The sequence below is a fragment of the Ochotona curzoniae genome, unplaced genomic scaffold (genome assembly GCF_017591425.1).
Source record: "Ochotona curzoniae isolate NIBS_2020 unplaced genomic scaffold, NIBS_Ocur_1.0 contig_4064, whole genome shotgun sequence".
In the NCBI taxonomy this organism is placed as follows: domain Eukaryota; kingdom Metazoa; phylum Chordata; class Mammalia; order Lagomorpha; family Ochotonidae; genus Ochotona; species Ochotona curzoniae.
In genome coordinates, this window is record NW_024466107.1 from 6,290,334 (window position 1) to 6,412,229 (window position 121,896).

Consider the following 121,896-nt stretch of genomic DNA (forward strand, 5'->3'; position numbering starts at 1 on the left):
AAGCCAGGAGGCAGGATCTTCCTGCAGGTCTCCCACACAGGTGCAGGGTCCCAAGGCTTTTGGGCAGTCCTCGACTGCCTTTCCAGGCCACAAGCAGGAAGCTGAATGGGAAGTGGAGCTGCCGGGATTAGAACCGGCGCCCATATGGGATCCCAGTGCATGCAAGGTGAGGACTTTAATTACTACGTCATTGCGCCAGGTCCTCAATGGGATTTTTGATTTGCATTGACAGCAAAGTTTTCAAATGGCCTGCCAAGATTTTTGGATAGTAGCCTGATAGTGTTTTTAAAATTTTATATGAAGCAGAAAAGCTATAGCACAAGTACTTAAGTTCACCTAGTGAGCCAGAGGTTAACTTGTGTGGTCTGTGGGAATCTTAGAGCAGTGTTTGACCTCTGGAGAGGGGCCTGTGGAGGAGGCGAGAGTTCACTGTTTGCAAACAGGAAAAGTCCATGGGTTGCTGGGAGCAGCTGTGCTGACAGAATTCCGTGTGGTTTCTCTTCCTTCCGCAGATCCAGCGTCTGCAGACGCGGCCCTTGGCCAAGGGGAATGCGCCCTGTTCCCATCAGTCAGTTTCCGGGTAAGTGGGCAGTTCCCAAGATGACGTCAGACTTCAGGGTGCGATTGTACACTCTTCCTCTGGGCGGTTAGCCGCAGACCATGCTGTCAGTTTGTTCTGAGCTGCTGTCTGCCTGCGGCCTGCTTGGAGCCCTACAGATGTGTTCATCACTCAGATCTGCCTCGCTTAGCTTTCACACCTCTGGGTGGTGTGGAAACATGGCCCTTGTCTAAAGTAGACCAAATGACCGCTAGAGAACAAGCCATGTACATCCAGGGATGGTGAAATGAGCACTGTGGGAGTCGGAGAACTGAAGATTCATGTGGTCTGGAGCAATTAGACTTCCCTGTGGGTGTGTGCTGCCTCTCAAAAGACCGGTGACCTGGGTGGACTTGCACAGATGAAGTATGGGGTGGGTTCCAGGGACAGAGGTTTGGAGGCAAAGTTGTCTCAGGATTCAGAAAATGTGGAAGATGTTAGTTTTAGTTCGTTTGGGAAGTGGTGAAAAACTGGTCCGGTAAGACTGGAATGTGAAGGAACGTCTTGTTAGATTCAAAACCGCACCAAAGCAACAGGACTACGGAGACTGGGATGATGGTAAAACCAGGTTTATTGAAATCTGCTTCTGGGCAAGGTTCATCATGCCACAAAGTAGCAAAGGTCCAGGGGCTGGTGAAGTCCACCTGCACTAAACTGTGCATTCCTTAAGTATTGAGGACAGGGCTTGATGTAAAAGTTTGTGTTGTCTTCTGATTGGTCAACTCCACTTGACTGGGTGTGGGGCGACTATTCTGTGCGGGAACTTTTGGCACCACCTAGGGGCTTTCTGCGTGCCCCCGGTTCCTCTGGGCTGAAAGACTCCATAACATATAGGCTAACCTCTGCCTCTGCTATCAGCATCCCATTTAGGCGCCAGTTCGTGTACTGGCTGCTCCACTTCAGATCTGACTCCCTGCTGATGTGCTTGGAAAGCAGTAGAGAATGGCCAAAGTGCTTGGGCCCCCGCACCCAAGTGGAAGACCTGGAAAAAGACTATTCTGTAGGCCTTTTATGATTTTTTTAAAAAAGATAGGTTATTTATTTATATTGAGAAAGCAGATTTACAAAGAGAAGGAGAGACAGAGAGATTTTCCATCCACTGGTTCACTCCCCAAGTGGCTGTAATGGCCGGAGCTGAGCTGAAGCCAGGAGCTTCTTTGGGGTCTTCCATGCAGGTGCAGGGTCCCAAGGCTTTAGGCCATCCTCTGCTGCTTTCCCAGGCCACATGCAGGAGCTGGGTGGAAAGTGGAGCAGCTGGGACATGAACCAGCACCTCTATGGGATCCTGGTGCTTGCAAGACGAGAATTTAGCCACTAGACCATCATGCCAGGCCCTTTTAAAAATTTTAATAGTGATTTTAATGGAAGAGAAGTTAAGTTGTAATGTTGCAGGAAAAAAACTGAGAGTTTTAGAGCCCTGCATTGTAGCCTAATAGCTAAAGTCCTCACCTTGCATGCACCAGGGTCCCATATAGATGTCAGTTCTAATCCCATAGGCCCCACTTCCCATCCAGCTCCCTGTTGGTAGCCTGGGAAGGCAGTTGAGAGTGGGCCAAAGCCTTGGGACCCTGAATCCACATGGGAGACCCAGAGCAGGCTCCGGGCTCCTGGCTTCTGATCGACTCCAGCCATTGTGGCCACTTGGGGAGTAAACCAGCCGACGGAAGATCTTCCTCTCTGTCTCTCCTCTCTGTATAGCTGACTTTGCAATAAAAATTAAAATAGGGCCTGGCACGGTGGCCTAGCAGCTAAAGTCCTCACCTTGAACATGCTGGGATCCCATATGGGCACCAGTTCTAATCCCAGCAACCCTGCTTCCCATCCAGCTTCCTGCCTGTGGCCTGGGAAAGCAGCAGAGAACAGCCCAAAGCCTTGGGACCCTGCATGCACGTGGGAAACCTGGAAGAAGCTCCTGGCTCCTGGCTTCAGATCGGTGCAGCTCCAGCTGTTACGGTCATTTGGGGAGTGAACCATCGGATGCAAGATCTTCCTCTCTGTTTCTCCTCCTCTCTGTATATCTGATTTTTTCAATTTAAATAATTAAATAAATAAGAATAAAATAAATCTCTAAAAATCCTGAGAACTTTGAGAAGGCAGCCGTGGCTGCAGGAGCTGTGACTGTCCCCACCCACTCTGTCCTTTAGCCCAGCCCCTCGTGCTTAGAGTAACGTGCTGAAGGTGTTGGTGTGGAGGCAGCACACCTTCTGAACCACTCGTCCTGAACATTGTAATCGATGTTTTTTCTTTTCTTTTTTTAAGATTTATTTATTGGAAAGGTGGATATACAGAGAGGAGAGACAGAGAGGAAGATCTTCCATCCAATGATTCACTCCCCAAGTGAGCACAACGGCCGATCCAAAGTCAGGATCCAGGAGCTTCTTCTAGGTCTTCCACACGGGTGTAGGGTCCCAAGGCTTTGGGCCGTCCTCTAGCTGCTTTCCCAGGCCACAAGCAGGGAGCTGGATGGGAAGCGGAGCTGCCGGGATTAGAACTGGTGCCCATATGGGATCCTGGTGCATTCAAGGCGAGGACTTTAGCCACTAGGCCACGCCGCCAGCCCTGCGATTGATATTTTTTCCTTCTGCACAGAGGACACTGCAGTAACATTGGTTCATGTACATTGTACGTTGAGGTGTGACTGGAGAATGAAGTCCTGCCGGCACTCAGACTGGATGGAATGTTCTATGTAGTCAAAGTCTGGGTGACTCCTGCCTGTTTGGCCCCCAGTTTACTGTATTTGGGTGTTACACCAGCCATGCTATGCCCAAGCACTCCACAGTGTTGGCAGCTCAGAAATACTGAGGCAGGGATTGGCAGAGCAGATCTTGGGCACAGCCTGGTCCTTCACTGTTGTTGTTGCTTCTATATTTTATTTATTTTGGACTTACTTGTTAGAGTTGCGGAGAGGAGAGACAGATCTGCCACCACTGGCTTACTCCTTTGTCAAATGACTTCAGCAGCCAGATCTGGGCCAGGACTGAGCCAGGCACCTGAAACTCCATCCGGCTGATTTCAGGGGCTCAAGCAGTTGGGCCATCTGCTGCTGCCTTTGCAAGCATGCTAGCAGAGCTGGATCAGAAGTAGAACTGAAACGCAAAGTGGAAGTTGAATGGAGCCCACTCTGCCTCAGCACTGGGTCCAGGCCTCCTTCCTTTCCTGTTTTAATTACTTTATCTTTTGGTATATTTTGAAGTGTAGTAGCACAAATCCTCGTCCTCCTTTTTTGTAGTTGTTGTTTTATTTTTATCACAAAGTCAGATATACAGAGAGGAGGAGAGACAGAGAGGAACATCTTCTATATGATGGTTCACTCCCCAAGTGAGCGCAATGGCCAGTGCTGTGCCAATCTGGAGCTAGGAACCAGGAACCTCCTCCAGGTCTGCCATGCGGGTGCCGGGTCCCAAGGCCTTGGGCCGTCCTCCACTGCTTTCCCAGGCCACAAGCAGGGAGCTGGATGGGAAGTGAGGCTGCCAGGATTAGAACCGGCGCCCATATGGGATCCCAGCATGTTCAAGGTGAGGACTTTAGCTGCTAGGCCACTGCGCCAGGCCCATCGTCCTCCTTTTAAAAAAAAATCGGAGCCTTCTTGCATATAGTAGATGGTAGGAAAACTATTACTGGTGGTAGTTCTGCTGCACTGTGTGACGTCTTAGGGCAGAGAGGGGAGGAGACGATGAGTAAGGGTCAGTACTGATAGCTGACTAAACACTTTTTCTTTCCTTTTTGGTTTTTGTTTTTTGTTTTGTTTTGTTTTGGAAAGGCAGAGTTACATACCTTCATCTGTTCATCTGCTGGCTCACACTCACCAAATGACCACAACGGCCAGGACTGGGGGCCAAGCTGAAACCGAGAGCCAGAGCCTCCTCCAGATCTCCCACGTGGGTGCAGGGGCTCGAGCCCTTGGGTCATCCTCCTCCGCTTTCCAGGTGCTGTAGCAGGGAGCTGGATTGGAAGTGGAGCAGCCAGGCCCTGCAGCCTTATGGGATGCTGACACTGAAGTCTGTGGGTTACCATGCTGTATCACTTCATTTATTCTCATGAGATGTACATATATGTAGACATATGTATCTATCTGTGTATATTCATTTTTCAAGGGACATGTGGAGACCCTTTTTCAGCAAACCTAGAGTCTGCACTGCCCTCAGACTTCGTGGCCTGCCTCTTTTCCTGAGTGAATAATTAAGCAGAAACCTGTTTGATGTTTCAGGAATCAGTGACCTTCAGGGACGTGATAGTGGACTTCACTCAAGAGGAATGGAAGCAGCTGGATCCCATACAGAGAGATTTATTCAGGGACGTGACCTTGGAAAATTATACACACTTGGTCTCAATAGGTAAGCGCACACCCCGGGGCTGAGATCAGGGCTCTGCTCCTGTGTATTTTCAGTTTAGGAATCAACATTTGTAGATTTGAGATGCTTTTAAAGTTGTTTGTACACTCTCTTGGCAAGCAGAGGGACAGAGTAATACTTTCTGAGCCAAGCTGTCGCCCCACCATGTCTGGAACTCGGAACGTTTCTCTGAATGTACCTCTGCTGTGGTCCTTCTGCCAGTCGCACAGATTCCTTTTGTTTCTCCCCATGAGCAGGACTCCAGGTTTCCAAACCGGATATGATTTCCCAGCTAGAGCAAGGAACAGAGCCGTGGATCCTGGGGCCAGGCCTTCTCGTCGGTGCGTCTGGAGGTAGGTCATGGATGACAGCGGATGGGAACCATGAATTCCAACTTTCCCAGCTGTCCACTGTTGGGAAGTGTGGCTGGAGTCCAAAGTATCTGCTGTGTCTTCTGAATTCCCACCCGCGTCTTGTCACTCAGTGTGTCTCAGTGCCTCGTCATCTTCTGTGTTGACAGAACCTCCTGGATGCTCCCTGCTTTGGGCCCTTGATTGCGTGCTTTTATATAGAGAGCTTATTTAAAAGGTAAAGTAATCATGGCTACATGGACCCAGACAGGAGAGGCGGGGGACAGAGAGCTGTTTCTGCCTTTTGTCCTGTGTCTGTGGGAAGAGAGAGCCCGATTCCGTGTGCACTGCCCCCGGAATCCCTGTTTGATTGATAGTCAGGTGGGATTCACATATTGCTGAGTCAGGGTTGCGACTTCAGCTTGTGACCCTAAGTTAGCTGTCCTGTTTGATTCCTTTGGAGATTTATAACCCTTAATCCTAGGGGTTGCTGAGGGTACAGATTCATCTTGTGTAGTTACTGCCTGCCTGTTAGGGACGTAGGCCTTACCTATGCTGGGCTTGGCAGGCTGTCTCATCTGGCGGATCCCTCTCACAAGCCGAAGAATTCCTATTCAGTGCCAGTGGCTGTGTGTCCCATATCACCTTCATTACTCTTGAGGAGCTCTTGGCTTTGTTTGGGGAAGAAGTGACAATTACCATTTATCCCCATGGAGGCATTATTTTCTTAGTATAAATTCTGAGGCCACTTCGTTGTCCATAACCACCTGAGACAGAACAACCACAACTTGGGAACTTGCTGTAGAAGTTGGCCCCAAGAGTTGGTCAAATTACTTATCATTCTGCCCTTTGATGAGCTACTTAAGGTCTTCGGTTGACCTGAGGAATCTCAGTTTCATGTCTACCTGGGTGTGTTCTTCCCTTTGCAGAGAGTTGGCACAAAGGTGGCCTGTCATGTCACATGTGGACCAAGGCGGGCCATGCACCCATCGGCTCTGATCTCTGAGATTGGGGATCCTGATGGTTTGAGGCCATCTTGAGACGGAAGCTCAGGCTACTCACACAAGAAGCTGTTCCCCAGTCCCCCTCCCCTGCCAGAACAGGCATTGAGCCAGCTCTTCAGGCTCCCCTCCCCCCGCCTGCTCTTGAGTCATGCTTGCCGATGGGTGCAGGAGCAGGACATCTGGGAGCACGTGTCATCAGCTGTTTAACCCCTGTCTGACCCGTTCCCATCCCTGGCTCCCGTGCACTCTGTAGGGTGCAGTGGCCTGGCCCTGGGGTGGCCCATGGTGTTATTTCTTTAGGCCTCATGCCTATGGCCTTGGCTGTTTAATGCACGTAGGCTGGTGCAGCAGCCTGGCCTGAGGCAGCGGCCCCATGGCTGCAGTTCTGCCCACATTAAAAGCATGCAGCGGCCCTATGGCCTGCCCCCCAGCCCGGTGTGCAGCTTGTGTGGTGGTACACCTGTCCCAAAGTCTTGCACAAGGATGGGGTGGCCCACGCACTGCAGCGGACAGCTGCTATCTCCCAAGATGTGTAATAGTTGGGATCAGAGCCAGGACTCCAGACCAGAGCACTTGGATATGTGACCTTCCTGAAAAGCAACTTCGCCCTGCCCCAAGCACCTGCCCTCAGAGTGTTTGCAGGGGCAGCTAGGCCATAACGAGTTCCCGAGAGCGTCACATTGAATTGTTTCTCCTGTTTGTCCCTTTCGCTTTGTGATTTCATATCACATCTTCATTCACTCATTCATTCAGTCATGTACTTAAAAGGCAGAGAGAGGTCTCCTACCCCTGCTTCCAATGTCCATGGCAGCTGGGCTAAACCCAGGAGCCAGGAACTCAGCCCAGGTCTCCTGCATGGGTGACAGAGACCCAGCTGTTTGAGTGTCACATGCCACCTCCCAGGACGCATTATCTGCAAGAAGCTGTAGTGGAAGAAAGTTGGGGCGACCTGAGCCCGCCCCCTCTTGGGCATCCCGGTGGCAGGAGCAGCGCGGGGACCCTAGCCTGCTTCCTCTTGGGCATCCCTGTGGCAGGAGCAGCGGGCGGTCCTGAGCCCGCCCCCTCTTGGGCATCCCGGTGGCAGGAGCAGCGCGGGGACCCTAGCCTGCTTCCTCTTGGGCATCCCGGTGGCGGGAGCAGCGGGGGGACCTGAGCCTGCTCCCTCTTGGGCATCCCGGTGGCAGGAGCAGCGGGCGGTCCTGAGCCCGCCCCCTCTTGGGCATCCCGGTGGCGGGAGCAGCGGGGGGGACCTGAGCCCACCCCCTCTTGGCCCTCTTGGGCATCCTGGTGGCAGGAGCAGCGCGGGGACCTGAGCCCGCTCTTTCTGGTTGGAATGTAGGCATCCCAGGTGGCAGCTTCACTGTTGAGTCAAACACCCATTTCACATTCCACATCCTAAAGCCTTTCTCTCACAAAGTAGTTTCATAGAACTAAGATAACTTTTGTGATAAATAGAGCTTAACAATATATATATATATATATGTGTGTGTGTGTGTGTGTATATATATATATACATATAGTTTTAGAAACATTTTATCAGATAGAGAACAATTTTAAATGTTGAAATCTGTATTGAAAAGAACCCAGGCTTTTCAAAAAACACTTGTCATTACCAGAAAGAGTCTTATTTCAGTAAAATTATCCTCGCCTCGTGCTGCACTGACGATGTAGCTATTGGTTCAAGTTCCTGGTTCCTGATATTTAATTATATTCTGTTTTGGGGATTTATTTATTTTCATTGGAAAGGCAGATATGCAGAGAGAAGGAGACAGAGTGGCTGCAAGGGAGGGGCCAAGCCGATCCGAAGCCAGGAGCAGGAGTTTGTTCTAGGTCTCCCACGCAGGTGCAGGGTCCCAAGGCTTTGGCCTGTCCTCTGCTTGCTTTCCCAGGCCACAAGCAGGAAGCTGGTTGGGAAGTGGAGCAGCTGGGACAAAAACCGGTGCCCAAATGAGATGCTGGTGCTCAGAGGTAGAGGGTTAGCCAGCTGAGTCCACACACCAGCCCCAAGCAGTGGCCTAACTGCTGTGCCGAGTGCCTACCCTGTGATTATTTAAAAAATTAATCTTCCTGAATGTAGCCACATCTATTACTGCTTCTCAGAGATGGTGTGTGAGCCTGTGCTAGACATCCTCTTGCCATTTGCTGTTGTCTGTTGGTCTCCTCAGCGCCCTCTGACTTCTCCCCAAATAGTAAGGCTGTGTATTTGAAAACTTGGTGTCATCTCTTGAGGCTTTGTGCATGATGGTCGCACCTGGGTTGTCCCACAGCAGCAGTTTTCTTTGTTTCCATGCAGAGAAGACTGGCCATTCTCTTTCTTCTTTCAGACTTGGAGACAAAATGTGAAAATAGGGCGTCAAGCCCAGAAGCAGAGATTGCTGAGGTGGGAACACACAGCAAGGCTCACCCATGGAGCTCCAGGTTCCTGGAGACTGTGGCATCAGAAGGCAGTCTCGAGAGGCAGCAGGCAGAGCCACGGACAGTGTCCAGGGACGTGACTGTGGCCACCCCGGGCGGTGGGGCGCTGCAGGAAGGGTTTGGTAAGGTTGTCAGTGGGAGTTCAGGCACTGGCACTGGCACACAGCGGGAAGAAGCTCCAAAACAGAACTCTGCTAAAACAAGAGTCAAACAGAACTCGAATCCCGTTAAAAAAGAAAAATCTTGTAAGTGCAATGAATGTGGTAAAGCTTTTAGTTACTGCTCAGCTCTTATTCGCCACCAGAGAACACATACTGGAGAAAAACCCTACAAGTGCAATGAATGTGAAAAAGCCTTCAGCCGGAGCGAAAACCTCATAAACCATCAAAGGATCCATACTGGAGACAAACCCTATAAATGTGATCACTGTGGGAAAGGTTTCATTGAGGGCCCGTCCCTGACGCAGCATCAGCGGATTCACACTGGAGAAAAGCCCTATAAATGTGACGAGTGTGGCAAAGCCTTCAGCCAGAGGACCCACCTGGTTCAGCACCAGAGAATACACACTGGGGAGAAGCCATACACTTGCAACTACTGTGGGAAGGCCTTTAGCCAGAGAGGACACTTTTTGGAACATCAGAAAATTCACACGGGAGAGAAACCCTTTAAATGCGATGAATGTGATAAAACCTTCACCAGGAGCACACACCTTACTCAGCATCAGAAAATCCACACCGGAGAGAAGACCTACAAATGCAATGAATGCGGGAAGGCTTTCAACGGCCCCTCCACCTTCATCCGCCACCACATGATTCACACTGGTGAAAAGCCGTACGAGTGCAACGAGTGCGGGAAAGCCTTCAGCCAGCACTCCAACCTCACGCAGCACCAGAAGACGCACACGGGGGAGAAGCCGTATGACTGCGCCGAGTGCGGGAAGTCTTTCAGCTACTGGTCGTCGCTGGCCCAGCATCTCAAGATTCACATGGGAGAGAAGCCTTACAAATGCACGGAGTGCGGGAAGGCCTTCAGCTACTGCTCGTCCCTGACTCAGCACCGGAGGATCCACACCCGGGAGAAGCCCTTCGCGTGCGGTGAGTGCGGCAAGGCCTTCAGTTACCTCTCCAACCTGAACCAGCACCAGAAGACCCACAGCCAGGAGAAAGAATACGAGTGTAAGGTGTGTGGCAAGGCCTTCATCCGCAGCTCCTCTCTGGCCAAGCACGAAAGAATCCATACCGGAGAGAGGCCCTACCAGTGCCACGAGTGCGGGAAAACCTTCAGCTACGGCTCGTCCCTCATCCAGCACAGGAAGATCCACACTGGGGAACGGCCTTACAAGTGTAACGAGTGCGGGCGAGCCTTCAACCAGAACATCCACCTCACGCAGCATAAGAGAATTCACACGGGCGCCAAGCCCTACGAGTGCGCCAAGTGCGGCAAGGCCTTCCGGCACTGTTCGTCTCTCGCCCAGCATCAGAAAACTCACACGGAAGAGAAGCCTTACCAGTGTGACAGGTGTGAGAAGACGTTCAGCCAGAGCTCTCACCTGACTCAGCACCAGCGCACCCACACCGGGGAGAAGCCCTACAAATGCACTGAGTGCGACAAGGCCTTCAGCCGGAGCACCCACCTCACAGAGCACCGGAGCACCCACACGGGGGAGAAAGCCTACAGCTGTCAGGAGTGCAGAGAGACGTTCAGCCAGAGCTCGTGCCTGCTCCAGCACCAGAGGGTGCACTCGGGGGAGAAGCCCTTTGGGTGCGCCGACTGCGGGAAAGCCTTCCGGTACCGCTCGGCTCTGAGCAAGCACGAGAGGCTGCATCCCGGCGTGTGACAGCCCGGCCTAGTGTGCACGGCTCGTCCTCTGCTTCAGTTCCCAGAGGCAGAGTGGACTGAGAAACTGCTGAAGACCCCTTAACTTTTTACTATCGTGTGAGGCGCCAGGCACCTTAGGCTGGACTAATGCTCTTCACAGCTTCGGAACATGGAGAAACTTAACTGTTACGCTTCGCTTTTCTCTTACGAAGTTAGGGACTCAGAGTGATTGCAGATTTAAAAACGAATTCGGAGTTTTGTAGCCACTTTTGTACCTTCACAGTGTATTCTTGACTCTGTTTACTCTTTGTGCTGCATCTAGAGGACGTGTTTGTGCATGCTTCTCCAGTGGGAGGGCTCCGCCTCCGTGACCGGACTCCCTCACACTTAGCTTCTTTAAGTGAGCGGTTCCTAATAAAGGGAAATTTACTATAAAATATCCACAGATTAATAATTGCGATTGTCTAGGAACCTTCTCAGTGTGAATATTGGAGTTTCTGTTCGCTCTGGTAGGATGGTTTTTACCGTTCTAGGAGTCGGTCTGCTTCCTACAGCTTCCACTGGGCTGGCTTGACACCTCAGCCTGTTGGGCTGCTGTCGCCCACGCCAGCAGCAGGAGTGTCGCTCAGGGCTCCGGGGGCTGAGGTACCTAGAACTCGGGCACTGGCAGCTCTGGAGTCTGCTGGCGCCCGCCTACTCACGCACGGTCTCTCCACGTGCCCTCATGGTGGAGAACGCAGGCTCGCCACAGGTTTACAGGGGCGCTGATCCAGTTCCTGGGGGCTTGTCACCTCCACGCCCATCTTCATTCTGTAATACCCGAGAACTGCTTTTTCTTTTAAGGATTTATTTTTATTTAAAAAAAATTATTTATGTTTTAAAGATTTATTTGAAAGGCAGATTTTTTTTTTAAGATTTATTTTTATTGCAAAGTCAGACATGCAGAGGAGGAGAGATAGAGAGGAAGATCTTCCGTCCAATGATTCACTCCCCAAGTGAGTGCAATGGCTGGTGCTGTGCCGATCTGATGCCAGAAGCCAGGAACTTCCTCCAGATCTCCCACACAGGTGCAGGGTCCCAAGGCTTTGGGCCGTCCTCGACTGCCTTCCCAGGCCACAAGCAGGGAGCTGAGTGGGAGGCGGGACTGCTGGTATTAGAACCGGCGCCCATATGGGATCCCAGTGCGTTCAAGGCAAAGACTTTTGGCTGCTAGCCGCGCTGGTTTGGTTTTTGTCCATATGTGGCCTGGTAAGGAGAGTTTTCAGTCTCCCTTTTGTGGCTCAGGAGTTGCTTCTTGTGGCTGTTATAGAAGGCCTTCAGGTTAGCTGTCCAGTGCGTCAGTTACCTGCTTCTGACCTTTAGTCCTGTTTTCTAAGTTGAGCTCTTAGGAGCTCTGGAAGATGGGTGTGTTTGCTTCTCCACCAAAGTGCAGAAATCAAGTGCAGTTTAATGGTCAGTGCACTTGTCTGCCTTGTGTCAGAAACAGGCCACCTAGAAGGTGACACCCTGGGGAGACCCCAAGCCCCATGCCTCGTCACTATCTCACCTGTGCCGAAAGCAGAATTCAGCTGTAAATGGATGTGCATGGGCCCCTTGGTTTGGTTAGGCTGGCCTAGTGATCAAGTCACCTCTTTTAATTGTTGAGTTTTCAGACAAGTAGCACAAACGTATACTGTTGCTTGAAAATAAATTTTTTAATATTTGCCCAAAGCAAGAAGTTTGGGAAAGGGGGGAAGGACTGTTGCATCCACTCGACTGCTGAAACAGACACACACCAGTGATAGTCACAACCAAGTTTATTACACTGAGAGGCAAGGTGACCTACTGACCAACTGGGGCCAGTGCCCCTGAGTGCGGCCCCAAACTGCATTTACAGGTTTTTTGTTTTGTTTTAAGATTGATTTATTTTTATTGGAAAGTCAGATATACAGAGAGGAAGATCTTCCATGTACTAACTCATTCCCCACGTGGGCACAACTGCCAGAGTCAAGCTAATCAGGAGCCTGGAGCTTCTTCCAGGTCTCCTACACGGTGCAGAATCCACAAGCAGGGACACAGGGTCCATATCCCTGTGCATGCAAGGCAAGGACTTTAGCCACTAGGCTACCGTGCCAGGCCTTCACAAGGTTTTTATAGTGGCACTTTAAGTTGTATGGTGAGGAATGGCCACATATTCCCTGCCTGTCTTGGCTGGCCAGCCCGTGCCTGGCTCTTCTCTGGTCTAGTAATTAAAGTAACCAGACTGTGGCCTTGAAGCCTTCTGTGAGATAACCAGGTTTGGGCCTTGGTTTATTGTGGGGAGCGGGGTGCTGAAGCCGCTCCAGGATTAGGAGGGGCCATTGTAAAATGGCGGCTAGCCCAGGGCCAGGAGACGGAGTTGGTCTCGCCAGCAGGTAAACGGGAAGTCACAGGGATAGGCTAATGCCTTCGCTGTGATTACTGGCCTATCACGTGGCACCAAGTGGACCCACGGGAAGAAGTGATTAGTGGAGAACGATATAAAAGTAACTGGTAAAAGCTAGGCGGAAGGACGACAGACAGACAAACGAAGGGACAGACGACGGAGGATGGACAGACAACGGAGGATGGACAGAACGGATGGACGAATAAGAAAGATTGGGGGGCGATGAAGAGAAAGACGGGAAAGAATGACAGGCGAAACGGGAAGAACGGGGCAGCAGAGAGGGGAAGAAGGGTTTAGATCTTCGGGTGGAAAAGTTAAGGTGTACGGGGAGGAAAAGTGGCAGAGAGGGATACAGAAGCGGTACAGGAGCAGTAAGAGCAGTAGGGAGAGACGGGGACAAGAATGGAGAAATGCAGCAGAAAGTGCGGGAAGAAATATGGGAAGAAGGGTGGCGGAATTGGGCTAGAGAAGCAGCAGAGGAAAGATTAGACCAGTGGGGACAGGAGCAGCGGAGATAGGGATTTAAACTCAGCCGCTTTTGGCAGTGAGGGGTCCGGTTACAGTTCCAGCTTTTCCCGGACCCTCAAGAGTGTGCCTTGTCATTTTTGTTGTCGCTGCTGCTGGGCGGCGGCAACAGTTTATAGGAATTGAAGCCTGTCTGTGCTAATGGTCATGTAGGCTGTCTGGCCTGTGAGCTCCCAGTTTCTTAGCCAAGCAAACAAAGCGGAAGTTACAAAAGTGAGTATTGCAGTTAGCAGTGAGCCAGCCACGTTTAACCAAACAATAACACAAGGTCTGATCAGCAGCAGGAGGAGGGTGCCTAATGCAGCGGTTCCCGAAGTGCTGAGGGTATCCACTCCAGGCCCGGAGGGTGCAAGTGTGACTCAGGACACAGCATCAGCCTCATTTTTTGTCTCACACGAAAGAATTTTTAAGCAGACAGCTTGTTTGTAAAGCATAATCTATTTAGGAAAGGATACAAAGGCTCCTGCCAGTAGTGACAGAAGGGGGCGCCAAGGGAGGAAAGGCCAGAGCTTGTAAAGTGGACCTTTTATATGCCATCTCAGGGGAGTTGCTCAAAGGGCAAAAAGGAAAAGCTCATTCACAGTGGGCAGCAACATAGCACCTTGTCCAGAACCAAAGACGTGCAGGGTGCTGCTGGTGGCTTGCTTCTCCCATTCTGATTGTGCTAAGGGAGGGGATTGATATATGGATTCTGTCCTGTGATTCCCCTTCTAGGAGAGACTGTGCCCTTGGAATGGTAAGAAATGGGAGAGGCACAATTTTTTTTATTTATATATTTAAGATTGATTTTTTTTTTTCATGGAAAAGTCAGATACACAGAGAGGACAGATCTTCAGTCTGCTGATTCACTTCCAAAGTGTTTACAACAGCTGGAGCTGATCTGGTCCAAAGCAGGAGCCTGCTCCAGGTCTCCCATGTGGTGCGGGGGCCCAAGGATTTGGGCTGTCTTCAACTACTTTTCCATGCCACTAGCAGGGAGCTGGATGGGAGGCACGACCCATGTGGGATTCCAGTGCATGCAAGATGAGGACTTTAGCTACTAGGCTACTGCCCCAGGCCCAATTTTGTATATTTTAAAAAGTAATTTCACTAGAGACCAGAGGCCCTAACTGCCTACTGACCGCACAATCAGGAGGCGAAATGATATTCCATGGAACTTTGATGCTGGGGGTGGGGGTGAGGGGGCTGCATCCAACAGACATTGGTGAATTTGGCATGGCCTACGTCACCTCAGCATTTGCCAGTGGGTGCTGCAGCTTGGCTGGGCCCAGCCCACCCCCGTTCCAGCTCATGCTGGTGGGGGCTATAGCCTAGCCCAACCCAGCCAGCCTCCAGTACCAGCTCAAATGTGAAATGGCTTGTATTGTGACTCAGCCTGGCCTGACCACACCATTCTGGTTCTCAGATTTACCAGTGGATATTAACTGGCCTAGCCTGGCTTGTCCCAGGCCTGAGCCAAATGTATGTGCGAGGGTATTATTAACTGACCTGGTCTGGGCTGCTCCCTGTCTTGGTTCTTGCACTCACCTGCAGGGACTGTGTCCCAACAGAGGAGTTGCCAAGCTCCTCCATCAGAACCTCTCCCTGTGCCAGATCTTGTGCATGCCAGTGGGTCCATGGGCCAGCCCTACCTAGTCTACCTCCTATCTGGCAAGAACGCTGGCCTTTCCTGACCAGCCTTCACCCATTCTGGTTTTAACTTTTGGGTGTTACAACCCAGCCAAGTGTGGTCCAGACACAGCTCACACATGGCTCAGCAGGGACAGAGACCTAGCCCTGCCCATCTTACACCTACCATGGTTCTTAGGAGCACCAGTGGGTGCTAGAGTCCAGCCCAGTCTGGCACACCTAAGATCCACTACACACTTGTGCCAAGGGACACTGCAGCCATGTCCAGACCAGATCGCAGCCCCCACTCTGGCCCTGCACTCACCAGTGGGAACTACAACGCAGCCAGGCTGCCCCCTTAGCTCCCCAGCCAGGCCTGTTCCCAGCTTGTGAGTGCCGGTGGTTGGTCTGACCCAGCTTAGCACAGCCCCTCCCCTGTCTTGGTCCTTGCCTTTGGGTGCTGTAGCCTGCCCTGCTCCAGCCTGCCCCCAGTCCCAGGTCTCATGGTGGGTGCTGCAACCTAGCCCTGCTCAGTCTGCTCCTATCCTTGACTCATGCAAACCATCAGGTTTGATAGCCTAGCCTGGTATGACCTGTGCTCCAGGTCTTGGTTTCTGCACCTGCCAGTGAACTAAGGTTTGCTCAACCCTGCTCAGTCCGCCCCCTTCCAAAATCAACCCATACATTTGCCAATGGATAGACCTACCGTGCCAGCCTGTCCAACACCCAGGCCTGGACCACATGCTTACCAGCAGCAGCTCTAACCCAGAGTGGAAGTTACCCAGGTTCTCCCACTTGGCTCACTCCCAGTCCCAGATATCATATATGCCAGGTTCCTACCTGGCACAGCGTGCTCCATTGTCTTGACCTTTGTATGAGCTGGTGAATATTGTGGTCTGTCCAACCCCATATGTGCACATGTGGGTGCTAAGCGTGTTCCTGCCCAGCCTGTTTCCAACCCCATTACCGGTGAGTGATGGCAGATTCCATGGTCATGCCTAGTTCAGCCCCTTACTACCCCAACTCTTTTTTTTTTTTTTAAGATTTATTTATTTGTATTGGAAAGGCGGATATACAAAGAAGAGGAGACACAGAGAGGAAAATCTTATGTCCAATGATTCACTCCCCAGGTGACTGCAACAGCTGGAGCTGAGCCAATCTGAAGCCAGGAGCCAAGAGCTCTTCCAGGTCTCCCAGGCAGGTGCAGGTTCCCAAGGCTTTGGGCCGTCCTCGACTGCTTTCTTAGGCCACAAGCCGGGAGCTGGATGAGAAGCAGGGCTGCCGGGATTAGAACCGGCGCCCATATGGGATCCTGGTGCGTTCAGGGCAAGGACTTTAGCCACTATGCTATCGCGACGCACCCTACCCCAACTCTTAAGCTTACCAGCAAGACTTGTATTTCCACAGGGTTAGACCCACATACTCCCCACAGAATCTACCCTAAGACCTGGTTCTCCTGTGTGTTGGTTAGTGTCATGGTCCAGCCTACCATGACCTGTCCGCTGTTCTGACACTGAATGACAGGTATGGGTATCCAGCCCTGTCAGACAGGTCCCCCAACCCTAGCTTTCATGTGGACTGGCGTGTGGTGGTCATCAGTGTTCTGTGCTCAGCTCAGAACTCCTTGTTGGCTGGTGTATTGGTCTGACCCAAAAAGTCTTCCAGTCTCTTCCCTTCAAGCCACCAGGTCTCGGTCCTCTTGCTTACCTGCAAGTACAGTGGTCTTGTTAGTTCTTCCAGGGTCATTCCTTACCCATACATAAGGTGGTCTTATCCAAGATGCCCCCTAGGCAGTAATTCCTCACCTGGACATGAATCCACAGGTCATTGCTCACCCTCACCTGTGTGATCCCCCAGTTTCCCTGCAAATCCACCACCGTAAGTTCCCAGAGTGAGCCATGGAGTGGCCCGAGTGTTTGATGCAACGCCACTTTCACCCAGGCTACCGGAAAGGCTGCCTGTCTGGGTGAGGAAAGATGCCTCCTTCTCCTACCCTCCATGGCCCAATTTTACATTTTAAAAGGTAACTTTACCAGGAACTAGAGACCCTAGCTGCCTGTTATCTGACTCCTCACAGGACAGCATAGGTTTTTACAAATGGGAAAACAAAACAAAACATGTAGTCCTTTGTGCTAAGTCAATACTCTGTGATCATCTTTGGAATTTTGCCACCAGCTCAACTGGGGACACCAGATGGGAAAGAACAGATAATCTTGGTAATTCAGAAGACTTGGGTTATGTGTGGATTACTCCATTGCAGAGGGAGGAACTGTAGCAGAGGAATGGGTGCCATGTACAGGACAGCTTGGTTAATGGAGCCAATAATCATACATGTGGACTACTGAAGCTGAAGTTTATTAACAGCATCATACTTTAAGGACTGAGGGTCGTGTAGGCACAAGGGAGGAGGGTTTGAGGAATTTCCATATCATAGCAAAAGGGAATTGACGAGATTATGGGCGTTCTGGTACCACTGCCCGGAAGTACCTCTTTGTTTTGGAAACCAGGCCTACAGAGACAATTAGTTGTCCTACAGAAATCCTCAGTTGTATTTGCTCCAAGTTCTTGTCCTGGCATAGGACAACTTATAAGCAGAGACATCAGTGCAGAAATGGGAGCAGGTTTTACTTAAAAGATAATACACACTCAGACCTAAATGGGCTCTAAGCAGAGTGGTGCCTACCCCCAGTCTAGTGGCCCCCTTAATGGGTGTGAGGTATAATTTCTATAGATGGTACAGTGTCTAAGACTGAGCATTTGTAGACCCAGTATAAGTCCTCACCTTGAACACACCGGATCCCATACGGGCGCTGGTTCTAATCCTTGAAGCTCCACTTCCCATCCAGCTCCCTGCTTGTGGCCTGGGAAAACAGTCGAGGATGGCCGAAGGCCTTGGACCCTGCACCTGTGTGGAAAACCTGAAGGAAGTTCCTGGCTCCTCGCTCCTGGCTCTGCATCAGCACAGCACCGGCCATTGCGCTCACTTGGGGAGTGAATCATCGGACGGAAGATCTTCCTCTCTATCTCTCCTCCTCTCTGTATATTTTGCTTTGTAATAAAATAAAATAAATCTTAAAAAAAAAAAAGTGGTGGACACGTGCGAGAAACACATTCCAGCAAAATGACCAGCAGCCGTGAAGGCCCTGAGGTCCCAGCTTCCGCCATAGTAATGGTGTTGTTGCATGGCATGAATGAGATCACACCAGACAAACTTAACGGCTCTGACTAAAACCTCCCCCAATTCCCTCCTTCCTAAATGATATAACCAAACACCTGCAGGACTCAGGGCCGCCAGCCTGGTCGCGCAGGTCCAGATCCCCTCCTGCTCTTCCTGGCCCAGACAGACTTCCTGATCCACATGAGCCAGAGCATCGTCCTCTGTCCTCACTGAATTCTCTCTTTTTCCAACTTGCAGCTTTGAGCTGAAGAGGGCCCATACTGGAGTAAGCAGAACTGGAGCCAAACCCTGGTCCCTGGGTAAGTTATTTAACATCCTTAACCTCATTTTCCTCATTCCAATAATTTAATGATTTAAATTACTCAATATGGGGTCTGGCATTATGGTATGGAGGGTTAAGCTGCCTACAACACCAGCCTCCCATTGTAGCACTGGTCAAAGTCCCAGTCACTCCATTACCAACCAATCCAGCTGCCTGTGAATGTAACTGGGAAGATGACAGAGGATGGCCCAGGTCCCCGGGCCCTTCTGATCCATATGGGAGACCTACATGGAGCTCCTGGCTTCCACCTTGTCATGGCCATTGCAGCAAACTGATAAGTGAACCGCGAATGGAAGATCCCTGCGTCTCTTTCTCTGGAACTCTACCTTTCAAATAAATCTTTTTTTTTAAAGATTAGAAAGTAAATTATTCAGTATGTGCAAAGATCTTTTGTTGGTACCCAGTTAGTATTTTATTCCCTGAAAGGAAATTATACCTAATTTACTCTACCTCCTCCCTCCAGGGACAGCCTTTTTTTTTTTTTAATAATTGCTTTAATTTGACAATCTTTATGTAGTTGATTAGGGCACAAAGGGTCAAGGGTCACAGAAAAGTTGTTTAGACCATTGTCTCCACATTATTGCTTTTTTTTTTCCTGTATCTGGGGTAAAGGGGGAGATAAAGGGAAAAGCCCCACTCAGCCGCCCACCCATCCCAGGTCCCCAACATGGGATATGCTCCCAGGGTCCTGCTCAAGTGATTTTAATAGTTCGACAGTTCTGAATTGCTGCCAATCTCATCATTTCAAGCACGATGAAATCTCTCCAGAGATTTCATGGTGGGTCCATGAGCCAGCCCTACTTAGTCCATATCCTCTTCTAGCAGGAATAGTGACCTTTCCTGACTGGCCTTCAACCCATTCTGGTTCTTACTGTTGGATGTTTCACCCAGCCAAGGTTCATCCATTACCCAGACACTGCTCACACATGGCTCAGTAGGGACAGACACCTAGCCTAGTCTGCCAGAGACAATCTTCATGCCTGCCTTGCTGGACCTTTTAGGATGAACTTCCTACTCATTAGAGAACCTAAACCAGCAGAAAGACATAGGGTTTTTGTTTTGTTTTGCTTTGTTTTGTTTTTGCTATGAATGACAATACATGATTGTATAAAGATGGCTGGAATAGAATCTCTTGATTATATTAGAAAGGTTTCCATCCTTAAAGAATGGCACTTGTTATTTTTTTTCCCTTCCGAGTACAAGCAAATGGCCTTTCCAATGTGGCTGTCACAATACTTAGCTGGCAGGAGTCCAGGTAAGTCTGCTCAGAGGCGCTGATGTCTGAATCTCCCAGCAATAGCCCATGTCAGGCCAGGCTTTTTGCTGGCGATCCTAGCTCCCCGTCCACTGCTGCCTATCAGTGGGCAAATCCTGGGCTTGTGGATGGCCAGAGCACCAGGCTTTGTCCACTTGCTGCCCAGGAGCGAGCTCTGGGGACTTGGGGATGTGGAATTATTGCTTAAAGACGTCCATGGATAAGGCCACAGTATGTGTAGGTGAGGAATGAATCCTGAGGGACACCCAGTGACAGGCCCACTATACTTACAGGTAAGCAAGGGGACTGAGACCCAGTGCTTTGGAGGGGAGAGACTAGAAGATGTGTATGGGGCACACTCATGCACCAGCCCACATGGGAATCTAGACTTGGGCTTGTTAGCATGGAACATGGCTGACCACCACGTGCCAGTCAACATGAAAGCCAAGACTGGGGCCTGTCTAGCAGGACTAGATCCTAGTACCTGACTGAATGTCGGAACAGGGGACAGGTCACATTAGGCAGGGCCATGACACTAACCAGCACGCAAGAGAACCAGGTCCAGGGGTAGATTCTTTGTGGGATTTGTGTGCCCAAGCCTATAGAAAAGCAAGTCCCAGTGGTTAGCTCAAGAATTAGGTTGGGGATGGGCTGAGCTAGCTGTGACCATGGAACCTGACAACGCTAACAGGTACAGGGAGCAAGAAGAGTCTGGGCAGTTCCAGGCTGCAGCACCCTCATGTGCATCCTACAACAGGGTGTGGGGCAGTTCCAGGCTGCAACATTCACCTGCTCATACTAGGCAAGAATGGAGGGGCAGATTATGCTGGGCAAGGGCCCAGCACATGCTGGCATGCGTGAGATCTGGGTCTGGGAGTAGGCCAAGTGGGGGAACTTGGAAAACTCCCCCAGTAAATCATAGTTCCTGCTGGTGAGCACGTGGTTCAGGCCTGGACTCGGGCAGGCTGGGCAAGGTAGCTCTGATAGTTGGCAAATGTGTGGGTTGGTTTTGGAAAGGAGTAGATCATGCAGGGCCGAGCTAACCGTACCTCACTGGTAAGTGCAGAAACTAGGTTGGAGCACTGGTCATGCTAGGCTAGGTTGTTACATCTACTGGTTGGTTTGGGAAACTCCTCTGTCAGGACCCAGTCCCTGCAGATGAGTGCAAGAACCACAATGGGGGGCAGCCAAGACCAGGCAAGGGAATGATACTCACCAGCATACATTTGGCCCAGATCTGGGGCAAATCAAGCTGGGCCAGATCATATCATCTGCTGGCAAATCCAAGCACCAGAATGGAGTGTAGGTCAGGCCTGGATGGGTCACAGTACAAGCCATTTCTCATGAGGGCCAGGACTGGAGGTTGGCTGGGTTGGGTTAGGCTGTAGCCTCCACCAGCATGAACTGGATTTGGGGATGAGCCAGGCCTGGCCTGCTATAGCACTTATTGGCAAATGCCATGGTAAGGTGGTGGGCCATGCCAGACAGGGCTGCAGCACCCAACCAGCACACGTGAGACCCAGTGGGGAGGGGCAAAGCTGGTAGAGTGGCTGCATGGGACTCCCCTGCTGAACCACCACTCCCATTGGTAAGATAAGAGCTGAGATGGATCAGACCAAACTGGGCAGGGCTAATCAATCAACTACCGCAGCCAAGTGTTGGCAGTGAAAATCTGGGCAATGGAGACTCTAATGTGGACTATGTCAACCAGTAGATTCTGGAGCGATTTCATCGTGCTTGGAGTGGTGAGATCGGCAGTAATTTAGAACTGTTAAATTGTCAAAACCTCTGAGCAGGACCCTGGAAGCATGCTCCATGTCAGGGACCCTGGGTGGTGTCAGAATACTGTCCTCAATCCCAGGGTACAAAGTTGGGTGTAGCTTCTCTCCTTATCTCTTCCCTTCCTCCTGATACAGGAAGGAAAAAAAGAGAAAGTGGAAATAATGATCTCACTCACTTTCCCGTAGCCCTTTACCCTTATCCTAATTATCTATGTGAAAATCATCAAAAATAAATAAATAATTTTTTAAAAGACTTATTTATTTATTGGAAAGTCAGATATACAGAGAGGAGAGACAGAGAGGAAGATCTTCCGTCCGATGATTCACTCCCCAAGTGAGCGCAATGGAAGATGCTATGCCGAGTCTCCCACATGGGTGCAGGGTTCCCAAAGCCTTGGGCCGTCCTCAACTGCTTTCCTGGGCCACAGGCAGGGAGCTGGAAGGGAAGCGGGGCTGCCGGGATTAAAACTGGTGCCCATATGGGATCCCTATGGCATTTGTAAGGTTTCTTGTGTGGGAAGAGACTATGATATTTAATTGAAGTATGTCTGGAGTTGTCCCTGGATATAAAGGATCTATTTCCCTGTGAAATTTTCTGTTGGGTCCAGGGTTTGGGCTCAGACTAACATCACTGGGTTAGGACCTCCTTCCCCAGGAAAACCATCCGTTTGTGGCACTGACACAGTTCTGATGGCTGTTTTCTCTGAAGATTTCTTCAATGCAGGACAGACTGTCTGCCTTTGTAACTGGCCCTCATTTTACAGTCTTCTTCACCTACAGGACCCGGGGCAGTGTTCCCTCAATGTCCCATCACTGAGCCTCAAAGTGCTGGTTCTTCAGGAATAGTGTGCTGGGTGTGTTGAGGCTTAAGTTCAGTTCCAAGATGTTGTTTCTGAAAGACATATAAAGTGCAAGTACCGGGCCCGGGGGCATGGCCTAACTATAAAGTCCTTGTCTTGCACACGCCAGGATCCTATATCGGCACCAGTTCTAATCTCAACAGCTCCATTTCCCATCCAGCTCCCTGCTTGTGGCCTGGGAAAGCAGTCGAGGATGGCCCAAAGCCGTGGGACCTTGCACCTGCATGGGAGACCCAGAAGAAGCTCCTGGCTCCTGGCTTCAGATCGGCCTGACACCAGCCATTGCGGTCACTTGGGGAGTGAATCATCGGACGGAAGATCTTCCTCTCTGTCTCTCTTTCTCTATGTATATTTGACTTGGTAATAAAAATAAATAATTTTTTTTTAAAATAAAGTGCAAGTATCATCTGAATCTAGTGTGAGAACAAGAAAAAAGAAATCAACCCTGAGGAAAAAGCTAATTTGTAATTCATGCACACGAGCCACTTTTATGTGGGAGAGAAAACAAAAGGGGAGTGGAAGAGAAGCGAGCAGAGTCAGAAGAGACACTAAGTGTTTTGTGCTGTGAGCATGGAGATCTCAAGAAATATAGTTTAAAAAAAAAAAAGGAAATTGGTAGATAATACCACCTACCTAATGAGCAGAGAGGGGGTGAACAGGCAAAATGAGCCGCGACTATAGCTGTAGTCACGGGAGTGGGAGCTAGAAGGCTGAGGATGGAAGTTCAAGTGCAGAGATAAAGCTTGGGTGAAACCATTTTCTTGGCAGTAGGAAGCCAGCATTCCACAGATGCTAAGTGGCAGGCCCACTGCCAGTGCCATTTATCCCCTTCATCCCACTAGCGCAGAGGTTCTTCTCAAGGGGTCTACAGCCACAAACTACTGGAGGCTTAGTAGACCTGACAGACAAGACCAAGATTACTCACCTGGGTCACCTAGCGAATTCCAAGGACCTGGATAGAGCCAGGCTCCTACATACCGATGACACCACTCACCGAGACGGGTGTTTGGAGCTCTCCCTTGTTCAGCCTCCTGAAGATCCAGCGTCTGCAGCCGTCCTCCTTCCAAATGGGTCACCAGGTCCAATTTGCATGCTGAGATTCCTGCCGACTGGAAGAGATTTTACACAAGGCTGTTGGCCCTGGAGACGCCGTTACTTCAAGCTCAAGCTCGGTGTGTGTTTTTATAGGGTAGAAAGTGAACTGCCACTTGGGCTGTGCAGGAAGGGCTGCAGAAAATGGGTACCAAAAAAGACTCACACTGCATTTCACAATAGGCCTCTGTGCCTTTCCCCCACACTTTTTACTCCAGAGATTGGCTTGCTGCAAACCAAATACATCTAATGGGGTCCATGTGTTTCTATTTTAATGACTATGTGACATGACACGTTGGATGTCCAAACAGAGTCTTGGAAATACACTCTAGGCTTCCTAAACCTAGTAGTAGCCTGGAACAGCTTCCCTCCTCCTGCCAAGATTCTTGTTACAGCAGGATTGAAAAGAGCTTCCCAAGGAGAAGGAGGTAGATAAGAAACCCCCAGGGGCACCTTTTAGATGAAGGCAAGCAAGCCCTGGCCAGTCAGATTGTTCTTTAATCCCCTAGTGATGAATTAGAGAGAGAGGGGGGATGCTGAGGAAGACCAAGAATGGTCCCACACTGCGCAAGGTTTGACAGACATTCTGAGAACGCACCTTCTAGGATAAAAAAAAACCTGAGGCCTGTGTTGTGGCATATCAAGTAAAGCTGCCATCTGCCATCCCGTATGGGCACCAGTTTCTGTTCTGTCTGATCGAGCTCCCTGCTAATGGCCTGGGGAGAGCTGCAGGAGACAGTCCAAGTGTGTGGCCCACCCTCACGGCAGGCCTGGACCAAGCCCGAGGCTCCTGGCTTGGGCTGGGCCTGGCCGTGTGGTCTTGCAGTCATCTGGGGCAGTGCACCAGTAAATGAAAGATCTCTTTCTGTCTATGCTTTCCTCCCTTCATCTCTAACTCTGATTCTCAAATAAATAAAAGCAAAAAATTTCTTTTCTTAAAAAAAGAGGAAGAATCCTGTGCCTGTCTGTTGAGATAACACAGACTTTGAGAATCATATGGGACATGGATGGATCTTCCAGAGAGTAGCGAGCTTGCTTTTAAACCTTGCACCTCTTCTTGGCATAGTTGTGTTAGTTATTTAAAAGAATGTAAGAGTTCTAGTTTTAGGTTATACGATATTACGATACTTTACGCGCAGCTAATTCTCGCAACCTGGTTCTTTACCGTGAGCTGAAATCACCAGACGCAACGAGGTATCTTAGGAAGTTTATTCCAGCGAGGCAGGAATAGGGGAAGGGGAAGGAGGGGGAGAGCAGGGAAGAGGAACCAAGGAGAGAGCAAGAGCAAGAGAGAGAGCAAGAGAGAGAGAGAGAACCGAGTGGGGCAGGAACAGGGGAAGGGGAGGGAAGGGAGGAAGAGCAGGGGAGAGGAACCAAGGAGAGGAAGAGAGAGAGCAAAAAGGGGTGAACCGCACCTGGGGGCCTTTTTTGTCTGCCAGGTGTGGGGGGGCGGGGATTGGGAGGGATTGAGGTCAAGGCCCCAGGGGATTGGTGCCTGCAGGTGAATGCCTGGGGATGATTGGCGAGTGAGCGGGTTTGGGGAAGGGGCTGGGAGATTGGGGGTGGGATTCTCAGGTGGAATGCCAGGTTACATCTGATTGGTGGATGGCTGGACTGGCGCGAATTCCGTGAGCAGTGAGGAAGAGGAAATGGCGCAGGGTCCAGGGTGGGATATTGGAATAAGTCCTTACAAGTTGTTGGGCAAAAGCACAGCTGAGAAAATAGTAACCTTGAGGCATCCAGAGTCACTGGCCTAGTTATTTTCCTGTCTGGCCAACTGAACACAACTCTAAAGGAGGAGCTCCTGTGGTGCAGGGGGTTAAGCCGCCCCTTGTGCTGGTTTGAGTCCTGGCTGCACTGCTTCTGACCTCACACCTGGGAAGGCAGCGGAAAGTGCAGGTGCTTGGGCCCCTGTCACCCCTGTGGGAGACCCCGAGGGAGTTTTCACTCCCGGCCGGGTAAGAAGCAAAGGGAAGATGAACAATCTCTCCTTCACTCCAGCTGTCATAAAGAAAATAACACATCTTTTGAATAAAAGATTAAACAAGTGTCCAAAAGAACCCTGTCCCTTCCCAGATACAAAGAAAATAACCACAGATCCTTGAGCTCGGGTTTCAGGTCCATCTGAGTCATCCAAACCGCTTCAAATTCTTGAGGTGGCCCAGCCTCTGTCCCTTCCTTACACGGGGGTTTGGCTTAAAAGGAGTGTAGCGGCAGTTCCTTTATTTCCTGGCTCAGGTAAAAGGGCGCCGTCACTGCTCAGGGCTCCAGCATCCCGCAAGCCACTGAGCCTTGGAAGAATCCAATGTCACACCGTGAAGCGCCTTTGCTGGTACCTGCTTGTATTCTCAGTGCTACAAGTTAAAATCTGGCAAAATGTAAGGTTACATGAGTGCTGTGCTCATCTCCAATCGACCAGTCTTTGGAGATGTTTGCTGAGCGTACCCAGGCTCCAGGAGCGCTGCTGCAGAGCCTGGAAGGATGGAGCATTCACACGGAATGGGAAGAGGGAGGCGCCAGGGGAAGCTTCTGGAAGAGCCCCCCCCCCCCCAGCTGCATTTCAGAGGCCACTGTTCCCCAAAGCTGCCTGTTCCACCCTTAGCCACGTTTCTCCCTCACAATGGGAAAAAGGGCCTCTCCTTGTTTCTTCTGGCCACTGTATCTCTGTGCCCTCTCCCCCCCCCCCCCCCCCCCCCCCAAATATCATTCCCAAACAATCATTCTCTCAAGAAATGCTGTCCGGAAAAGCAACCATAGGGCAAACGAGTCGTTCCCTGCCGCCGTCTCCACGCCCCGGCCTCTCGCTTTCCAGCCTTAATAGCACTGGTCACCCATGTCCCCCAAGCCCCAGCCCGTGCAGTTCTTCTGATAGTGTCGCTGTCCTCCGGTAATCAATTCCCGATGCAGGAGCAATGGTTCCCGCGACGCGCAGCAGAGACACCACGGGCCCTGGCTCCTGCGGGAGCAGCTGGACCAGGATGCTCACCTTCCCGGGCGCCCGGAGCCAGCAGGCCCTCCTGCCCCACCACAGCTCACATGAGACCTTGGCCGCGCGCCTTGGATTCGTCCTCGGGGAGCGCGCTTGCGCGGAAGGGAGCCGGAAGGACCTGAGCGCCCATGCCTTCTCAGGGCACCGGTCGGGGACCGGACACTTCCGCTGTGCGGCTGGCACACCTGCTCAAGTCCAGCCGCCGAGTGTCTGCGAGGGTTTGCTGGCCAGAGCTGCTGCCGCGAGTGGGCGTGAGGGACACATGTGCGAGGTGTGACCCTGGGCGGATGACAGGAAACACGCACGAAGTGACCACCACAGCGTGGAAAAAAGACAGGTCCCAACAACCCTCAACCTGTGTTCACAACCAGCAAAGAAACCAAGCAAAGAAAACAAGACCATGTTTTTTTTTTTTTAAAGATTTATTTTTATTATTTTTTCATTGGAAAGGCGGATATACAGAGAGGAGAGACGAGAGACAGAGAGGAAGATCTTCCGTCCGATGTTTCACTCCCCAAGTGAGCGCAACGGGCCGATACTATGCCGATCCGAAGCCAGGAGCTTCTTCCAGGTCTCCCACGTGCATGCTGGGTCCCAAGGCTTTGGGCCGTCCTCAACTGCTTTCCCGGGCCACAGGCAGGGAGCTGGAAGGGAAGCGGGGCTGCCGGGATTAGAACCGGCGCCCACATGGGATCCCGGGCGTGAAAGGCGAGGACCTTTAACCACTTGCGCCACCGCGCCGGGCCCAAGACCATGTTTTAAAACATGTTTTCATCTCAGGAGATATGCTGTGATCGTCCCCATCTTCTGGACCTTAAAATGACGGCAGGATAACTGGAAAACCACTTGTCGGCGGTGTCTGTGAATGGGACATTTTTAGGAATCTCTACCACGCTTGCTCGCCTTTAAGCGGTTCCTTGCGTACCAGTGTTGCTTCCTGCGGAAGGAATTTTGAAATCGAGCCTAATATGAGCACGCCTTCCTTAGTCGACAGTAACAGGTGACCGACAAAGCTGGTTATTTGATGCGTGTGAGTGCACAGCCCGGACCTGGCCAGAGGCAACAGAAAAGGGGCAGGAGACACGCGGTGATGTCACACACTTAGGGTGACAGTCGGATCAAAGTTTTTGTATCCCCCCTCACCCACACCCAAAGCCTTAATCTAGGTGTGATGTTAATAATGTGTCACTGGTTCTCATTGCTCATTCACTTCAGGGTTCTTTTCATCAGTTCTCTACTCCCGCACTGAAGAGGTGTTAGCAATAGCCAACTATGCTTGGTCAGAATCCACAATTCTCTTCCTCAAATGCTAAATGGAACTGGACACCCCAAGTCCGGCCCGGGCTGTTGCCATGGCGACGGCGTTCATTGGAGACGCGCGTCTGGTCAACATCAGGCCCCGGCGGGCCGCGACAGGTGCAGGAGGACGTCAGAATTCTGGGTGACTGGGTGCTTTTCCTTCATTCTGAGCTACCTTCCCTGGGAAATGTCCCCATGCTCTGCCTTGACGCCTCGTGCCCGCTGGCGCCCTCCTGGAATGTCCTAGGTCCCCTTTCCCTGGAGTGGGACAGAGACCACAGGGCAGTTGCTGAAACTTGAGCTACAGCGTGCTCTGTTGGGGCGTGGGTTCGTCCTCTGCCATAGGCCAATTAGTGTTTCTTGAGATCTCCAGCCTCAAGGAAATGCGGGATTCTGGAACAGAGCAGAAAATGCTGGAATACACTAAGTATGGAAAGGTCCCGCTTGTGCACTCAAGGGTGCATGCTGGGTTGTGTTTTCCATTGCGTGGTCAAAAGTTGGTTGTCATTCAGTCAAGTAGGAGTTTGAGACCCAGACACCTGCAGCCTCTCTTGTCTGGAATTGATTTATCTGAAAGGCATTGCTGAGCAGAGAAAGGGAGGGAGATCTCCCATCCCATGGTTTGCTACTGAGCTGAGCTGCTGCTAGGATTCTCCCAGGGGGAGGCATGAGTGACTTAGCCTCCACTGCTTTCCCGCATTGCCAAGCAGTTGGGTGACTGGGACTTGGACTGGCTGGCACTGGGAGAGATGTCGGCATTGCAAGTGGCAGCTTGACCCACTATGCCACAATGCTTTTGGTTACGTATGAAAATAAGTTGTCTAATACAAAGTCATAAAGATTTGTGAATTTGTTTCTTTGTAAAAGTTTTATAGTTATATATCTTACATTTGGGTTTTTGATCTATTTTATGTTCATTACAAAATATTTATTTGAAAGTGAGTTACAAGGCCTGGCACAGTAGCCTAGTGGCTAAAGTGCTTGTCTTGCATGCGCCAAGATCACCTATGGATTCATATCCTGGCTGCTCCGCTTTCCTTCCAGCTCCCTGCTTGTGGCCTGGGAAAGCATTCAAGGATGGCCCAAAGCCTTAGGATCCTGCACTCACGTGGGAGACCAGGAAGAAGCTTCTAGCTCCTGGTTTTGAATGAACTCAGCTCTGGCTGTTGTGGCCACTTGGGGAGTGAATCAATGTATGGAAGATCTGTCTCTCCTCCTCTCTGTAAATCTGACTTTCCACTAAACAGAAATAAAATCTTGGGCCCGTCCATGAAGTACCTCTGGATTTCCCATGTGTGATGAAAAACCGTAAGTCAGCTTTCATTAGTGCTTTGTTAGTAGGTGTACAGACACCCAGTGTGACGCATCAGCCGACTCCACAGAGCTTCTCTGGCTACTCACCAATTTGGGATTGAGACATCGGTCCCTCTCCTCCGGACTCACTTCACCTTCCACACGTGGGAGATCAGATGGGATCAGGCGTGTTTAGGGTGGTATGGCCATAGACCACCTTGAATACTTTTAAGCACACGTCCTCTGGTTTCCTCAGAATCTCATCCCTGGAGTCACGGTTTCACATTCGAATCTTCTACCTGTCATATTCAAAGCTCTTTCAGCTGTCCTTCAAAAAAAATCCAGGTCACATCTCAACATAAAACTTCTCTCCTTAATCTCTATTCTTTCTGCTCCCAACCCCTCCCACCCCGCAAAATTACTTGTTTTTATTTCAAAGGCAGATTCACAGAGAAAGAAGACAGAGGGGAGAGAGATCTTCCATGCACTAGTTCTCCCTTCTCTTGTTATTTTCTTCCGTTTTGTTTCTTTTTTTTTTTTTTCTTGGTGTCAGTAACTAGGACAATGCTGAGAGATTTAACCAAGTGTTCTCTAAGTATTTCTTGAGAGTCATTGGCTGTTTTCCTAAGGATAGTTTTTTTGATCCCCTTGACATTGGTTCTATACGGACCTGCAGAAAACGTGAGCCAGTCCTGAGTGACCCAGTTCCAGTGAGTGTTTGCCTGTCTGTTCAGTTCTCTCCTAGTACAAGTCTCCATCCACAGCATGAACCATGCTTGTTATGAATCTCATTCTTAGATATGGATACTAATTCTCTTTAGGGCCTGGGTAGCTCAACTGGTAGAGCATCAGACTTTTAATCTGAGGGTTCAGGGTTCAAGTCCCTGCTCAGGCGCTGGGTCTTTTATATAAACATTCTCCTGAAGAAAGAAATCAAACATCCTATTGTCAAAATATAGTAAACAATTTCATTGGGAGACCATCTTTATCTGGAAGTAGAGAAGCATACTGCATTGTATCTTCACTTCTGGATATGATAGTCTCCATTTCACAGCTACTATACATCCCCTTAAAGGAAAAGCCACAAAACAAAATCGACAACAGGAAGAAAAAAAAAGAAATTAACAACACCATGAAGGTAAATAACATGCTACTGAATGACTAATGTGTCACTGAAGAAATGAAAACTAAGAAACATTCTTGAAGATGATGATGCTGTTCTGTGATCTATGAGCCACTCAAGAATTTAATCAGAAGAAAGTGTTTTGAAGAGATGAAACTAACAACAACAACAACAACAAATCCATTCCTCTGATCTTCGTTGGTGAAATGTGTCTCCTGTAGGCAACAAATAGATGGGTTTTGCTTTTTAATCCAGTCTACTTGCCGGAGTCCAGCTCCAGCTGAGTTTGGAACTCAGGAAGGGTGCGTGGATGAGGCGTAAAGAGGAAAGAAATGGACCACTACGATTTCATGATCATAATGGACAATGTGGGAAATCTATCTGCTTTATTTATACAAAAACAGTCTAACTCTGGCTTAGATTTTTGACATCATGGCCAAGTGGGTGTTTCTAAGGATAATTCTGCCTTTTGTTTTACCTAAAAACAATAGAAGTTCCTGCTACAATTCTTATTCTACAACTCAATCTTGTATCACAAAGAAAAGGAGAACCTAAAGATCAAGGAAAGAATGAAACCCTAAATACAGTTCCCTTGGTTAGCATAAGGTCAATGGGGACAGCCAAGACAGTACGAATAATAGAAGGCCCTTTTGCAAGATGTTATTATTGACATTAACCTCCAAGCTCACATTGAGTAAAAAAAGCCAACTTCACAGCAGCAAACAACGCCTGAATGGATTAGAGTTCTTCCGCAGGGTGGTCCAGTGTCCATGCAAAGAAAGGTGGAGCTGCATTCAGGTGGTTGTAGAGACATCCACAGGTCCTGCCATACAGCGGGAAGTTCCTTGTGAATCTGCCTGCGATGGAAAAATACTCTTCACATCTTCATGTCCCCCCACATCCACTGCATGGACCCAACATCCAGTCTATTAATCTATGACATTTGATTGATAAACTTAATCCATTTACATTCAGGGTTAATATAAATGGGTGATAATTTGGTCCTATCATTTTAGCAATGGGTTGTTCATTGAGTTAGTCTTCTGTTGTTATTTTACTGGGATGTTCTTCGTATTTGCCTTTGGTTTTGGTGGCCGCTATTCCTTTTCTCTGTCAAGAGAACATCTTAGAGTATTATTTGTAGGGCAGGTTTGGAAAAGGCTTATTCTTTTAACTTTTCTTTACTGTGAAAGAAATTTATTTCATTTTCAAAAACAAAGGAGAATTTTGCTAGGTATGTTATTCTGGGCCAACAATTTTTTGCTTTTAAAATCTGGAATATGTCGCTTCATTCTCTTCTTGCCTGTGGAGTCTTCTGTGAGTTTAATTGGCATTCCTTTTTATGTCAGTTGATTTTTTTCACGTGCACATTTAAAGATTTTTTTCTTGTGTTCGATTGAAGAGAGCTTGATTATCATGTGTTGTGGTGTTGATCGCTTTTGGTCAAGCCTGTTGGGAGTTCTGTTCCCCTCATAGATGTTGTTTCCCAATTATTTCTCTAGGCTAGGGAAGTTTACACTTATTATTTCATTGAATACACTTTAAGATTTATTTTATTTTTATTGGAAAGTCAGATATACAGAGAGGAGGAGGAGAGACAGAGAAAGATCTTCCATCCGATGATTCACTCCCCAAGTGAGCACAATGGCATGCCGATCCAAAGCCAGGATCCAGGAACTTCCTCCAGGTCTCCCATATGGGTGCAGAATCCCAAGGCTGTCCTCGGCTGCTTTCCCAGAATAGCATATGTGTCTGGCATTGTAACCTGACTTGGTCTGGGCTGCTCCCTGCCTTGGTTCTTGTGCTTATGTGCAGGGACTGTGTCCTTGGTCCAGCCTGACTTGGCCCACCTCCTGTCTTGGCAGGTATAACAGCCTTGCCCCACCGACCCACACCCATTCCAGCTCTTACTGTCAGTACTACGGCCTAGCTACACCTGCTCTCTGAGGTTCAGCAGGTGCAGAGACCTAGCTCAGCCTGTCTTATACCTACCCTGGCTCTTGTGAGCACCAGTGGGTGCTGGAGCGTAGCCCAGTCTGGCACATCTCAGAACCAGTCCACACCCATGCCAAGGATGGTGCAGCTATGTCCAGTTCAGTTCAGTGCCCACATTCCAGCTCTCGTGCTGACTAGTGGGATACACAACCCAGCAGGTTCATCCCCAACCAAGCTCGTTCCCAGCCACAAGTTTTGTGCATGCCAGTGGTAGCTCTGAACCAGCCCAACATAGCCATCACCCAGCTTGACCTTTGCCTTCAGAAGATGCAGCCTGGCCTGCTCTGGCCTACCTCCAGTCCCAACTCTCAATGGAGAGTGCTGCAACCTAGCTATGCCCAGCCTGCTCCCATCCATGTTCCTCATGTAGGTGTGATAGCATCTCCCAGCTTGGCATGGCCCACACTCTGTCCTGGCTCCCTCATATGCCAGTGTACTATGGTGGCCTGGCCCTGCCCAGTCTGCTCCCTACAGAGCCAGTGCACACACCTGTTGATAAGTGAAGCAGCCCTTTCTGGCCTGACCAACACCCAACCCTGACTCACATGCTCCCAAGCAGGAGCTATGGCCCACCAGGGAAGTTGAAGGAGCTGAAACCATCAGTGGACAAGGGAGCTATTCACAAACCAGGAACACCTGGCTTTGTGACTAACCTTGGAACTCCAAGCAGCAGACAGAATACCTGGTGCTCTCTCTTCTTTGTGCCTACCTTTGGTTAAAAACAACAGAAAAGAGCATCCCTGACCTCCGTACTGTCTTTTCTTCTTGCTTTCCTTGAGTTGTAAATAACAAACCAAAGCTTGCCAAGACTCTGTGTTATTGTCTTCTCCCTTATTATTTTTTTTTCAGTTTTAGTTAACATAAGAAAAACTATTCCAAGAACTGGTAGCTTCACACAAGGTAAGGGAAAATGAAAGCTCTGTAGGACACCTGGGTTCTTTTGGGGTGTAAAAAACTGTGTATTCTTAAGCAAAGTGCATCATCCTGAAAGTGTGGATGACGGACACAGGTTAGATTAATAAAATTATTTCTCTGTTAAATATCTTCTTGTCTTTTCAATCAGTTGTGGCAGGAAGTTCCTTAAGTTCCTCCCCAGGCCCACTCCCAGACCTGGATCTCATGCATGCCAGCAGATGCTAAATTCTTACATAGCCTTCCTGTGTGCTGTGGATGCTGCAGCTCTCCCAGCCCCACACTCAATTCTTGGGTTTGTCTATGTGTGCTGCAGCTTGGACCAGCCCGGCCTGTTCTCAACCCTGGTACCATAAATGTTGGTGAGTTCCATGGTCATGCCTAGTTCAGGCTGTCACCACCCCAACCCTCAAGCAAACCAGCTGGCATGACAGTCCCACAGGGGTGAGACTATGATCCCCCACAGAATCTGCTCCCAAGCCCAGTTCTTTCATGTGCTGGCTAGTGTCATGGCCCAGGCTAACATGATCCACCCCTTGCCCAACACTTCCTTGAAGGTCCTGTGATGGAGCCCCGCCCAGCAGTGCCCCCGCTACAGCTTTTGTGTATGTTGGTAGATGGTGGTTGATTCGAACAATCCCAGTTCAGGTCTCCCACATGGGCGAGTGCGTTGGTTTGGCCCCCAAAGGTTCCTCAGGTTTCCCTCCACTAAACTACCTGCTCTCTGCCCCCTCGTGTACTTGCAAGTGCTGTGGCCAGATTGGTGGAGTCCCACAGAAGTCACTCCTCATGTGTCATGTTCTCTCTTCACAGTCCTCCCTCCCACACACTTCCAGATCTGCTTCCCTGAGCAATCCACAATCCCAATGCTCAGTCCTCTGGCGGTGTGCCATGCCAGCCTGGGACCTTACCTGCCTACCCAGGACCCATGCACACTGGCACATGGGTTCCCAGACCCTGCCTATTGGCGTGCCGGCATCTGCCCCACACATTATCCCAAAAAAACAATAGATAGATAGATAGATAGATAGATAGATAGATAGATAGATAGATAGATAAGGCCGGTGCAGTGGCCTAGTGGTTAAAGTCCTCGCCTTAAACAAAAGGATCACTGCGTACCCACCACTTGCAAGTAGCCCCCAGACCGATTGCCTCCCACCCCCACCCCCACCCTAACATCCTCTGATCAATCAAAGGCAGACCCCCGAACACCACTGACCAACCAGGAACTTGGAAATACACAATCCCCTCAGCACCCCCCCAACCCTGGTCCCCTGTCGGGGAAATTAAGTAACAGCTACCTGGATCCCTGCTGTGTGGTTTATAAATAAGTACCTCCCCTCTTCACCCGTCCGAGCGAGCGTCGGGACTGGCGACCTGACCCCGACTTGGGATTGTAAAACAGCTCTTCCAGCTAGCTTCCGGGTTGGTTCTGTGACAAGACGTGTTCATCTCTCCAGCTTATGGACGTATATACCTAAGATCTGCGTCGTAACAGCTGTTTCTTCGCAATCTGTTACAGAGTTCTACCCCATTTAAGAACTCAGATGCTGCGTTTTCCTCTCCTACTTTAGCAATAAACACAGACGCGCCAATGAAGGCACAGCATCATTGGTAAGGGCGGGTCAACCCTTGCTTAGGGTGCCCGTATTCCGTGAGAGCGCTTGGGTTTGTCACGTCTCTGTTTTGGAAATCTTGTGCCCTTGCAAGCAAAACCAAATGCCTCTCATTAAGCAAAACCTTTCCTCTTATGGAGTGTCCGTGAAACTTTCTGGCAGAAGCTGGAGAAGCAAAACAGCAACTCCCTGCAGGTACAGAATGCGCTCCGGGGGTTCGCTCTCTCCCGCCGATCGGCAAGCTTGAACCCCTGGTGGCTCTCCTCCCCGGGTGGCAGAAGTAGATTTCTGAAGAGATGTATGGGAATGACATTGGGAGTGAAAGATTTCGGAGCGTTGCAAGTCTATGGCAATTTTCATGGGAACAACTCCTAGGGAGGAACAGCAGAGTGGCGCAGCGGAAGCGTGCTGGGCCCATAACCCAGAGGTCGATGGATCGAAACCATCCTCTGCTATGTGTTTTACGGGTTCGTGAGCTACCTTTATTGTAATGGAGCTGTGGAAATAATACCAGCACTCGGTTTCATTTCAGTTTCTGAAATCTTGTAGTTCTCCCCTAGTAATACTTTCCCCCATATGCGTCCTCCATGCGTCTGCTGTTCAGGTTGTCTGATGTGGAATCCGTTTCTTCAGCATTCCTGTTAGCTACAAAACAACAACTAGAAATATTGCATTAAGGAGTTTGGAAGGATAAAGCAACAAACTCCACATACTCCCCCGGACATTCCCTCCCTCCCTCCCTTCCGAATGTCTTTCTTTTTGCCGTTCTTTTTTTTCTCTCTCTCCCCCCTCTCTTCTTCTCTCTCCTTCTTTCTTCCTTTTTTTTTTAAACAGGATTTTTGAGAATCATTTATAAAGCTGCAGTAAACAGGACAACACATTAAAAATCAAGAAAGAAAACAAGGTGGCTAAAAATAAATTTGATCTCACATAGATAATTGACCTTGAAAGGCATGAAATAATTTAGGATGAAAAATATAGGCTGAAATCAATGGTGCAGGGGGAAAAAATGCACACCTCTCCGTAGGCACACAGAGTTATCAATGAATTTAGAAAGCTACAGAAATTCATGGTCACAAACATGTAGCCACGGTTTTGAAGATTTTTGGGAGAAATAAGCGCCTTCTGTGGTCAAGCAGATTTTTTAGATATGACAAAGTAAGTATAATCCATAAGAGAATTGAAAAGAATACATGAAAACTCACCATATTTAAAATTTTTGGTTTTCAGAAGACATTGATAAGATTTGTAAAACAAACCACAGACTCATAAAATGTCGATAATTTTCTATAAATTACTCATACTAAGGTCTCTCAGACTCGATGATTGCAAGCATCACCTAATTAAATAACCAGCAAACATTTCATCATAAAGAACTCTGAAACAACAAAACGCTACCAAAATTATGCTCAAAATCCTTAATCATGAGAGAAATGCAAAGTAAAACTATCCAAATATCTAAAATGAAAAAAAAAACTTATCAAACACAGTGTTAGAGATGATGCAGAAAGCCTGGAAACCGCAACACAATTTGTAACAATACACATGGCACAGCCACTTTGGAAAAGTGTAAGTCTCTTAAGATATTAAGCATACTCTGCCAGCCCACATTTACCCAAGAAAATTATTTATTATTAGTTTGTTTGAAAGGCCAGGTTGTAGGGAGAGAGGGAGGGAAGAGGAGGGAGAGAGGTCGTCTATCTAGTTCTCCAATCTTGCAGGATTCATCTGCAGACACATTCAGGCGCCCACAGGTTCCAGCTCTCACTGGATGAAACCAGCTGTGGAGGCTGGGTCCAGTTTTGGCTCCTTGCAGCCTGTTGGGGAAGACAATCCACTTTTTCTCTGAGAATCAGATCATGATAAGGCAGGTGTCCACCAAACTAACTTCCAAGGAAGAAAATCCAGAAACACGACCCAGGTGGATGCCATAGTCTTTGGTAAGCAGGTGTGGTACTCCCCTCGGAATCCCATTGACAAGTTGGGAGAGACCACGCAGGGAAGCGAATACCAGCAGATGTGCATCAGTGAGAACAGTTTTCAGTTGTTGGTCACAATGCACAGTGACAGTGATAACTTTTTTTTTAATATGTTTTTTCTTTATTTTATTTTGTTGGTAATCCTTGCATGGTTGATTAGGGCGCAAAGGGTAAAGGGCCACAGAAAAGTGGTTAAGACCATTGTTCTCACATTCTTTTTCCCATCTCCTATTTGGGGGAAAAGGAGAGATAAGGGGAAAAGCCACACCCAGCCTCCCAACCATCCCAAGGTCTCCACCGTGGGCATGCTCTGAGGGCCCTGCTAAAGTGGTTTTAATAGTTCAACCGTTGTGAATTGCTACCAATATCTCCACTCCAAGCACAATGAAATCTCTCCTGAATCTACTAGCTGAGATAGTACACGTTAGAATCTCCGTTTGCCCAGATTTTTACTGCCAACAGCTGGCTGGGGTAGTTGATTGATTTGTTCTGTTCGGTACCAGGTGTCCTCTGCAGGTTCTCGTGTACCGTCGTATCCTCCATGTGCAACTGGCCATGCTGCCCACTGCTCTGTCTGAGCCACTGAAGAGGCCCAGCTCTGACACAAGCATTCCACGGTCAGACCATGGGCCCTGAGGTTCTAAAAAGTCCAGTGGTTCAGTTGGGGGAATCCCCAAAGAAACCTCATCTAAGGCTATCCCACACCTGATTCTTGTGTGTGTTCACCAATACAGGGTCCAGTACAGTCTGTCATGCCAATCAGTCTGCGTGCACACTAGTGGTTCCAATTGTTGGGTCAGTTCTGTCTCCAATCCTATCCTATACACAAACCAATGAGTGTTGCAGTCCAACCCAGTCCCACCCACCACACACTTGGCCATGTAAACCAATGGGAGCTGCAGCCTAGTTGGGGTGACTCCCAATAACCCTTACCAGGTCTGCCTCCTGCCCTGGTTCCCATGCTTGCCAATATGTAAGCAGACTGGTCCAGTCTGTCCCACATCCCATTCAGCTCTCATACATGTCAATGGGCATTGAAGCCTAGTTCAACTCAACCAGCCCCACTATTCAGCCCAAAGATGTGCCAGTGGGTGCCACTCTGGCATCTAGCCATGCCTGCCCCAGTCCTGGTTCTCATGCTCACTAGTTAGAATGGTAACCCAGAAGGGAGGTGCCCACTCTTTCCCTAGTGAGCCACTCCCACTCCCAGATCTTGTCTTACTTAGTCCATCTTCCATCCTAGCAGGAACAATGACCTTTCCTGACTGGCCCCTACACTTTCCGGTTTTACCTGTTGGGGTGCTACAGCCCAGCCAAGCCTGGTCCACACCCAGACACTGCTCACATATGGCTCAGTAGGTACAGAGACCTAGCTGGGCCCATCCTAAACCCATCCTGGTTCTCACGAGCTCCAGTGGGTGCTAGAGTCCAGCCCAGTCTAGCACAGCCCAGACCCAGTCCATACCCATGCCAAGGGAGACTGCAGCCATGTCCAGTCCAGATTACACGCCCATTCTGGCCCTTGCGCTCACAGTGGCTTACCAAAACCCAATCAGGACGTCCCCTTAGTTCCCTAATCAGGCCTGTTCCCAGCCACAGATCTCACATGTGCCAATGGTTGCTCTTAGTTTGGCATAGCCACCCAGCTGTCTTGACCTTTGCCTTTGGATGCTATAGCCAGGCCTGACCCAGCCAGACCCCTGTCCCAACTCTCACTTGTGGGTGCTACAATCTGGCCCTGCTCAGTCTGCTCCCATCCCTCGCTGTTGCAAACCAGCAGGTGTGATAGCCTAGCCCTGAATAATCTGCACTCCAACCTAGTTTCTTCACTTGCCAGTGGGCTAAGGTCTAGTTTGCGCCCTTTCAAACCCAGCCTGCACACTGACGGATAGAGCTGCCTTGCCCAGCCTGTCCAGCACCCAGGCCTGGACCATGTGTTTGCCAGTGGAAGCTATGATCCAATGGGGGAGTTGCCCAGGTTCCCCCACTTGGCTCACTCCAAGACCTAGATCTCACACATGCTAGCCGGTGCCAGGCCCCCACCCAGCATTGCCTTTGTTAGAGCTGGCTGGTGATGCGACCCAGGCATGCCACACCCTGGTAGAGGTGCACGTGCAGGGCTGCAGCCTGTACCTGCCCAGCCTTTTCCCAGCACCAGTAGCTATGAGTGTTGGCAGATTCCATGGTCATGCCTTCCTCAGTCCCAACGCTTAAGCTAAACAGCAGAAATTGCTGGAGTTAAGCCCACATATCCCCTATAGAATCTATGCCTAGACCTGGTTCTCTTGCATGCTGGTCAGTGTAATGGCCCAGCATAATGTAACCAGTCCAATGTTCTGACACTCACTGTCAGGTACTGGGATATAGTCCTGCCAGACAGGCCCTCGGCCCTAGCATTCATGTTGGCTGACACGTGGTTGTCAACAATGTTTCACGCTAACAAGCCCAGTTCAGAACTCCTGTCTTGGCTGGTGTATTGGTCTCACCCATAAAGGTCTTCAGGTATCTTCCCTTCAAACCACCAGGTCTCAGTCCTCTTGCTCACCTGCAAGTACAGTGGACTTATCTTTTGGAGTCCTTCTGGAGTCATTCCTTACCTACATTCACAGTGGGTTTTTCCAGGGATGTCCCTCAGCCGTAATTCCTCACCTGGGCATGAATCCACAAGTCATTGCTCTCCATCACCTATTGTGATTCCCCCAATCTCCCTGCAAATCCTGAAGCAAAAGTTCCTGGAGCACACCTCTGGGTAACCCGAGGGCCCAGGGTGATGGCAAAATGACCCCTTAGCAGGGTGGGTGTGGCCACCAGCTCCTGAGGAGCACACGGGATCTAGGTGGCCCCACAGTGGCCCATCCCAGGACAAGCCTTCTTCTTTTTTTAAATATTTATTTTTTATTTTTATTGAAAAGTCAGATAAACAGAGAAGAAGAGAGACAGAGAGAAAGATCTTCCGTCTGTAGATTCACTCCCCAAGCAGCTGCAACCACTGGAGTTGAGTCGATCCAAAGCCAGAAGCCAGGAGTCTTTTTTATGATTTTGTTTACTTGCAGATTTTTCCCCCTCTATGTTCCTTAAGTCTCTTTCATTTTTTTAAAAGATGTATTTATTTTTATTACAAAGTCAGATATACAGGGAGGAGGAGAGACAGAGAGGAAGATCTTTCGTGCAATGAGTCACTCCCCAAGTGAGCGCAACAGCCGATGCTATGCTGATCCGAAGCCAGGAGCCAGGAACTTCCTCCAGGTCTCCCACGTGGGTGCAGGGTCCCAAAGCACTGGGCCGTCCTCGACTGCTTTCCCAGGCCACAAGCAGGGAGCTGGATGGGAAGTGGAGCTGCCGGGGTTAGAACCGGCGCCCATATGGGATCCCGGCGCTAGTTCAAGGTGAGGACTTTAGCCACTAGGCCACGCTGCTGGGCCCCAGTCTCTTTCATTTTCTTCTTCTTCTTCTTCTTTTTTAGTTATTTTTTTTTTTAGCTCTCATTCATTTTTTGATAGCTTCCTTTTTTGAAGATTAACACACAAAGGGTGATTTCAGAACATCCTGTAAAGTGCTCATAATTTGGGTGAAGGTGAGCACGTTGTCATGTCATGAGTAACGTACAAGGAACCTCCACTTGGATGGAGACACTTCTAAAGAAGTTGGTGGAAAAATGGAATTTAAGGGCCTGCACTGTGATTTAGCCTTTGCCTGCGGTGCTGGCTGCAGTTCTGGCTGATCTGCTTCCAATCCAGCTGTTATTACTCTCCCCCGCCCCCAGGAAAGCAGTGGAGGATGGCTCAAGTCCTTGGACCCCTGCACTCATGTAGGAGATCCAGAAGAAGTTCCAGGCTTCTGGCTTCAGACTGGCTCAGCTCTGGCCGTTGTAGTCACTTGGGAATAAAGCAGCAGATGAAAGATCTCTCTCTCCTGTTTCTGTAAAATCTGCCTATCAAATCAAATCAATAAATATGTTTGAAAAAGCAATATAAATTGGATTTAAAAAATAATTGTATTTGGAAGATTTTTAAAATCCTTGCCATTTTATTATTAATTTATTCATTTTATTGGAAAGGCAGATTTACAGAGACAAACAAGGAGAGACAGAGGAAAAACTTGTATTTGCTGGTTCACTCCACAAGTAGTCACAACGGCCAGAGTTGAGCCTGGAGCCAGGAGCTTCTTCTGGGTCTCCCATGTGGGTACAGGATCCCAAGACTTTGGGCCATCCTCCTCTGCTTTCCCAGGCCACAGTCAGGGAGCTGGATGGGAAATGGAGCAGCCAGGTCATGAACCGGCGTCCATATGGGATATTGACCCATGCAAGGTGAGGTTTTAGCCACTAGGCCATTGCACTGGGCTCCCTTGCAGTTTGTTATGCACTTCTCAATCAGTGTGCCACTCATCCCTCCAACACCTTTCCCCTTCTTTCCTAAGGCGTGTGAGCTGCCTGACTTCTAACACCAAACCTCAGCTCTTCCTGCTGTGGTCTGATCGTTGATTGGGCTCCCCAGACACACGCAGATGGACCAACAGAAGGGCGGAGGCATGTTCTAGTGGAAGCTCATCAGGGCTTGACCTCAGACGGGCGTTCTCATGACAAGGGTGCTTCTAGAAGCTCTGTGCCCCTCAGATGTTTCTCCCTCCACACACTGGGCCAACCTCATCAGACACCAAGCTGACAGGACCTTCTGACTTGGGCTGTGAATCTCCATAACGGGAGCCAGAGTCAGGAATGGAACTCAAGCTCCCAGTGTGGGATTACAACTATCTTCCCTGGCATCTTAACCACCAGGATAATGGCTTGTCCTCGTAATTGCATCTGCAAATATTCAGTTCCATGTCTGGAGACTCTGTGGAAGCACAATGGCCTGTGTAGGCAACTGCTTACCTCCTTGGCGTTCAGTGACCTTGGATTCTGGCAGCACACATCTGCTTTCCTACATCATGTTTAGATAGAGCTCGTCAATTTTCACCACAACGTTGCATTTTAACAATATTTTTAAAAGATTTATTTTTAATGTGAAAGGCAGGTTTATAAGGAGAAGAACACACACACACACACACACACACACACACATGCAGATCTTCTATCTGCTGGCAAACAGCCACAATGGTCAGAGCTGGGCCAATGTGAAACCAGGAGCTTGAGGTTTCTTCTTAGTCTCCCATGTGGATGCAGGGTCCCAAAGTACTGGGCCATATTTCTCCTCTCTCCCATTCTATACGCACAAAACTGGATGGGAAGTGGAGGAGCGAGAATAGAACCAGCACCCATATGGGATGCCGGCACTGCTTAGCCACTGCACCAGCCCCCATTTCAATTGTAGTTGCACTAACTTTATAATTCTCATGAAAGCAAACTGAAAAGTTTATAGCAATGGCTCTTCCATCCAGTGCATATGGCTTAAGAGCACATCAATGTAGGTCTTCCTTATGCTCAGTCTGTCATGTCTTGTTTCTTGAAGCTTGTTTTTAGGTTCAAAACTAGATTGAAGTGTAACATACATCCCTAATTACCTAAGGCTCCACAAGTAATGTTGATGGATTATTGTTGGTTTCCTAAAGGATGCAGTCTCAGCAGAGGCTGCTTAGGGGAAGAGAGAAGGATTCATTATCAGCCAGCCCTTGTCTCCCAGTGGTCACAGTCTCGCTTCATGGAGCACACACACGGAGTCACACACAGAGGCTGTGGGCAAGCATGTGAAGACCCCCTCAGCAGCAACAGAGGAGCCAGGGAGCTCTTCAGCAGCAATGAACACGAGGTCCTGGTGGGTTCTGAACACGAGGTCCTGGTGGGTTCTGCTGAGAGGCCGGTGAGGTGAACCGGACAGCGCCTACAGCTGCTGGCACGCAGGTCTGAGTCCCACGTCTCATACACTGGTGTTTTAAAGTGCTCCTTTCCCCTCCTGATCCTTGATGGAATTTGTGCAAGATTGGTGTTTTCATTTCATAGATCCTTAGATGAGTTCACTTTTGAAGCAATGGACTTAACATTTTCTTTGTAGCCAGCTTTTGAAATTATTGAGTCATTTATTTACAGTAGATGTGAGATTATGCTTTCTTTAGTTTTTTCTTTTTAGATAAATTCATTCATTTTTATTGGAAAGGCAGATTTACACAGAGAAAGACAGACAGAGAGCGGTTGGGAGTTGAGCTGTTCTGAAGTCAGGAGCCAGAAGCTTCTTTGGGTCTCCTGCAGGGTGCAGGGTCCCAAGGCCTTTGGTTATCTCCTGCTGCTTTCCCAGGTAGCAAAATGGGATGGGAAAGCAGAGTAGGTGTGACATGAACTAATGCCCAAGAGGGATTCTGGTGCCTTCAGGCAAAGAATTAGCCAGTACCATTTAAAATAATTATATATTATTTATTTGAAAGGCAGGAGGAATGCTTGGGGGCATGATGTGGACAAAGATATTGTGTTTGTTCCTGGTTCGCTTTCAAAATGGCCATCAAATCTGAGCTGGCCAAAGCCAGAAGCCTAGAGTTCCATCTGGATCTCCCAAAACTTGTGCCATCCCTGCTGCCTCCAGGATCTGTACTAGCAGCAAGCTGCAGTCAGGGATCCAACTCCAGTACTCCCGTACAGGACACGGGTGTCATTGCTAGACCGGACGCCTGCCCCTTCTCTGCCTCTTTTCATGACTCCACAGCACACTCCGTTACAATTAGGAACATTCTCTTGCCTGTTTATCCACTCACCTATTGAAGGATGACGTGGCCGCTTCCTCTTTTCTTGGTAAGTATGATGACAGCATATGTCTGCAAATAATGTACGGTGTCCCCCATGGACCTAAGCTTTCAGCTGCCGCGGACCACCTAGCGTCGCGGTGACTGCACGCCAGGACCACGCTTTGATTTGTTAGAAATGGCTAGCACTCCAAAGTGACAGCATCGCTTGGCATGCCCATCAATAAATCAGAATGTGCGTTTTGTCGGTATGTGGCAACGGCCTCAGTGCGTGTGCAGCCCGATCTCACCTCATCGGTGTTTCCTCGTACTGTTCTCCAAGGACAGATGGTGGTTTTCCTAGCACTTTCCCATCTATGTTGCAACTTCTTTGCGGAGGTCGAGGTGAGCCGAGGCCGGTATGCCTTGTCCAGTCCAGGCGCTAGGTGGGAGCGACGGTAAGGAGAAAAGCGTTGTCTAGCCGGCGGGGACCTCCGGCAGCACCAAACGCGTGTGCTTAGTACACCTGGGCGGCACTCTGTCCACATCCCGAACTGCTCCGGGATCCCGGGCTGACCTGCCTGGGTGTTGCTGCAGGCCTGGACGCTGCTTCTGCCTGACAGAACCTGGAGACCCTGCACTAAGTCGTGTCGGCCTGCCCACGCGGTGACCCAACAGGGCGTCCCAGGACTAGCACAGAGTCCTGGTCGCCGCGCCCCGCCGCAGCTGGCACGACGGAGGTCCCAGCGCTCCGCGAGCACAACGGGATGGCAAGACCTTGCGTCCCGCGCGTTCCCGTCCCGAGGGGCCGAGCGCCCGCAGATCCCAGCGCTCCACCCGCGCCGTGGATCAACCGCCGCAGAACACCGTGCGCTTCGACTGAGGCTGTGTCGGGGGCCGCCCGAAACCTCGGAAGTCGAGACCTCACTCCGAGCCGCCAGCCGCGCCCCATCGCTCCTCATGGGCAGCTACCTGGGCAAGGCTGATCCCTCGCCTTGGTCCTTCGCCCAGAAGCGCACCGATCAGCTCGAGGGACGGACCAACCGCCGGCCATCTCCGCCCCTCTACCAGGTGCACCGAGTGCAGCATGTCCACTGCGCCCACTCGGCCCCGCAGCACCGGCCGGCCAGGAGACTGCCGCGCTGGGACCCGGCCCAGTGTCCGGCACGCAGAGTCAACGAAGCCTGGAGGCGCTTTCCCATGCGCAAAGCCTCTAACTGCTTCATGCGGCCTTTGCCCTCCGACTGGTGGGAAAGCTACTGCAAGCGGACTATCTGGTCTCTCCGGCACCCGAGGACCGTATGCAGTCCAGTGACTGTCAAGATCTCGCCCCCCGAACGGAAAGAGGCCCCAGCCATTTCCCCAGCCAACTTCATTAACTCCGCAGGACCCCTAGCTCCGGAGGAGCCCCCGGATCCCCATGCCAAAGAGACGGTGCTGCGGGCGCTGCGTGAGTGCGGGAAAGGAAGATGCAAGACGGAGGGGCCTCCTGTAGCCGAGGGCGCGCGCCCCAAAAGGGCCGAGGAGACCAGGCTCTCGGCGTTTAAGCCCTTGGTGAAAAGTGGAGTGCCCCCCTACTTCGTGCCCAAGCGGGGGCCTCTGAAAAGAAGCCGTCAGACCTGGGGTTCCGATCTGGACCTCAACAGGAGACCCGGTTTGTTTTCACTGAACTCTCTGGCTGGCACCCACCCAGGCCCTCTCAGCTCCAAAAGAAACGCGATCATCAGCTCTTACAGCTCCTCCAGGTACTTGGAGCAACCTTGGAGGAGCCGCATCCTCAGGGCGTCCCTGCAGAGCCCCGAGTGGCCCTTGAAGAGGAAGGACCGAGGCCACCAGCTTTACTCTTCCGCCCCCCTGGACTCAGGCTTTCGTTCCTTGTCAGCACCTAGCCCCTGTGTGTCGCCCCTGAGACTCCCAAGCTCTAGACATCTGCTCCCGGGACCCCCGCCCTCCTGGCGTGGCCACGCAGGGGCGGATAAAGACGGGCTGGACTTGGGGAAGGGGGCTGGGCTTCCTGGAAGCCAAGGAACCGGAAGGGATGCAGCTGTCCATGGTACTGATGAGCCTGGCGCAAAAGCAGCTCCAATTCCCGATGCAGGCTCCCAGCTGCAAACTTCAGAAGACGTGAGGGAACGTCCTGGGGGGCCGCCGGCCTCCCCTCAGGCCACCAGAGAGGCAGGCAGCGTGGCTCCTTCCCCTCCGGCTCCTCTGGGGTGTTCACACTCAGCTACTCTTACCGGGATGACCCCCACTACTCCCCAGGCCCCCCCAGCCGGAGTCACCCCTCGGATGGACAGAACTGACGCTGGCCCAGCAGTGCTGGACACACAGAGAGCCCCATCAGGCCTGCAGAGCAGCCCCGTTCCCCAGCTTCTGGAACTTGTACCTGCACCGTCTGCCGACCTCAGGAGGACGCCCGCGGTGGAACCCCCAAGCGATAGCGGGGAGGGAGACTCCATCTATTCCGGAACCCGCGTTCCCCCGGCGACGACATTTGCCAGCCCTCCCCTCAGCGCAGCTCCCGGCTCCATAACGCCCACCTTCAAGCCTATCTTTGGCAGCCTGGCACCGCTGACCACCACAACTGCCCCAGCTGCCTCTCAAAATTTCCCTGCAGCTTCCTCCAATCTCTTCCACGGCCTGGTCAAAGCCACTTCGGTGGTCATGTCCACTAGCCTAACCAGCACGTTGGCGGGGTCGCCTGTGAAGCCACCTTCGAGTCTGAGTGGGACAAGCATGGCCGGTGCCTTGGGCAACCCAAGTCCTGCTCCTCCCCCGTGGCACACTTTGCTATTGGGGACCACCCAGGTCCTGAAGGCCGGTTTCTCCAGGGACGCAGACTCGGGTTCTGTTGCTCCACCACCCCCGCATCCTGCCATCCCTCCTGTTCACACGGCCACCATCTTCAGCCAGGTCACCTCGGGAAGTAGCCCCCTGGCTGCCTCCTCCCTGGTGCCCACTCTGGCCCCCAGCGCCTCCAGCCCGTCCCCGGTGTTCACAGCCCCTCTGGGATCCAGCCTTAGGCCACTTTTCCCACTGTTGGCAGGGAGCGCTTCCGTGGCCACCTGCGGGGTCACGATTGGGCAGAATCGAGCCCACTGCCAACCAGGTGGCGACTCAGAATCCACTCCTGCAACCCTAGGCCAGACAGCTCCTGCCCAGCCTACCCTAGGCAATACTTTGCAGCCAGTAGCCTTTAGGGGTAGCGCAACTTTGCACTTCCCTGCCAGTCTCAAGCCACTTCCTCCTGTAAGTCCAAGCAGCTCGCAGGGCATGGGAGGCGGGACCCAAAAACAAGCGGCTGGAGCTGGCGGCCCAGTGTTTGGCATCTCAGCTCCACGCCCCTTTGCCTTCGGAGGAATAGTGACACCGATGGATTGCGAAGAGTCCCCGCTAAGCCCCACCACTCCGGTCACGGGTTCGGCAGGAGGACCTTTCGGTGCTGGAGCGCTGCCAAGTGGCATTGCGGGTTCTGGGTTCTCTTTTGAGAAAAGCTGGAGGCAGAACACCTCGGGCCTGCCTGACCAGAGCTCGCCTTTTGCCCTGGGCAGGAGCAACGTGCCTGCACAAAACTCCATGTTAGGGATGGCCTCGGCGAGCCCCTTCGCTCGGAGCACGCCTTTCTTCTTCGGGCAAGGCCAGGGAGGCAGCGGCCTAGGTTTCCCGATGCCCTCGCCCACCGCCCAAGACTCGACGGCGAGAGGACCATTCGGATCCGCGTTGCCTTCATTTACTCTGGGCGCAAAATCCAAGACTCCGAAGAAATGGGAGCAAGCGCATTCACGGAGGCACCGGGCCCACAGGAAGTAGCGTCTGCCCCCGGTCAGCCCGCCCCTTGATGCGCGGACCTCTCTGGGTAGGGTGGAGGAGCAGCCTCAGCTTTCTTCCAATCCTGCAAGGCAAACGCATTTTAAAGCCAGAGCTGTGCCCGTTCACCGGGTGAGGCCTCCCAAAAGGCAGAGGACCAACGCTTCATGAGGCAGCGCCAGCCAAATCGGGCTGGCTGGCTGGATGCCCTGCTGTCGCCCCACCCCACCCTGCCCCGCGTGCCCGCTCCCCCGTGGGAATCCAGCCCCTCACCCCCCACCCCTCTGCCTGCCCTCCTCAGGGATCCCTCTTATTCCTAGACAGTGAAAGAACTTGGCCAGGCTCCCTCCCGGGCACACAGTGGGCTGCTGGACTTCTCCCATATGCTTGCCACTCTCAGGACTTGGGCAGAAATGTGGAAATGTGGAATTTGTGCCTCTGATGGAATGTGAATTAGGCCTGGCCTCATGGGGTGAGCTGCTTTGCCACTAGAGGCAGAGTCCATGGTGTAAAGGCTCCTGGGGGTTGGTGGATAGAATGAGTCAAGCAGTGTGCCTTGCTGAGTTTAGGCAGCAATGGACACCAAGAGCTAGCAGAAAGAAGAGAATCAGGGAGCAGAGAGACGGGGCACAGCAGCCTTTGCTGCAGTCCATGAGCAGGGATTGCCGGAGCACAGACTTTCTGTCATGAGTAACCCATGGCAGTGCTACCGTCTCCACATCCACACCTGCTCCAGGGATGGCAGTGAGAGGAAGGAAGAAGAGAGGAAACAGCAAGAACCTAAGCCCTCTTCTATAACCTGGGCGTCTGACAGTAGGCGGGGACAGACTCCAGGCACTTCTTCACTCTGTTGGGGGATGGAAATAAATGACTCTGAGTCCACCCATCTCCTGTTCTCTCTTGCTTTGTGCACATGTTGGGGGAAGCCTAGTTTATAAAACCAGCTTCACTTGGATGATAAAATGTTGAAATAAGCCGATGACACAGACATGATCAAACTTGTATCAAGAAGAAGACATTTGTTGAAGTCTACCCAGTTCATAAAGGGTATGTTTGGATTTTTAAAATGTGTTATTGTTTGTTTGCAAGTTACAGAGAAGGATAGACAAAGACCATCTAACTGCTGGCTCACTCCTTTCCAAATGGCCATTGGTGGCCGGAGCTGAGCCAATCTGAAGCCAGGAGGAACTTCACCCAGGTCTTCTACATGAGTGCAGGGGCTCAAGGACTTGAGCTATCCACTGCTGCTTTCCTAAGCATGGTAGCAGGTGCTAGATCAGAAGTGGAGGAGCCAGCACCCGTATACCACCACACTGGTGCCAACAAAGTTAAGATTCTAACCTGGTATGCCTGAATGTAAGCCCCCACATTATTTGCTGCTTTTAAACACTTCATCCACCCGAGAGTGCCATCCTTCAGGGATAGAGGGATGGCGTCGGGCACTGTCCACTGTCTTCAGTATCTAGCCAGGTTGTGGGCCCGCAGTGTGCCTCGGCAATGCATTCAGAGGCTAAGGAAAGCTCCTGCTCCTGATGGGAAAGATGGTAAGCAAGCTAGTGTTTGCAAGTGTCTAGGGAAGAGATCCAGGATGAGATTTGTCCTGCCTCAGATGGTTTGGCTTCTGTGTGTGTGTGTTTTAGAAATCAAAAGGAGAGGAAGCCAAAGGCCAAACGTGGAAAAGGTGGTAGGACCCCCCGTGGCAACAACGTCCAAGGAGGCAGTCGAGGTGGGGCTGAGGAGGCACAGGTCACCTATGATTCACTCGCCAAGTGACCACAATGGGCCGCTGCTGCACCAATCCAAAACCATGAGCCAGGAATTTCTTCCAGGTCTCCCACGTGGGTGCAGGGTCTCAAGGCTTTGGGCCATCCTCCGCTGCTTTCCCAGGCCACAAGCAAGGAGCTGGAAGGGAAGTGGAGCTGCTGAGATTACAACCGGCACCCATACAGGATGCTGGCATGTTCAAGGTGAGGACTTTAGCCGCTAGGGCTCCTGTCCACTGCTTCTAGGCAGTGGGCAAATCCTGATTTACAGGTAGCCAGAGTAACAACAGAGCTGGGCTTTGGCTGCTCTCCACCTGACAGCAAGCTCTGGGGTCTTTGGAGCATGGAATTATTGCTTAAAGACATCCATGGATAAGGCCACAGTGTGTGTAGGTGAGGAATGAATCCTGAGGGACACCCAGTGACAGGGCCACTGTACTTACAGGTAAGCAAGGGGACTGAGACCCGGTGCTTTGGAGGGGAGAGACTAGAAGATGTGTATGGGGTACACTCATGCACCAGCCCACATGGGAATCTTGTTAGCATGGAACATGGCTGACCACCACGTGCCAGTCAACATGAAAGCCAAGTCAGGGGCCTGTCTAGCAGGACTAGATCTAGTACCTGACTGAATGTCGGAACAAGGAACAGTTCACATTAGGCAGGGCCATCACGCTAACCAGCACGTGAGAAAACCAGGTCCAGGGGTAGATTCTTTGTGGGATTTGTGGACCCAAGCCTGTAGAAAAGCAAGTCCCAGTGGTTAAGCTCAAGAATTGGGTTGGGGGATGAGCCGGGTGTGTTAGTGTAGTGGTTAAAGTCCTTGCCTTGAACGTGCCGAGATCCCATTTGGATGCCGATCCGTGTCCCTGCTGTTCCACTTCTCATCCAGCTCCCTGCCTGTGGCCTGGGAAAGCAGTCGAGGAAGGCCGAAAGCTTTGAGACCCTGCACCCGTGGGGGAGACCCAGAAGAGGCTCTTGACTTAGGATTGGCTGAGCTCCAGTCCTTGCGGCCGCTTGGGGAGTGAATCATCGGATAGAAGATCTTCCTCTCTGTCTCTCCTCCTCTCTGTATATCTGCCTTTCCAATAAAAATAAATAAATCTTTAAAATAAAGAAAAAGGGAAAAGAGTTGGGGTGGTGATTGACTGAGCTAGCTGTGACCACGGAACCTGACAACGCTCACAGGTACAGGGAGCAAGAAGAGTCTGGGCAGTTCCAGGCTGCAGCACTCTCATGTGCATCCTAAAACAGGGTGTGGGGCAGGCTGGGCTGCAACATTCACCTGCTCGTACTAGGCAAGAATGGAGGGGCAGATTATGCTGGGCAAGGGCCCAGCACATGCTGGCATGCGTGTGTGAGATCTGGGTCTGGGAGGAACTTGGAAAACTCCCCTAGTGTGTCATAGTTCCTGCTGGTGAGCATGTGGTTCAGGCCTGGACTTGGGCAGGCTGGGCACGGTAGCTCTGATAGTTGGCAAATGTGTGGGTTGGTTTTGGAAAGGAAGCAGACCAGGCAGGGTCAAGCAAACAGGTTGGAACACTGGTCATGCTGGTCTAGGCTGTCACACCCACTGGTTTGCAGACTCATTTCCTCCAGTCACCTATGGGTAGGGGATCCTTTGAGTTCCCTGTCAATCTGTTTGTTTTCTTGGAGCAACCTCTTTTGTCTAAACCACAGACAGGAGGATTCGTGCAAGCCCTGAGTCCTGGGACTGGTGCTGCGATGTAGCTGCCTCAACCTCCAGCAGCAGCACTGGCCTCTCATACGGATGCCTTGTTGGTGTCTCAGCTGCTCCCATGTGCTCCAACATCCCAACTCATGGCATGGGAAACCGGCAGAGATTGACCTAGCTTCTTGGGCTCCAGCATCCAGGTCGGAGGATGCTGGGGTCCGTGTGATGGGTGTGGAAGACAGGAAGGTGTGAAGAGCATGGCTCCATTGCAGGCAAGGTTGCAAGGAACTTCCCGCTGTGTGGCAAGGCCTGGCGGATGTCTCTACAACACCTGAATGCGGCTCTGCCTCCCTTTGCATGGACACCAGACAACCCCACTGAGAATTCTGTAATCTATTTAGGCATTGCCTGCCTCTGCGGAGTTACTGTTAAACGTCAATAGGAACTTAGAAGCTAATGTTGCTAGTGCCGTTTTTAGCCAAAGAGCTATTATCGCTGTTAGGGCTGCGTCCTGTGGCAATATGTTAATCAAGAGTGTTAACTCCCCTTTTGATCCTATGCTAATCAAGGGAGTTCTATCTTCAGGTGTAGTGGGAATCTATTCTTTCCTTCTTTCTTTGATCTTTTAGGCCCCTTCCTTCCTTGACTATCTCAAGACCAATTGTGGTAGGAATGTGCTACTGACTGATATGCATCATCTGTTGAAAACCTTTTCCTAGCCAGGCGCCAGGTGCCAGATGAACAGCAACCTAGCCTTAGGTGAAACAAATGGCAGAGTTATCTTTAGAAACCCCCGCTTGAGCTTGACGTAAAAAGCCTGAGCCAGAGTTTGACTTATTTTGTATAAATAAAGCGGATAGCTTTTGTGCGTGGTCCATTATGATGATGAAGAGTTACTAGTGGTCCGTCTCTTTCTTTGCGCCTCATCCATGCACCCTTCGCGAGTTCCGAACTCAGCTGGAGCTGGACTCCGCAGGAGGCAAAAAGAAAGCTACTCATTCCTGGTTTCTCCGCTGCCACTTGGAGCAGCAGCTGTTTCGCTCTCTCCTTCTCTTCATAATTCTGCCTTTCAAATACAAATAAATAAACACAAAACAACACAAGCCCTACTTCCTTATTTCCGCAGGGGTCTTTCCTGACTGTCTGTGAACTCTTCTAACTCCCCACAACAGGAGGGGATCTCGATGAGGCCTCTAAGTAACGGCACACACACTCACTTCTAATAGCTTGGCTCTAGAGCCTGCACTCTGGCACGGTAGGTTGTGGGAGATCGCCCCCCGCATCTCCGCCTGACTGGCTTTTGTGGGAGTTCATAGGCAAATGGCACGCCCACTGGCAATGGAGATGCCCACCGGCAATGGAGACCTCAACCTGGCCTGTTCACTGTGCATGCAGTAATAACGGTAGGCTGCACCCCAGTCTCTCTTCTCTGTCCTTGGATGAGCTGTGCTGGGGCTTCCCTGATAAGCAACTCTAAGAAGCCAAATGCGACCCACATCCTATTTGCCAGCCACACGTGATGAATACAATCCAAGGCGTAGCTTCCAGCTTTTGTGCTCACCTAGTCATGGCCTATCTGCCTGTGACCTGAGCCTTGGTTGGTGGGTGGGAGGATTGTCAGGGACTGCCCTTCTGCCTTCCCCTCTTTCTAAGTCTATATAAGCTGTATTCTCTTTACAATAGATGGTCATGTTCCTTCAGACTGTCCCCTGGTAGTTCTGCAGCCGAAGCACCCCATCACCTCACTCCCTTGGTAATTTCAGGGCCTGTTGGTGGGAATCCACTCGAGAGTATGGGAAATTGCTGCTTGTGATACCAGCATCCCATGTGGGCACCAGCTAATGCCCCGGCTGCTTCACTTTCTATCCATCTCCCTGCTGATGGCCTGGGAAAGCAGTGGAGAATGGCCCAAGTGCTTATGGGAAAGCCTAATGAAGCTCTAGGCTATTGTGTTGGTCTGCCACGTGGGGAGTGACCTACCAGATGGAAGAATCCTTTCTCTTCTCTCTCCGACTGGTCTAGTCAGTCGGTTCTTGCACACCGGTGGGTTCTTGCACACACCATGGCCTAGCTCAATCTGACTGATTTTACTATCCAGCGCACACTTATGCCAGCGGGTACCACTTCCTGTCTAACCAGGCCTACCCCCTGCCTGGATTCTCATGCTCACAGGTGGGAACTGCAGCCCATTAGAGAGGCAACACCAGGCTTTCAAGCGAGGTTTTGGCAGTTTTACCTGGAAGGACGCTGCTTGCCGGAGGCAAGTGGTGGGCTCTGTTTCCAAGCAGCGTTGGAAACTTACTCCTGCCCCCCAGGAGTATTTCATGGATCTACAGCTTGTTTTCCAAAAAATTCCTCTGGCCCCTTTGCCTTATCTCCATGAAGTATGCACAGAATGCACCTTGGGTTTTTCTGCCTCTTTCCCTCCAACTCCCAGCTCTTCATTGATGTATTCTGTGTGCAAAATAACGTAAAGCAATTAAATAGATAAAGCTGAATGAATTTTATGTTAGTAAACGTAACTTCACATGACTAACCCCCTGGTGTAGGTTGAGAAGGGTCTCCTCCCCCGAAATTGTCGTGTGCTCTTACTAGTCAGCACTGCCTCTTGCGAGCTCATCACCACCCGGGCTTCCGTCACCAGGTGTGCTGCATTGCTGTTCTTGAACTTGACATATGGGAAATAATCACCCAATGTCTCCTAAAGGCAAGGCATGTTTTTGGCTCAACATGAGGGTTTTGAAATTTACTTGTGTCATTTGGAGATTTATGTGTATCACAACATACACATTCTCGTTCTTCTTACAGTTAAAAATTTACACACAAGAATTTGTGCTATCAGGAAGACAAGCAGGAACAACGCCGTCCTGCTCACCTATTTCAGGAGAGGTTCGTCTCTCCCTGCTCCTACCCACAAGACACAACAAATTTGCTGTTCATGGAATCTCGTGGAATCTCCCACTAACTGGAATGCATTCCTGTCTCTGACATGTTAAGGTTTTATGTTTTCTTTACACAAGAAGCAGAAGCATTCTCGACTTGTGCCCAGTTCCTGCCCGTGTTGCACGTTCCCCGGGAGAGTCCTCTCGCGCTGTTGCCAGTACATTATTAACCTGTGTGTGTGATCTGTAAAGTTTAGTTCAAGTTTACGGAAAGTTTTCTGAATTCTCTAAAACAATACATTTGCAATAAACATGGGGACATCATTTAATCCCCATGTATGAAAACTAAATGCTCAGGAGTCTATATGAAAAACAGAATCAAAAATATTAAATGTGAAATGGTAAGGAAAAAAAAAGAAATATATTAAAATTTTCAAACACTTATGCTTCAGAGTTCCATAGACAACGTTAGGGACAAAGAATGTTAGTGAGATATGTATAAAGAAAAATGTGAATAAAATAGTTTTAAACTAAGACACTCTTTAGTGAGTCCCTGCATTGCCATGAAATTCTTTAAGCTGTGAATATCCTAAATAATAAGAAGTCACATAAAAAATGAAATGGAAATATAGGAGTAAAGTGATGAAGGGAACAAATCTATCCTTTTGAGAATGCTCTGGGCAAATGATCTTCACTTCATGTTACTCCCCTAGATGTAAAAGTCCAGGCACAGGAGATGAGTTGTAACCCCTGGTTGCCTTCACACTGCAGAAATGTGATTCTACAAAGCAGAACCGCTCAGCAAAAGACCCAATTCCAGGAGCCCTCGCTCAGTGAAGAAATAGCAATTCGCAAAACAGCATTGATGGTTGATGACTTTTTTTTTTTTCTTTTTTTGGCACAAGGAAGTAGGGGGAATATGAAGGCATACACAAAGAAGGATAAATCAGCAAGAGAGCGGGTTAGCTGCAGAATATGGGCAGAGGGACAGAAAAAGGGAAATGACAGAGTTTCTTCTCTTCTGAGTTTCTTTGGTATGAGGAGGTATAAAAAAAATCTAAAAGCAAGTGAAAGAAACAAACCCCGCTGTTTTTTGAGTGAATACTACCCAAAGCTGTAGAGACGAAGGCACCAAATCAAGTCTATTTCTTCCCAGGCTCCAGGTCGGAATGCGAATGCAAACACAGGTTGGACCCTTGTGAAATGATGTGAGTCTGGTGCTGTGTAGTAACGTGACCTGAAAGTGCGAAAAGTGTGCACGGGGAGAGAGCACAGGAGGACGTGTGCATGTGAGAGCACACTTTTTTAAAAGTTAAAAGTTAAAATATGAACTTTATTTCTCACCCTTACTCCCTCTTGTACTGGAGAGAAATGCTACAAAGGGGCATTGAAATACAAGTGAAAGGTTTATTGTTTTTTTTAAATCATATAATTTGTACATATACTGAAGTGATAATTACGTTGTAGTTATTTCAGAATGTCCTTATATTTGTAGAAAATGTTCACCGAAATACCTACGAGCAAATGACAGGACGTGTAACTTACTCTCTATCTATCATACATCATATATGTAAATAGATGCAAATGTAATATGTGTACCGTATCATATATATATTATATATAACACGATAGTGTGTGTATGGACTTACTAGGTGAATCCTCTATGAATTAACCTTGGGCTGTTCTTGTACAATTTCCACAAGACTGAAGTGACTCCCAAATAAAAAGCTAAAGAATCCCTGATGGAAGTCCGAGGACGTGTGAGCACCACAGTTCTCAGGAATCAGCCACGTTCCTCACCTTGTTTCCTCCGGAGCCTCCAACACTGGTGAGCGGAGCCAATCCCAGACAGATCTGAAAGTAGGTGACTGCGGCAATGGACAAACCAAGTCAGGAACCGCTGGATCCCCGCGTAACCCAGAAGAAAACGCTGCTCTGAGAGCGGTAGCCAGGGGCGTAGGGGTCTCAGAGGAAGGAGGGGGTGAAGACCCTTCCCGGCGCTGCTAATCCGGTACGGGAAAATGTCACCCAAACAGGAAAAGTGTCTCCCGACTCACCTATCAGTCCTCAGGGGCCTTGGAAAATAGAGCTTGAACCGACGAGGGTGGGATTCGAACCCACGCGTGCAGAGCACAATGGATTAGCAGTCCATCGCCTTAACCACTCGGCCACCTCGTCGTACAGAATACATGTGGCCTCAACTTCAGAAGAGGGTGGCACGTGCTGTCTCCGGGCCACATGGATACAGGGGTTCTGTACGCGCAGAGCGCCCCAGCCCTGATGCGCCCATGTGGGGTTCGCCCGCTTCCAGCCCCTCTCCCCGGCCTTACAGCTTCTCTCTCCGAGACCCCCCAGTCGAGAGCAGTCTCCCGCGGCCGCCTCCTTTCCAGCGATGCACAGTATTTTCGTCCAATTTCACGTATTTGTGCACTCGAGGAATCTACTATGACGGAAAACCAGGAAGCCAAAGGGAAACGGGATTTTTTCGCTACTTCCAGGGACCGCAGAAATCCCAAGCGGTTTTTTTTTTTTTTTTTTTTTTTTCTGGCTTGGACTTCTACCTTTAGCTTGAACGACGGCACACACCGAAGATAGACACAGGCAAGCTTTAAAAGTAACTCAATGTCTAAGAAAAGTAGGAAACGAATGTTCCAGTGACCGTTGCTGGTCGTCGTGCTCCCTGCGCTGTTACGTGTGCGCCCATCAAGACTTCCGACCTCAGAGGGTTGGGTGAGAAATTGAAGCAAACAGGACGTTTGTGTTGTCCAACAAGTCTGGAACTTTCAAAAATAGACTTTCTGACACGTTATCATTAAATAAGTGATTTTGATCAAAGGTAGCATTCAAAATGACCGCATTAAAAAAACAAAACCCACAGAAAACAAAAGCAGACAACAGCTTTACAAAACACACACGTTTTTGTCCTTGGACAACGTTGGGATTTTCATGCTGCAGAGAATTCGGTGGTGAGAGAGGACGGCGGCCAGGTGAACCTGGGAGGGCGCAGCTGATTCATCCGGCCTGCACGCACGGAGGCAGTCCCTGGGCACAGCCACCTGCGCTGCGCTTCTGGGCCCCGCACCATTCCTCGGATGGGCTGCCCGAAAGGGTGTCTTGGATGTGGAGTTTCCGAAAACCTTCCCAGGTCCTGGGCCCAACGCCCCATCCCACAGGGCGCTGAACAGGAGCGGTTACTGTAGAGGCGATAGCTCGCTGGATTCCTTGCACAAACCCCTCTCTTCTCTCAAAGCCCCCCTTTCCTTCAGCCACTCTCGCGTACACCGTCCACCCAAGCCCACGGCGTTTGCACGAAGGCCCGCACGTCTCCGAATTTGGAAACATTGATGAGTCAGTAACGGATTGATTGCTGCTTTCCACTCATGTAAATTCACATTGATAGACGCTCCTGCCTCGGCACTTTGGAAACGCGGGCGTTTCTGCCCTCCGCCTGTCCCGGCCGATGCGTGGGCCACACGGAGTGCGCCGGATGTGGATACTTTGGGGGACCAGCTTTTCCTACCGGCGCCCCGTGCCATGCAAACACCTGCATGTTCATTCACGAACCCACGCACGTGCACAGAGGCGCATGCGGCTCCTGTGGAGTGGATCGATGAGTTCGGAAGAGAAGTCTCGGTGAGGACTGTGCCCAGAACCCACATCGTCCTTAGCTTCATCGGGGCCTTGAGGCGTCAAGATTCTGCTCTGTTGCGTGGGACACTGGACGCAGAGAACCGGGCAGTTCCTGGACCTGGCTTTAGTCCTTGCTCAGTCGTGACTGCCAGACGAGGCTCCGGGTCAGGTTTTTCACTTCGAAGCCCACTTCCTCTACATCCCCGACAAAGCTGCACCGCCTGAGTCGGTCCCCCAAGTCTCGCCAGGCACCTCAGTGCTGAGAGCGGATTGAGCCTATTGGCTGGGGACTCCCGCACCAGCCGGTCCAGCCCAGGGTGCAGGGCAAGGGCCAGCAAGGCCTCGCATCCCGTGAGAGGACGCTGACAATCATCCTCGCCTCTAAACGGAGGACAATGTTTCTGTCTCCCTCATTCATTTCTATTGGCAAATGCACTTTTAGGTGTAAAGGTAGCTTCCAAGAGATGAAACCTTTCGTCGAGGGAAGAAAGTGGCCAAAACGGCAATGAAAAAGTTCTGACTACTTTTAAAAAGCTGCCAGAGTTGTTGCCTCATGCAGATGAAGAAGTTTTCCGGGCAGAGGGTAAAATTCAGAAGTCACATTTTTCTCCAAAGACTCGGAAATTACCAGTAAATGAGCTCCTCAGAAACGTAAGAGTATGTGTTTTTTGGTGTGTGATAAACAAAAAAATCAAATCGAATGGGATATTCTCATTACCCCCAAGACTCCGAAGCCAAACAGATTTACAGACGTGTAACATTCATAATGTGAAAGTGCCAGGCTTTCGCAAGAGGAGGAATTTTCGCTGTTTCAAAGGCTTAACTTTCAAAATGCTCCACTGGCCCGTACGGGGATCGAACCCGCGACCTTGGCGTTATTAGCACCACGCTCTAACCAACTGAGCTAACCGGCCAACACATACAACAACCATTCCGGACGTCTCCCCCAACCGACACACATTGCCGCTCAGACACGTCTCCCGTTGGTGTCTCACAACAAACACCTGCTTCCTCATCTCCAGCCTTAACAAGCGAAGCGAAACAAGACATCCTTCTCTGGGAAACAAACCGGAGCCTTGACCTTCTGGAGGCCACCAGAGCGCCCAGACCTGTGCAGCCTCGCCCACGGCCCCGCTCTCCCGGGGACCCCGCGCCGCTGCCGAGGGCTGCGCGCCCGCAGGTGCAGCGAGCCCGGCCCGGTCCTGCAGCCAGGCGCGCCTCGCTGGAGCCGCTGGCTCCCAGGGCAGGCTGTGCTGTCTGGAATCCGTGGGCTCGTATTCTCTGGGCCCCGACCCTTGTTGTGGACGCGGTCCCTAACTCGGAAGCCTCAGATCTCCAGGGTGACCGCCACTCCAAGGTCACTTGGGAGACCTCTCTACTGGCGGTTTCCAAAAATGTGACTGTAGTCCCGTTTCGTTAATCGTTAACTCAATCCTTCCCCGCCTCAGTCTTTGCCCCCAAAATTGATACCGGCTTTACCATCTGTGCCGTTTTAGAAATTTTATATCATAAAGCTGTGCAAACATTTGTTGTCATATCCATGGTTTTATCCATGTCTTATCTATCCTTGCTTTTTTACTATTTTAGAATTTATGCTTTCATCTTTCTCAGAACCGATGTAAACATCATATGCTGCTGCTTGGTGGCTCTCGTTACTGGCAACTATTTTACTTCTTCATTCTGTTATTGCAAGACAGCATACGTCCGTCACAGGTGCCCTGACTCTTTGCTCACATGTGGAAGAGTAGCACATTGGTAATTTTGGTGCATGCTGTCTTGCCCTGCTTGGGAGAGCCGGCTTCCTTGTCCTTTTAAATTTTTGGAGCACAAACCCGTAGACTCCTGGCCACATTCTGGCTCCCCATTCTTCCAGTGTTTCTCAGTTTAGGTCTAATGAAAACTTGGATGCAGAGAAATCCACGTTCTGGAAAAACCACCTGATGTCAAGTGCTTGGAGAGAATGATGTTTCGTAGAAGAAACTGCAAGAGAATCGGGGAGAGAGACTGAGGGCTGCGTGAAGGGTAGGAACAGGCAGCCAGGAGTGGTCACCTTTTCTGCCCCTCAGAAAGAGCCGCATGGGCAAATCTTCCAGTGGGAGCAAAGGTGAGATGTGCCAGCATGTCTGAGAGAAGGGCTGGGCTGCAGAGGTGCAGGAAGGGCGTAGCAGCAGGAGTTGCGGAGAGAACATGCCCACGACCCAGGACCCACCACCGAAGACAGCACCTGGATACTGCTGTTGGTGAAGGCGGTGGGTGCTGAAAATGAGCGACAGGCGTTCATTGATTGATGTCGGGTCTGAACTAACAAATATGGTCACAATTTGTTGTGGAACAGCAGGGTTCCATGAAAGAAATTAGGATGGAGAAATTGCAGGAAAAGCTTTGCTGAGAAAGACCATCTTAACCGCCAAGTGCAACGAGACCGGACCACTAACACTGGGCTTGACTGCCGGCTATGCCACTCCTGCGGCCAATTTCGCTGATTGAAAAGGGCAGAATTTCTCTGTCATATAGTCATTGACTTCTCTGGTGGAGGCTCCCTGGCTGACACAAACAAGTGCGATCAGTAGATGGGGCAAAGTGAGGAGACTGGGGGCAGAGGATCTGGGCCCCAACCAGGACTTGGAGCATCTGCCAACTTTGGCTTCTGGTGAAGGAGCTCCCTGCAGCGGAAATGCCCTGGACAGGAAGCAGACCAGACCAGGTAGAAAGACCCTGGGATGAAGGAAATGTGGTCCAAAGGTTAGCACACCGGTGATCGCTTGCTGAGGGACAAGCAAGAATCGACTTCCTCTTTGGAATATTTCTCTCATTATGCAAATGTTGTGCTTTGGCTAACCTTTTCATATTAGCATCCAGTGTTATTTTGTAAACACTGAGGATTTTTAAAAAGGCATTTCTTTCAAAGGCAGAATTACAGAGAGGGGGAGAGAGGCTTAGAGACTTAGGACTGGTTCGCTCGCCAAAGGGCTTGGATCTCCTTGGTGGTGATACTGTAACAGGCACTGCTGGGCTGAGCTGAAACCAGGCTCACAGAGCTCCATGTGGGTGGCAGGAGCCATGCCCTTGGGCTGTCATCTGCTCTTTTCCCAGCCACAGCAGCTGGGGACAGTAGCAGCACTGGAACCACCCTCTGACAAGTGACACTTTAATTTGCTTTTCCATGACACCTGCCCCAACTTTGAGGTGCTTTGGAAAAGTCTACAGCTGAACTCGCCAGTTGCACAGAAAATTTTTCTTTTTAAAAGTGTTTTCATTCTACTTGAAAAGAAGGTACGTGCAGGGAGAAGGAGAGAGAAATTCCCGGTTTTGGTTCACTTCCCAAATGCCCACAGGGAAGAGAGAGAGAGAGAGAGAGAGAAGTTAATTTTCTTAGAAAGACCCTTTTAAATTTAAATATTCATCATTATTTTGTACTGGAAAGTCAGATATACAGAGAGGAGGAGAGGCAGAGAGGAAGAGCCTCTGTCCTCTCACTCCCCATGCAGCCGCAACAGCCGGAGCGACGCTGGATATGGGATCCCGGCGCGTGCAAGGCCAGAACCTTAGCCGCCGGACTACCGCGCTGCGTCCTAAAGAAAGACTCTTTTTAAATTATTAGAAAAGGAGCTCTTCGGAAATGAGGATTATGCATCTTTTCTTGATAAATGTCGTGAAACCTCATTGAACCCGAGGTGAACTATGCGAAAAATCGAGTCAACCAGGATGCCTTTATTCCACTGAGACTCCAAAAACAAACTAGGTTTTACAGACTTGTAACACCTGCAGTGCGGAAGGCGGCCAGACTTCAACAAGCAATAGAATTCGAAGACCCGACGCGGGCAGCTGGCCCCCTGAAAACAGACCCGGGTTCCCCTCGGAGTGTCAGCCACGGAGTTACAGGCGTTGGACGCGTGGCTGCAGAGGCCGCTGCGTCGCTTCACATCCAGGGACCCCAAGAGCTGCGTGCGCTAGGGCGCAGCCCAGATTCGCACGGAGAGGCTTTGTCGCCTTTGGAGCCTGGAGCCCAGTTCAGGCTCCAAACTTTGCTTGTGATTTCAGAAAGGTGAATTGGATTTCAGACTGATGGAAAAACCCAAATTAAAACTTCATATGGCCCGGCGCTGTAGCCACGTGACTAAAGTCCTCGCCTCGCGTGCGCTAGGATCCCACATGGGCGCCGGTTTATAGCTCTGTAACTCTCATTTTAAAATAAAAATAAAGAAGTCTTAAGAAAAAAACTGGCTTACGGATCAGTTCAGCTCCGACCGTTGCAGCCAACTGCAGAAGGCATCAGTGGACCGAAGATCTGTCTCTCGTCTCTGTAAATCTCAATTTCCAGTAAAAATAAATACATCTTTAAAAAGTACTTTTTAAAAACGTTCAACCATGCAACTTCCTTACAATTTCGATTTTCACCGTAATTGCTAGGGTATCTATCTATTTCAGTTCCAGGAACCCAGTCCTCTCTGTTGGAGGAAACCAGGGGTTAGCCGGGGGTGAGGACATTCGGAAATTGCTTTTAACTGATTAGTTAAAATTACTCTGCTCCACTGGCCCGTACGGGGATCGAACCCGCGACCTTGGCGTTATTAGCACCACGCTCTAACCAACTGAGCTAACCGGCCAACACATACAACAACTTTTCTGAACCTTTCCCCCAACCGTCACACATTGCCGCTCAGACACGTCTCCCGTTGGTGTCTCACAACAAACACCTGCTTCCTCATCTCCAGCCTTAACAAGCGAAGCGAAACAAGACATCCTTCTCTGGGAAACAAACCAGAGCCTCGACCTTCAGGAGGCCACCAGAGCGCCCAGACCTGTGCAGCCTCGCCCACGGCCCCGCTCTCCCGGGGACCCCGCGCCGCTGCCGAGGGCTGCGCGCCCGCAGGTGCAGCGAGCCCGGCCCGGTCCTGCAGCCAGGCGCGCCTCGCTGGAGCCGCTGGCTCCCAGGGCAGGCTGTGCTGCCTCAAGGACCTGCCCGTGGGCTCGGATTCTCTGGGCCCCGACCCTTGTTGTGGATGCGGTCCTTAACTCGGAAGCCTCAGATCTCCAGGTGACCGCCACTCCAAGGTCACTCTTCCAGAGGATTCAAGATCCAAGCAAAACATTCTCCCCACTCCGCCCCCTGTGCTCCTTGTACGCCTCCCTGAAGGTGTTTGTGTGATTTTTTCGCCTTTTAAATAGACTTTAAAAAGTCTCATGATCAAACCATTTTATTCCTTTCTGAATGTCTTGTAATTTTCACTTTTTTGCTTTTTTTTGCTCAGCCAATTTTTGTTTCATTTCATTCCATTTTGTCCGTGTCTGATTGCGGTTTTTTTTTTTTTTTTTTTTTAAGATTCATTCTGTTTTTGTTTTGTTTTGTGTAGGAGGACATTGTGAGCCTGGAATGCCAGCGAGCACAGGTTTACAGTTCATTGGGCAGTATTTGCATGGAAACAACCAAATGGCTATCTCTTGCATACCTGTTGGGAGATAGTTCCCACGGGTTGAGTAAACAGCATGTAAATGAGAACACCTAGCGCGATGTAAAGACTAAAGGGATTCCAATCTAGAGTGAGATAACAGTTGATGGTTTTGTTTATGAGCTCGATACTTCCTCCCCTACCTAATATGGACTTTCAGAGTATAAGGTCTGATGCCCCTAATAAACTTCGGCTTTGACCATCAGTCAGGGTCCACGCGTGTTATTATCGGCTCCGTGCACCAAGTCCGTCGCTGCGGGACAGCGACAGTTTTGTTTTGTTTTGGAAAGGCAGATATAATAAAGAAAGGAGCAGAGAGAAAGATGTTCCATTCTCTGCTTCACTCCCCAGGTGGCTGTAACGGTCTGAACTGAGCTGAGTCGAAGCCAGGAACTTCTTCCGGGTCTCCCATGCAGGTGCAGGGTCCCGCGGCCATCCTCGCTGCTCCCCCAGGGCACAAACAAGGAGCTGGGTGGGAAGTGGAGAAGCCGCGACGCTCCGGCTTCTGATTCCAATTCTGAATTTCTAATAGAATGTGTTGGCACTTTTGGTTTTTGTGTCTAAACGCGTGTTTGAGGATATTTCGTTCAACTTGGGGAGTTCTATTACTCTTTTCCTTTGTTTCTTGGTTTGTGGACGAATTCCCATCAGCTGTCCTCTGATCCTGCCTTCTTACAGTAGTAGCTCTGTGTCGACCCAAGCTATTCAGACACTACTGTCCAGTGAGCTGTGGTAGCAGTGGGATTCCATCCCACTTCAAGGGTGACCTCTGCTGTCCGTGTGGGAAAGTACCAATCTTTCTCTTTCATTTAAAAGGAAGGAGAGGTTAGAAAAGAAACCATGAGTATGCGTTCGTTCCATCAGTCATTTTCTGGCTGTGTTGTGATGGTCTGAAGATCCAGGAAATCCACAAAGTCGGCCACAGGGAGGTTTCCTAGTTTTGACGGCTGTTCCGAGTTACCTCTCCTGATGAAGCTCCTGAACTTAGGCAAGCATCGGTCACAAGACTGGGGACAGGCGATTCCTAATATCAGTAGTCGGATGGTCTCCTGGAACTGGTCACTGTCCCAAGCCTTCTTTCGGGTGCCTCAGCAGGGCCTTATGTCCCTGTCACACTCCTCCCCCTCCCCCAGCTCTCCAATGTGTACTTGCAGTGGGCTCCAACCTTCCTCCAGCTGCAGAGAATAGAAACAGAGTGGGAGTGAGCTTCATGGGCAGCCTTGGGGAAACCCACGCCTTCATCTGTGCTATTGCGGTGCAGGGTCCCCAGGTCTACTTGCTGGACTAACTTCCTGGATCTCCTTTCTTCACCTGCTCTTTTGTTATCTCCAGTGGTTTGGCAAGTACAAGCAAAGAGAAAGGAGAGGAGGAGGGAGCCTGGGTATTGTGTCCTGGGGCGGAGGGAAGCTCTTGTTGCTAGCATACACCTGAATCCCCTCCTCAGAGAGGGCCCAAGGCTCAGACCTCTCACTCTCACCTGCCATGCTTTCCAGGGTCTCAGGAGCCCAGCTGCTCCAGTGGTGGCAGCAGGAGGGCTGTGGGCAGGGCAGGGAGTCAGGAAGGGATGAGGCACTAACGAGGCACTAACCACTAACGGCTGCTACCTGGCTGCTACCTGCCTATCAGGTATCATCACAATCCTATCAGCATCCGTGACAACTCGCCATGCCTGAAGGTACATCGCCAGGTCTTCATGGGGTGATCGAGTTTCCATTTCTTCCATGCTCCGTACACCTTGACATCTTCCTGAGACCAACCCAAACTTTGTCTCCATCATTGGGTGCAATTCTTTCTTGCAGTTTGTCTATACTCATGTAGTGTGTGTGTTAGACTCGGGAAGAGTCCAACCCCGTGGAGGGGAGCCACACCGTCATTGGCAAAACAAGTCAAACACAGAGGCTGCAATAAGCATGAGGATTTTATTGAGCATTCGCGAATGGGCAACAGAGTCTCTGGAGGCACCCAGGACTCTGCGCGCCTCACAAACATTTTGGAACAGTTTTTATAGGGCAAAATCATAAACTCTGCATAACAGTCAGCATTTCTCACTTTCAGATTAGATAGCCCGGGGGTCCCTTAACTTTGTATATTTTCTCAATTGTTGACAGTCTGTATTCCTCGTCTTAGGACTAGGTGACCTGGTGCTTGCCTCACTTTCTTATCCACTACATTCTTGTGTTGGCCTTGCTTCTTTATCTTCTTTATTCCTGTAATTGTCTGACTCATTTCTGGGAAACTAAAACTTTACTTGTTTCATGAAATGACTTATCTATACTTGTTCTAATATGGCTCTACTCTTGCTCAGCAGAAAGCAATATACAGAAGCAGAATCAAGCGGTTATTCTAAGCTCTTACGTGTGTGTGTGTGTCTTTCAAGAAATCCTGCTCTTCAGTTGGCCTCTATCTGCCTCTTCAGGTAGTATTCTTACAGACCAGAACCTCACCTACGTTTAGCTGAGGGTCTCTTGGAGCCCAGGCAGGTCTCCCTATTCCTGCAAGATCATTTAGGAATCCCCAACCCCGCAGCAGCCACTAGCTGGGTGCATCACCAAGAGTTTCACAGAGGATGCCTGAGACCAGGAAGTGGCTTAGGCACCCACCCCTGATTCAGCCCTCAGGATGGTGGTGGTCCCCTGCCACCCACCTCGTCGGCTAGCTGAACCCCCATTCACTCTCCCAGTTACACTACTGCGTCCTGAACTTCTACCCCATGGGAAGAAAAAAAAGAATCTCAGCTTCCAAACACAAAAGCGTGACTGCTCAGTCTCAACCTCAGGCAGGCCTGGGTTGCAAGACAGTGTTTTTGCTCTACAGAGAAAATGGGCCACAGGGCCAGCAGTAGGGCTTGGCTGACTCGCTTCCCCTGTGCTCACTCTTGCAAGAGATTCAGACAGGTCTAACTTTCTCATGTCTGCCTTTTCCTAGGTCCCAGAAGCTTCAAACAGCTTGCTTCACTGGCATCGGAGATTTTGTCCCTTTTGCTTAAGGGTAAATGACAAGCTGCTGTCAGAGCTGCTACCCAAATCCTAATCCATTCTTTCTGCATCTTCGCACTTCACATGCCTGAAATACAGGTGGTGCCAAGGAATAGACACGAGAAATGGAGACATCATAGGAAGGGATTATATCCGGCTTTGTGGCCTGAGGAAATAACCCTAGGGTTCCTTAGGGCATTTTCCAGGTTTCACAGGTTAGAAATTGATCATAGAGAAGAGTCATCAGAACCCCAGCTCTTAAGATGCCTGGAGATAAAGCTTGTCTCACCATGAAAAGACATGCCAGGCAAAGGGCCTAAAGCTAAAGCAGACATGACCAGCAGATTTGCCACCCAGGATGTGGGAGCCACTCAGATCCGTAGCCAGGGCCAGCTGCTGGGAACAGCTACAGCTCTGAGCTTGCTCTCTGGAAGTTCTTCGCAGTTTTATCCTTGTTAATGGCAGGTTATGGAATCCTTTGCAGCATCCACAGGGGGAGCTCCGGTTTGGCATGTATTCTGCTTGTTGCCTGGGGCATGTTCTAAACCACCTGCCCTGCCCTGCCCTCCTCCTGTACCAAAATGGGCAACGTAGTATTCTGTGAGGCAGCTCTTCCATGCGGTGTCTGTACATAGGCCTGCAGTGTGTTTGCAACAGTGGAATGGGGGGCGTGAGCCCTACCAACTATGAGACATACCGTGCAGCTGGACGTTAGGTAAGTCAAAACAGAAGGAAGGGCGCAAAGATACAGCCTAAGATAAAGGAATTAAAATGCAAAGGATAAAAAAATAATAAAATGCCAGCATGTGAAGAGAAAGATGCAAACACATGTACACAACTTTGTTCATTATGTAAAATTTCTACAAGACTCTAGAACTAAGGTCACTTTTTTGGGGACACAGATGGTTATAAAGGTTGCATGTAACCGTGTCTGGAGCCACATTTCTGGAATTCACCACCATCTGAGTCCCCGAAGTGATGCTGTAGTCACTGGAAACCTGAGATCTCTGTGGGCGGGAGACGGGTGAGTGGAGACCACGTCCGGCCCTGGAGGGTCCGGGACACGCGACTCTGACCCGGGGGGACGGTGCTACTCGGAGTGACCGCTCTCAGACGCTTGACAGGCGTGGGGTGGGGTGAACCTGCTGAGAGCCTCTGGCAAGACCGCCTAAAGGTCCACACTGGAGTTTCGTTCTGTTTTAAGGGAAAATTACTATATGCTAACATTTTACTCTTCTTTATTTATTAGTAATTACAAAGCAGGAATACACTTAATGCTTAATACCTTGAAGGGAGGGAGGAAAACTGAAAGGTCTTCCCCATCTCTGGCCGGTTAGCTCAGTTGGTTAGAGCGTGGTGCTAATAACGCCAAGGTCGCGGGTTCGATCCAGTGAAGCTTTTCTCTTTCCCTAGCTTGGTTTCTCCTTCCTAGATTTTAAATCCGCAGAGAATCATGTTAGTATTCCCCAAACTTCAATCACGTCCCCCACGTTCTCAGAATTGCACTGGGTTCCGAGCCATTTGTTCTTCCCACACCCCCTTCACTTCTTTCGGGATTGCCATCTCTCTCTTCCTGATATTCCTGGTCTGGAAAACACCCGCTTCACCCATGGAGTCTGGACCTATCCCAGTGTTCCCCCCTGGGACCAGGACCCTGTGGGAATCTGCAGGAGCTTGCAGAACCTGCAGCCACATGGCCTAACACTTCCTTTGGGGCATCCCTGTCCCTGCCGGGAATGAGGGCGCTCCTGGCTGCACGGACGGGCCCGACTGGTGACCTACTTTAAGTTATGCTTCTTGTTGGTCTTCAAAACGCTATAAAGCTTTGAAACTGTCAGGAAAACTTTTGTGTGCCCCTTGACTTTTTTTTCCCCCGCAAACTTTTACCAACTAATTCAAGGAGACTTCATATTATTTCTGCTTAAAAAACATCTACTCTGTTATTTTGAACTATTTTCACAGGAAAGGGTTTCGGTTATTTCAAATAGCTCATTTTTAAAAAAAAAATTGTATTCTCAATAGCCCATTTTCTAAGTTTCATGAGTCTTGGATGGAAAGTTAATGTCTCCATTTTGTTGTAAGCTGGGAGAACTTGGTTATTCTCACTGTGAATCATTTCAGCTATCTGATTGGTAAATCGGTTTTCCTTGTTGTTTTTCATAAGGACCTTTCGTCTTCTCTGATTTTTAGGTTTCTTTCCGTGCAAGTAGCTACGAAAGTCTGTTCCATTTGGTGGAAGCAAAATAGTGGTTTCTCGTGCAAGCACATCTACATTGGGAACCTGCGAGTGGACGCACGGAAACGGGACTCCGCGGAGCACCTGCGACGGAGTCTCCGTCGGTCCAGGGCACCGAGGTCGCGCTCACCGTCCCGCGCTAAGGGTACTGGAGTGTGGAGCCGCATCCGCTCAGAAATGACTCCCTTCTGCACCTACCCAAACCATCTCTATCTTCCGCTCCCCATCTTTTACCTCTCTCCTGACGTCTCCACCTGCCTTCCTTCACCCATCCTCTGGCAGAGGAGGACCCTTTTTCTCGTGACACTTCCAGGGCCCCAAGCCAGGATGGGTGCCCAGCGCAGAAAGCGCGCACACCATGTCCTGGCAGTCGGGGCAACTGGAGGGAGAGGACACGCCCAGACCGAACTCAAGACTGCCTTCTCGTCTGAGTCTCTGGGCAGAGATTTCGTGCGGTCTGAGCGGAGTGGGGAGGAGCGACCACTCAGGGTCCACCGGTGCAGACCTACAATGACAAGGATGGGAGGGAGGTTGTGATTCCTGGGGCTGTGGGGGAACCTTGGTCTTGTGCGTTCTCGACACCCTTAAGCCTCAGTTAGCCCTTAAGGGGTGTCACATCCCACAAAGATGCTGGATTCAGCCCTGGTCTCCTGACAGGGTGTTTTGACCGCCACACATTAACCTAGCTATCCTTTTCCACATTTTGACCCTCCTAGCAGAGTTTCGTAGGCAATGTGGTGGTATTCACTAGTCCTCGTGTTGCACACCAGCCTTCTAGGTTTTCTCATCCTATATAATAGTGAATTTGTACACTTCACTTCTTACCATTTATTCTTTGTACTGCAATGGGTGCTGGTTTGCGTGTTGTGTGTGCCTCAAGGCCCTTGTATTGAAGGCTGGACAGGGCTGGAACCTCTGGGCAATGGACCTAGCGGCCCTACTTCCCATCCAGCTTCCTGCTTGTGGCCTGGGAAAGCAGTCAAGGGCGGCCCAAGTCTTGGGTTCCTGCACCTGCATGGGAGAGCCGCTGGCTCCTGGCTTCGAATCAGCACAGCTCTGCTGTTGCAGTCACTTGGGACGGAAGGTCTTTCTCTCTTCCTCTCTCTCTCTATATCTGACTTTGCAATAAATTTTTTTTAAAGTTAATATAACCAGTTACATCTTGTCCTCTTGACAAAGGTTGTCCTAACAGCCATGAAATGATGTCGCATCGTGGTCTTGATCCGCAGGCCCCTGGTGATCACCGAGGCTGATCAACTTTTCATATTCCTGTTGCCTATTTCATGGTCTCCTTTAGAAAGACACTTGTGCAGGTCCTCAGCCATTTGTTGAGCTGTCTATTTTTTGCCACTGAGTTGTTTTGAGAGCTTTATGTTTCGAATACTGACTCTAACGGAGGAATGGTTTGTGAAATGGTTTCTCCCCAAGTCAAAGGGGGCCCTTTTACTTTGTTACCTGATCGCCTTTTCTGGAAGCAGCGTTTTAGTTATGTGTCATCCCATTTGTTCATTTTTGTTTTGCTGTCTGACCTTTTGATAGTATGTCCCCCCGAATCATTGCCAAGACCAGAACAGGACATAACTACCTCAATTTTTATTTCAAGTTCTTGCCCCTCACAGAGGTAAAAATCCAGAGGCATGACTGTAGTGCCCAAGTGAGAGCAGGAGTGATTTAAGATTTGCGTGAGTGTGGGAAAGCATATGGAGACACCTGCTGTGACTGAGGTAAAGTCACCTCTGAGGGGAATGAGGAGGAGGCCAGAGAAGGGCTCCACAGCAAGATCCAGAAGCCAAAAGCTTCAGACTGAGTTCCCAAGTGTGTCTGCCACTTAGATGAAGCAGGGGGTACCATAACTGAAATAACTGAATGTACAGACGGGGTGAAGTGCAGTGTGCATCGGACTCTGGAATTTCCTGGAGCTCAGCATCCACATGTCCATTGTGGGGTCTCCCACTGGGTGCCAGGTGACTCACAGGTGCATCATGGGAAAGTGGGTGCACTGGATGACTGCTGCAATGCAGATCACATGGAACTTGTGAGTGCCAGCTTCACTTAGTGCTAACTCCCCATGAAGTCACTCCTCAGCAGCATGAATGTGCTGCTCTTCAGCAACACCCTTCATGAGCGAGGCCTCGCCAGGAGCTACGGCCAAGTTGTCTTTCTGGTCTCCTCTGAGCAGGCTGAATGAATGGCTGGACCACAGAGCCTCCCCAGAAAGGAAGCATCCCCAGGCTGCCTGGTGCTTGCCTAGCATCGATGGTCTCCATAATCAGTTGGTTCCCAGTATATTGCATACTGTGCGTGCTATGGTGGTGATTGTAGTTTGTGACTTCCTGCCAGAAGGCTGTGTCATGCTCACACTTGACCTTTTTAGAAAGGGAAACACACAGTATGCCCACATACCCTCTTGTGTCTTGTTTCTTCAGCTCAACACCATGTTTATGAAATAACCAAACTTGCAGGAAACACCCAGGAAGCCTCATGCCCACGAGTGGCTCATGTCTCATTGCAAAGTGAAATCTCAGTGAAGGATCAGAGAGAAGCCTTGAGCATTCTGTCCAGGGCAGAAGCCCTGCTTGACAGGGTCTGAGGCTGGAACTGTGTGAGACAGGCTAGGAACCTTCCAAACACACACCAAGATCTTGCATCCCTCGATGCTGATATCCTAGTTAAAACCTTTTCTATGATGTTTGCATAATTCACAAGTGCAAAGAATAAGCAGCAAATGTTGTACCTTTGCCAAGATCCCTGTTCTGGAAAACTATTTTCAATCTTTGAGCCAGTATGCTGATGTAGAAAGTTTGTGTAAACATTGTAGAGGTTGTCAAATATGCAGTCGCAGTCGACACAGCTGTGTTTACAGTGAAACATAAAGTGAGGGAATTTCAGATTAGGCTTATAGCTAAGAGACACATACACCCGGCACAGTGCCAGGGAGTGGTGCGTGGAGGTGGTGAGAGAAGACCTCAGGGAGGAGGTGGCTTTGCAGTCCAGCCTGTTATACAGGCGACAGTTGACACCAGGATGAGGGGAAGGAACCAGCTTGAGACCTCAAGTGTCCCAAGGAGGCCACGTGTCTGGTAGCACGCAGGGTGCAGAGCAGGAGGCAGTGAGTTCAGGGAAGAGGCTCAAAGAGTGTGCCAGGCCTTATGGCCACAGCGAGGAATCTGGGCTTTCTCCTCCTTGTGGGGACAGTTGTCTAGGGACTTCATTCACAACCTGGTCAAACAACTGTGGCTGCCAGGGCAGGAATGGCCAGCAGGGGATGAGGGCGGGGCAGGAGACAGGAAGGGAGTATGTTCTGGAACCGTTCATTCTTCCCCTGATAGGCGCAGATGGGCGGCAGCTATACCCGTGGAGCAATCCGGGCTGGACAAGTCCAGACCTCAGGTTTGGTATCGGGATAGGACAGCAGGCTAGTAGTGTACTCCATGTACCCAGGCACTTTGTGGCACACCTCAAAGTGGCGGCCTGGTGTGGCAGGCACACTGGTAGGGAAGCTCTGAGAAGGCGACAAGGTAGAAGTCATCCAGGTGCCAAGGAAGGAAGGTTGCATGACATTACATGGGGCTGGTGCAGTGGCATGGAGAGCTAATCCCCCAGCATCCCACATGGACACTGCTCTATTTCCGATCTAGCTCCCTGCTTGTAGCCTGGAAAGGCAGTGGAGAATAGATGGAGGCCTTGGGCCCCTGCACCCACATGGGAGGCCTGGAGGAAGCTCCTGGCTAACAGCTTTGGGTCAGCTCAGCTCTGGTTGTTGCAGCCATTTGGGAAGTGAATCAGTAGATGGACACTCACACTCTGTTTCTCCTTTTTCTGTAAAACAATGACAACTGCCTTTCAGATAAATAAACCTACCTTCAAAAAGATTAAAAGAAGGAGTTTCAGCAAAGTAAAACTAAGAGTACATGAAATGTTGAGGTTGAACATTTTTTGATTTCTTTAATTTTGATTTATTTGAAAGTCTCAGAGACAGAACTTACATTCACGGGTTCCATTCCCAAATGGAACCCAGCAGACAGGATCGGGTTGGATTGAAAGCAGGAGCCAGAATCTAAGTCCAGGTCTCCCACGTGGGTAACAAGACCCATCACTTGGGCCACCACCACTGCCACCCAAAATCCAGATTAGCAGAATTCTGAGCCAGCTATTGAACCCAGGCACTGCGATGTCAGACACGGCCATCTCAACTGCTAAACTCCTAACTACCTGCTTTCTGTTTATTATTTTTTTAAAGATTTATTTTTATTATTATTATTTTTTTTATTGGAAAGGCGGATATACAGAGAGGAGAGACAGAGAGGAAGATCTTCCATCCGATGATTTACTCCCTAAGTGAGCACGACGGCCAATGCAATGCTATGCTGATCCGAAGCCAGGAGCCTCTTCCGGGTCTCCCACGCGGGTGCAGGGTCCCAAAGCCTTGGGCCATCCTTGACTGCTTTCCCGGGCCACAGGCAGGGAGCTGGAAGGGAAGTGGGGCTGCCGGGATATATATTTATTTGAAAGGCAAAACATGAGAAAGGAAGTCTGCCACTCACAGGGTCACTTTTTAAAAAATGTCTCTGTGTGTGTATGTTTGCTTTGAAAGGCAGACCTACAGCTAGAGAGATAGAAAATATCTTCCATCCACTGGTTTACTTTCCTAAATGGTCAAACAGCAAGGTCTGGGCCAGGCTGAATGAGCAATGAACAGGAAAGGAAGCACAGCAGTGTGGACGTGAACCTGCACGCTGATACAGGATGCTGGCTTGGCAAGTGGCAGTTTAGTGTGCTGCTTTACCATGGGAACCGCTCTGTTATTCCATGTTGTCACATTCTGAGCATCCAAGATGTGCCAGGTCCTCACGCAAGTGCTAAGTATGCAAAGCAGAGATGCTGCGATTAGATTTCAGAATGAAGGGCTGTGGTTCAAGTTCAAGGAGGGGTTTAGAGTTGGCCCTGGGCAGTGAGACAGAGGTTAGATCTCAGACCAAACATTTTATTTTATTTGTTATTTATATTTATTTGTTTATTTCATTTATCTCACTCCCCAGAGCAGCAAGGGGCCCAGCCCAGGAGTCCAGAGGCAGAATCCAAGTGCCAATCTGATGGCAGAGGCCCTGGCTCCAAGAGCATGGCTCATTGGCTGTTCAAGATGGAGCACACCAACACACACAGTGGAAAGAATCATTCTGTATATTTGCATAACTCTTGATAATAAGGAACAGGTGCTGAATCCCAAATTCCTGCGTATCTGCCCTTGGTAAGTCAGCTATTGCCTTTGGTCCAGGACTGAGGTGGCTGGGCAGGGCATGGTGAGAGCAGGGGGACTCAGCTTGCATCCCCAACCTGGTTCTCCTTAGCTGGCCCGAGCCAGGCCTGCAGCTGCAGGAAGATGCTCTGTGGAAAGATGGGCAGGATTCGGACCATCAGCCCCCTCCCCTGCTCCACACCAGAAGCAAAGGAATGAACGGGGCAATGAGCCTGCAAATTTACCTCCAACATTCATCCCCTACCTGGCGCCCATGGTGGATGCTGGGGGAGTCTGAAGGTCTCTCGGGTGCCATGTCTGAGCAGTGGGAGGCCCCAGGGATGAGAAGGGCTGGCACTGAGGGTCCCAAGGCCTGTGTCACACTCAGCACATGCCAAGGGTCTAAGTCCCCTGGAAGGAAGGAACAGGATGATGTGGGAAGCTGGGCTGGGTGGAGGACAGGAACCAGGTCTGTCTGAAAAAGGCTCACCATTAACGAACAGCACACGGGTGGCGCCGGGGCTCTGGCCACCATAGTAGGTATTTGTCTGAGCCACGGCCTGGGTGACAGAAGAAGCCGAGAGTCCAAACACCTGCTCACAGAGATCCAGCTGGGAGGGCAATGCTGGGAGCGCCGAGAAGGGACATGGCACACCCTCACAGGAGACATCTGTGGAGGGAGACACTGGGGGCTCAGGCAGAGCCTTCTGCATAAACTGTGAGGAGTGGGGTGAACCAGGAGAAACGGAGGCAAGCACACGTGCACTTGCGCGTATCCTTGGCCTAGAATCCATTGCACTACCCTGCCTCACAGGGGTCCCCTCTCTGCCAGCGTGCAGGCAGAGCACCTAGAACGTGGTCAGATACACACTGGGGCACCAAGAGAGCCCCAGGGAGTCAGCACGAGGGAGGAAGGCTGCACACAGTGCCTCCTCTAACCCTACGAGAGAAGTACTGTCAAGTTATTCCTACTTTGTAAGTCTGGCCCACGTGTGTCTCAAGACCTCGCAGGAAGGAAGTGAAGCTAGAATTTGAACATGTTACAGGAAAGGCGAAGCAGAGAGGGTTTTGAACTTACTTCTGAATGTGGGGGAAGGGGAGAGATAGGATTTGACATACAATCAAGGATGTCTAGGTAAATTCGAGTTCCAGAGAAACAAAAGTGTCTGTGTGTTATGCTCTCAATGGAAACGTTCAAGTGTACAACTTTCAGGTCGGGTGAGTCGTGAGTGCGGAGCACGTGTGCGATGAGCGCCCTGGGCACAAGTGTGTTTTTTAGGAGACGGTGAAACCAGTCACTCACAGAAGCCGAACTCGGTACACGTCTGGTACAGCCACTGCCTGTCACCCAAGTCGGACACCTGTGGTTCTGTGGCCCTCAGCTGTGCCACGGTCGCTGCTCGGGAGAAGCTTAAACACCTCTGGCCCAGGCTGCGCGTGACGATCTGGGGGCGACACGCAGAGATTCGTCCCGCGCCCCGAAGCGGACAGACCCTGCCGAGCTCCCCGGGAAGCAGGGCGTCCAGGTGCTCACCTGCACCGCGCGGCGCAGCCCGCCGTAGGGCGCGGAGGTTCGGCGCCCGGCGCCCGCGAGCAGCAGTGCGCACAGCCTCCGTACGCCCAGCGGCGTCCCCGCCTGCCCGTCGTACTGCACCGCGCCGCCCACCACGGCCTGCAGCGCCCCGAGCAGCTCCGCGCGGTCCGCCGCGCTGCCCAGGCGCCCGCACGCGCCCAGCTCCTGCCGCAGCCTCGCCCGCGCCGGCCCGCCCGCATGCAACCGCCGTTCCACTTCAGCGAAGGCCGCGGACGCCGCCGCGAGGCACTGCGAGAGGGAACCGGGCGGGATGGGCTCCGTGAGGCTGCACCCGAGTGCGCCCGCGCCCGCCCGCGCCCGCCCGAGGCCCCGGCCCACCCGGAGGGGCCACCCCCTCTAGTAACACCGCCCTCTCGGATGGGCACGTCCGCCGCAGGTCCAGCACACTCCCCGGTTCCCGCCTCCTTCCAGGTTCGCTCCGGTGCCCGCGCGCCGCCGCTCGCAGGTCTCTGCCGGCCGCGCCCCAGGGCGACTCCTCCCGCTTCCAAGGCTTCCCTCCGGGCGCGGGCGGGCTAAGCCCCATCCCTACCTCCTGGGATCCTCCGACGCCTGCGTTTGTTAGACTTCTGGAAACCACCTGCAGACGGACGGCCGAAGCACCTGCCGCGTCAGGGGCGCCGCGCCGGGACCCTCACCCCCCGCCGCCCTCGGCCTGCCGTCCTTACGTCGTTGTATTCGGAGAAATCCAGCACCGCTCGCACCGGGGCGGAGGAGGCGACGGAGGCGGAGATGAGATGCGGGAACTGAGGGAGAGGAGCAGTGAGCCCGCCGCGGGAACCGAACCCCTGCTCCCGCCTCGGGCCGCGCCCTGGGGAGAGAGTACTGGGGGGCCGTCGCACCGAGGACCGAGTTCCCGCCCCCTCCCCCGGAGACCTTCAGCCTTGCCCAGGCGGCCAAGGAGCCGGCGTAGGAACCTCCGAAGCAAATCCAGGGGCTGGCGGAGGAGACGTTGAGGAGGCGAGACAGCGCCTGGTGGGCCGAGGCCACGTCAGCCAGCCTGCAGGCAGAGCGGGCGCTTGGAAGAGGTTGGGGTATACGGGCGTCCTATCATTTACTTCCCAGAGAATAGGAGACCTGCACAGCAGGGCGACGGGAGAAGTGGATGGAGTGTCATACTGAAGGAGGTGGTGGCCAGGCACAGCCTCAAGGGCAGAGGGAAGTTCCCAGGCCCGAGGCAGGAAGGACCTGGGTATGCGCCTTACAGGGTGGCCCCCAGGGCCAAAGGCTCCGGTGAAAGGGGGTGCCTCATGAGTATTGCAAGAGCCACTTTATCTGGCAGAGGAGGCATGTGCGGGGTGGATCGCATTTAGGTTCTACAAGGGTTTTCAGTCGGAAGTGAGGTTTGGTAGTTTGGCCAGGGTGAGTGGGCAGCCTGCTGCAGGTGGTGAGACGCGAACAAGCCCCCCACCCCCACCCCTGGAAGAGGAAGCGGAGCTGAGCGGAAGCAAGGAAACAGCGAGCCGGAGACCCTGCTGGGCTTTGGGCAGCCACGATCCTGCCCTGTGACCCCAAAACCTCTCCCTACCCCGACTTACGCATGGCGGCTGGACAGGAAGCGGAGCTGGGCGGTGTCCAGGCCCCCGGCGGGTATACTGAGCCCGTAGAATCGGTGTTCCAGGCCTATCACCAAGGCCCCCCAGGCAGGGGCCAGGGCTGCAGGGTGCCCTGTGCAACAGGGGGTTGGTGTCAGGGCGGCCGCGGAAGCCCCTCTCCCCTCCCCCCGCCTTGCCTCTTACCTCTGGTGACAGCGCCAGGCCCGAGGCTGCCCTCACCTCCCAGGTGCAGAAAGACCGGGCCGTCCTGGGCAGCCCAGTGCTGGTCGTTCACCCAGTACCGCTGACCGGTGGGGTTGGGGTGGAGGAGAGAGAGAGGGCTTGGCGGAGTCCTGACCTGTGCCCAGTGCCCTGTCCACTGCTTCTCCTTCTTGGGTTTCTCCTTAGGTTTTTTACTAGTGCCCCGATGCTCATGCCTAGCCTGTTTATCTTCTCACCGGGAGCACAAGATCCGAAAAGCAGGGGGTTTTGCCTACGCTTTTCCACGTGTGAATTCCTAGCTAGACACACCCGGCAGGCACTTGCTCTGTCTTGAAGGAATCCTTGTGGAGTACATCATACACGCGGATGGGCCTAGGCCCTAGTGGGTGGGCACAGAGCAGAGACTGGAAAAGGATGGGTGTGTTCATTCAGGAGAGACTGGGAGTGGGGCTGTACAGTGAGGCCTGGGGCAGTAAGAGAATAGGACCCCCGAAGGAGAGGAGACCTGCACCGCAGGGCGTTGACAGCCGGAACCTGGTGTCCTGGGCAAAGGGAAATGGGAGGGTCAATGCAGGAGACTGGTCGGGGGAGAGTTCCCCTCTCCTGGCCTCACCTGCAGGAAGGACCGTCTGTCGGAGCTGTTGAAGGGGTCCAGGGGCTGCTCCAGCCACCCCTCTTTGGGAAAGACCGCAGCCCCAGGCGCCAGGCCCAGGCCAGAACTCCCCTGAAACCGCTGAATGTGCTCCCCCAGGCGTCTGAGGAGGGCAGCTGTGGGACCAGGAGGATCAGGGGTGAGAAAGTCCGGCCTGGACCCCTGAGGACCCCACCTGGCTCTCAGCCCCTCTTACCTGGAGCTGTGACCCCCCAGAAGGAAAAGAGGAGCAGGGGCCCCAGCCCCAAGCCAGGCCTGGCCGCCATGCTGCTCGCTGTGTGCTTTGTGCGGGCTCTGTCCCTGCTCCCTGAGGGCCTTTATCCCGGCTGGGCTCAGCAGCTCAGGTTTCTGTCAGCCCCCTCCCGGCGGGTCAGGCGTCTGAGGGAACTGTTAAAGCGGAGCAGGGACGCCAGCTTTGTGCAGGAGGCCTGGGGGCAGGAACACTCGGGCTGTCCTTAGGTTCTCCTCAGCTCCGGCTCCCCTTACAATGCCCCTTCCCCACACCCCTTCAGACTCCCCTCACCCTGCCCCTTCCCCACACCTTGAGTCTCCCCTCATTCTGCCCCCTTCCCCACACCCCTCAGTCTCCCCTCACACAGCCCTATTTCCCACACCCCTTCAGCCTCCCCTCACCCTGCCCCTTCCCCGCACCCCTCAGACTCCCTTCACCCTGCCCCTTCCCTGCACCCCTCAGACTCCCCTCACCCTGTCCCTTCCCCACACCTTGAGTCTCCCCTCATTCTGTCCCCTTCCCCACACCCTTCAGCCTCCCCTCACCCTACCCCTTCCCCACACCCCTCAGTCTCCCCTCATTCTGCCCCCTTCCCCACACCCCTCAGTCTCCCCTCACTGTGCTTCCTGTACCCCTTCCTGCCCTTCAGCCTTCTTGACCTAGTGCCCCTCTTTGTCTCTCAGTCTCCCGTTTCTTTTTCAGTATCCTCCTTTGTATTCCAATCCCTTTAAAAACATTTTTTCCCTGTCGTTTTACTTGAAAGACAGAAACAGAATCACAGAGATCTTCCGTTTGCTGGTGCTGGCATGTACCCTGGCACGTACCCTGGCAAACAGCAAGCTCAAGTACGTGGGCAGGCCTCTGCCACCCCTGTGAGACCAACATTGGGCTCTGGAACCCTGGTGTTGGCCTTGCTCAGCCGGAGGCTATAGGCATCCTATAGGCGTCGAAGGGCAGGCACCAGCAATTGGTCCTCATCTTGTATGCATCAAGATCCCATATGGGCACCGGTTCTAATCCTAGCAGCCCCACTTTCCATTCAGCTCTCTGCTTGTGACCTGGGAAAGCAGTTGAGGATGGCCCAAGGCCCTAGAACCCTGCACCCACGTGGGAGATCCGGAGGAGGCCCTGGGATCCTGGTTTCAAATGGACTCAGCTCTGGCTGTTGTGGCCATATGGGGAGTGAATCAATGGACAGAAGATCTTTCTGGATCTCCTCCTCTTTATATATCTGACTCCCCAATAAAAAATAAAATAAATATTTGAAAGGGCAAAGTGAGCAGGTGGTCACACTTTGGCAGCCATGAGTCCTCCACGTGGGCACATCACTGTGCTTCTTCAAGATGGAGTCCCAGCGGTGGGCAGGACTGCAGACACGCACACCCTCTCCGGCTGTGGGTGCAGGATTTTGACCCTTAGAACAGAAATTCAAAGCACTTCAAAGTGACCACTCCAGAAAGGAGTAGGACCTGTCTTCCCACTAGACCTGGCCTTGGCCTGCATGGTCACCAACCTGGAGTTGAGCCACTGGAACCCACGGCTGAGAAGGGCTGCAGGGCCAGCGCTTCTGCGAGGACAAGGGAGCCAAGCTTGTCTCCAGCTGGTCCATCGCACATGTCCCCCTGCCAGCCCCAGATGTCTCTGGCACCTGGAGGTTCCACTCCATGGGCTGAACTCCATGGGCTTCCCCAGGCACAGTGGGCAGCTTGATGAGCAGAGGGCATTGTGTGCCAGGCGTCCTCGCTGGAGGACCTCCACTGACCTTCCTAGTGCGGAGGCAAACGATTTGTGGGAAGTTTTAGGGAAGTGGGTACATGCAGACTCCTGGGGCATTTTGCCTTGGCGCACACGAGGACCAGATGAAGGGCAGGAATGGCCTCTGCAGGCTTCTGTAACATCAGCTTAAGCGACTGAGCTGAAGGGGCTGCCTGCCCCACTGTGTGGACCCAGGGTGCCAGAGGAATGAGCAACAGAGCAGCCCTCGCCCATTCTCTACCCCCTTCCCCAGACACAGCAAGGAGAAAAAAAAAAAAAGGAAGCAACTGTCTCTTCCACTTTCCTCCATACCTTTACCCCTTTCCACCATAATCAGTGGTCCACATGGGCACACATTCTTCTCAACTATATAAACATCATCAAAAATAAAATAAATTCAATTTTAAAAATGAGCATCAGTCTCACACAGTGCTGTTCCCAAGAAAGAGACAGGAGCCCTCCCAGTCAGGGTGATGGCATCTCCAGGGAGGCAAACACGCAGACACGGAGATCAGCAAACAGGTAGAGACCTGAACCCAGACCCAGACTATAACCAGACTCACCTAGGCCTCACCCAGATCTGGATCCAAGTCACCCAGATTCACCCAGATCTCCACTCACACCTGCACTAAGACTGGCCCAAGACTTCACCCTGATTCAACCTACTTGCACCCAGACCTATCCCAGAGCTCAGCCAGACTTCACCATGACAGCATCCATCCACACTCATCCATCCACACTCACTCACACCTCACCCAGACCTGCACCCAGGTGGGCACCATTTGCATATTTTCAGAATCCTGGGGTGGGAGTTGTGGGCGAGAAGTGTTCAGGGAGTGTGTGTGTGGTGGTGGTGGAGGGGACTGGTGCAGATCCGCCACTGGCCTTGTTCCTGCGAGGGAAAGCAGCTGCTGGCCGTAGCTTCGGGATCGCGGTCCGGTGTCAGTCCGCCTTCGGTCCCTTCCCTCCCCTTCCCGGGTCCGAACCTAGCCGGTGGAAAGCGGTCCGCCCGTGCGAGGGTGGTTCTCCCGAAGCCCCGCAGCAGCTCCCGCCCTCCGGAGCGCCGAAGGTCGCGTCGGTCCTTTTATTTCCCGAGCGATGGAGGAGAACGAAAATAAGATCAATTTCTCTCCACAACAAATTTTCCTTTTTCTTTAAGCCAGGAGAAAACAAAAATTCACAAAAAAGGTTTTGCTTTCCTGAAATTCTAAAACCACCTCCGTCAGCTGGCCGGTTAGCTCAGTTGGTTAGAGCGTGGTGCTAATAACGCCAAGGTCGCGGGTTCGATCCCCGTACGGGCCAAAAGGAGTAACCTTCCCTTTTAGTGAAAATTGATATTGCAGCCTCTCCCGCGCGTGGCCTGTTGGCCATAAAACTGGAATTACACGAGAACCTCATCGACGCCAGGCAGCGGCTATTTACCCACCATTCCTACTCCGAAAAGTGGGTAGGGGGAAGAAAAAGCAAAAAGAAAACCATACAGGGGAAGTGATTTGCAACTTGCCGGATTGCAGGAACCCAGCTCGGACAGGAGGTGCAGGAGGCCTCTGAGCCCTGTGGGAGCCCGTTGCAAGATTAGCTGGGTGCTTCTTCTTAAAATAGCGTTGGACAGAACACACTCCCGGCTCGTGTTTCTTCTCTTTCCGATGAGCTCGGCTTCCCTCCGAGATTCCCTTCACGAGGGCAGAACTTGCTCCCTTTGCTCTCCCGGGACTCAGTAGATTTTGGGTAAAAGCGAATCCTTCACAAAGTTCGTGGACAGTGGAATTTAAAGCAGGAGGCTGTGTAGGTACAGTTGCTTTCCTAAGGCATATTAAGGAAAGGCGATGCATGGATGTGAAAAAAAGGAACATTTTTGTTTTGCACCAAAAGTAGTTATTTTAATTTCACTTTCCCTACGAAGTTTTTGAAGTCACCTCGCGTTTGTGGAGAGAGGGAGAGAGAGAGAGAGAGAGAGAGAGAGAGAGAGAGAGCTGTCTCTGTGTTTTCACCTGTTCGCATTTTGCTTGAAAGGAACTCAGATCAACCCAGGTCACCATTTACAGCGCAAAACGTGATGGTAAAGGCCCCACAGAACTGCAGATACGAAAAAAAAAAAGTAAACCCTGCCGCAAAAATCAAGTTCAGCTACTTTAGGTTTGACAGATGAAGCGCCGACGATCTCGCCGGTTGGAGAGCGAGGGGAGAGCTGAGTGCGAATCTCAACCACTCGGCCCTGACCGATGGTGGGACTTTGGGCTTAGCCCCGAGCTCAGCGGCCGGCACCTGAAGAGGGCTGAGCGGCGTGGTGGCTCGCGAGGCTCCGGCTGCTGTGCAGGCCGCCGCGTCGGTGTGCTCTCTGAGGATTGTGGCTCGTTGGGCCTCTTGATTGGCTGATCCCCGTCGGCGCTGCCGCTGATTGGTCAGCAGCAAACGGGCGCACATCCCAGAGGTGACCAACGGACACGCTGAGTCGGTAGTTTGCTTCTAATGACCAAAGTTTTCCTTTGATCTGAAAAGTGAAATGCTGAAGTATTGTTTTTAAAATCCTAGTAATATATAATGAAACTGCGACTTTTCCCCTGCACTTCCCGCTCACACAGGTGAACTTGCCGTCACTGGGATGCAAGGCAGAGAAGGGCTGGGGTCCAGGGCCGGAGTGAAGGCCCTGGTGGAGGCAGGGTAAAACTCCCAATGAACAACTTCATTTTGACTTCTCTGTATCAAGTCAAAAATACCTCGCTACACTCTGATGTCATTAGGGTACGAATGGCCCTTCCTCTCCCTTTTTCTGTAGGACCCTGTCCTGTCTTGGTTACCCCAGCTCACAGCTGAGCTGTGACTTCCACGAGGAGGATATTGACAAACGCGACAGAGAAGATTCTGGGCTGAACCCTTTGCTTTTCCTGCTTGCTTTTTCTAGGTGGTTTATCCCAATACACTTTATTTTTCAGAACACTTAAAACATTTATTTGAAAGGTAGATTTTAAAGAAAGAAAAAGAGACGGGTCTTTCCCCTGCTCGTTCACTCCCCAGATGGTCACACAGCCAGAGCTATTTCTAACTTCAAATCCCACATGTCACTGTTGCTACACAGCAAAATGATTTTTTTGTATGTTGCTCTTGTACCCTGCAACGTTGTTGAAATCGCTTGTCAGTCTCTCCTCTCTCTCCCCTTTCTCCCTTCCCTTACTTGCTTTTGTTCTCATGGATTTAGCATGCTGCAAAGTAAGGGATGTGCAGAGATGGGCCAATTGTAGCCAGACCTGTGAGTCAGCCCATCTGCCATCCAGTCCACCCGGTATGAGCTGCCTCCAGCACCAATACCTGGACGCTTCATCAAATTGGAGTTATCCAAGAAGAGTTTGGGGTATAAGGTTTTTTCTACTCCAGTTGGAAGGGTCTCTTAGCTATCTGTATCAGTAGAAGATGCACATTTTCCTGATCCTCGTCAAGCACAGAAGTTCAACCATCCATGTTCCAGCAACTGGAGTTAGTTCATCTCTACATGTCATCTTCTCTTTGAACCTACTGCACGTGTGTACCTGCTGAGGGTCTTGGCTTCTCCAGATCCATGTGAAGCATCCATGTGAACTCCCTGTGTAAACTCTCCTCTGGGGAGAGATTTTGATCCAACACTGGCTCACTGGGTTTCTGACAGATCACTTGACAGCCCGTGCGTTAACTACTTCGAGAGCTCCAGCCCAGATGTTTTCTTACCGACCTCCAAGATGCACTGTCTTTGACCCCTTCTGACACCCACACGGCCTGTCCTCGGAGTGTCCCTCTGCGTGTGCTCCCCTCAATTTCCTTTCTTTTCACAGCGCCCATAACACCTTAGCTGGCCACCGCTCACACCTCTATCTGCCGCCTACACTGCCCCATTAGATTCCTGGCATTTCAAAAAGTTGACAGAAGATTTATGCTAAAAAAAATCAAACAAACAAAAGAAGCATGCATTTGATATTACTTTTTGCTCTAAAATAAACATCAGTTGCAGTTTTCCCTGAACTTTTTGAAAAATCCTCATCTGTCCTTCCAGTGCCTCAGCGCTCAGCTTGGGCTTTGTGTATTGATCCGCACATCTAAACCTGAGCCCCTGATGCTCTCTGTCTCGGAGTCGTCCTGAGCTCCCCATTTCAGGGACTGGTAGCCCTTCCTTCTTGGTTGCCGACCTCCGGGGCTGCAGGTAGTCCTGGAGTCTCCTGCGCTCGATAAAAGATATTCTTGGAATTCAGAGAATCTTCTTGCAAAAACAACCTTTGTTTCCGCCCGGTTTCGAACCGGGGACCTTTCGCGTGTTAGGCGAACGTGATAACCACTACACTACGGAAACTTATGGGCTTGCTTCCCTTCCTAGTCTCTGTTAGGTAAAGGGAACTTTATATTCGGTCTTTCATTTCCGACCGACTTTTCACCTATTCCTCTACCGGTTACCAACGCTTAGAATCAATGGCTTGGAAACCCAGTTACTCAGAGCCAGGCGGATAGACGCTTCTGAGCGCAGACGCTCCACAAGCGCCAGGCAGGTTGCACGGAAATATCCAGTCAAGGGAGGTGTTATCCCAGCGCTCATTTCTCTGCTCGCCCACGATCTGATCTTCACCTCTGTTGCTACATGTGGGGTGACTGTTTTTCTGGGTGCTGAAGCCATCAGGGATATTGAAAGGCAGAGGAACAAAAAAAATGAGAAAGTAGGGGACCCAGCAGGATTGCGATAGTCAGAGAGCCAAGTGATTTGCTGTTCATAGCAGGGAAAAGTTTGCTGCATCAAATATCCTCTTAAACAATTTAAGGTTTATACGTGTTGTTACACACGTTTGTCTACTCTTACAGGTGCAGAATGTCCAATATTGCCCATTTACCACGCTATCTACATGGGAGGGGTCTTCTGCACGGAAACGTGTGTTCTGGAAAGAAACCCATGAATCTCATCTTTTCCCACCCTCAATGATCTTTGATTCCATTTATTTTTCATAAACCCTTCAAGTGCCATGTGTCTACTGCCCATAATGGCAGCAGGATTTAATGATTTCAGGAGACCAACACACTGCTGGGATTCGCAGCCGTGCGTGATATAACATGCACCTGTGTGGTGTGGTGGTGGTGGAGGTGTGTGTGTTGGGGCGGGGGGTGGCTTCCATCCACCTGCGAGCAGAGACCTGGAGGCACCAGCTTCCCCAGCTTCACCTGAGTGAGCAGTGATGGGCGGGGTTTCAGAGTGCTTGCACCTGCAGGCTCTGAGATCTGCGCTGTGATTGGCGATCCAGTGTTTCGTTCCCTAAACATCTCACCTGTTTTAGTTTGTAAATTTCTGTTAATGTCAGGTGCTTAAAATTTCGACCAGGAGACGTGTTCCTGGGATATAAACTCGTAATTCAATGCTCCCAGTTCAGCTGTTGTCCCAGCACCGACAGGCCTGGATTTTTCTCAGCAGTCTCTCTGGCCATGCGTTTGCTGGCACAGAACAGCTATAAAGTCAGAGACAGCCGTGGGCTGCGAGGGAGACGTACTTGTGCACCAGCCAGCTCTGAGAATGCCCAGCACGTGCTGCTTCTCTGGAGGACATTATCCTTGGACCTTGTCAAGGCCTTGGTGCCAGCTGACACTGCCCTCCCTCTCACACTGAAGTTCTCTCTCCCGGTAACTAAAAACTTGTGGGTTATTAATTTATCTACTCATGTTGTGGCTCTCTCTGAATGTTTTAAGATAGTTATAAGGTAAGTCTATTTCAAATCCTATTTCTGGATTTTATGTCATTCTTTGAAAGCTGGGCATTTGGCCTAGTGGCAAAAATGCCACTTTGGACATCGGCACCCCTCATGGAGTGGCTCGGTTCAAGTTCTGGCTCAGCTGATGGCCGTTCCCCGCTACCACACACTCTGGAAGCAGCAGCTGGTGGCTCTGCTGTGTGGGCCCCTGCCACCCACGTGGAGGATGAGGCTTCTGACTCCTGGCTTCTTCCTCGCACCAGCCGAGGCCTTTGTGGGCATTGGGTGGGTGAACCGGCAAACGGAAGATCTCCCACACTTTCCCTGCCTTTTTGGACTTCAGGCATATTCGGACTTTGCATGCCCTAACCGCAGTGTGAGGCCTGCTGTTAGTGTGTTCTTAGGCCGCCCTCCCATCACTGGCCTGTCTGGGTGTGTCCTACCAGGCTCGGTCCAGCATAGCGAGCATGCTTCGCCTCGCCTGCTAGACTTGCTGGTTCAAACACGTGTTAAGGGTCCGCTTCACAGACTCACACTTCACATATGTGCACCAGGACGTCCCAAACTCTCTCTGCTGAGACCCATCTGGGTTTTAACAGCCCTGCGATTCTGGCCTTGTGCCTGCATCAGGATGGCGGATATTCGGGCTCGGCTGCAGCAGTTCTCTGGCGAGACATGAAGGTAGACCCTGCAGGCTGCCTGTCCACACCTGTGAGTGCCCTGCCTTACCACCTTGGGCGTCTCTCCCCAGGCTTCCCGGTGGGGCAGTGAGTCAGGTCTGCGAACCTGTGTGCTGTGTATTTTCTTGCCATTTAACACAGGTCTATGAGATCAAGCACAATTTACCCTTTCCTAACACTCGGTGTTACGTAGGAGACATGAATTAGTCACTAAGGAGTACTTGAAGGTTAATTTTCTCATTGCTTTCTTCTCACGCAGCACTACAAGGCTCTGTCGTGCGCTTTGTGTACTGTTCTCAATCTACTGGATAGTTGCAGATTTTAGAGCTGTTCCTAAGCACCAAAAAAAACCGAAATGTTGAAGTAAATAAAGGTTAAGATAGTTAGGTAACATTGGGTACCGGGATGGCCGAGTGGTTAAGGCGTTGGACTTAAGATCCAATGGACATGTGTCCGCGTGGGTTCGAGCCCCACTCCCGGTAGATCTGCAAGGGCTGTTTTATCTGAGGCGATATATAATCCCTTGTTCAAAGGCCAGAAATTTTGTTTGAAACCGGTTTACCACTTGTATTCCCCTCACCTTCCGGCCTTTCCTGTGAACTCCTCTCTCCGGCGATTGCACAGGTGGTACAGATAAAATGCTTAAATAAACCTGATTTTAGGCTGCAGGAAACGGCTTGTGGGGGCTAGAGGGGCGCGGGGCAACTCAAGAGGCTTCAATCTTGCTGGCAATTCAGCTCGCGCCCAAGGAAGCCGCCACAGGCCCCCACCGGCTCGGCCCCCCGCGGCCGCACCCGCTCCCCGAGGCCGGAACCCGCTCCCTCTCCCCGAGGCCGGAACCCGCTCCCTCTCCCCGAGGCCCGCACCCGGGCTGCTCCTTCGGGATTCTCCTGCCGCACGCCGCGCGCAGAGCGCCCGAACCACAGCCTGCTTAGCTGCGTCGGTCCAGCCGAGTCTGCGAGGCGTCTACGAGCGTGGACTGCCTCCAGCCGGGGTGCCCCTCTTCCCCGTGGACTGTCTCCAGCCGGGGTGCCCCTCTTCCCGTGGACTGGCTCCAGCCGGGGTGCCCCTCTTTCCCGTGGACTGTCTCCAGCCGGGGTGCCCTCTTCCCCGTGGACTGCCTCGAGCTGGGGTGCCCCTCGTAGCGCAGGTTTCCAGAGGTAAAGACCCACCCAGCCGGAGGCCGCTCCGGACCTCAGGGCCGTGCTGTTTTCGGGATCTCTCAGGTCCCTCTTGGGTTACAAGTTTCATGAGAAGCCGGACATGAAGGTTCGAGTTCCCTGGCCTCTTCATCAATTCTTGGTGTTTGGCAACTGTCTTTAACGTCTTCTATCCATTCTAGCAAATTTGGATTAGTAACTCGGGGTTTTGCATTTGCCTCAATATAGTGTTTGGTCAAGTTCAAATATATGCCGATTAGCATGCATTTATTTATTTATTTCTGTGTTTTAAGCGTTCGTTTTTATATATTCTGGACACGCTACTTATGATCAGGTATGTATTTTGCAAATATTTTTTCCTATTGCACAAGTCGTCTTTTCATTCCCTAAATGACTTCTGTGTGGAAGTTTTTCGTGGAGATAGGGCCCAATTTATCCATTTGGGGTGGAGAGGATTGTGTTAATTCAACGGTTACAAAGAATTCTGCAGTTTCCTCAACTTGCTTTGCATTTCATATTTACATCAATGATCTGTTTTGAGATAATTTTAGTAAGAAGCACGAGGCATGGGTTGAAATCTGTCTTTTGGTTTTGTCCTGTGAATATTTGTTGCTCCAGTGTCATTTATTTAAGAAAAGAAAAGCTTTCTCCATTGAATTGCAAATGTGCTTTTGCTGCCATCAAAACGCAACTGGCACGCCACCCCAAATTTTGGGTTGGCTCAGCGGGCTGACCTTCACCTCCAAGTGCCGGTTCACGTCCTGGCTGTTCCAGTTACCATCCAGCTCCCTGTTTGCAGGCCGGGGAAAGCAGTAGAGGACGGCTTGATTCCTTTGGGCTCTGCAACGTACACCAGGCTCCTGGCTGCAGATCAGCTCAGTTATGGCCATTGCCACCATTTGGGGAGTGAACCAGTGAATGGAAGATCTTTCTGTAAATCTGCATTTCCAACAAAAATAAATTTTAAAAATTGGCCAGAAGGAAGATGTTACTGGAGTCTCCTCTTGTATTGATACCTACGTGTCTATACTATTTTTTGTTATTATATGATCTGTTTCTTTCTTCTTTTCTGTTTTTATTTTAGTTATATTACACGATCTTATTTTGTTGTAGTGTGTGTGGTGCGAGAGAAATCATGCCAGACAAGCCTAGGATGTATTAAGGAGTCTTATTAACCGAGTGTGGTGATGTGAACAATAGATGTTATGTCCCAGTTTCCCTGGCAGTATACATTATCCTAAGAGACACCCAGCGAACAACCTGGACACACTTAGAGAGCTGCAAACATTTACCTTTCCCTGGCCTCTCTGTCCATATTCCATCACTGCTAGGCCCCCCTTTCTCAGAATTCTTCAAAATAGAAACACAAAACATTTAAAAGATTTATTTATTTATTGGAAAGTCAGATATACAGAGAGGAGGAGAGACAGAGAGGAAGATCTTCTGTCTGATGATTCACTCCCCAAGTGAGCGCAGTGGCCGGAGCTGAGCTGATCCCAAGCCAGGAGCCAGGAACTTCTTCCAGGTCTCCCATGTAGGTGCAGGGTCCCAAAGCTTTGGGCCGTCCTTGACTGCTTTCCCAGGCCACAAGCAGGGAGCTGGATGGGAAGTGGAGCTGCTGGGATAGAACCGATAGAACCAGCGCCCATATGGGATCCTGGTGTATTCAAGAACTTTAGCCGCTAGGCCATGCCTCGGGGCCCGAAACACAAAACATCTTAGTATTTGCATCTTCACAGACTCACACAGGCAGTGAACAGAGGGTGAGGAATACAGACACACAGGGGCCATGCTGGGGCCATACCTGACCTTGGAGCCGGCCAGTAGGAAGCCAGAGAGCAAGCAGGTGCTGGGGAGGGCAGAGTCGGAGTGATGGAAGCAGGTGCCGAGAGAGAGCCCCTTCCCATTTTGGGTCTCTGTGAGAAGGGAGTGGGTTATTCAGCACAGCTAACTACCCCTCCTGCTCCAGGTGATGCGTGTCACAGGTGGGCAGGGAGGATTACACAGCTGAGGGGGCGTGGTAGTGGTTTCCAGGCTTGTGACCCTGAACCAGCTGTGTAAGACCACACCATGTATTTGTTAAGTTAGGACATCGCATATTATGAGTGAGCGAAATTTTTTTTCTTTAGAAAAAAAAATAAGTAGATTTTTGGCTTCTTTGATTTTCCTTGTAATTTTTTAAAAAATAAATTTGCTTATTTTCAGTTAAATCCTGCTTAAATTTTTATTTGGATTGCAAATTGAATTTACACAGGGAGATGGTGGAAAGAACTGACATTTTATAAATATTAAGCTGACAAGTCCATGAATATAGTATATGTTTCTATATTTAGATATTTTTTAAAAAAGAGTTATTTTTATTTGAAAGTCAGATATACAGAGAGGAGGAGAGACAGAGAGAAAGGTCTTCTGTCTGCTGATTCACTCCCCAAGTGGCACAACACCTAGAGCTGAGCCGGACTGAAACCAGGAGCCAGGAGCTTTTTTCGGGTCTCCCATGTGGGTGCAGGTCTCAAGGTTTTGGGTTGTCCTTGACTGCTTTCCCAGGACAGAAGCAGGGAGCTGGATGGGAATCAGAGCCCAGGAGCACAAACTGGAGCCCATATGGGATCCCAGCACATGAAGGTGGGTGCTTTAGCCACTAGGCTACTGTGCTAGACCCTTAGATATTCCTTATTCCTGAATGTGTTTAGTATTTGGAACACATGTTCTACAAGTATTTTTGTTAGATTAATACCAAAGTACTACAAGTATTTTTGTTAGATTAATACCAAAGTACTACAAGTATTTTATACTATGCTTACATGTACTACAAATATTATTAGATTAATACAAAAATATCAAATTTATTTGGCATCACTGTGAATGTTGCCATCTTAAAATTTTACAATTGCTGATTTTAATGCCTAGAAATAAAATTTTTATTTGCTTCACTTTTACTCTACATTTTTACCAAATTCTTTTTATCCTACCTTGTGTTTTACCTTTGGATTACTTGCCTAATTACTTTCAGATTGTTGTACTTTTATTTTATATGCTTTTGGATTTTATATATAGATAATCGTACTGTCTGTGGCCCTTTGATTTGATTATTTTTAGTGTTTTTACATCAAGTGGGAGTCATGGGAAGAGCAGACACTCTGGCCAGATAGTCTGTCTTGGGAAACCCTCCCATCTGTGACATGCAGTAGGACAGTGGCCTCGTGCTGATTTCATCAAGTGGAGGAAGTCCTTTATTTCACTTGATATTCCTAATTTGTCATAAATGGATGTTGAATAGCTTCAAATTCTTTTTCTTCATCTACTGAACTGATCATAGGATTTTCTCATCTACTTTGAATTACATTCATTGGGTTGTGAATAGTGAATCTGCTTTGCATTTTGATGAACTCCACTTGGCCAGGAGGAATTATTAGAAATATTTCACAAGGATCTTCTCAGTGGTTTATATTTCTATGTCAGTAAGGGAGTGTGGCTCATAATTTTCTTTTCTTGCTGTAGCTTTGCTGTGTTTTCGTATCAGGGTAGTGCCGGCCTCAGAGAGTGAGTTGACAAAGGTTCCCTCCCCTTCCATGTTCTGAAATAGTTTGTGTGGAATTGATATTATATGTAACTTAAATATTTTCCAGTTTGCCAATAAAGCCACTTGTGTCTAGATAGAAATGCTTTATTTTATCTTACTTCTGCCAGAGACTCCGTTCCTTTAGTAGCTGCAAATATTTTAGTTATCCATTGCTTTTTAAGTGGGCGTTGGTAGGCTAAAGATTTCAAATAATTTTTTCCTGTTTTACCGAAGCTGTTAAATACATGTCAATAAGGCGATTATCAATATTCTTTCATAATGTGTAACAAGTCCACTCTCAATGGCAAACATTGGTCATTTATATCTTTCCATCCATTAGGTTGTGCGACTGAAACTTTTCAAAATTCTTTTGGCTTGCTGTCATTTCCACTATTTTTATGACTCACATCATTGATTTGAAGCCAGGAGTTTCTTCTGGGTCTCCCACGTGGGTTCAGGATCCCGAGGCTTTGCGCTATCCTCTAACTGCTTTCCCAGGCCACAAGCAGGGAGCTGGATGGGAAGTGGAGCAGCCAGGACGCACATCGGTGCCCAGCAAACCGGCGCATGCAAAGCAAGAACTTTGGCCACTAGGCTACCGGACCAGGTCCAACAGGGTGAAAATTTAAGAGACGCACCCATTCAGACGTTAAGGGTGACTCCTGGATAGGTGGGACTTTGAGAAAGTATGAAGAATAAAAACAAGTCACAAGAGTAAAAACAGAGATGGTCACGAGCCAGCCAGGAGTCGAACCTAGAATCTTCTGATCCGTAGTCAGACGCGTTATCCATTGCGCCACTGGCCCCACCTGCGGAGGTACCCACCGCTGCTGGTTCTTAATTGGGGTAATTGGAGTGTGCTGGCAGCCTCAGGTCGGGTCAGCCTGCAGATGCTGGCGTCACGGACCAGGCGGCTTTGGGGTTTGCCCTGGAGACCTTCCGTCCCCGTGCCTCCCTCCCCGAGTCCCTCAGGCTGCCCCGGTGTGTGCGCTCCCTGGGGAACGTGCCGGTCTGTCCTCCCGCGCCTCCCCGTCGTTCCTACAACTCCCGGTGGATGCCTTCATCCGATGCGGTCGAGGAGCGCGCGTCAGGAATGGGTGGTCCACACACTTTTAACTTTGGATATGATGCAAGTAAAATCAAGAACATTCTTTGGGATTCGTCACTTTCTACCTGGATCACCAAAGAGCCTTCACTCTCTGTCGGGGTCGGATTTCAAACTCCACGCCGCGGGAAAGACACAGAATCACCCGGCTCCCTCCAAACGAGGCAACAGGATTTTAACGAGGGTAAACGTTTTAAGAACTAAACTCACATGGCAACGTAAATGCTCTGACTGAATACGACCCAGAGTTGAAAGATACCAGCCGTCCTTAGATGCACCGGCTGTGTCATTAGTCACGCAAATGGAAAAAACTCCAGGAAGTAGAAAGGCGTGGGTCTGGGTGCCAGCGCAGCTCGGCCTCCACTACCCCCTTCTTTTCCGTGTAGGTTTTCTGGCGCTCACAAGCTGAAGACAGATGACCTAGGCCACTTTGGAGTCACTACAGATCGCCCCGTTTCTCGGTTTCGAAACCAAAACGGTTGGCAGATCACCTACAGTTTATTGTCTGCAGGGGGCTGTATTTCATACAGTAAAAGCAACACTGAATACAGTAAAAGCAACACTGATTCAGTATCCCGCCTCACTCTGAGGGTAGGCTCCTGACCCATACGGCATCAGGTGATGAAAAGCCAAAGCCTAGAATTGAGAGGGAGCCGCTGTGAGCAGGATTTGAACCTGCGCGGGGAGACCCCATTGGATTTCGAGTCCAACGCCTTAACCACTCGGCCATCACAGCCCACAGAATTTTATATCATTTATGGGGTAAAATAGATTCCGATTAGGCCCTGTGCGCTCCACCCATGCCTACTTGGCTGTTCATTTTCAGTAACACACAAAAGGCGCTCTGTCTTCACGTCGCTCATAACAGCTCATAACGTCGGGTCAAGACGTTCTCTTCTGGGTTCACATTCCGTCCAGTGAGAGCTGATGGACTTCCGTCTTAGACCTGCAGTCAAGGCCACAGATAAATCATATTTGCTTATGAATTCTCAGAGTGAGGGGGAATTGCTAGAATTTCCTGACCTCAGATAAATCTGGAAGAAATTCATTATCATCAAATTCAATGCCTCTGTTGAGAACTGACCTTGAGAACTTGCCCAAGGATCAGCTAAGCCTAAGGTTCTCTCTAACCTTCCCAACTCCTCGTCTTGGAAAAGTTCTCACCAAGTTGAGAATTGGGCAGAGCTTTTGAAAGATAGAAACGTCTGTATTGTCTGCGACACTGCGAGCTTCTGGCACTAACCCGATTTCCTTGGGTTAATTCGTGTGTCTGGTGAGTTATCCCCTAACCCCCAAGCGTCATGAGCCACCCCAGTTCCCTCATCAGATCTCCCGTCTCAACACAGCGTCGCCCACCTTGGCTCCAGGCTGCTAATCTTACAGAAGGCAAAGCTTGCGGCAGCATCAGAAACCCTGGTTTTAGTTGGTTTCCTGCAGGCTCCAGGGGTTCCTTGGTTTTGTTTCACAGTTGTAGGAGGGAGTGAAATACAGAGTGGAGCGCATCCAAGATCCTGTTCAGATATACGCAAACATGCATTGAGTCCATAGCACTTCAAATGCACGCGGGTTTCAAGACAGCGTTTCCTCCGATGTGCAACATGTATTTACATGGGTGAGAAACTGTATTGTGTTCAAGCTTTATTTCTCTGTGATATTATTTGTGTTTGTAAGATGGGAAAGCCCGCAGCCATTTAGGCATTGTTATATAATTACATAAAGCAGGATTATCTAATTCTGTAAATCATGACATGATGGCACAGTGAAACGCTGTGTCCAGAAAGATGAGAAGAATTATTATGCATATACATCTTAATATGAAAGTTCAGAGTAATGTGTGTGGAAGGCCATCATGGAAGATGTATTTGAATTAAATCACACACTCTTTTATGGCACAATAATTCCCAGAAGATCCATAAAAAAGATCCATTCTATACCAGTATGAAACTGCTTTATGGAGGTAGAACTGACAGATGACTAATGGGAACTGTAGGCAAGAAATGTCCAATATGGCTTCAGGGTGGTAACAATGATGTTATTGCAATAACATTACCATGGTAGGCATAGTCACTCCCACTCTGCACCTGATGCCAAGACAGTTCTAACATGTCCAAAAAGGGCACAGAAATGGGAGACACCCCCCCTCCCCAAGCCTCTCCCCAAACTTTTGCCCCGATTTGAATATTCAGCTCAGATGCCTCCTTAGACACTACCTCCTGTGCCTCCAGATCCCATCAGGGAGCGGTACATGCCCAGCGTTTTGCAGGTCAATTAATCCACTGCTTTCATGTCCTTAATTTAAGCATCATAGACACAGTAGAAAAGGAAACCATGCTTGAGATCTTCTTCTTCAATCAATGCAACCTAGAGAGCTCTCACGAGGCTGCCAGGCAGGTGTGGAGGGAGTGGACACTGTCAGCAAGTCTGGGTGGCTTCCTCTTGCTGGTGATGGACACAATAGCCCCCTTGGGAAGGACCTCTGGGGTGGACGCCAGGCAGGCATGTGGCCAAGCATTTGGTCTGTGCTGTGCGATGGGCAGCAGGCTACACAGAAGGAGGCCATCAAGGAAGCCTTGAGACCACCCAGAGTCTGTGGTGGGGCTCACTCGGTGCCCAGACAGCGTCGGCCCTGGCCCGCCAGGGCCTGTTGCCTCTTACCCTAGGCTCTGATTCTTACCTAAAATGGGGAGATTTTCAAGCAGCACACCCAAACACTGTACTCTGAAACCCAAATATCATCCTCTGAATGCTCCCTTGGGTGAGGGATGCTCCCTTGGGTGGGGGATGCTCCCTTGGGTGAGGGATGCTCCCTTGGGAGGGGGATGCTCCCTTGGGTGGGGAATGCTTCCCTTGCAGCTGAAGCCACCCTCTGACAGTCTTCATGACTGAGATCAGAGAGAAAGTATGAAGTATGTCAGTAGTTGCTTGCTATTGCCAAGGGGTGTGTTGATCTTCTCCATTAATGCAACCTCCAGTTCCAGACCTTCTTCCTGTTTAGCAGGGCTACCACCTGGCCCCTCTCAAAAAGAGAAGGTTGGGCCCGGCATGATAGCATAGTGGTTAAAGTCCTCACCTTGCATGCGCCATGATCCCATATGGGCACTGATTCCAATCCCTGAGGCCCCGCTTCCCATCCAGCTCCCTGCTTGTTGCCTGGGAAAGCAGTCGAGGAAGGCCCAAAGCTTTGAGACCCTGCACCCAGAAGAGCTCCTGGCTCCTGGCTTCATATTGGCTCTGCTCCAGCCGTTGCAGCTGCTTGGGGAGGAACCATTGGGCAGAAGATCTTCCTCCCTTTCTCACTCCTCCTCTCTCTATATCTGCCTTTCCAATAAAAATAAATAAATACTTTTTTTTTAAAGAAGAAGAATAAAACTGTTGAGACAAACAGCTAAGTGGAAACGTGACCCACCCTGGGGTGTTTTGACAAACAGGGCAGAAGGAGTTGTCACGCCAGCTGTTGATGCGCAGCCGCTAAGGAGGTCCCTGGTGGAGAAGGTCTTGGAGCAGGAATTGCAGCTGTTTCCACTGAAGTGCTGGCTGGCTGTCTCAAACACTCTCCCAACAATGGAGGTGATCGTTCTTTGGCCCTCGAGGATGTCAACAAAATGCCTTGAACATCTCCAGCCTGCGTCTCAGCAGGGCCACTTCCACCTCCGGCAGCTGTCGTGCTGACTGCCCTGTCTCCTGGACCCCATCGTGTTTCACCTCCTGTTATGGTTCTCAGGGAAACGTGTCCGGATCTTGAAGCCACTTGTTTGCGATTTCGGAGTTTTGTTTGCACCTAGAGCTGACCTGGACATAGAGGTTTTGGCTCCATGGGAGCAGCAAGTTCTCTCCATTCCCACTTTGGGGTCAGAGCTGTGTAGGTAAAGCCTTCTGCGAGGTTCCGGATACTGCTCAGTCGTTACCCGTGGATCTTGAATAGTATCAGCATCAAGATCCATCTCTTGCTTACAACTTGACCCTCATTTTCAATTTCATCTCTTCTTAAAATGAATTACCCCTTGAGGATTTCTGCAAGGTTTTGTTCTCACAGACTTTGTGTAAATTGTCACCGATTCAGCATTCTTCCACTCACCCGCAGGGGTAAGTGTGATGCAAGGTTACCTGAAACAGCAAGTGCACAGACAACCCTCCAACTGTTAGTTTTTATTTTGCAAAGATTTATTTATTTTTATTGGAAAGGCAGATCAAGTTCCAGATGGAAGGAGAGACAGAGAGAGAGGTATTCCATCCACTGGTTTACTTTGTAGGGCCGCCTGGAAGTGCTGACCCATCAGGTCAGTCTTGGCATTTGAGTGGCGTCACAGCCAGAAGTACTTGGTATGACTCTGCATGAGGCTTTGCATCCAAGTTGCTGTGTTGTGGACAACGTGCTCCAGGTGGTGGTGGATCGTAGGCAGGTAAGCATCCCAGGGAAGAGAAAGAACTCAGTGATGGTGACAATTATTTTTTAATTATCTGGAGTTCATTACATTTTTAAAAAGATTTACTTATTTGTATTGGAAAAGCAGAATTACAGAGAAAAGGAAAGACAGAAAGATCTCTCTGTTGGCTTATTCCCCAAGTGGCTGCAATGACCAGAGCTGAGCCAATCTGAAGCCAGGAGCCACGAGCTTCTTCCGGGTCTCCCACGTGGATGCAGGGTCCCAAGGCTTTGGGCCATCCTCGACTGCTTTCCTAGACCACAAGCAGGGAGCTGGATGGGAAGTGGAGTGGCTGAGACATGAACTGATGCCCATATGGGAACCTGGTGCTTGAAGGGGAAGGGTTAGGCTGTGTTCCATTGTGTCAGTTCATTATTACACATTTTCAAAAGCAAAAGATTTGATAAAAATTTACAAGAGTAACAACACTGATAAGGAATTTTGCTTTTTTATGGTGTATAAAAAAATAAAGCTAGCCCAGGATAGGTTATAGAGAAAGTAGTTGTGGGCATGGTGGTAAACACGCTTTCCGAGGCTGGTGAGCGTCACATCTAATTCATGAAGACGTAAGAGCATCCTCCTTACCAAGAACCTTTGAGGTAGACAACCTTGAGACACAATCTCCCATAAACACGAACACAGCAGATAAGCACCAGGAATCTGCCATGCCCAGAACAGAGAGTTGATAAGTCTGGAATAGGCCCACACTTTTGTGTATCAATAGAATTTTAGAGGCTGGTGCCACATTTGGGGCACTTCTCCTATTCTGGGGCTGCCTCACTTCCCATCCAGCTCCCTGCCAATGGCCTAGGAAAGCATCAGAAGATGGCCAAGAGCTTGGGATACCCAGAAGTAATTCCCCTTCCCAGCCCTACCTAGCCCAGCACTGGCCATTTAAAATAAATCTTAAAAAAAAAAAAAAAAAAGCAGAACTCCATAGGTATGTGAAATAAATCCTTAGTTGTAAATCGCTGAATTTGTAGCCAAGTAAACATTTAAATAATTAGTGGTGAGTGAGAATCGCGTCTGCTGGGACAGGTCACCATAGCACCCTGACACATGACCATGAGGACCACGAAAAATCTCTAGGAAAACTCCTGCTCGCCCATAAATTCTGAAATAGCTACATGAATGCCACACACCTGAAAATGTAACCAGGGACTAAGAGAGAGGAAAACCTCACCTCCGCCTCTCTTTGCTCCTGGGGTCTTTTAATTTGCTCTTTGTTTGATGGTAACATGAACTTGATTCTTTCTAGTACCTATTTTATTTTTTTCCCCAAGGTGAAACAAACAACAGCAACAAAAAAGATTTTTTGGAGTCCCTTATGGAAAGCTTGAAGATAGATTTTAGTGCCATTTTTTTTTTTTGCCCACATTTTTATGAGAATTTTAGATTTAGTATTGGGTTTTGGGGGAAAAAAGTGGAAATCATGGGGACATTGGAACCCAAAGGCTAAGAGTCAGCTAACAGGATGGTTGAGAAGACACTTGGCTGCTTGTTTCAAAGCGAGAATGAAAGAACCAAAGGTAAACAGATGGGGGAATGTAATTGTAAAGAGCCTGAGTTTATTCCTAAATGAGAAACTTTTGTTCCTTAAGTAACTGAGGCTGCAATAAAGTTAGCATGAGCCACGTTCTGCTTAAATGCAAAATACTTGCCATTTGAGCAGATTACACAAAGACCAAATATACAAATAAATACTCTGTATTGTGGATGAAGGTGGCAATAAATGAAAGAAAAAAACTCACCAAAATTGAGCAAATTGTCTTAAATTTGAGCCCACTTGATAGCTTTTAAAATTCAGATATTCATAAACACAAAATGAAACAAGACAAAACCCAACCAACCAAGGAATGTAAAATAAGTATCCCAGCTTTGGCCTCCTTGATGCATTTTCACATTCAGGAGCAATTGACACTTTTCTTCAGGATCAGTGTTGGGAAACCACAGGGCAGAACTAACGTCCCCCTATTAGGAATACGTCAACACACACCGTGTTCATCACTGATAAGTGAATAATGAAGCATTTGAAAAATTCGTATTGAGATTATTTGCTAATGGAATAAAGGTTTCCAGGTTCTTAACCCATTTTCTGTAGCTATATTTGGCTCACAAATATAGCTCTGAGGTGGGAACCCAGGTCTGGCAGGGCTAGCCCAGGCCTCCCCTTGTATCCCCTTAGTCACAGTCCCACTGGTTAGGGTGCTTTCTCTCAGCAAAGGGGCCTTACTTATTTGATCTTAAACGGCAGTTTACTAATTCTTCTTATGACAATAATAATAATACCCATCATTTAGCTGAAATGTCTGGCTACCTCATGCTTGCAAGACCAGAGACCTACCCCTCCCATCATACGAGATTACCTTGGTGACCACAAACTGTCAAGCAAACCCCCAACCAGCTACAGAAATGCTCATTTTTATTTTTTCTTTCATCCCAATCCTTGTGATGCAATCATTGAAGCACGCTATGGGGGGGGGGGAACACCATTGAAAACACAAAATTTAACAGCTAAGGCCCCGCTGGGATTCGAACCCAGGATCTCCTGTTTACTAGACAGGCGCTTTGACCAGCTAAGCCACAGGGCCCCTCTGGAAGCTGCTTTCTGTTATATTGTATTTATTGCTTTTCAGTGAAATGTAACAACTTTTTTTTTTTCTATTCTCAGGATTTTGGTTTTGTTACAAGAAAAACACTTTTGTCTTTTTGGACTCTGACAAGAGCAGGAAAGAGCAACATTGACAAAATGTTCTCTTTGGTGCAGGATTTTAATTTGATTTTAATTGTAATGAGTTAAATTCCTATTTCATGGTGACTATCTCCCCCTAGAGGACAGTGTGGATATTGCAACACATTTTCAATTTTCCGTTAATTTATTTTGTCCACAAATGGGGACTGAATGTGTTTCATGTTCTTCTCTACCGGCTGCAGAGAGAATGGTGAACAAAAATCATAGTCGATTTCTACCACTATGGAATTTGTGTTCTGCAGGGAGATAAAAAGGAAGACTTTATACTCACATGTGTTTTCTATTTTCTGTGCTAGTGGAAGACCGACAGGTGCTTCCACTCTGCTGTGGCTCCTTTACGGCCCTGAGGTGCTGCAAACCTTTCCATATGTAACTGTGAAGGTGGGAAAATGAGGTCGGCCACCATCCACAGACTGTTCTCTAGAGCATCAAGGTGGCACAGCCTCAAGGAGTTGCCCTGAGCGTCCTTGGGCGATGACTTAACTACCAGGTTGGGCAACCAAGTGGCTGCAGAGTGGAGAGGATTTTCCTGGGCAGCTTTCTTTGAGAGGGGAGGCTGTTGAGGATGCGAGAGAGAGCACAGCAGACAAGTCTAAGATGTAGTGAGTTTATTAACCAAGTTGGGCAATGGCAGTGCCCACTAGAAATGAGCAGATGAAGAGTCACCATGGCAATCCAGTTCGAATCAAAACTCTGAGAGGAACAAATGGTCCATGAAACCCATGTAGTTATCCTACGAGACATGCAAACATTCTCCTTCTTCTGGCTTCTCTGTCTGCATTTCATTACTGCTAGACCTCACCTCTCCTGGAACTCTCCAAAGTACACACACGTTAGAGATATGAAACATCTTAGCATTTGCGTCTTCACCGACTTGCCGAAGCGGTTAACAGAGGGTGAGGAATACAGACATACAGGAGCCATGCTTAGGGGCTGCTTGTCCTCAGAGTCTGTGCGCAGGAGGCCAGAGAGCAAGCTGGTGTTGGGGAGCCCAAGAGTCGGAGTGCGAGAGCAATGGAGACAAGCAACCCAGATGAGCCTTTCCCCATCATGGGCCTTTACAGCGCCGTGTGAAGGGTGTGGTTCACAATACAACACCGCCCCCTCTCACGCTCCTGGTGATGTGTGGGCAGACAGGACCACACAGGTGGGGGAGGAGTGGCTGCTGAGACCACAGCAAGAACCCTTGGCTGCCTACCACTTGTCGCATAGCAACCTGCATCCTCCCAACAGTTGCTTCTACCCCCCCAAAAAAATTAAAAATAAACTCTTGAGTGCTACCAGAAAAGCTCAATGGGTTGTTTTCTCAGGTTAGCATGGAAACAAAAAGTCAGTGAACATAGAAGAGGAAAACAAGTCCCAGGAGAGAGCCAGGAGGTGGGGTGCCTCTTGAACAGAGAGACGGAGAGACACCATAAGTTTTTATGCTCCCTTACCCCTCCTTGTTGGGCGAGAACCTACAGGGAAGATATTCCCCACTGGTGGTCCCTCAACCAGTTAGGGAATGGCTGAGCAATTCTTTTGCTTTTTCTTTAAAAAATGTATTAATATACAGAGAACAGATTTCATGTATTCCATACAACTCCAAGGAGACAACCACACTTCCCTCAGCCCCTGGATTCCTCCCCTTACCTCCTTCCCCTCTCTGTCAGACAGCTTCTTTTTCTTCTTCCTATATCTGAGGGAGGAGATACAATGGGAGAGACCACGTGCAGACTCACAACCATCTCAGTACCCCATGTCATTCCAGGGTTCCCAATGTGGAGCATGCTGTCAGGGTTCTGCTCAAGTTGTTTCGATACTTCTGAGATGCTGTTGATGTCATCGCTCCAAACATGAGGAAATCCTTCCAAGGTCCATTGGCTGACACAGTCCACCTCAGGGTCTCCATCTGCCCAGGAGTTTGCTGTCAAGCTTCACTGGGGTAGTTGATCAGTTTCTTTTGCCCTCCATTCTCTGCAAACCCCTGCTGCAGTCCAGTCCAGCCCAGCCCTGCCCAGCACACGCTCATCCCTCATGTACACCAGGGGGAGCTGCAGCCCAGTCAGAGCAACCCTCAGTAACCCCCACTGGACCAGACCCCCAGCCCTTGTTCCTGTGCCTACCAGCAAGTACAGTGGCCTGGTCTGGTCTGTCCCACATACCATTCAGCTTTGATATACATCACTGGGCATTGAATCTTAACTCATCCCAACTTACTCCACCCTCAGGTCCACGCTCATGCTGGCAGGTGGTACTGCCTGTCTAGCCAGGCCCGCCCCCAGTCCTGGTTCTCATGCTCACCAGTGGGAGTTGCAGCCCATCAGACAGGTGCCCACATTTTCCCTACTAGACACACTCCCAGCCCCAAATCTTGCATTCTCCAGGTGATTCTGCTGTCTAGCTCAACAGGATTTGCCCCCAGTCCTAGCCCTTGCCAGCTGATGCTGCAGCAAAGCCCACCCCACCTGCTCTTATTCTGGCTCATGCCTGCATCAGTGGATATAATTGGATAACCCAGCCTGGCTCTCCCCTAACCCAGTTCACATTCAGGCCAACAGGTGTTGTGGCCCTACCAGTTGGTCTGCTCCCAGTCCCAGCTCTCATGCTCACCAGTAGGAGCAGCAGCTCAGCAGGGGAGTACCCACTACCAGGCTCACCTCCGTCCCGGTCTCATGTGTGCTGGTGGGTGCTGTGGCCTAGTGTACAGTGGTCTGTCTCACCTTGGCATTTGCCAGCAAGTGCTTAGCCTGGCCCGGCCCGGTCTGCCCCCTTGCAGCTTGCACTGGCGGAAGCTGCTGCCCAATCTGGCACAGGGCTGAGCAACTCTTGTGCCACCCATTTGAGGGTGTGACCAAGAGGTCAGTGGGCTTGGCTGCTCTCACTGAGCTCTTTTCCAGAGTCCTGGATGTAACTGGACAGAACCAGGTAGAGCCAACCTTGTCACTGGGGCTTGTGCACACCAGTTCCAACTGCCTACTGTTACTGTAGCTTGTTACTGTGATAAATGACACACTTTGTGTCACACCTCCTGTGATATTTCAGCAGCTATCTTTGAGTTTATGATGCACACAAAGGCAGGATTTGTCGGCACCCGTGTTCAAAAGATTTGCCCTTTTTCCTTTCCTCTTAGCACAGGGTCCACTGGCTTTGCTTCAGGCAGATCGGGACCCTAACACCACGAATTCCCAAACCGCTGTGCATGGGGAGACTGACTTGAACTTTGACCTTTTTGCTATATGCCTGAAATTAGTGAACAATGGGTGTCCTCTTTCCCGTGAATCCAGAGGCTTGCAGTAATAATGGGCTTCCTGTGTGCTAATCGGATAGGGGAAGGCCTTCCAGCACCCAGCAGGGACGGTAGGCAGTTAACAGGAAAGACACGATCTGTCGTTTGGACCTTGCTGAGCCGCCACCGTGCAGGGACACCTGCACAGTTCAGAGTGCATTGAGAGACACAGAGTCATGTGTCCACAAGACGAAGCGGTACAGGTTTGTGCCGTCTTTCCACTGCAAGCGAGGTTGATGGGTTCTAGAAGATGCTCCCAGCACACAATCCTAAACTGACTGCTGTGGGGCCAGAAGTAAAGCTATTCTATTTGTGCCACTATGTCTTTCCCCAAGCAGGTTGCTCTGATTTTCCAAAAGTACCAGAGCTTACACTTTCTCAGCACTGTAATGGCTGACCAACATTTTTGTGTTTTAAGAAACATCTTCATGAAGAACTTTCTTCTCTGGGTAGGTACTCTGGGTCATTTCCCAGGGTCTACAGTGTTTAAAGGAAGTTCTGGATTTTTTTCCTTATTATTCAGTCTCTGCTTCTGTGTCTACCCAACATCAATCCCAACATGACCATTGGTCTTGGGGTATTGGAAGTACTAGAGAGAGGCCAGCACCATGACACAGTAGACTAAGGTACCAGCATCCCAGATGGATGCAGATTCGTGTCCTGGCTGCTCCACTTCTGATCCAGCAGTGGAGGACAGGCCAAAGCCTTGGGACCCTGCACCTGCATGGGGGACCTGGAAGAAGTTCCTGGCTTGAGATTGGCTCAGTTCTGGCCATTGTGGCTACTTGAGGAGTGAACCAGCAGATGGAAGATCTCTTTTTGTGTCTCTCCTTCTTTCTGTAACTCTGACTTTTGAGTAAAAGTAAAATAAAGAAAGTGCTGGAGAGAGAACAAGGGAAAATCATGCCCCCAGCATCCTTCAGCTCCAGGTGAGTCCGTTCAGTTTTGCCCGGGTTCCCTCTGAAATCCTTTCTGCTTCATCATCTAAGAAACTTCATACTGTCACCTCTCTTTCGAAGGACCCAGACGACCCATACCTCTCTTATCTGCCTCTTCCAACTCAGTCAAACCAGCCAATAGGAAGAAAATGAGCTTTCATGACGTGGAATTTTCTGAACCTGACGCTCCCTCTGACATGGGCAAGACTTGCCAACTCCTGCTTCACCCACGTCTCTTGGCCAGTTTCACTTGCTTGGTCCTCAGTCACCCACATGACAGAGGTACTGCTTAGACTTGACCCAGGTCAGAACCACTAGGCGTCCTGACAGAACCAGTCTGTGAGGACCCGCCCCTCTGCTTGGTCAGGAAGGGCCTTGAGGCTTACCCAAGGACACGGGAACATGTTTTTCTCCAGTGCTCACAGCTCTGGGGGCCCCTCCTGCCAGAAGGCCCTGGACACCTTCCTCTGCACCACGTGAGTGTTGACTCACTTCAGCATCAACTCACAGGGAACTCTTCCTGACCTCCCCTTCACTCCTACCCATCCAGGTCAAATTCCTCTTATTTTTTCCTCTAGTCCTTGCTTCCTTTAGCTCCACTCGGTGCCCCGAATCATGTCGTGATGTGTCACCAGAGCTCAGGATCAATGCGTGGCCCAGCTTCCTTGCCAGGGGGCACCAAAAAGATACGAGGAATCTATTCTGTTGAGTAATTGATCACCGAGCCTCCTCATAGATCAATAACTTGCATACAAAATGAGTGGACATTTTTAACTCAGGGCTTTATAAACATACTTTTTCCCAGTAGCAGCTGGCAGGCCCGGAGGCACAGTTGCATTTTACATGAAAGGTTATAACTTCACCAGCAAGGAGAGGTGTTGACTCACAGGAGTTCAACAACGTTATCCTGGCAGCTAACTTCTCAGCCAGCAAAACATTCTCGGGTTTGAGTCCTGCCAGCAGGCCCCAAGGTCACCGAGAGTGAGGCAAACGGTGTGCCTCACTGGACAAGCTGGTGAGGAATGTCTGTTTACTCAGCCCAAGTTCCGGGTTTATGAAGGTTTAAGAAGGGCGGGTAAGAGGGTGTTTTCATATGACATTGTGATTGAATGAAAAACATACGTAATTCTGTTGAGCTTCCAATCATATCAGAGGTCACGTCCCATTTACAGGGTTGGAAGTACTTAAACCTTAGACCACGGCAGATAAACTCTAGGTCTTGCCCACCAGGTGGCAGGCAGAGACCCTGGCGCAATTTCCCACAAAACATAACCGATTTTCTTAGCTGCATTTCACACCTGCAATGACTTAGCAAGTTCCTTTGATAATTTTCCTCAAATCTGCATTTTGTCTTTAGTCAAGCATCCTTGCGACCCACACCACACACATTCCACAGATCTTATCACAGATAACAGCACCCACTTTGTGGCTTAAGCCTTCATATTAGATCTTTTTAATTGTTCCCAGTAATCAAGGCTCAGCAATTAACTGGTGGATGAAGTGGGGACAGGTGGAATGGAAGCACGTAATGCACTTTTATTAAAGTCTTTCCAAGTGTTTGTGATTCCTGCTTTTAAAGGTCTGTTACTGACCTCACAGGATAGTTCGCAATGTAAGCCATTATTTGAAGTGAAGCCTAGAAGTTTTCTCCTTTGATGTTTAACACAAATGTGATCATGAAACTTTCCGGAAATCTTTCAACTTTTAACACTTCTGCCCAAGTTTACAGGACACAGCTGCCTGTGGCTTCTATGCTGATGGGTAATATCTCAAGGTAGGACTTGATCCCAGAATAATGAAGGAGCTGCTTTTACGTTGTCCATATTTACACCCACAAGCCCTCACGGAGTATTTACTCCCCCTATACGTAGCCTTTCTCCTCAGTCTTTTTTCAGAATCCCTAAATCTCCCATCAGCCAACACCGCTGAGCTCGCACTTGCCTCTCCTACAGCTTGCACTGCGCTCCAATTCCAGTCCTTTCATCTTTGTCTCCCCATCTAGAAGTCAGCTTGTATGACCCACCAGGGCTGGGGCCATGGCTCAGTGGCAGCCAGGCCTGCAACTTTAACACTTGGAGTGAGCACACGTGTTCCTGGAAACAGGCAGAAGTTTGAAGTTCAGCTTCGTTTCCAGTTAACTAGGCAAAGTGGAAACAGCTGAAGTCAAAGTTACTTTGTATAACCACACAGGCTATTGCTTAAGAGGCAGTTGGCACGTCCCACACCTGATTCTGCCCCACACAGAAAACTGCTCACAGAACATCCCGTTTGTTGCCCCTACAGGCAGAGTTCCGAAACCAGTCAAGCCACATTCAAGACCGCTGCGCAGCTGCACACCATCCCCAAATGCCCAGCCTCCATTACCACCCACCAAGACTGACACTAAACCGTGTCCCAGCTCCTTGCAGGCAAGGTGGGTGGCTCTGAAAAGAGCCGTTGTTCTTCTTGGGCGACTCCCCGACTCACTTGGCCTTGTGGTGACTCTCGGTCTTCTTGGGCAGCAGCACGGCCTGGATGTTGGGCAGCACGCCGCCCTGCGCGATGGTGACCTTGCCCAGCAGCTTGTTGAGCTCCTCGTCGTTGCGGATGGCCAGCTGCAGGTGTCGCGGGATGATGCGCGTCTTCTTGTTGTCGCGCGCCGCGTTGCCCGCCAGCTCGAGGATCTCGGCCGTCAGGTACTCGAGCACGGCCGCCAGGTAGACGGGCGCGCCGGCGCCCACGCGCTCGGCGTAGTTGCCCTTGCGCAGCAGCCGGTGCACGCGGCCCACGGGGAACTGCAGCCCGGCCCTGGAGGAGCGAGTCTTGGCCTTGGCGCGCGCCTTGCCGCCCTGCTTCCCGCGTCCGGACATGGTTACCTAAGATGCTCCGCAAGCAGCTGGTAGAGCTAAGGTGAAAAAGCTGGCAGTACTTATAGCCATCACTGGGCGCGAAAAACAAGGTGTGTCATTGGTCAACATTTGAAATTTCATTCTAACCAATGGGAAATGAGCGTCTTTATCTACACATCCTGATTGGACAGAACTCCCCATTGACGTACTCTGAACAAGTACCAATCAGACAGAGACATCACTTTCACTTCATTTGCATATACGATACTATAGAAAAACAACACACGGGCTTTTGCTTCCAGTTCGTTGGTGGTTGCATTGCAAAATGCCTGACCCTGCGAAATCGGCTCCGGCCCCGAAGAAGGGCTCCAAGAAGGCGGTGACCAAGGCGCAGAAGAAGGACGGCAAGAAGCGCAAGCGCAGCCGCAAGGAGAGCTACTCGGTGTACGTGTACAAGGTGCTGAAGCAGGTGCACCCGGACACGGGCATCTCGTCCAAGGCCATGGGCATCATGAACTCGTTCGTCAACGACATCTTCGAGCGCATCGCGGGCGAGGCGTCGCGCCTGGCGCACTACAACAAGCGCTCGACCATCACGTCCCGCGAGATCCAGACGGCCGTGCGCCTGCTGCTGCCCGGCGAGCTGGCCAAGCACGCCGTGTCCGAGGGCACCAAGGCCGTCACCAAGTACACCAGCTCCAAGTAGATCATCTTTCACAGATCCCGTCACACCCAAAGGCTCTTTTCAGAGCCGCCTCCTTTGTCGTGGGAGAGCTGCCAGCACTGGCTGGGTTCCTGACCGTTTGGGAAACCATACAGTTGCTTTTGGGGCTGGAAAAGTCTGCTTCGTTGCGTGATTGAGGGAAAATGGTGTTTCGGCGAGCTGGGCAGGAAAAAGTCTGGGCATTTTTTTCAGCTCTTGGGACTGAAAAAATGGTAGTAGGCTGAGGCATTGCTTCCTATTAGCCTAACAATTTAAAAAGAGTTTGCGTTTTCTCTAATATTGTTTTCTGTTGAGGCGTTATCTGCAGTGGCTACCCAAGGTATCCCACCTCTGCACAATCGCGGTTGAGTTGGGTGACATGCTGGATCACAATTGCTCAGCAGTGTAGACCTTCGTTAGGTTTAGAACTTGCTAAACGGGGCTTCGATGTAGAGGTCCGCTGTTGGATGGAGATGGTTGACCCAGGGTTAACTGACAGCACAGAAATGTGTCTAAGCGTACACGTATACAACTTGGGTGTGTTTGGTTGTCCTTTGCATTGTGCTGTTCTGAGGGATGCAGTCGGGAGACAGGAGATCAGTTTGGCCTGTTGGAAATGTGTCTGATTAGTCGGGCCGAGTCCGGATTCTTTAGCTGTGCAGAGCATGCTCACTTCAAGGTCGAATCTTGGCCTGTTCATAAGCAGTTGTTGCTCATTTTTCAGATAAGTAACAAACGGCACATCTGATTCAAAGGCAGAACCAGCCTGCAACATGTATCTGCTTTCTCCCTTGCACCACGAATCTTTGCCTTTTTTTGGCTATATCTATTATTTCAAAGGATTTAAAGAATTTTTCACTTTATTTGAAAGTAAGGCTGAGAGGAGAGAGAGTTCAGCTGCTGTTTATTCTCCAAATGTCCATGACCGCCAGGACTGGGCCAGGTGGAGGCCAGGCGCTCTCACCTGCTGCCCTGGGAGGCATTTTCACACTAAACAATTGCAAACAGAAGCTGGGACTCGCACTTGGCCTGAGCACTCTGGCACTGCATGTGGGTGTTCTAGGCAGAGTCAACTCACTGCCTCAAATGCCTGCTGCCCATTGCATATATCAGTTTGATTTAATTTTGAATAAAAGTAAGCCTCTTATTTTTATGTTGCTCAATGAATATCTTCTAAAATCACGTTTCTAAACGCAAGTAGTTCATTGTTGTGTAACTCTGAATCGCAACAATTAGATTCAGTTGTTGCTAGAACCAATTCCTTCCTCCAGCTTCAGCCGTGCGAAAGCCCTGGCGGCTCTGGGATGGAAACAAGGAAAAGGATTTTAATGTTGGACTTTGTGGTCAGACTTGGCATCCACTTTATGGTCTGGGTATTGTCTGCTTCTTCTAAAAAGTATAAGCAAGACGTCAAAGGGCCCGGAAGACCACGTTGCTTTCTTCCTCAGACGAGCTGGAAAAACACAGCCACTTGCTTAAAACAAAGAGCTAATTTCACAGAATTTCTTGTGAGGAGTAAAACCTAATTACTTTCATTCTGATCACACCTGAAGTGGGGCTTTTGTTTCTTTAGGAATACAAGCGGTGGGGAAAAAATTGTTCTTCAGCTTTTTTTCTGTCACTTTCTCATTTTTTTCCTGAACCAGAATTTTTTGGCTCTGAATTAGTACATTTTATTCTGAAAGTTTGAAGCATTTGTTACTCTAAGCTGCCTGCCCACTAGAAATAAAATGTAATTTTCTAATAAACACATTAAAAAGGCATGCTTTGATCCATATGCCAACTTTATTTAGTTCAAAGTATACTTAATACTGAATACACTAAATAGACGTCTTGCATTCTTTTTTCCAAAGCAAGTTTTCAAGTGCATTTTACACTTAAAGTACATCCAAAATTCAACTCAATTTCAGTAGCAATTTAAATATTGTTAAATTTAAGTTTAGGGGCTGGCTCTATGGTGTAGTGGGTCAGCATTACTTACGGGCACAGGTTCCAATTCTGGTCACTCCATTTGCAGCCCGTCTCCCTGCTAAGGTAACCGGGAAAGCAGAGACGTGTGGTCCATGTGCTGGGACCCTGCACCCACTTGGGAGACCTGGATGAAGCTCCCGGCTCCTGACTTCAGATCAGCTCAGCCCCAACCACTGTGGCCATTTGAGGAGTGAACCAGCAGATGTTAAACCTGTGTCTCTACAACTCTGCCTTGCAAATAAATTTTTTAAAATTTACAATTGACTAGATTCCTTGCCACAGATATTTCAAACATGCCTGGAAGTTGTATGTATATTTCACACATACCCCCAAATGTCAGGCCAGCCCACAGCCCGAGATAATCTATTTCTGTTACGATGGAGACCAGCAGATCTGGTGCTTGTCGGGATACATTTCCCCAAATTTTCCACTATGGGAATAGACCCACCCCCAGCACGTGAGAATCTTCCCGTACACCGAAGTTGTTACAAAGTGTAACATTTTTTGACTTGGATATTTGATTTTATCATTTTAAAGTTTTTTGTTTAATTAAAAAAAAAAAAACCTTAATTGCAAGGCAGAGATGCAGAGCGGTCCCCTTGGCCGTGGCTGGCTCATTCCTAAGAAGCCTGCAACAGGAGACCCGCAGCTTGAAGCTGCTCTCGCACTCTGGCAGGAACCATCGCACTGTCACCTGCGGCCTCCAGCAGGAAACTGGAGCGGCCAGCAGGTGGGCCTTCAGTGCAGGCATGTCCCCAGCTGCACCCCAAACGCAGTTACCCCTGGATGTTGCCATTTTCAAACGGAGATAATAAACCGTAAAAATGGCAACAAAATCTCAGGAGAGTAACTTGAAACAATTCATGCCAGGTACTTACTGCAGGTTGAGCCGTTCAGGCCACCTGGAACGCCTTCTGTCTATCAGCCTTGGTCTCTTATGCAGCTTTATAAACGTTAGGCATTTAGGGAAACATGGCTTGGTAAGAGAACGGGCAGATAAATCTGTGTCCTTAGCACGTTTTTATTTTCTTGCAGCTATTTCAGAAACGTTACTGTCATGTTCAAACTAAAGCAGAAGTATTTTAAACGTTTCTTGGAATAAGTCGACACAAATCTAGGGGATGTAAAGGGAACACACACACCTCCTGTACCAAATGGCAGCCAAAGTATAAAACCATAATGCAATATCTTTACATTAAGTATCACTAGTTTGAAAACCAAATTTACCACATGTTAATAAAGCATTCAGAACCAAATCCTCACATCAAAAAAGCTCCCAAACTGTAAGAGGCCATTTCCCGGAGAGGGCAAAAATCCGAAATAGCCACAAAACCCATAAAAAAAGTAGTTGTTATAAGAGATGCAATGAGGTGACTGTTGGAGACCTTGGTCAGGCATCTACAGATTTGGATGGAGAGCAACACTACGTGGAAAGCGGCTCTAGTGAAAACGGGAATTGTGGAAAGCTAGAGTATTCACATACACTACTAACGGGTCAATGGACACTGGAGCGCACAAAGCCGCTGCGAAAAATGAACACTTGCCTGTCCCAGGAGATCAAATAAGACCTTGTTGTTGCAGATAGCTCAGAAATTGCTTGACCGAGAAAAAAACCAGCTAGAATTTCGCTATATAAGTTAGGAATCCACAGAAGGTGTAAACACCCAGAGGCCAATAGAAGTACATAAACACTACAGACGCAGGAAGACGACAGTAACTGATAAAAGGACCGCCCGGGTGTCTGCAGCCTAGCCTTCCTCCCTCAATTACAGTAACTAAGAGGGAACGAGCCACAGCAGCGTCCAGCTCCTCTGTGACTGCATGGGCGGCCCTGAAAAGGGCCTTTGTGTGATGGCGTCTGAAGCAGTGAAGGAAGGGAGCAGCTCAGCCGCCGAAGCCGTAGAGCGTGCGTCCCTGGCGCTTGAGCGCGTAGACCACGTCCATGGCCGTGACCGTCTTGCGCTTGGCGTGCTCCGTGTAGGTGACGGCGTCGCGGATGACGTTCTCCAGGAAGACCTTGAGCACGCCGCGCGTCTCCTCGTAGATGAGCCCCGAGATGCGCTTGACGCCGCCGCGGCGCGCCAGGCGGCGGATGGCGGGCTTGGTGATGCCCTGGATGTTGTCGCGCAGCACCTTGCGGTGGCGCTTGGCGCCGCCCTTGCCCAGGCCCTTGCCGCCCTTGCCACGACCAGACATGTTTCCGCAGGAGTCCGAGAGCGAAGACACCCCAGCCACCGAGTGGCTCTCTTTTATAGGCAATGTTCGCGGACCGGAGTGGGAACAGAAAGAGGAAGTCCCTCCAGGCTAGGGTAGGGACTTCCTGCTGTGCCCACACCCTGTCTTAGACAAGGCCGGGGCTTTTAAACATTATTTTTATGAAAAGGAAAACAATTTCACCTCATGGAAGTGAGATAAAAAGCCGAAAGGATAAGCACTCCGTTTTATTCAACACTATTTTGTCATGCCTTTCTTCTTGATACAGGGGAGAAAATATATTCTGTATACCGCACGTATGAACATTTTTTAAAACAGAAGATGGGCTGATACCATGAAAAACTTTTAAGGTCGTCCAGTTTGTGGTTAAATTACGCTGATCTGTTATATAGAAGTAACTTTAAAAAGTTAAAACTGGTTAATCAGTGCAATGTACTAAGAATTGCATATTTTCCCCAGTGATGTGAATATTAAATGCTATGTAACACAAGCTGTGTAGGTCACTGAAGATTATTTAAAAACTTGACTGTAATTGTCACCACATATTTTTCTTCAAAAATTCTCAATTTCTACTACTTTTGAAGTCACAAAGAACTTTTTTCAAGTTATAACACTTATTTAGGAGATAATTAAAACTGTAAAGCCGGTACAAGCATTGGGGTTTGTTCTCTTTGAGACACGGTGTCCTTACTAGCCGGAGAATGCCCATGCTCTCCATCAAATGAAGGTGTTATCCAAGTCTGTGTGTGTTTTCTGAAAATACATAATTGCAAAATATGGGGGGGACCCCCCTTTTATTTTCAAGAATGATTAATTTTCATGCACAGATAGAATTCAAGGAAAAAAGTATAATCTTTTATTGAAAGAAGATACTTGGACCATCTCTGGTCACACATGCATTTGGGGTCAGCATTTGGCGCCACGGTTGGATGCCTCCCAGGACGCACACATCCCACGTAGGAGTGGCCGGCTAAGCCCTACTCCTTCACCTCCGAAGCAGCCTCCTGCTCATGTGCCCCTGGTAGGCAGCAGGCAAGGAGCGGGGGCAGGTACCTGGCACAGTGCCACTCACCTGCAGAACCCCCGCTGCGGTCCCGGCTCCAGGCTTCAGTCTGCCAGTCTCCAGGCATCTGGGGAGTGGGGCAGCAGGTGCTGGACGCATCTCTTTTTTTTTTGGAAAGGTTGTATCTACTTGAACGGCAATGTAACAAATAAAACTCCATCGGTCGGTTTACTTCTGGAATGGCTGCAGAACCTGGGGCTGGGCCAGGCACCATCTTCCAGGTGAATTATAGAGGTCCAAGCATTTGTGCCCTCCTTCTGCTTCTCCAGGGGCAGTAGCAGGGAGATTGAAGTGGAAATCCACCTGCTGTGCCTGCTACAACCCTTCTGTACCTCTCAAATAAAACGCAACCATGTAATGGCATTTGTACAGGGCAGTATGATTGGCGCAGCTGGTAGACAGCAGAGTCCTGCTCGTTCTGCTGGGGTTGAACTCCTAGCCTCCAGGGGTTTCCTCTTGGTGGGCAAGGGAGCCATAGGGAGGTCTGTGCTGGAGAGGGACGTTTGGGTGGAAAATGTTTTCATGCCTTCAAACATTAACCTTTCACTAAGTTTGGGACAAACGTCACAATTGCAAGTTACTGTGGCCTAAGATCACCGGATCACGCCAAGTGATTTTAAGCAAGGGCAATTTTTCACTCCTGTTTGACTCAGCGGAACGTCCACGTCGTTCGCAGTGCACAGTCCTTTCAGCAAAAATTGGGTGGCTCTGAAAAGAGCCTTTGGGTTTGGGGTGGTCGGTAGGAGGTGCGCTTCACTTGGCCTTGGCCTTGTGGTGGCTCTCGGTCTTTTTGGGCAGCAGCACGGCCTGGATGTTGGGCAGCACGCCGCCCTGCGCGATGGTGACCTTGCCCAGCAGCTTGTTGAGCTCCTCGTCGTTGCGGATGGCGAGCTGCAGGTGTCGCGGGATGATGCGCGTCTTCTTGTTGTCGCGCGCCGCGTTGCCCGCCAGCTCGAGGATCTCGGCCGTCAGGTACTCGAGCACGGCCGCCAGGTAGACGGGCGCGCCGGCGCCCACGCGCTCGGCGTAGTTGCCCTTGCGCAGCAGCCGGTGCACGCGGCCCACGGGGAACTGCAGCCCGGCCCTGGAGGAGCGAGTCTTGGCCTTGGCGCGCGCCTTGCCGCCCTGCTTCCCGCGTCCAGACATGGCGATTTGGCAGAAGTGGTCAGAGTAGCTGAACGCTGAGCGACTGCAGAAGCTATACAGTTATACTCTACTGCGGTTTCGAAATTCAGCCAATGAAAGAGCTGGAGTGGAAAAAAAAACCAAACACGAACGCTCTTCCTAATTTACATAAAACGTTCGAGGTCAAAGTTCACATTTAGGAGCGCAGCTACGGAAAGAGCCAATGAGAGTTTGGAATAAAGAAATAGCCTATCAGAGGCGAAGGTACTAGAATGGCCAATCAAAACGTGTAGTTCTGGGATCCTTAACTTACATAAATAGCAGGCAAACACTGAGGTGTTTACTGCGTCTTAGCGTTTTGTTCTTTCATTCTTCCGGTTCTTGTGCGAGGCTCAGCAATGCCTGACCCTGCGAAGTCGGCCCCGGCCCCGAAGAAGGGCTCCAAGAAGGCGGTGACCAAGGCGCAGAAGAAGGACGGCAAGAAGCGCAAGCGCAGCCGCAAGGAGAGCTACTCGGTGTACGTGTACAAGGTGCTGAAGCAGGTGCACCCGGACACGGGCATCTCGTCCAAGGCCATGGGCATCATGAACTCGTTCGTCAACGACATCTTCGAGCGCATCGCGGGCGAGGCGTCGCGCCTGGCGCACTACAACAAGCGCTCGACCATCACGTCCCGCGAGATCCAGACGGCCGTGCGCCTGCTGCTGCCCGGCGAGCTGGCCAAGCACGCCGTGTCCGAGGGCACCAAGGCCGTCACCAAGTACACCAGCTCCAAGTAGATTTGGTACGTAAGCGTCTTTACTTGCATCCAACTCCAAAGGCTCTTTTCAGAGCCACCCACATTGGCAGAAAGAGCTGGTGCTTGTTCTGTGTTTCCTGTTTTTAATAAACATTTTGTACATCACCTAGCTAGGGCGGAAATCTGGATCTTTTGTGTCGGCTTTCTTCCTGTAACTGCAAGGGCCTTCCACCAGTTTTTATACGTGCCTTAGTCACATAACCATAAAATCAGTGTTGAAGCCCCTGTGTACTAAGGGGGACTGGACTAGTAGTTCTGGGTTGCAAAGAGCTGTCCAGCTGCAGGTGTGCGGGAGTGTGACTTTTTTTAATCGGCAAAATCTTATTTGCACCCATGAAATGTGAATGGTAAGGAGGTGGGTTGGAAGAAAGCACAACGGGAAAATAGATGTCCAGAGGCCGAACCCCTTTAAGTCAAGATTTCCAAAGCTGTCTGTAGCTAGTGAATATAGTTCATATAAAACGGCCCTGCCCCAGCCTCGCACACAGCATGCACTTGGACTGCACTCATGCTGTGTGGATTCCTGGCAGTCACTCTCCTTCCGGAATGGAAGGATCTGCCCAGGAGAGCCAGCCTGTGGTCATTCCATGGTCCTCTGCACCGCGTTTCCCCTTATCCCCATGTGCGGATACAGGTCAAAAGCTGTGATGTAGGAAGCGCACTTGAGCGTGTTTTGCTCACAGCAACATAAGGGAAAGTGAAGCATAAGTTCTATCCCATGGCAACCCTTTCTGCATTTTCACATAAAAACTCGCCTCGGCTTTTCTTCCCTTTCTGGTTCGGGATAATAGCGATGCTAAGATAGCTTCGTATTTTCTCTGTAGCTGTAGAAAATGGTGTCCCCACTCTAAAAGTTTTCAGATGGAGTTTCAATGAAAGATGCTGATACAAACCCTTTCAACTTAAATCTGAATGTTAAATATCAGTATGAGTATTTTTTTTTTCTCTCTTTAGCAAACAAAAGAACCCACCAGCATGTGCTTTTCAGATTGTTCCCTGTCAGTAGGATGTCCCGTCGCTAGTTGCAAGGTGACCAGGAGGTTTGGGTGGTTATGGGTTCAAATATGTTTAAAAGGCTTAGCAACCCAATACCGCGTGTTTGGATCCAGAGTCAAGCAACAAATCACTGTAAAAACAGATATTTGGGGCAACTGCTGCTGGTTTATTTTCCTTTTAGGAACGACACGTTGGCTGTTATGCACCATTGCCAGTTTTCAGAGGTGTGAGATCTTGCTGTTTTCGTCACTGCTGTCTGAAGACGGTGTGGGTGCAGACCACCAGTCCTGACCTGGGCATCTGTCCACCCATGCTACCCCATTCTCTCCCCAGGCTGAGCTGAGAGGACTCAGGCCATACCGAGAACCTGAAGCGTCTGTGGGAGTCAGGCGTCACTCTGTGGCCCCCCAAGTTTGAACAGCAACACCAACAGTCCTGTTTTCAGCAGTCCTTCATCTACGGGAAAAGCTTCCCTACCTGGGCCTGGACACAGCCGCCAGCTGTCCAGGGAAAGAGCTGCGGGTGCCCACAGACCTTCCTGTCTGACTCAGTCAAGGACCTGTTAAAAGATTTCCCCAAAGTCCCAAGAGCCTCTCTGCCACCATGACCACCCCAACTACAACTACTGGGCAGACCCTGCCTTCCTGGGCGTGGCTAGGCAGCTGGCAGCTGGCAGCTAGGATTTGCTGAGGCCTGTGGCTGGAGGCCAGATGTGCTGTGGACAGGTCATGCTGACAGCTGGCGAGTCAGCGACGTATGGGGCTACTCCTGGTGGCTTTCGGTCCGCGTGCCTCAGTGTCCTCGGAGGGCAGGGGTGTGCGGCTTGTGAGCCCTGGGCAGCTGCCTGGGAGCCACTTCCCTGCCTCAGTCTCAGTACCTTCTGTGTCAGGGTCGCTGCCTGCTCCAGACCTGACTGCTGCACAGTCGCTCAATAAAGTCTGTTTTTACTGCCTTCCTGTCTGGCTTCTTTTTCCTGTTGTTAAGGAATTGCTAGCACCCGCAGTCTAATAGGGCAATTGACAGTGACTACAACTAAGCAGGGCGATTTGTACCTCCGAGTTTTTTTCTGGAGGTCACTTGCCTTCTCAATAGACAGCCTGGCTGGCTTGGGGCTTTCAGTTCATAGAAAAACAAGCAAAACACCTCAATCCCCCTGCTCCAAGGGCTTTGCTTTCTGGATTTCCATTTCCCCCAGAAGTTGGCGTCCCCGTTCTTGCTTAGAAAGACCCAGCACTGCAGCCAGGAGTGGGACGGTATTTGCTGCTCACATAGGGTGGGGGCCTCCTGTTCTGTGATTTTTTTTCCTCTTCTATTTTGTTTTTTTAAAAGATTTATTTATTTTGATTGGAAAGGCAGATATACAGAGAGGAGGAGGAGAAACAGAGAGGAAGATCTTCCATCTGATGATTCATTCCCCAAGTGACTGCAACGGCTGCTGGTGTACCAATCTGAAGCCAGGATCCAGGAACTTTCTCCAGGTCTTCCACATGGGTGCAGGGTCCCAAGGCTTCGGGCCATCCTCGACTGCTTTCCTGGGCCACAAGCAGGGAGCTGGATAGGAAGCGGGGCCACCGGGATTAGAACTGGCATCCATATGGGATCCCAGTGGATTCAAGGTGAGGACTTTAGCCATTAGGCTACGGCACTGGGCCCTCCTCTTCTATTTTGATTCTTGGCATCTTCTGGCTCCTCTCCAGCTGTGGTAGAGAGAGGTTGCCCTCCCACACACCTGTCTCCAGCCCCAACTTCTGTCTCTAAGTGTGGGCCGAGAGCTTCCTCACCAGACTATCATTGTCCGGAATGATGACAACACACTCATACTGTATTTAATCCATTTTAGCACGTTTCACTAAAGCGTGCCATTTCTTAACCACCCGAATTTCATATTTTTTTTTTCACAGAAGTGTCTCATTATCTTTTTGAGATGAAATGAAGACTCAGAAAAAAATAATAACTTGGAAAGTTAATGAATGGCAAAAGCAGTACCAGAAAATGAAATTTGTTTTTATTCTGAAATATGTGTTCCTTTTTGCACGTTAGCTCATGTTTCCTGAATAAGCCTTCCCTGCATATGCTACTCTGTCTTCAACACGCAGAGGTGGCAGGCACCGTCAGCGTAGACGCCCACCTGTAACCTTACAGACCATTCTGTAGTTTCACTTTCTGGTCATTCATTCCTTCAGCCGTTCATGGTGCACAGCATATGGGAGCAATGTTGTAGGGGCTGACATCTGAAGGAACACAGACGACCCGCCCTGTGTGCGGAGTTTCTCATTTCTCCACCTTTATTCTTGCCATCTTTCATTCTCGTGGATATTCCACAGCTAAGGAAATACACTTCAGGGGCCAGCATTGTGACATAGCAGTTCAGTTGCTGCTTGTGGCACTGGCATTGTATGTGGGCTCCAGTTTCAGACCTGGCTGTTCGTCCTCCGATTCAGCTCCTTGCTATTGCACTTGAGAAAGCAATGGAAGATGGCCCAGGTGCTTGGACCCTTGCACCCACATGGGAGACACAGAAGCTCCAGGCTCCTGCCTTAGGCCTGGTCATCTTCAACCACGCTGGCCATGTGTGGGGTGAGTCAGCAGATTTCCATAGCTGTAGCCATCGTTCTCCATGTTGTCCAACTTGTCCAACCCGTTCACGTTTCATCCCTTTGAGTCTACTCTTCCTTCCTTCCTCCCTCTTTCTCTTCCTTCTTTCACGTTTTTCTTAAGATTTATTTTTATTGGAAAGGTAGATTTACAGAGAGAACAGACGGAGAGATCTTCCATCTTCTGGTTCACTCTCCAGATGGCCACAATGGCCAGAGTTGAGCTGATCTGAAGCAGAGGAGCCAGGAGCTTCTTCCAGGTCTCCCTTGTGGGTGCAGATGGCCAAGGAATTGGGCTATCCCTTATTGCTTTCCCAGGCCATAAGGAGGGAGCCGAATGGGAAGTGGAACAGCTGGAACAGGACCCACTGCGCACAGGGGATGCTGTCCGCCAGTGTGACCTGTCTGGACACTCCCCCACCTCTCCACCAGTTACCACGTTGTGACAAGGACACCGTCAGCATTGAACACTTGAACTTCATGATTTGTTCTTGAGAGCAGTTCTTTCCCTTCAGAACAACTGCTAAGTAGATGTCAACATCAAAAGCAGGCAGTTTGTCATCTGCAGTTTCCACACTGGCAGCCTCTTTTATCTCTCGTCTCCCGGGAGGGTAGTTTTGGTATATTTCTAGATCGAAGTGATATTACATACTTGGAATCATGCAAATGGGTATTTCATGTCAGATTGGCTTCTTTCACTTGGCAGCAGTTCCTAAGCTCCGCTGCGAGGTTCTGTGGTTGGCAGCCTGCTTGTTTTATCCCTGAGAGCCAAAGTACCACCGTTTTCCCATTCACCTTCCGAATGACTCGTGGTTGCTTCCAACAAAAATTGGGTTTATGAGTAACAAAGCTGATATAAACATTCATTCCAGCACATTGAGAAAGAGAATAGAATTTTTTTACTGATTTGGGTAAATATCAAGGAACTCAGTTGCTAGAGTTTTCCTTGGCTCTTACTTCAAGACATTCTTCACATGTTGTCTCAATCATTTTATGTTTTAATTTCTACTCTGAATTGGGAAAGATGCCTATAGAATTACCGTTTTCTAGAACATTCATTTCTAGAACATTCACTTTCCTTAGTCATGTAATAAATTTCATGATTTTTCTTCTCTCCACCTGGTATTTTCTTTTTTTTCTAATTCATTTTTATCTGTTTCTATTAGACACTTCGAACGCCAAGAGATCTTTGATTCTAGCCCATAATTACAAATGTGGGAGCGGGGACTGCCAAGAGAGTACACTACAGGTGTGGAATGGTTTCTGGGGTCAAAGCAACCACTGGCATGCACAAGATTTGTGGCTGGGAGCAGGCCTGCTCAGGGATCTAAGGGGATGCTCCTACTGGGCTGCGATTCCCAGTGGCAAGTGTGAGAGCTGGGAACGGAGGCAAGTGAACTGGGCTGGGTAAGGCTGCAGCATCCTTCAGCATGTGTGCAGGATGGGTCTGGGAGTGTACCAGACTAGGTGAGGCTCCAGCACTAGCTGGCACTCGCTAGGGCCAGAGTGGATGTGGCATGGGCTGAGCTTGGACATGGCACCTGCCGATCCACATGAAAGCTGGGTCTGGGGGTGGACTAGGCAGGGTAGGGCTGAAGCACTCATTGGTGAGAGCTGGAATGGATGTGGGCCAATTGGGCAAGGCCACAGTAACCAACAGTGAATCCAGGACTGAAGGTAGGCCATGTTAGACTGGACCGAGCATCTACCAGTATATGTAAAATCTATGACTGAGAGCTGATCTGATAGGGGAACTTTGGAAACTCCCTCGTTAGGATGCAGCTTTCACGTGTGAGCCTGAGAACTAAGGCTGGCGGCAACCCAGGCCAGGCCGGGTTACAGTACCTGCTGGCATAAAACATGCGGGTCAGGAATGGGCCAGTTGGCTAGGCTGGGGCAATCTGCAGCAAACACCTGCAGGTATGAAAGCCAGAATGGAGTGCGGGATGGACCTTGTTGGGCTGCAATGCCTGCCAGTTCACTTTAGAGCCAGAACTGGGGGCTGGCTGGACTGGGCTTGTCTAGGCTGCAGCATCTGCCAGCATGAGCCGGAAAAGGTGGCAGGCTGGACAAAGCCAGGCTGCAACACCTGCTGGCAAATGCCAAGACGAGACAGGCCATGCCAGCACCCATAAGCACATCCAAGACCCCAGTTTGGGAGCAAAGCTGGTAGGGGAGCTTCATGGGCCTTCCTGCTAGGTCACTGCTCTCACTGATGAGCATGAGAGCTGGGACTGGGGGTGGACTGTGCTAGGCACTTCCTCCTGCATGTGAGCTGGGTATGAGCAAGAGTCAGGCTGGGTTAGGCCACTCCATTTGCTGGCACATGCAACAGTCAGAATAAGTGTGGGTTTTGCCACAATATCCACTAGCAAGTGCCAAGACAGGACAAGCTGTGTCACATTGGACCACAGTGCCCTCTGAAAAGTGCAAGATCTAGGGCTGGGAGTGAGCTTAGTAGGAAAACTGGGCATCCCTCTGTTAGGATGTGACTCCTGCTGGTAGGCATGAGAGCCAGGGCTGGGGTTGGACTAGGCTAGATGAGATGGCCGCACCTGGTGGCGTAAGTGTGAGCCAGATCTGGTAGTGGGGTCAGGTTGAGCTAAGCTGCAACACCCATAGGCATAAACAAGAGTCAGATGAGATGGGGGATCCGCTGGACTAATTTGCTGTACACACTGGCATGTGCAGGAACTCGAGTTGGGGATAGACCTGGTGGGAGTTGTTGGGGGTCATCCTGAACAGGCTGCAGTTCCTGCTGGTAAGCGAAAGGACCAGGTTTGTGTTGGGCTGGGTTGGATTAGGCCACAGCATCCGTTGGTTTGTGCATGAGGTGGGGCTGGGGGCAGAACTGACCAGAAAACTGCCTTCACCTCTGTGTGCATAGACTGATAATGGGGGACAGACTGAACCAGACCCTGCACTAGTTGGCGCACACAAGAGTCAGCCTGGGGTCACCCCAGGCATGGTTCCTGGGGAGACTCCTGATAGACCAATGGACTCAAACTCTGGCCACAAGGGGAATCACAAGCTATGCGGTCTGACCAGAGGATGTAGAGTGCCTCTTCAGAGGACGGACAGCAGAACAGCATGGACAATCCTCCTGGTCAAGCTTTGCAACAGGGCCTGTGCATGCACTAAAAAAGTGGATTTGGTCAGCTAAGAGATCTTGAAAAGTTTTTCAGTCTGGAGCAATGAACCCAACAACATCTCAGACCTATCAAAACCACTCGGGTAACACCCTCGGAACATTCCTCCCCACACTGGGGTGAAGATGGCATCAAGTAATGTGGATTGACACGAAGGAGTGGCCCTCTGCCCTTCCCCTACCCTGCAGGTGGAAGAGGGAAAAAAATGGAAACATGTGTCCCACCCACCTTGTTTCACACATGACCTTCCCCACCCTAACCGGTGGCCTACGTGGGCATGCATCCTTCTCAACGATGTAACGTTAACAATAAAATAAAACGTATCAACAGAAAGCCTGTCAGCGATCAGTTGGAAGGCTAGAGTTAATCTCCAGCCTCATTCTGTCTCAAAAACAAACAAAAGAACCATAACCAAAAAGGGGGATGAAATATGGACTGCTTGCTGACTCCCACAGCATGGGCCTCCCCGGCACAGGTGCAGCGGCCTGGCCCGCCTGAGGTCCACGGCCCCAGCTACTGGCCACTTTTCTCCCAGCAGTGTAGCACTTGTCTAGCTCCAAGGCAACCCAGACAGGTGCCTACAGTTGGGGATATGTCAAAAACCTCTAACTCTTACTTCTTGGGATAGTAAAGTCACTTAAAGAAGAATCCATCTCCTTGCTGAATTCTGAGAAAATTCTTTAGGGACAGCAGTTGGAATAAGTTTCTTACTCCAAATTACAAAATCATGTTAAATCACAAATGACAAGTTTACATTTTATAGATATAAAACATGACATAAAAACCTCTGCCTTCCTGCTCCGTGAGCCCTCCACCTCGGCCAGGAAAGATCCATCCTTGGCTAGTGAGTGAGTGGTCCTACCTGACCAAGGGCAGTTGCATGCTGAGGTGGTGAGGGGGTCTTACTCTTCCTTCCAGACTGCACCTTTTGGCCCCAAGCCGGCGGGTGAGGGCGGTTGCGGGTCAGCAGTCAGTCCTAGGCTCACTCTCTGGAAAAAAAAAGTCAGCAAACTGCAGAAGAGCGTCGCTGAGGGAACCAATCAAGTCTTTGCTTTTCCAGGAACTCTCCTCAGGAGTAAGCGGAAAACACAGCGGGCTCGTCCGGGATTTGAACCCGGGACCTCTCGCACCCGAAGCGAGAATCATACCCCTAGACCAACGAGCCACCTGCAAAGTGGCTCCTCTGCCCCTGTAATAACGACAAAGCTCAGGTGCTCCTTTTCGCGTTACTGATGATGGAATTTCCTCTCTGCTGAAAACAATCTCAAACAATCAAACTTCCATTAGCACCTGTCACTTTCCCCTCTGTTCTCGTTTGCTAATGAAGCAATCTTATTTTCTTACTCCAGTAGCAGCTTTTCTGATAGTAACCAAGCATTGCAGCATCAGCCGGAGTAACAACTGTTTCTAATGAACAGATTAAAAAAAAAATCACATCCTATCATAAAATCCAACACCTCTCACCTGTAAGGCAGAATTAACTGCCAGTCTACAAGGTAATGTGAGGAATCTCACAGATTCTGTGATGAGTCACAAATTGAAAATTATATCTGAAATTCTGGAACAAGCGAAGCTAAGCCATAGTGATAGAAAACGAACTCATTTCCCTTAGCTTTTAGTTTCATGCTTACCCTATTGTTGTTACTGAGGGACTCCTAGCCATTTGCCGTATCGTTGAATATCTTCGCCTACCAGAAACTTCTCAGAATGAGCATTCCTGACCATGGCAAAGTTCTACTGATAATTGTTATGTTTCTTAACATTAACTTTTCAGGGGCACTATAAACTTCGTGAGCTTTGAAAACTTTCACAACTTCTTCCCTTATAAAAATATAAGGA

General features: G+C 50.1%; 7 protein-coding genes and 12 non-coding genes across 20 annotated transcripts in view; 7 read left to right on the plus strand and 12 right to left on the minus strand.

The window, feature by feature from the left end:
• LOC121159078 (zinc finger protein 184-like) overlaps positions 1-10,955 on the plus strand; it is a 17,495-nt gene extending 6,540 nt beyond the window's left edge. The window contains exons 2-5 of the mRNA XM_040984123.1: positions 513-580; positions 4,806-4,932; positions 5,187-5,282; positions 8,608-10,955. Coding sequence (XP_040840057.1) covers positions 513-580; positions 4,806-4,932; positions 5,187-5,282; positions 8,608-10,535 — 2,219 coding nt within the window. The 3' untranslated portion in view covers positions 10,536-10,955. The remainder of the gene's footprint in view (positions 1-512; positions 581-4,805; positions 4,933-5,186; positions 5,283-8,607) is intronic.
• An 18,989-nt stretch (positions 10,956-29,944) lies between these two features.
• On the plus strand, positions 29,945-30,017 carry TRNAK-UUU. The gene has a single exon. It is a non-coding gene; the product is annotated as a tRNA-Lys (tRNA).
• Positions 30,018-35,151: 5,134 nt separating this feature from the next.
• TRNAM-CAU lies at positions 35,152-35,223 on the plus strand. Its single transcript has one exon. It is a non-coding gene; the product is annotated as a tRNA-Met (tRNA).
• A 20,395-nt stretch (positions 35,224-55,618) lies between these two features.
• On the minus strand, positions 55,619-55,700 carry TRNAS-GCU. The gene has a single exon. It is a non-coding gene; the product is annotated as a tRNA-Ser (tRNA).
• Positions 55,701-57,992: 2,292 nt separating this feature from the next.
• On the minus strand, positions 57,993-58,066 carry TRNAI-AAU. Its single transcript has one exon. It is a non-coding gene; the product is annotated as a tRNA-Ile (tRNA).
• Positions 58,067-61,685: 3,619 nt separating this feature from the next.
• On the minus strand, positions 61,686-61,759 carry TRNAI-AAU. Its single transcript has one exon. It is a non-coding gene; the product is annotated as a tRNA-Ile (tRNA).
• Positions 61,760-71,159: 9,400 nt separating this feature from the next.
• Positions 71,160-77,315, minus strand: PRSS16 (serine protease 16). Its single transcript, XM_040983964.1, has 13 exons — positions 77,246-77,315; positions 77,011-77,165; positions 76,380-76,479; positions 76,179-76,308; positions 75,517-75,640; positions 75,309-75,386; positions 75,173-75,220; positions 74,584-74,871; positions 74,353-74,494; positions 73,540-73,719; positions 73,315-73,460; positions 73,148-73,198; positions 71,160-71,315 (listed from the first exon to the last, which is right to left on the minus strand). Exons 1-13 carry the CDS (start codon positions 77,313-77,315, stop codon positions 71,160-71,162), a joined length of 1,668 nt encoding a protein of 555 aa, XP_040839898.1.
• A 2,949-nt stretch (positions 77,316-80,264) lies between these two features.
• On the plus strand, positions 80,265-80,338 carry TRNAI-AAU. Its single transcript has one exon. It is a non-coding gene; the product is annotated as a tRNA-Ile (tRNA).
• A 2,940-nt stretch (positions 80,339-83,278) lies between these two features.
• On the minus strand, positions 83,279-83,351 carry TRNAV-AAC. Its single transcript has one exon. It is a non-coding gene; the product is annotated as a tRNA-Val (tRNA).
• Positions 83,352-85,805: 2,454 nt separating this feature from the next.
• On the plus strand, positions 85,806-85,888 carry TRNAL-UAA. The gene has a single exon. It is a non-coding gene; the product is annotated as a tRNA-Leu (tRNA).
• A 4,973-nt stretch (positions 85,889-90,861) lies between these two features.
• On the minus strand, positions 90,862-90,934 carry TRNAR-ACG. The gene has a single exon. It is a non-coding gene; the product is annotated as a tRNA-Arg (tRNA).
• A 953-nt stretch (positions 90,935-91,887) lies between these two features.
• TRNAS-CGA lies at positions 91,888-91,969 on the minus strand. The gene has a single exon. It is a non-coding gene; the product is annotated as a tRNA-Ser (tRNA).
• A 6,205-nt stretch (positions 91,970-98,174) lies between these two features.
• TRNAT-AGU lies at positions 98,175-98,248 on the minus strand. Its single transcript has one exon. It is a non-coding gene; the product is annotated as a tRNA-Thr (tRNA).
• A 6,806-nt stretch (positions 98,249-105,054) lies between these two features.
• Positions 105,055-105,507, minus strand: LOC121159006 (histone H2A type 1-H). Of its 2 annotated transcripts, XM_040983988.1 has the most exons (2): positions 105,384-105,479; positions 105,055-105,278 (listed from the first exon to the last, which is right to left on the minus strand). In XM_040983988.1, the coding sequence occupies exons 1-2, from the start codon at positions 105,462-105,464 to the stop codon at positions 105,078-105,080; spliced, it is 282 nt and encodes a 93-aa protein (XP_040839922.1). In that variant the 5' UTR covers positions 105,465-105,479; the 3' UTR covers positions 105,055-105,077. The 2 variants fall into 2 exon arrangements, with proteins under 2 accessions (XP_040839922.1, XP_040839921.1); XM_040983987.1 differs by having other exon boundaries at positions 105,055-105,507.
• Positions 105,508-105,753: 246 nt separating this feature from the next.
• LOC121159081 (histone H2B type 1-H) lies at positions 105,754-113,338 on the plus strand. Its single transcript, XM_040984127.1, has 2 exons — positions 105,754-106,149; positions 113,299-113,338. The coding sequence occupies exon 1, from the start codon at positions 105,769-105,771 to the stop codon at positions 106,147-106,149; it is 381 nt and encodes a 126-aa protein (XP_040840061.1). The 5' UTR covers positions 105,754-105,768; the 3' UTR covers positions 113,299-113,338.
• LOC121159082 (histone H4) lies at positions 109,701-110,352 on the minus strand. Its single transcript, XM_040984128.1, has one exon. The coding sequence runs from the start codon at positions 110,311-110,313 to the stop codon at positions 110,002-110,004; it is 312 nt and encodes a 103-aa protein (XP_040840062.1). The 5' UTR covers positions 110,314-110,352; the 3' UTR covers positions 109,701-110,001.
• LOC121159079 (histone H2A type 1-H-like) lies at positions 112,005-112,581 on the minus strand. Its single transcript, XM_040984125.1, has one exon. It carries the CDS (start codon positions 112,538-112,540, stop codon positions 112,148-112,150), a length of 393 nt encoding a protein of 130 aa, XP_040840059.1. The 5' UTR covers positions 112,541-112,581; the 3' UTR covers positions 112,005-112,147.
• On the plus strand, positions 112,878-115,266 carry LOC121159080 (histone H2B type 1-H). The gene is made up of 2 exons (XM_040984126.1): positions 112,878-113,303; positions 114,648-115,266. Exon 1 carries the CDS (start codon positions 112,918-112,920, stop codon positions 113,296-113,298), a length of 381 nt encoding a protein of 126 aa, XP_040840060.1. The 5' UTR covers positions 112,878-112,917; the 3' UTR covers positions 113,299-113,303; positions 114,648-115,266.
• A 5,884-nt stretch (positions 115,267-121,150) lies between these two features.
• TRNAP-CGG lies at positions 121,151-121,222 on the minus strand. Its single transcript has one exon. It is a non-coding gene; the product is annotated as a tRNA-Pro (tRNA).
• Between the last annotated feature and the right edge of the window lie 674 nt (positions 121,223-121,896).

Coding starts and splice junctions, on each gene's coding strand:
- PRSS16 (XM_040983964.1), bottom strand. CDS start 77,315: ATGGCGGCCAGGCCTGGCTTGGGGCTGGGGCCCCTGCTCCTCTTTTCC. Junction 76,480..77,010: donor ACAGACGGTCCTTCCTGCAG/GTGAGGCCAGGA, acceptor CCCACCGGTCAG/CGGTACTGGGTGAACGACCA. Junction 75,387..75,516: donor CCGCCTGGGCAAGGCTGAAG/GTCTCCGGGGGA, acceptor CCTCTCCCTCAG/TTCCCGCATCTCATCTCCGC.
- LOC121159006 (XM_040983987.1), bottom strand. CDS start 105,464: ATGTCCGGACGCGGGAAGCAGGGCGGCAAGGCGCGCGCCAAGGCCAAG.
- LOC121159081 (XM_040984127.1), top strand. CDS start 105,769: ATGCCTGACCCTGCGAAATCGGCTCCGGCCCCGAAGAAGGGCTCCAAG.
- LOC121159082 (XM_040984128.1), bottom strand. CDS start 110,313: ATGTCTGGTCGTGGCAAGGGCGGCAAGGGCCTGGGCAAGGGCGGCGCC.
- LOC121159079 (XM_040984125.1), bottom strand. CDS start 112,540: ATGTCTGGACGCGGGAAGCAGGGCGGCAAGGCGCGCGCCAAGGCCAAG.
- LOC121159080 (XM_040984126.1), top strand. CDS start 112,918: ATGCCTGACCCTGCGAAGTCGGCCCCGGCCCCGAAGAAGGGCTCCAAG.